General features: G+C 42.2%; 6 protein-coding genes across 17 annotated transcripts; 4 read left to right on the top strand and 2 right to left on the bottom strand.

Moving 5' to 3' along the window:
• Nucleotides 1–1,442: 1,442 nt before the first annotated feature.
• htt (huntingtin) lies at nt 1,443–32,031 on the bottom strand. 10 transcript variants are annotated; one of them, XM_084563366.1, is made up of 66 exons: nt 31,537–32,031; nt 30,530–30,613; nt 30,031–30,151; nt 29,867–29,926; nt 29,698–29,777; nt 29,336–29,474; nt 29,063–29,204; nt 28,704–28,882; nt 28,406–28,610; nt 27,842–27,919; nt 27,320–27,723; nt 25,028–25,154; nt 24,821–24,936; nt 24,624–24,735; nt 24,238–24,375; nt 21,932–22,090; nt 21,735–21,832; nt 21,522–21,661; nt 21,165–21,228; nt 20,922–21,022; nt 20,674–20,820; nt 20,409–20,529; nt 20,169–20,314; nt 19,851–20,014; nt 19,513–19,730; nt 19,239–19,365; nt 19,039–19,163; nt 18,838–18,948; nt 18,652–18,729; nt 17,571–17,794; nt 17,400–17,478; nt 17,121–17,282; nt 16,977–17,032; nt 16,670–16,818; nt 16,362–16,498; nt 16,142–16,258; nt 15,860–15,982; nt 15,517–15,773; nt 15,231–15,373; nt 14,919–15,147; nt 14,672–14,813; nt 13,361–13,540; nt 13,045–13,221; nt 12,850–12,926; nt 12,478–12,613; nt 12,173–12,295; nt 11,761–11,968; nt 11,493–11,638; nt 11,145–11,322; nt 10,923–11,024; nt 10,607–10,791; nt 10,379–10,505; nt 10,184–10,287; nt 9,767–9,921; nt 9,542–9,681; nt 9,364–9,446; nt 9,123–9,253; nt 8,894–9,026; nt 8,566–8,721; nt 8,264–8,454; nt 7,853–7,967; nt 7,489–7,702; nt 5,757–5,865; nt 5,431–5,593; nt 4,245–4,405; nt 1,443–3,604 (listed from the first exon to the last, which is right to left on the bottom strand). In XM_084563366.1, exons 1-66 carry the CDS (start codon nt 31,632–31,634, stop codon nt 3,391–3,393), a joined length of 9,408 nt encoding a protein of 3,135 aa, XP_084419492.1. In that variant the 5' UTR covers nt 31,635–32,031; the 3' UTR covers nt 1,443–3,390. The 10 variants fall into 10 exon arrangements, with proteins under 10 accessions (XP_084419492.1, XP_084419498.1, XP_084419495.1 ...); XM_084563372.1 differs by having other exon boundaries at nt 5,757–5,976; nt 19,851–20,032; XM_084563369.1 differs by having other exon boundaries at nt 5,757–5,976; nt 9,364–9,449; nt 30,031–30,154.
• A 401-nt stretch (nt 32,032–32,432) lies between these two features.
• Nucleotides 32,433–76,191, bottom strand: grk4 (G protein-coupled receptor kinase 4). 3 transcript variants are annotated; one of them, XM_084570943.1, is made up of 16 exons: nt 74,605–76,191; nt 61,986–62,081; nt 56,384–56,496; nt 55,289–55,366; nt 54,466–54,566; nt 47,643–47,735; nt 47,050–47,113; nt 46,642–46,782; nt 42,935–43,125; nt 40,891–40,928; nt 40,323–40,412; nt 39,963–40,171; nt 37,826–37,963; nt 37,173–37,310; nt 36,732–36,909; nt 32,433–35,687 (listed from the first exon to the last, which is right to left on the bottom strand). In XM_084570943.1, exons 1-15 carry the CDS (start codon nt 74,654–74,656, stop codon nt 36,733–36,735), a joined length of 1,719 nt encoding a protein of 572 aa, XP_084427069.1. In that variant the 5' UTR covers nt 74,657–76,191; the 3' UTR covers nt 32,433–35,687; nt 36,732. The 3 variants fall into 3 exon arrangements, with proteins under 3 accessions (XP_084427069.1, XP_084427068.1, XP_084427070.1); XM_084570942.1 differs by having other exon boundaries at nt 36,778–36,909; nt 74,605–76,190; XM_084570944.1 differs by lacking the exon at nt 74,605–76,191 and adding an exon at nt 62,289–62,957 and having other exon boundaries at nt 36,778–36,909.
• A 4,530-nt stretch (nt 76,192–80,721) lies between these two features.
• On the top strand, nt 80,722–89,864 carry LOC311496249 (target of Myb1 membrane trafficking protein). The gene is made up of 15 exons (XM_084556022.1): nt 80,722–80,967; nt 82,897–82,981; nt 83,429–83,507; nt 83,721–83,870; nt 84,452–84,586; nt 84,667–84,801; nt 85,323–85,439; nt 86,014–86,147; nt 86,246–86,288; nt 86,427–86,559; nt 86,864–86,930; nt 88,890–88,965; nt 89,061–89,120; nt 89,213–89,255; nt 89,342–89,864. The coding sequence occupies exons 1-15, from the start codon at nt 80,895–80,897 to the stop codon at nt 89,488–89,490; spliced, it is 1,479 nt and encodes a 492-aa protein (XP_084412148.1). The 5' UTR covers nt 80,722–80,894; the 3' UTR covers nt 89,491–89,864.
• A 1,271-nt stretch (nt 89,865–91,135) lies between these two features.
• LOC311494692 (noggin-3-like) lies at nt 91,136–92,440 on the top strand (the record flags this gene model as incomplete). The annotated part of the gene is made up of 2 exons (XM_084553879.1): nt 91,136–92,094; nt 92,425–92,440. Exons 1-2 carry the CDS (start codon nt 91,316–91,318, stop codon nt 92,438–92,440), a joined length of 795 nt encoding a protein of 264 aa, XP_084410005.1. The 5' UTR covers nt 91,136–91,315.
• Nucleotides 92,441–93,019: 579 nt separating this feature from the next.
• Nucleotides 93,020–99,536, top strand: get3 (guided entry of tail-anchored proteins factor 3, ATPase; the record flags this gene model as incomplete). The annotated part of the gene is made up of 7 exons (XM_084569813.1): nt 93,020–93,162; nt 94,842–94,989; nt 95,558–95,706; nt 96,832–96,982; nt 97,073–97,180; nt 97,711–97,908; nt 97,996–99,536. The coding sequence occupies 7 exons, from the start codon at nt 93,020–93,022 to the stop codon at nt 98,122–98,124; spliced, it is 1,026 nt and encodes a 341-aa protein (XP_084425939.1). The 3' UTR covers nt 98,125–99,536.
• An 835-nt stretch (nt 99,537–100,371) lies between these two features.
• Nucleotides 100,372–105,497, top strand: best2 (bestrophin 2). Its single transcript, XM_084567681.1, has 9 exons — nt 100,372–100,606; nt 100,703–100,797; nt 101,392–101,625; nt 102,188–102,342; nt 102,462–102,539; nt 103,499–103,651; nt 103,764–103,844; nt 103,954–104,108; nt 104,358–105,497. The coding sequence occupies exons 1-9, from the start codon at nt 100,455–100,457 to the stop codon at nt 105,115–105,117; spliced, it is 1,863 nt and encodes a 620-aa protein (XP_084423807.1). The 5' UTR covers nt 100,372–100,454; the 3' UTR covers nt 105,118–105,497.
• The last annotated feature ends 25,272 nt before the right edge of the window (nt 105,498–130,769 follow it).

A 130,769-nucleotide genomic window follows, 5' to 3' on the forward strand; every position in this document is an offset into this window, starting at 1 on the left:
GAGGAGGACTGGAGGAGAGGGAGGTGTGTTTAGAGTGGGCGGGGGGGACTTTAAAACTGTTGAAATGGTGCAAGGTAATGAAGTTCACTTATCATATATAGGCCATATTAACTCAACAGTAATGTACACTTTTCAAGTCATGAAATCAAGTTCAACCTGAAGCACAGCACACATCTAGTTTTATTTTCTGCCTAAAACATTATTGGGATTTAATTTTCTGCTTCTGATCTAAAGTTCATCCCCAAGAAGCCACCAACAGTTGCTTAATACCTGTGCCATCATGATTTCAGGGCTTTATAAGCCATATGGCAGCTGCCCGGGAATCCTGTTAATACCTTTTAATCACAAACCACACGTGAATGAGGGCTGTAAAACAAAAGTATACTTTCATACTGTAGCATGGTGTATAAATGATTTACAGTCCAGTTGAGATAAGGAAATTGCATTAAGTATGATAACTTGTGTAAGAGGTTAGTCAAGAGTCTGGGCGTTTACATCAATGTATGTATTTTTGTTGTCTGTGCCTTCTTCCCAGCGCAGCCTGACCTTTTGTTGCCTCTCTGGTTAATTGACTGGAAACGGCTCGGCCTCCCTGGCAGAGACGGAAGACGAGGCAAAAACATTTTAAACCGCCTCGCAGGTTGATTGCGTTACAGACACAGTGGATCCGGTGGGTAATATCATTACCTGCAAACACATAAAACACCTTCAGCTGGTTTGCCATAAAAGCTGTCAATCTGTTTGACACAGTTTCCTCACAAAGGAAATCTCAATAACAGCTTTATTTATTTCTACAACAGACCATATGCAGAGATAATTCTCTTTAAAATATTAACTGAAATACACAGTCTTTCAGTCTTGTTTTTACAGGCAGTTGTTAAAAAAAAAAAGTTTGAAGGAGGATCCAGCCTGAAGAAAATTTAAGTTTTCATTTCATCAGTTCATTCTCAGTGTGTGCTTCTACTACAGCCAATGAAGATACATATAAATGGAGAAAACTAGATTCTTAAAGACCTAAAAATAAGTTGTTGTTTTTTTTTTTTTTTAAAGGCAAGCTCCAACATGCTCATCACAAAGGTAGTTGACATGTTAGGACATGCAAAAGAAGTTGGCAGTTTTTATTAAACCAATTCCTCATGTGAAAATAAAGCCTTGAAGGGAAGCGTGTTAAATCAGTGGAACGTAACCTTTGTCCACAACCTCAAAGCCCATCTCCCAAAACCACAAAAGATTTCTGGGTAATCGCATTACCCCCCTGCAGGGGTCCTATGATCTTCACATGCCTGGGGAAGATACTAAAAGACAGCTCTAACCTGTTTTTGAATCATTTCATTGAACATTATAAATAGTCAAATCTTGAATTTCTCAACCCCACGAATTCAAAGGCTTCTTTAATCTGCCTTCAGTGAGGCCTCAGATTACAGCTTCGAAAACAGCTTCAGAAGACTCAATCATTTATTGGGGATACATTATGTTGACATGATCCAAGGAAAGCGGGAACATATTTAGCACACAAATAGCTGTGATGTTTACTTTTACGTACTGCATTTCAATAAAAGCGCCCAACATTAACATAAGAACTTCAAGTTTTCAAGTGCTCTGTGTGTTTAATATTTTGCACAAAGACAATGACCGATGAACTATTTACCAATCTTTAACTGAGACAAAACAATATTTAAAGCTCAACAGAAACCGAAAACCCCTGCTGTGACGCAGCTTCCTCGTCTGTTGATTTGTCATAGCTTGCTGTTGGTCGCCAAGGTTACAAGGCTCCTTTTGGATTGTGTTGCGTCTCATCCATACAATAGTCGCGGCAACCGTACCCATGGAAATACAGTATTAAAAGACAATGTAAGAAGATAGCAGTAATGCTAAGCATGCTTTCAAGCTTTCAGTGGTCAGGACATACATGTCGTACAAGTCTTTTAGCTAAGGCAAGTGTATGTACAGAAGCCCAGCACACTCCCAGGCAACTCAAGGGCAAGTCTTTAATAAAACATTATAGGCTTGTAGCTTTCTGCATTCTGTGGTCTGCTGATTCATTGATCGTATGCGTGTTACAAGAAAACGGCTTCACATTATCTTAACTGTCTAAGCCCTCTTGTCTTTACAGAGTTCTTATTTTGTTTCCATGCACGATGGCTTTTATGTTACTATACAATTACTTTTTACAAGATACGAAGATAACTCCATTTAAAGAGGGGTGTAAATTACTTCCAGTCTTATTACAACAACGATAATATAGTCACATCTTACATCCTGAGAATTTAAAAAGTACAAGAAACAGACTCTTGGAATCATTCAGGAGCACTGGGGAGCGTTCAAGACTGCAATAAAACTAAACCAGACAGAAATAAGCAATAATCATAAAATCAAGAGGAAATTTACCTGCTCCTGCTACCATTTGTTGTTTAAAACAAAACAAACCAAAAAAAAAAAAAAGACATTACTGCTATTTTGGTATTTTTCTTGCTTGACAGTTTCCACTGCTATGTAGATATATGGGCCCTTATACAGTTAAAACTACATATAAATCTAGAAATGCGGCAGAGCAGAAAGGTTTTTGATACTGCCCCGTACATACCTCCTGTACATACCTGTATAGTTATTTGCCCTCTCAGTAGAACATCCAGAATAATTGTAGCAACTGAGATAAGTTGCACTTTCTGCAGGGACAACTGCAACACAATCCCCAGCTACCATGGCTGTTAGTGATCATTCTCACAAATAAAACATTTTGCTCTTTCGCTACATAGTGTCAGAATGACCACAAGTAACTTAAATATAAAAAGGTCTTGAAATAAACTAATTTTTGTCAACATTAAGCAGGCGTTTGTGACCCATTCGCGTCAGCCCATTGTCCTCAGACTTTAAGCACTCTGACAAAACTCACTGAAAAATAGATGCATTTAAACTTTAAATATAGTAAATACTTTGCATTTTCTATTTTACTTTACTGACATCACAATACTCCTCACATGATAATAAACAAATCCAGTTCTGTGTTTGATTAAACTTTATATGTTGCGGGCTTTCTTTTAAAGGTGCTGGGTAGGAAGTGTTCAAGGTGCAGTCATGTCAGGAGGAGTGGGGGTTGTCAGCAGAACCACCGTTTTGCAGCCAGTGTCCTTCATATAGGTGTAGGAGCTGACTCTTAATATTCAGACATTTAACATCACTGAATGTGTCACTGTGAGATCAGTAGTTCTACTTCATATCAGTGGGCGGAAAGGAACAAGGCTACAGTAGATTTTTTTTATATAATAAAACATTCTTTCCCTCCATCACAACTCACTGGAGAGGTGTACATGGAGATGTAATTTCTCACTCTAATCCGCTTTTCTCCCCTTCCTTCCTGTGCACCTCCATGCCCGTCTCAGTCTGATGCTCTTAAAGCGTTGTATCAGGGTGGATTGACTGCAGACAGCCTAGCAGCTGGTAATAAGGGCTGCCAGGCGAGGCCACAGTCTCAAAGACGGACTGGAAAGCCCTACGGTCCAGTTCCTCATCAATCTGGTGCCGGTAGAAATCCATCGCCACAAGGCAGAACAGGTTGACGTCTACCACCTCACTGGAGCCCATTCGGCTGATCACATGTGGCAGTCTGGAAGCAAGAAGAGTTAAGGACAACGCAGTTTGGTAAGCAGCAACAAATTTTAGTTGCATTCAGGGCTGGGACACACTAAACCAACAGTAAGCCGTTTCCAGGGTTAGTCCATAGGAAAGCATCTGTGGCCCAGTTTTTCCTCAGTGTACCTCATACAGTTGGCATTAGGCACCAGAATTTCAGCCAAAACAGTACATTGAAGCAGTGGTAGAACAACATCTCAACTGTTCAGCTTAGCTAACAAGTGCACAAGATGAGAACCGAAATGACAAAAACAATGTTTAAAGAGCAAACGGAGGGCTATTCTCAACTTTAATCTCATCTGTACATTTAAGTACACAAGTATTTTCACGACCTGATCTAAAAAGAATAAACTAGACAAATTTATGAGCATGGTTCATGAGAGACCAGCTCTCCCGTTTTCCAGTTGTTGGACACATGTTAACCATAGTCTCTGCGGTGTGTTCCAGTGCACCTTTTTGGCTCAGACACAGACAATATCACAGTCAGCGATGTTGATAGTTTTATGAGGTCGGTTTGGTGTGTACCTGCCTTTATTACACCTCTATGCTACAAATCACAATGTCCTACATGACCATCCTGTTCAAGAGATTTACACTATGTTCTGTAAGGATACAGGGCTGAGATCCACTGGGAGGTGGACGCTGACACAAAGAAGCAGGAGAGGCTCCACATGGCCATGGCCACTGGTGTCCTCTGAGTGAAGTTGGACAAAGACAGCAGCACCCAGTCTCGCACCATTGAAGACTGGCCTGTGGCATGAAGTGTCTGGAAGACCTGGGTAAGAGTGCACGGCAGAGGGAGAGACGGGGTCAAAAGGAACCACAGACAGTTTGACAAGACAAGCAGAATGCATAAAGAACAAATGGCAACAATTACTGCATTTACATTGACACTAGTATTGCACCAATAAGAATAAATGCCTCATGTAACCTCTTAAGTCAGGACTGGTCTGATCAGAAGCAAAACCACGTAAACAATTGATCCAATCAATCCTGAGGTTAATATAAATGCATTTCTTCTGCTCATGTGGGGCAGACATGGGGAAAAATATCAGGGGACATGACAAGTCTCTAGTTATTCTTGACTTCAATCAGCTCAACACATGCAGTAACTCTGATCTAAAATGTGCATTAGGCAAGATATTTTGTTAAGTAAAGTAGTCAGTTTGCAGACTGTGGTCTGGCATCAATAAGTGCCTCACAAAGATCTACTGTACATCATAGACTAGATGAGCCAGGACTCCTTTAACCGAGACGCTCACAAATTTGCCAGAATTTGATTTTCATCGTTCAAATTGTAAAGAATAATGCTACTATTCTGACAAATAATTATCACCCAGAGTGGTTTCTAAATCAATCTGAAGCAAGAAATATAGCAGATTATCAAAAGACATTTTCTGAAAATAAGACCTAAAGGCAAGAAAGTAGTTGGCAAGCATTGGGTTGGATTACTCTTTATATTTCCAAACATCATTAACTTCTGTTTCAACCCAAGCACTAGAGAATTGTAGTTTTGGTGTGATTTTACTGACCGCACTGATCTCATTTATAATTTTCCTGTTTATCCAAGGAAAGTGACTGGAAGCCACTGTCTTTGCTCCGGGAGGTACCAAGAATCAAGCTTCCCGGGACTAGATTTAATCGAAATTCTAGGTTTTTCCCTTATTGTGGGGAAACCTAGCAGTAACAAACAAATCAACTTTTGAGCATTGCAATATTTATGTGGTCTTCAGAAGGGTCTTTAATCTCTATTTGGCATGAATGGTAGATTTTTAGATTTGCATGTACTCATGTCCCGACCTTGTATACGACAGTTGCCATGAATTGTGGGTAAGGTTGCTGATTGGACAGGAACTCTCCGATGACCTTGTTCATGACGTCCTGCGGCGGAAAGAAGTCGTCCAGAAACTGGGGCAGGATCCTGGACACCACCCGAGCCTCGCTGGGTAAACCCTTCCTAATCCTGCCAGCAAGAAATTAGTGTTTGTCAAAAAGTTACAAATGGTTTCTGAACTCTACAAACCCAGAGAAGTCAAAGGTTTAGAAGAGAAGAATGCTGCAAAGTAAGAGTTTCATATTTATTACAAATGCCGTGAGAAATTTGTGTAACAAAAGGGTTGGTATACCTGTCGAACAGCACAGAGACCCTCTCCATGGCAACAATGATTGACTCGCTGTCTGGGGCCTGAGGGTCAACGTGGGCGGGGCGGCTAGCAGGGCTGGCCTTCTCCTTGCCTGAGGAGAGACCAACATGACCCGCCGTGATGCCCACCGCCTCCGCTACACCAGAGCCAGAGTCAACCTGACCTCTAACCCCTGTCACGTCTGAACCCGACGCAAGCACCGCTAGAAGACGAGAGGGGTGGGTGGCACCGGTCAAACCAGTGGGATAGAGGTTAGAGCGGGAGTTGGGACACTCAAATCACAAGATTCAGATCTGAATTTTGTTGACCTCAAACAGAAAATTGAATTTCTGGGAGCTACCTTTGGTCAAATGACATTCTTAAGGTTTTCTGTAAGTGACTGGTGCTGCAAGCTTTAAAGGGATTTTCAATGCTTGGTTTTCCGAGTACATTACATTCTAGATTAACCTGAGACCGGAATGCGCTACCGGCTAGCACATAACGTATGCAGAGAGATATAATCGGTTTGCATTTGCAGGAGAGAGGATTTATTTAAAGAATTTGTTGGCTAGCTCTCGGCAACAAAGAAATGCCACGTAGGGCATTAGCGCAAGGACAAGGACATGCCAACAGTTGCTAGAGTTAGTGGGGAGGGCCAACGTAGGGGTTAGAGGTAGGGTATATCAGAGGTACACAATACAGTATATACTACATGCAGGAGGAAAGCAGGTGTATTTTATGTTATGCATAATGAAATAGGTTGGAGATTAAAAGGTTTGTTATACTGTGAACAAAGACAAGGACTGAAAATCACTAGTGTTAGCAACAGTGAAGACGGTTAAACTGGGTGCAAAACTGGCAGGAAAAAAAAAATACATTGAGAAATCACTGGCGATTGTAGTAATTGTGTATCAAGTATTTTCAGTTCCCCATGTAGTACAGGAATGGAAAGTCAGTCAATCACTGTACTTTATTAGCTCTGCAATGTGTTCCTGCATATAGTAATGTTATAAAGATTGGACACTTTATATTAGAGATACTTCTCATGCATTGCAAAATATGAAAACAGTCTAATCTGATGCATGCACCGCACATTTACTGCCAGCACAATGCCACAGTGGCATTAAAACATACAAAAACTACAGAGTTAGCATTTCAGTAGAAGTAGCAGCAGCAGTATCCACTTGTAGCCTGACTTCTGCTTTGCTGAAAGTCATCACTGGGTGTGGCTGAAGCAAAAGGAGACTGCATTGGCTGCCAAATGATCTGAAAACCATGCAACACATGCCCAGGTCTGATCAGCCTGTGGCTGGGCTGCCTCAGCTGAGGACACCTTATGATAAAACACCCAATGAGGTCTAGGTACACATCCATCCTCCATCATTGAAACAGGGTTATGAGGAGGTAGAGCATACTGCCCAATCCTGCACTTCTCTCCAATTTACATCTTACCTACACCTAGGATGACTTTACTACAGTTTAACATGCGTGGCTACCAGTATAATGTCATCACTCCATCAGCCTTAAGGAAGAGAACTGCTGAAGTGTTATACTACTGTTCCATGCAGGTGAGTTAGCCTGATAGCTTAAAGCAATAGCAGGTTTGCAGTGGTTGGTGAAAGTCAGTCACAGAAGCAACAATGGTAGCACCAGTCATAATGATATACATGCCGGTAATTAAGCCAGCATGCAACTGTACATTTCAGATTAGCAGTGAAGTTAAAGCTCTGCTTACCGGTGTACATGCAGGTCAACATGAGGCCCAGGGCTGCCATGGCTCTGTGTGGTGACGGCATGTTGACTCTGTCCACGCTGAGCTTGACCAGCGCTTCTCCATCCACACGCGATAACTGCTCTGACAGCAGTAGCCGCTCAAGACCACGAAGCACGCAGTGATAGATGACGGAGGGAGTGGAGTCCTCGCTGGCTGACACCATTACACCACATAACTGGAAGAGGCAAGAAGGGAGAAATGATAGAATGCAATATATGCTTTTTTTTTTAATAAGCATAGATGAAGCCTCACTCTTTAAATGTCTATTTTGATTCTAGTATTTGTAATATTTTAGATATGCTTGCTTTACTCCAATTAACCGTACCTGTATAACTCCAGCCATAAACTCAGCTCCTACATCCAGAGGGTAGTTCTCCATCATGTAGAAGGCCACTGCGCACATCACCAACACATGCTGCTGGTTATGCAGATTCACACAGCTGCAGGATAGAGATATGAGAGAAAGCAGGGAGGGAAAAAAAATTAGATGGACTGAAAAATGGTCTAAAATATCAAGGGCAGCACCTTGTGGTGACGAGTTGCAATGCAACTAATTAAGCTGGAAAAACTAAGTGATTAAAAGATCCTCTTACAGTGTGTGGGTGCGTGGGGGGTGCACACACTGACATTAAACACATTGGCTCCCTAAAGCTCTTTCATCCTGAATTCAGCTCATTAGAAGATGAAATGAGGTCAGCGTCTGCATGAGACAAGAGAACTGGAGGGAAAAACTCACTGAGCAATAGCCCTCAGGTTGGACAGAAGGTACTCAGAGACTGTGGGGATAAGCTGTTTGGCTGTGTCGTCCAGCAGGTCACATTCCAACACATACAGCACGCCATGGAGGGCCCCCATGCGGCTGGGCAGGTGGGTGCTGCGCAGGGTCGTCTCCAACAGGCGACACACAGGCTCGGCTATCGCTTTGTCCTAGCAATGTAAATTCAAAGGTTTTATACACCGCCACAGCATTGGTTTAATGGGACAGTACCGTTAGTAATCAAGCACACATCCTTACACCACCTTATCAGCTCTACTCACCATGCCCAACACAGCAGCAGCCTTGCAGATGGCAGGCACGAGGTACTGATTCAGGATCTCGTCCTCTGGTGGGTGGAGCTTCTGTAGTTCCATCAGGGTGGAGAACATCATGTCAAACTGGTTCCTCTCTGTGAACAGGTCCGACACCGCCAGCAGCTACACAACAACAAGATTGGACAGATATTGGGGAGTGATTTGAGCTGGCCTTCAGATTATGAACTATAAATAAATAAATATACATTTTCATATTAGAGAACAGTAGATAAAACTGATTATGGACAGTGGCAAGACCGAGATGTGGATACTGAGTATGTGCATCGTAGCTCACCGATCGGACCACTTCACTGATGAGGATGGTCGGGGTCCTCCTGTTAGTTGGGGAACCAGGAATGAGCCATTGGCTGTAGAGCTCCAGGAGAAACTGAGAACATGAATGAATATCCACACCAGCACGGTGCTTCCTGAAAGCCAATACAGACACTAGGTTAGGGGGTGTGTGCTTGTGCATTAGACACTTACGAAATGTGTCTGTGTAATTGTGCTTTTATTTGTCTGACCTAGAGTTTATAGGCGACATGGGTGGGGATGTGGGAGCTGGAGTGTCGGCCTCATCTTCTTCATCCTCACCCCATTCTTCCTCCCTCAGAGGAGTGATGTTGTTACCCAACCACACTGAATGAATGGAGACCTGGAAGGAGATATGCCAAATAAAATACACATTGTTTATCATTAACCATTTCATCTGGCATACTACATCTCAATCATGTCAAATCACTTCCTCGATCCTGCATCTCTTACCTGCCCCAGTTTGTAATCCATGTTACCCATCTCCCTCTCAGTGTTGATTTGAAGCAGCAGTTTCTCATGGCTGATCAGCGTACCTGCTGAAACGAATTTACAAGCGTATAATTGAAAAAGTGCTAGATGTTAGTGCAGGAGTTTAAGTTAGAGTTTATGAATACAATCTCTCCGTTACCTGCAGAGGCTGCTGACAGTGAGGGCACAGGGTCCCAGGCGTGGTATGGGTGGTATGTATGGACATTGTCTCTCTTCGACACAAGAGCTTGAATCTCTCTCTCCACTTCACCTCTTATCACTGCAAGTTTCCTTCCAAACCTGGATGGACACAAATACATAAGCTATTTGGCACGTGCTTGTTTTAGGCTCCCACACAGTAAACCGGTAATGGCTGCATAGATACCGTGTTTCCAGGGCTTTGAGACTCTTGTTACGGGGCTGCTGTTCCAGACAGCTGACTGCGGGGTTACCAGCTGTGGGCAGGGTCATGGCACTCAGCACCAGGCTGGTGATGGCCTGAACTGCCAACACATTCAACTGTGTACGCTCCAAGTCCTCCTTGACGCAGATGGATAAAAATACAACGGAGAGGAAGAACAAAGAATAAAGACCGTCAAGAATAGAGGCGAATAATGTAACTTACAACTTATTACTCCTAGTAAGTCAATTTGAGAAGTACAAAGTACATTTGCAAGATGCTTGAATCCATCTAAAGGTAGTAGTTACATGAGTGCATATACAAAAGTCATAAGATCTGCATTTTCATGACGCACCAACCAGCTGCATGTTTTATGAGTGACCTCTGTATTTGTGTGTATACCTCCTGCTGTGTCTCCTCCTCCTGGTCCATAGTGATGGGTTGGGTGACCAGCACCCCGAGCAGAGTGGCCCAGGTCTCCTCAAACTGAGTCCTACTACTCCAGCCTAAATATAAAACAACCACAACCAGTGCAGATGAGAAAAATGTTTGCCCTTGTGTCCGCATACAGTGAATGTGAAAGTCCATTCTCGTTACCCAGTGTGTTGATGCGGTAGAGAAACTCTCTGAAGACATCCTTTTCCTGCAGGAAGTCCACAGGGATCTCAGGTAGCGTTGTGCCAAACTCTCCACCTGGCTGAGGGGACCAGCCCAGTTTCCAAACCTGAGCGCACACACGCACACAGACACAGTGTATTTAAACAAAAACAATACATGAATGTATCTGAAGTTGAACTGCCAGCACCATTTCTTTCAAACACTGACCAGTGGAGGCACTCGGGTGAAGCTGTTGACCAGAGGCAGACGGGACAGACTGATAACTATGTTGCGCAATGTTGGCGTGAGAAAAGCAGGGAACATGGAGTTGCTACGGTGACCCAGGGAAAGGATGCTCTGCAGGCCTTCCACCAGCTCTGCCATGATTTCACATGCTCGCCACTCGCACATGTCTGCAACAGAATTATTTTGTTTGCTTAGTTTAAAAAAAAAAAATAAAAAATGCATAATAAGGTCCAGGTGGAGCATTAAAATACTACAATTACACATAATATAGTTCTACAGTTTCTTAATGAATTCTCACGGTTTGCACGTGCAGAGTCCACTTGGTCTTCTTCAGCATCTCTTTCCCTTTTTGTCTTTTTCTTCTCTGGGTGCAACAGCTGGTTACCAGGACTTACAGCCACTGGGAAGTCAAGGCAAAAAAATTAAATTGGGCAGCAAAGGAATTTTAAGCCTCTAGGCAGTCATGGCATTTCATCAAGCTCGACATACAAAACAAAATGTACCATGCAGTTCTCATTACCTGCAACAATAATGAGACGCAGGCAGTAGATTAGAGAGCAGGTGTGTGTTGTGTACTCTGGCAAGGAAAGCTTGTTCCAGATGCAAGGCTGCTGCAGGGCCAGACACAGGCAGGACAGGGCCCACTGCAGGTCCACACTAAGGGGCAAGTGGTCCTGGAGCAGATGCCACACTACAACCTGTTCAAAGAGAGCACCATACATGGGCACAATAATTTTAGGAGTTCAAAGAGTGTGCCAAACTTGGAGTATTGTATGACTGCTTTGCATCCAGTCTTTGAGATTGCCATTTTGAAACATTAAAGACGATCATTTTCTTTCTGATAACTGGTCAATATACTCTCCTTTACCTCAGTGGCAGTGCAAGTGAAGGAGGTGATGAGGTGCTCCTTGTCAGAGGGAATTTGAAGTGAAGAGGGAAGCTGGCTGACGCTCAGCAGATACTGAGACAGCGCTCTGCAAAGTGACAAAACCTTGGCATAGAAACCAGGCTCATCTGAAAGAGATTTAAGAAACATAAAGGTTAAATAAACAACAGTCTAAAAATTAATTGAGCCGACTGATGTTGTTTTTATTCTCCAGTGTAGTCTGACTTATGTTCGTCTCCCTTTCACTCACCATAAACCTCCCCCAGCTTGTCCCAGTAGAGCTGGCGTTGGGGCGGTGGCAGGAAGGACTGATGTGGAACAGGAAGTGACCCGGTAACCGCTGTCAACTGCTCAAGTGTCACCTGCAAGGCTGTCTCTAACAAAAGTGACCCCTGACCCCGTGCCAACCGCTGCACTCCCATACTCAGGCATGGACACAACAGGCTTAGATTGAACTCCTGGGAAGAAAAGATGACCAAAGGTCCAAGTTCAATTGTTAATATACACTGAAATTAATCAGGTTTTAAATTAATTATTTAAGAATATTCATCATTGAAGTTTAATGTCTGATCACTGGAGCACCGATTTCTATGCACTTTGTCTAATTATTTTACTGTAAAGTTTGCGTGCATACCGAAGGACTCCATTTGTCACAGCTTTACCTTGCAGCTCATGATGTTGAAGAGATCAGTAGGAGGTAGTTTGGTAAGAAGTTCTGTCGTCTCCAACAGGGAAACATCTCCACGAAGACAGCATTGTGACTTCACCAGAGCAACATACCACTCCTGGGAAAAAAACAAAATAAAAATAAAAAATACAAACAAATTTGAGCCAATATAAATTTAAAATTTATTTCAAAATGAAGACCAAGCAAACTGTTCCTTGAAATTATCTGGTGATGAGACTTTTTTTTTTTTTTTTTTTTAAATGATTTGTTATCCAGGTCTGTGTTACTGTGCAGACTCACCTTATCTGCAATGACCAGTTCGGGGGCAGGAGGTGGATCCCCATCTAAGGGGTGTGACGTAACCGGCGGAGTGGGGCTGCTGGTGTTTGCCACAGTGGCTCTGAACCTGTCCAGCAGGGAGTAGAACCTCTGATGCCTAAGAGAGATGAAGAGAGGATATAATTATTTCTGTTTCTTTAATGTACGTTCAATTTAACACATTTGTCCTCATAACTGAAGGCTCAAATCCCAGCAGATACAATTTTACACCTTCAAAAATCCTGAAGAAAGTAATGTCAAATTAATTTGGTATGGGATACTATATTGGTATGCACAGACAAAATGTGCATGTTAAAGCAGGTAAAACAAAACGGCTGCATTACACAAGATTACCTCTGAGCCAAGCCACTTGTCTGAAGGTATTCTTGGATCCTGTCCAGTTCCTCAACAGGGAGCTGGGCTATGCTGTTCTGGAGGGTGGAAGGATATACACAAGAGATGTGACAAACATTACAATAAGTGAGTCTTGGTCGTGTGAGCCTACAACAACTCCACACGCACGACAAAATCCACACAGCAATGAATTACCTGTAGCGTCTCAGCCAGCAACATCTCTACCCTGCGACACGCCAGTGTGTCTACCATGCGAGCCAAAACCCTGAAGGGTGTATTGAGAAGCTTGTCCACATACAGCATCAGCAGAGACCCAGACTGACTAAGGTGGATGCCCTCCAAACACTGTAAAGTCTTCTTCAACATGGTAGGCTACAGAAGAAGGGATGAAAGCAAAAGGGAGATTTGATGATGAAGAAATCCAAGCATGAATGCATGTCATAATGTCCAGAAAGTCAAGTGTTTAAACTGTGGAAAAACAAAATAGACAGATAAAGGGTTGTCATCTTACAGTAGTGAGGTTGTCACAGCGGGACTGAATGGCCTGGATGAAGAGGCCGCTGGCAGCTGAATTGCGGTGGACAGCACTGATGAAGTCCTGCACAGGAGGCTCATGGGAAAGGCTGATGAGGTCACGTACATGGTTGACAATCAGCCAGGTCAGATGCTCAGAGTCGTGGAGGTTCTGACACTATAAAAGGTGAAGGGAAAAGTGTACAGTTTTCTTCAAGGAACACTTAAGAGATTCTGCTTTGAGGTTTCGCACTGCTTTATTACTCAGAAAAGTGGCGTTACCACTAGGGGTTGTACCGAATAGTCGATTAGTCGACTTAACTGCTGTGCCGTGACGCCTTAAGCAGGAAGTCGACTAGTCGCCGATCACATGACAACAACAACATGGATGCCTCTGAAAAGATGGGTGCGGAGCCCAGTGGGTCATTGCAGCAAACTAACAGCGGTTCATCAAGTGTGTGAAATACTTCACTGAAGATGAAGCCCATTCTACCGTGACATGCAGAATATGTAAGCGAGTACTAAAATACAACAAATGTACTACTGCAATGCACACTCATCTGAAAAGGCATCAGCTAACACTAGCAGAAGAACGGTCAAAATCCTCTCAACGGCAGTCAAATAACAAACGTCATGCGGTAACAGAGAGAAGGAGGCTGCAAATCAACAATTTGATGGTAAATTTCATTGTCCAAAGTTCTTAGACCTTTAGCTGCTATACCCGGCTACAATATCCTATATCCTTACAAAACACTGAAGTGTTATTAAATGCTTTTGACAGTGCCGATTTATATAGACAATACATACCTGCAGCGCACAGCATTGATAAGCTCATGTGTTTATGTTCACTTCTGTTGTGTTCCATAATTTGACATGGCTGTGGTTGTAGACCGTGTCTTTTTATGCTGAGCGAGAGCCACATACAAGTGTCAGACTGACTGTGTTTATGATGTTGACGTGGGCCACGACCGACAGTAGCCTGTGTTCTGCATTATCTTGCAGAAAAGCGTCTGTAGCTTCTTTTGTGTGAGATGCTACAATATGTATTCAGGTCAAGAATATAGACTTCATTAATGCCAAGCATTACGTTCTACTGTGTTTTTATGTGTGACATCGACTAGTCGACATTGACTCAACTTTCACCACATATTAGTTGACTAACAAACAAACCCTAGTTACCACTGTTCTAACATTTTGAACGTTATTGTTAATATGTTTGAGAAAAAAGGTTATTACAGCTATAAATAACGTTGATGATTCCATTTAGAAGAGTAAGCACACCATGTACTTCAACATTTTGTAGCCTTACCACATAGTCACAGAAGAGGATTAGTGCTCCCCTGCGTACAATCTCTCTGTTGACCATTGCTAGCCGGGACTCAGGCTTCTCCTCTTCACCTTCCCCTGAGGAGTGAGGGCTCAGCAGCTTTGTGCATGACATGCTTTGTCTTCTGATTGTAGGAAAAGAAGGACCAGAGACAGAGTTAGTCAAAACAGAACTATAATTACAAGATCTACATAAACTTGATATTAGTGAGTCCTTGCACTCTTATTACCTGGGTGTCTGATGAACCTCAGCCCACCAGGAGTAGTTGGTGTAGTCGATGATGAGGAGGACCTGGCACCAGAGGAGCACCAGGGATGGGTGGGTGGTGATGAGGCACTGCACCATGCTGTTCAGACCCTCTAAGGGGTAGAAGAGGTCAGTGTCTGTGTTGGTCTGTCCACCACCACTCTCGCACTTGAGGAGACGGCTGGCTGCAGCAGTAATCCTGCGAAACATTCCTGGGCAACAAAAAGAGACAAGAATTTCATGGTGAAAAACAACTCCTTAAGGAGCTATAACTTATAACTGAAATGATGCTAACCACTTTTGAAGACATGTATGAGACACATCAGAAGTGTGCCCAGCTGCTGGCAGTAAAAGGTGTGTTGTTGCTCAGTAATGTCCACTTTAATCTGTCTGGTGGAAATGTCATCCAGCAACACACCAACCAGCTGCAGGAGGAACCTACAGGAGGAAACGATATTCATTATGTATTTCATATAACAAAAGGAAAAAGGGTGTAAGACGCACAAAGGCAAAGCAGCAGGGATGAGTAGAAACACCCCTCATTCCTTATGTTCTAAAACTGACTGAACACACTCACTAACCTGGCAAAGGTTTCCTCGGGTGGGGCCTTTTGTGCATCACCATTAGGTTCCTGGTTACCGAGTGTATCTGAGGGCGGGCCATTGGGGGAAGGGCTCTGCTGATGCAGACGGCGGATAGTGTGGCAGGAGAGGAGATGTGGAGACAGTGATAGTTCGTGGACCCGGGACAGGACAATGTCCTCAGTGGACTGGGAGACTAGCACCCTGAGCACTGCCAGGATACCAGACACCCACAGCTGGACTGTAGCTACAGATGCCTGCAGGATAGAAGGTTTGATTACAATTCAAAGATCTATTTTTCAGTCAAATGTCCAGGTCATTGTGCAGAGATAAGATGTCTCACCATGGTGGATGGGATGGTGAACATACTCTTGAGCAGCATGTCTACGGGTCGGAGAGAGGACGGCGCCACAGTCTCAAACAGAGTGTTCAACACTCCTAAAGCCTCCGGTGAGTCCAGATGCATCTGTGAGCACACCATACAAATGTTTATTAAAATAGAATAAATGGTCACATTACATTCATTGTAATCTGAGTCACTACTTCTCACTGTACAACAACCTGGTTTGAATGTCCAAGTGAAAAAGAGTCATCAGATATGTGAACTTGAAAACATTTTTCTAACCTGCTGCTTGGCAATCATGGGAAGAATGACGTCAGCAATCTGTCTGGACAATCTCTTCCACTTGTCTTCATTCTCTTTGTGACACTGTTGTAGTACCAGGATGAACATCTCCAACACCTACAAGACACGCGTGAAAGCCCATAAGCCAGAGAAAAGAACAGCCAGAATATTTGATGACATTAACCTGCTGTGTCTCTCTGCATTAATGTGTAAAACATACCTGATGGTGCTGCACGAGTCTAAGCAGCATTGAGACCACGACTTCTTTCTGCGTGTCCAGCTCTTTGCCTGCATCTGCTTTGTTTGAGCCCCTCAGGACAAACAGATCATGAACTATTGGCTGCAAGGCTGGGATGGCTGCAGAAGAAGGAGGCAAGCATATCAATACAAATAAAAATACTACATCTGTTCATTAAAATGATTATCTAGAAATATTAGGGCGCTCAAAAACATCGTTCAAGTCAAAGGACTTAAAAAACAACTGGAGGAAACACTTGTGTATGTATACTTTACTTGTGACCCTCTTACCATGTGTGACAGCTTTCCTGCCGCTTGCCATGATGCCATCACACAACTGGATGATCTTGGGGATGCTGATAATCTGCTTTGAGTGGTAACGCTCATACGACAGCAGCACCAGGAATAAAAAGATGTTGGGAATGATGGCCTCAGAATCTCTGTTATTGAAGTGCAACAGTTATTAGTCCACAGGACAACTTTTTTAAATATTTAAGCAAACACAGCAAATGGAAACAAGATTTTATTATTTATATTTAACTACAAAGAATAAAGCTGCAACAGAATACATCTGGGATTTAAAGACGACGAAAGTTACCTGAATTGCCCCACTTCAATGTACTCAAACTGCTTCAGGACAAAGCCTATAAACACCTGAAACATACAAAGAAAGCCGATTGAGCTTCATTTCATAATCTGATGATGTAATTTGCAAAGAAATGGGAACATGTGTGCATCTTACCTGATCTGAGTCCAGCAAGCAGTAGTTGACTCTGAGCTGCACAAGCTGTGCGAGCAGGTCGAGCACCTGTCTCTGCAGGGCCACAGAGGTGCTGGTGGTGTACTGTTTCAAAGCTTTGATCACCAGTGGCTCAAACAGTCTGATGTGGTTGTGGATTGCATTCTGGTAAAAACAGAGGAAACTACAGCTTTCAGAAAAGCAGTAAAAAAAACCTTAGTATCTTTTTAGACGTTCACAGCACAGTCTCAATATGAAAATGCAGATTGACAGCACAAATACCTTGTCTCCTCTGTGACGTGTTGCATTTGCGATGTTAGACCTCAGCTGATGGGACGCTTTTTGCATCACATCAAACCATCTAAAAGCAGAGCAAAAAGAAAAAAAATGCTTGTATAACCCGACATGCACACAAATCTACTCCTACAAGAGACCCATGTTCCCACAACTCACCCAGAAGTGTCCTGCTCCTGCTCAGCCTGCACCATGTTACGAAGGCTGGCATCAGCGAGAGCCTGGGTGAAGTGGGTGTACGGAGCCATAAAGCAGTAGTGGTAGAGGCCAGGTCGCAGGCTGGAAGAGCCAAGACGGAGAGCCTTGCCTTGGGAACGGCTGGGTCCACTCAGGACACCCTCGTACTGAGACGCCAAGTTGGTTCCAAACAAGGTCTTCAACAACTATACAAGACAACTTTAACTATTAGGACAAGGAATACATTTCAAGTGCCATCTAAATAAACTCAATTATGAAATGCTATCGTTTCTTCATTTCGAAACAAATACAGTAATTAGATTCTATAATTCAGCCTGGAAACATCCAGGAAGCATTGTTATTTTTACGTCTAATAATTAGATTCAAGTTGTGTCTTGAACATAATCGTGTCTCAATGCAAGACTCAAAGTGGCTCGCCACGTTCAACATTTTATAATCTTTTTCCTTTTCTTATTAGGGGTTTTCCACAGTAGGGACTTAAAAAAAAAAAAAAGCTTTGATGCAAGTCCCCTGAAAAAACACGAGTTCACAGCAGGGCTGACCAGTTCTGTGCTGTGAGCCAGTGGAAACACATCATCACAGCTTAGATCAACACAGTTTGGCTAAAGCAGGCCACACCAGGCTAATGTAAAGTGATCAGATTATTACCATTCTGCAACTTTAGTCATCTCCAAAAGTCAATCTACTTTCTTATGAGGGCTTTTACCTCCACAAGATTAACAATTACCATAAATGCAATACTGCCAAGCAGTGCTTAATGCATTAAGCAGAAGGGTTAGCATGTTTTTGCTTAATTTGGGAATGTATTATGTCAAGAGACTAAATACTAGTCCCTCACCATATAAATATGAATGTACGGAACCATCGCACAGGAAACCCAACACCTTTACAGGCCCTGTCGGCAGGAACCAGTCTCACTCTGTGTGGAGTCGCACCAGTTGCAGCACACTGCTCAGTGCTAGAACCATAAAGACCGCCACACACAAATATGACAGTATAACTGAATCTACAATTCAGAAACGTAAACACACAGATTACTGACCTGTTGTACACAAACTGTAGCCATGGTTGGTTCTCTGGAGAAGCAGGACTTGAGGTAGCCCAAAATTTCCTCCACACACTGACAGAAACATACACTTGTGTTAATTAAACCAAATCACTCAGTGTAATTACCCAAGCTCACCTCCCTCCCGCTCCCACCGAAAATGGAGCTAAAAGTGATCTTTACCTTGCCGATGTCATGTAGTGTGGCCAGCTCCAGCAGCTGTGACAGAACATCTAAGGTGGCACGCAGGAAACTCCCAAACTTCTCCTGGCTACTGTGGAGGTCCAACATCACCTAGGAGTCAACAAACGCAATAAATACCAACTAGTGAAAAGCACCACTAGGGTTACAAAAACACTGCCCTGTTACAACGTGGGTTCTGACCTTGTAGTTGGTATGTGTAGCCTTGAGCACATCATGGAGCTTGAGGTAGGGCGGAAGGTGGTAGAAGCTGCCAAGCGTGGTAGATTTGTTCACAGCTGTCGACCCCGTGCTGTCTGCCGGCCTGCCTGCTCAGAAAAAGCAACACCACACTAAATGTTTTGACCCTTCCAGAGATGATCATGTTGAGGCGCGCATGTTACCTGTGTTGACCTCATTGCTTTTCTTTGGACTCATAGGAGCAGCACTTGGCTCAGCAGCCTCCTTCTCCTTGCCTTTCCTGCGGATGGGACTGAGGGAGGGGGTGTTGCTCAGGGAGGGCAGAGCAGCCTAAAAAGTAGGGAACAAATACTGAACTGTAGTAGAGAAGACTTACAGTAGAAATAACTCCGTGATAAGCAGATAAATGGCTGTTGCATGTGGGTTAAATATTCATTTTGACTATGTGCCTAAGAAACAATCCCTCTTCAGCCTTGCCTTAACTGCTGGTCCTGGTGGTGTGTCATCAAGTACATGGGCACAGATGTTGAGGATCTTTAAGAGGTGGGAGAAGAGTTGTTCCACCATGGCCACCAGCGACCTTTCTGACAAGGCTCCCCAGGGCTCTTCCATCTTATTTGGAGCTCCACTGGTGTTGCCACCGCTGCCCTCCTCCTCTCCAGCCCAGGGGTTGCGCATGCATTTAGGAGCCACAGCTGTGAACATGATTAAGAGACTTCTTAATCTACAAGCGTGTCATTTGTCCTAGATAGTTTTCACTTAAAGAAAACTAGATGCTGTCAACAACACAGCAAATCTTTATGCAGGTTACCCACCAGCAAGCAGGTTGCCAGAAAGCATCAATGCATCTTGATGTGCAGAGAGATCCAATGGAAACCAAGCAGAGGAGAGCAAAGAGAGCACCATGTTGGCCATTCCCACTGTCAGAGTCCTCCGATCAGTGTCTGGTGCAGATGACGAGGTTGAAGAGGCTGGAGCGCTGCTGGGATGCGACAAACTGAAAAACATTATCAGGAGTATAGATAATGAAGAAATAAAGAGCAAGACTAAGACTAATGTAATGCCGTATATAACTAGGATGGCATCACAAGACTTGATGAAAAAAATGAATTCATAAATGAGGGAACACAAACCTGAGGGCCCTTCCCCTGCTGCGGTTAAGACTAGAACGGGAAGAAAAGCTACTGCTGGAGCTAACATAGCCACAGTGCCAGCCTGTGCTCCAAGTGCCTACAGGAAATTTTGAAGCCAGTAGGCACAAGGCCTCACAACAGCCAAACTGCAGAGAAAGACATAACAGTAATGTTTAAACATACGCCGTAAACAAGCTGTAGCGCAAGAAAATAATGTTAAGTGTTGCACTTAAAACTCACAGTTAGGGCTCTGGAGGTAGAAGAGGTGAAAGCGTGGGAGACGGCAGTAACGACTCTGGACAAGTTGTTCTCCATTGTGACATCGGAGACAGTGTTGGACAGGTTGTAGCCTCGGTACGTCCTGGCAGACGGAAGGGGTTGAGTCAAAGGTTACATGGAAAATACATTTGAAGATTGTAGAGCCAAATAGGCAAAGCAGCGGTCATGAGAAATGAATAATAAAAAGTTGCTGTGCGACACCAAAAGCACAAGAGCGTATGTCTACCTCGTGATTGTGCTAACTGTGAACTGGGAGGGGGGTTGTGTCTCATGCATAAGCAGCTGCAGGTAGACTGAACTCTGGTCCCGAGCAATCGCCACCACAGGGTCCGCCTGACCCTGATCACAGTCATAGAACAACCTGGGAACCAGTCTTAAAAGAGACAGAGACATTAAAAATAAGTTAGAGTTGAGTTTGTCATCACAAGATTGTCATTCTTCCCATAAAGAATAACATGTATGAAGATAGTGTACCTGCTGACAGCAGAGGCAGCTACGTGCCGTACTCTGGGATCGTCATCTCCCAACAGAAGTATGACCACATCATTCAGCACCCTGTCTTGGAGCCGAAGACGCTAAATAGATGAATGTGGGGAAAAAAAACAGGGACCACAGTCAACAGCTGAATGAGGACAGACAATACAAACTGCATGTCTAATTGAGTATCTCAAAACCTTTCAATACGTCACTTGCACAGCGAAGATTAAAAGACCTTACCCCAGTGTAATGATGATCTCCTTTGTGTAAAGCCTCGGTTTTCCTCTCCAAGAAATTAACTAATCTAAAACACAGAAAATAACCTTAATAAATAAATCTTTAATATGCAATTGAGGTGTTCCAACGGTAACATACACAAGTCGAGCAAAGTCATATGCGTTCTAGTAATGTAATGTATACAGGCTTTTAGGTTTTATGTCTTTTTATTCATTATGTTCGCAGATGGACCAGGGTTACAGATTTTGCTCTTTTGTGTTTTTAACGTGGGTGAATGACAACAAACCCTGAACCTTTCATTGAATAAAAAGCATTATTGTTTAAGCATTGTGATATGGTGATTTGGAAAGTTTTACCTACCGAAAGTCTAACTCAGCCAGAGTTTCTAAGAGCTCAGTGCGAACAAGCCAATAGGAACAGTCCCTTAGAGCAAACAGGTCTATCACCAGTTGCAGACCCAGCTCACTCAGGGTGCTGCTGCACAATGTCATGATGCAGTGCTGAAACACATACACAGAAAGAGGTTAGACTCAAACACGAGGAGCACAAATTACTCACATAGGTGTGTCTTACCCTCACTGCAGAGCAAGCCAGCTTGCAGGTGACTGAGGATTCGTCTTTCAGAGCTTTCCGGAGCAACGGCACCAAGTCCACCAGGGACAGAGGGTTACCTGGAGCACAGACAGACGGGGCATTACGAGCAACATTAAACACAATCCATCAACATGAGCGCAAGGGCAAATCAAGCACCAGCACAAATACACACAAACCTGTTGCACTCTGCACACTGGCCAGCCAAGTGTGTATGTTGTAACGTGTTTTGGTGAGAGCGGCCTGTATGATGGCTCCACAGAGGATGGCTGTGGCCCCTCTGATCTGGGGGTCCCCATGGTCAATGAGGTACAGAACGTCACTGATGTACTGCTGATCTGAAAGGGGACAGAGACGAGAGCATAGTCAAAGACAGAGTCAATAATGCACAAATACAGTTGTCAGTTTCTTAACTTTCTAACCCACTGTAACATTTATCAAAAATGCACTACAGACCAAGCCTGTACGTCAGTCACACCCACAAAATGTTTGCAGTGGATAGCTGGTCTATAGTTGTGGAGTTGCTCGATTGGGAAATGATCATTCATTCATTCATTTTCTGTAACCGCTTGTCCTCTGGAGGGTCAGGTGGGGGCGGGAGCCAATCCCAGCTTTCATTGGACGAGAGGCGAGGTACACCCTAGCCGGGCTCCAGTCCATCGTAGGACTGGGAAATGATAATTTGCCTGAGAAATATCTGCCAGGCCAACCAAATCGTTTGTGTGGGTTTTATATGGTGATGGACGAAAGCGCAACAGTCACGCAGTCATCTGTGTCCTCGGAGCACCACAAAGTTGAATTTGATCACAACAAAATGGCTCTGATTGGTTGGAGGACTATCCAATTGCGTACAGAAATTGGTATTTTCCCCCCTCCCTCTGCATCAGCTCAAAAACGCCCAATAATGAAATCCATATGCCACGTTACAAGACTCACTAACTCAAGAACTGAGACTGGCAACATTTTAACACATCATAGTATGTAAAGCACATTTTGTCATTATACAACGTACAACGAAAGTGCATGGTCGGATGGAGGGTTAGTCCTGAGCCGCTGCAACCGCAGCCTGACCCTAGCACCCATATTTTGGTGATGGAATGAAACCGGAGTGCCCGGAGAAAACCCACGCAAACACGGGGAGAACATGCAAACTCCACACAGAACCGAGCCCTCTCTGCCCCGGGGATTCAAACCGAGGACCTTCTTGCTGTGAGGCACCAGCGCGACCCACTCTCCCACTGTGCAGGTCTAATAATTACATTCTTATGGTTGATTCGGTTTAGCTGCTCAACACTAATCCTGATATTGTGCTGGTTCACTGTTATAGCTTACTAAGAAACTTAAACAGGACTGAGCCATTGTTAATGTTATTAGTGTTTTGCCAACTATGAAAAAATATCAAAATATCATTTGTGAATTAGGCAAACTGTGCTCCATTTACATTTAAGGGTTTGTGAACAAAACACACTAGTTTGAATAAAGATTAATTTTACCTGCAACAACTCAAAGGTGCATCAAATCTTCTACCAGCACAGCTGCCATCTATCTGAGATTTTAAGCGTTATCATTTCAGCATCATCCAGTCATCTCTTGACACACGTGCTCAGTCCTCATGTCTAAAACACTGTTCCAGTCTGAGACCTTAAATATCAATGGTCCAGCTGAGCAGGTGTTTTCACTTGGTGTCTAATTAGACTCCTCTCTCTCCTCAGGAATGTGTGGGTGTGTTCAGGCTGAGCTGATCTGCTTCACTCTCCTGTTTAGTCTAATGACTTCACAAAAATCTCATGGAGCCCCACCCACTTTAAACATGGGCAGAAAACTCACTGGTAATACTGAAAACACCTGTTACAGCATATATATATATATCCATACAGGAAAGGTTTAAACATTGATCAATTAATAATGGCATAACAATCTGTTTGTCATAGAAGCCATCATTTGGTCCATGAAGCATTTTATGGACCAACTGATGCAATGAGTAGCTTCTCAGAACTGTCCAACACATTATTAAAAACTGGAAGGATAGTGGGGAACCATTGTCTTTGAGGAAGTGGTCGAAAAAAATCCTGATTGATCGTGAATGGCGATTCCTTAACGTTTGCTGAAATCAAATCGAAAGAAAAAAAAAAAAAAAAAAAAAAACGGTAGAACTCAGGGCTATATTTGATAGTGAAAGTATGAGTATTTCCACATGATACTGGAACTGAACAGCTGATTGAGAATCTTTGGGATGTGTTGGAGAAGGCTTTGCACAGTGGTCAGACTCTCCCATCATCAATACAAGATCTTGGTGAAAAATTAATACAACACTGGATGGAAATAAATCTTGTGACATTGCAGAAGCTTATTGCAACAATGCCACAGTGAATGCGTGCTGTAATCAAAGCTAAAGGTGGCTCAGCGAAATATTAAAGTTTTTGGTGGCGACTTTTTTTTTTGGGCCAGGCTGTATTTTAGTCTTGAGAAAGTGTTTTACCCCTACCTTCTACTGGAACGCCGTCCAGCGGCTCCAGGTAGAGGGAATTAAAGAAAGCTTCAGGATGCAGCGCTGCTGCTGCTCCAACGCAGCTGACCGCCAAGGCCTTCACACTCACACGCACCTCTTTGTCAGGGATCAAACCTAAAGAAGCGAACAGAAAACAATGGTACACATGGATTGTAGAAACATGGATACACAACTAAAGGATGACATGAGAGGTTTAATTTGAGATCTGTCATCAAAAGCTAAAGTTCTATTTCAAAGGGTTTTAAATATTTTTACTAGGTATTCAAATGTATTTTTATCACCAATATATATGGGTCAAATATTGTTCTTAGGATCAACTTTATTTGTATTTGTGGTTCTAAGCAGTTTTCACAGCCACTGACCCTTCTTTTCTCCTGTCAGCAGGAAGGAAGCAGCAAGAAGTCGTACACAGTGCACAAGTGGCTCCACCCCCTGGTCTGTGTAGTGTCCTATTGGACCTTTTATTCGTGATGGCTGATCAACAGAAAGAGAATACATTTGTTATCTATTTTTTTTGACATCCATGAACATGGAGATTTTTGTGTTGGTGTTCCTTTACCTTATTCTCAGGTTCGGGTTCAGCAGGTTCGTCCTTTGGTATGAAGCGGTCCACGCTGCTGTCTGAACCCTGGCGGTTGTGACCTCGGCCTTCGAAGAGATGAGGCTTGCTCAGAGCTGCATGTGACACACAAACAAAAAATGTTATTAATGACTTCTATCAATAAGCAGAAAGTGTATACATGTGCAGCCCTCTAGAGAAACACACCGAGTGCAGACTGCAGGAAATGTTCTGGGGGTTCTTCTTGGGAGGCAGATGCTGTTCCTTCATCTTCTTCATCCTGTAGTGTTCCAATCTGCATCCCCGAGTACTGACTCTCACTGCCATCCAGGACCTTATGCACACACACAAAATACGAACATTTTCAGGAAGGAACAAATCATATATGACACTTTGTCTGAAAACACCATGGCATGCAAACAAGCCCTACTTAATCTGGACTCAGTGAGTTAGATTTGCTAGATTGAAGACAAAGACAAAGCACAACAAAAAAACTCAAAAAAGTCACACAAACATTTATTATAAAGGACTCTATTATAAAGGTCTACTGAATCATGCTTGGTCAACAAAATTTACAGCAAATCAACTGCATACAGGAAAGGGCACAGGCTTGAGAAAAGTCAACAATCCAGAGGAAGAGCAAGCTTTTGATCCAAACTGACCCTGAAATTAATTTTCCCCCTACTTTGTTTTTATTATGATGAACTACTTCATGAACATGATGTTTAGGATGTCTGTGTGATCTTTTATGACAAACTACTTTGGTGACAAGGTCTCTTCCTAGCAAGATGAACCAATGAAGTGTTTTTGTAAAAAATATATTGTGTTTATTCTCCAGGTTTAGCTTCCGCTGGAACAAAAGCCCGTCACAGCCTCTCCAAACACAATCTGAAGGAAAATGATAAAGGAACAATTGGCCGTCATGCCTCCACTTTTGAACTTCATTGCAAGCCAGTCACATGTGATGTCAGGGTTGCTTCTTTCAAAAGCAGCTGAGTTTTAGGAGGGAATCACTCAAAACGAGGAAAAGAGAGAGGCATAATCAGTCAGTGACAACAGGAGGAGAAGGGGGTCACAAGCCAGGAAGAATCTGCGTATGGGTTGAGACGAACAAGCCAACGAAAAGCCAAACGTTTCTAAAAAAAAAAGCAAGCCCCTCGAGATCTTTTCAAAGCGACCAATTGGCTGACCTTGTCACTAGAGCTAGAGGAGGAGGTGGTGGCATAGAAAGAGGAAGAAGAGGAGAAAGAGAAAGAAGACGACGAAGAGGAAGCAGTGTAGACGGAGGAGTCGCTGTCTGTGCCATCGGGACCCTCGGTGGAAGTTGGCGAGGGTGGGGACGGCTCGACCGAGGGTGGGGGCGGCTCGATCGGTCGGCTCAACAAAGTGCGCGACTGCGACGAAGTGAGGAGAAGGTTAAAGGAGAGGGGGCAAGACCATAGAGGTACAACTGATAGAATGGACAAGTTTTTGTGGTTGGCGGGAAGCTCATGAGTTTAACCTGCTACCCTCAAAATTATTGACTTTAGAAGGAACCATTACACCTTTTCCAATGTGTTTGGAGGAGCAGTTGAAAAAAATATTTATAAAATACCGTTTATCTAGTTTATCCGTTTATCACACGGGAGATGGTTTGCAAGTTGTACTTCAGTAATTACCAACTATATACACACCATATCGCTGAAAAATGTGATATTATAATTGCAAATAAAGTGAAAGACTTACGGTTCTATTGTATGAGAGGACATACACATTAACAGCACGTGTTGTTACTGAATGGAGTGAATTATGTTGGCATTATGTTAACACAGTGTTGCATTACATCTTGTTTGTAGCTTTAATGTTGCTAGGCCAACAAGTATCTTCAAGTCAGTTTGTCCTCAAGTAGCTATGAGTTGAAGTATTACCTTTGTATTACCAGCAGCATTTTCTAATAACCTGACGAATGTTTTTTAGCCGAGGAGAAAATTAATTCCTGAGAGAGAAAAGGAATCAAAAGCATTTCCCGGTATTCTTTCAACGGAAACTGATCAATTTCAGCACAACAGCCAAAATGTGCCATGGAATCCCATCCTTTTGTAAAACTATTATTTTCCTCATCTTTAATTATGGCTAGTACACTTTTAAATATAACCCGTCAAGCTATTTTTAGGAGGTTTTTAATTACTAACTGCCTATATTTTATGTTCTGCTTAATTTGGATATATAACAGTAACTTTAAGTGATTCAACTTGCAGGGAAAGAGCAAAAATGTGGAAAATATATAATACTGTAGTCCATTCTACAAACCATAATTCTATGAAGTGTAGCACCATCAGACAATGCCATGATAGTCACCAGGGTTCAGAGTTAATTATAGACCTACATGGTAATTAAATATTTCATTGTCTAGGGAAGCACGCCGTCCTCTGCATTTTACTCACACATAATAATGTATGTTCAAGCTATAAACTCGGACCAAATTAAATTTCATTTGCATGCGCGCAACGTTACACTGACCAGTTCTGCTACGTCCGAAGGGGTGACAGCCGAGTCTGGTCCCTCTGTGGTGGTCTGGGAGGAGTCGCTGGGTGGAAGTGATTGATCGTTAGTGCCCAGCATCGGTCCACCTTCTCCTAGGGGCCCTCCCTCTGGAGTGGCGTTCTCTGGTGTAGTGTAGTCCGCCGTCTCTGGGGTGACGTTGGCCCCGCCGCTGGAGCTCCGACTCAGCATTTCCTCCTCGTTGTCATTGGGTGAGTCGGGAGTGCCTGATGCAGATGTCCCACCTCCTCCACCCCCCTGCTCTGAGGAGGCACTCAGGTCCACAGAGTCGCCGGGCTGTAGAGTATGCTGGGAGGAGCGGGGCTGCTCTGTGATGATGTCCACCTGTGCCGTGGTGGAGCTGTCTGCACCAACAACTGACCCTGAAGTCAAGAAAAAAATACATAAACATTTTTGTTCCAGTCTTATTTTTATTTTTATTATTTTTATTATTTTTCTGGAGCGTTATATTACATTGGCGTCCTAGTAAGTGAATCTCACCTGTGAAGGCACCAGCAGTCACATCAGTCCTTTCAGGGTCATCCTCCAACCCATCCTCCTCTCCAGAAAGCATTTTACCTGGAAATAACAGACTTATTGTCAACAAAAGACATCTGCATTGCATTAACACCAACTTAAGAGGGCAAAAGACACTAAAACTGTGCCGTAATATATATAATTCGCCTAAGCCCTGACTGAAACCTCAGTAAGAGAGTAGTGGTGAGCAGAAGACAGTTGTAGATTAGTCACCTCTCGGTTTCCTGAGAAGAAGTGGACTGCAGGAAGACCCTCCCCCCGCTGCAATTGGCAGGAAAACGGGAAGCAGAAACAGGAGGTGAGGAAGAGAAAAGCAGCAAAAAGCTCAGAAAGATGTGTGTGAAACAGAAACAAGTGTTTAGAGAAGACAAGATGAGTTAGGTGCAAAGAAAAAGGCCACAAATATGGACCAAAGCAGAAACTAGAGTGGTGTCAGGTGACTATGTACATTTTTTAAGCCCCATATCACATTGTACAACAGGGACAATAGGCTTTATGAACACAATGTCAACTGATGCATGCGTTTACCAATAAGCTCAAGGATGCTGCCAGAACGTGCACGGTTCTCAGTGTCCTGACGAAAGACGGTGGCGTGTGTAACACTGCCGACGGTGATGAGCATGTGCAGAAGCTCTGGTGGGGGAGTCCTGAAAACCTGCTGCAGGAGCTCCAGAGCCGCTGTGACCACATTGTGATCCCAGTGCTGCGTGTAGTGTAGGGTCAGCTCGTACACCTTCAAACACACACAGAGTTAAGACATAAATAATCACACCAATAAAGGCCCACGTGAAAGCTCACTTTCTGATATCAACACATTCACTCTCACCTGTAGCAGTTGTTCAGGTGTTGGCTGTACATCAGCCTCCTTTCTCATGACTCCAAAGCTTCCTTTGAGGCTGGTGGTGTTGACTTGCTGCTGCAGCAGAGGCATCAGGTAGCGAAGAGTTAACAGCACCCCCAGAATCAAGTGGCTGGGGTGCTCTTCATCTACTGGAACAAGCAGACCTGGAAAACAACAGAAAGTATGACTCTTTGTCCTATTTAACTACCTGCGTACTGCAGCTAAACAGAATTTGATACCAAATGAACTCACAAATGTTGAAACAAGCCAAAGTTGAAAGTTAAATATAAAAAAAGGAAGAGGTCTAAAGTCTCTGTGTGAGTGATAACCTTTATGTGACATACCCAGGAGCACATTAAGGAGCCAGGTGTAGAAGTAACTGGTGCGTCTGGAGTGTTGGCACACACTGACGGCTGAGCTGGCAGCTGTCCGTCTGATGGTTGGGGAGCTGGATTTCAGATTGGCCACAAAAGACTTCAGCAGCACCTACAACAAAAGCGGATTGATGACAATGAAAACAAACTTCTAGGCAGTACGGATATGCACATGTCCCCGTGGAGGTGGTGTCAACTACATCGGATGTTTTATCTGTCTTGGCATGACACAGGAGCGGATACCTTGATCTCACTATCATTTGCAAAGTTTCCCAAGGCTGCCATGATTTTGGGCATTGCTGCGGCCAGCGTCTCCTGCACCGTCTCCTCCTGTCGTTTGGTGATTCTTGTGAGGCACGGCAACAGGTTGACCAGATAGGGTCTGCGCCACACACAGAAACAGTGGAGGGGACAAGTGTGAAAACAAATCAAAAACAAGGACAAAAAAGAATTGAGCTCAGCTGTGATGCTGTCACCCCTACAACAGACAACTGAACCATACAGCTTTGTAAATGATGGTTTAAAACTGTACATTTTCAGGTTCCATCTCGAGTTTAAATATATGAATGAAGTACAATGCTACTTTCAGGCATTTGTTTGTATACCTGCATTTCTGTGGTCTGATGAGGTGGGCAAGCTCAGCAAACCTCCATAAAGCTGCCCTCAGGCTCCGAGAGGCACCGTTCTAAAGAGGTACACAAACACTTTTAAACATCTCCACAAGCCCTAATATCAGCATGGTCCCTATCATACAACAATACAAGTTGTCATTACCTTTTTAATTTCTTTGTACAGTTCCAACTGCAGTCTAGGCAAGTTGGAGTCCATCAGTGCCTGAAAGTTAAAAATAAAAATAAATCACCAACAGAAACATGATTGAGTCAACCAAAACATATATAAACGGAAACCCTAAGAGAATCCTGAAGGTCCCCGCTTACTTTGATGATTTTATTCAGGCACTCATCGGCTACCATCCGGACGTCGGATTCGCTGTCATCACTGCAGAGCAGGAACATCTCCATGGCGATGCCGAGCAGTTTCTGAAATTCTGGGGATGTTCTGCTTTCAGGGCAATAAAGAAGATAAGTCAGGAAACAATTTGACATTCATAGTGTGGAGTTTAACAAAGACTGAGGCATTTTATTGAACCAATGATGCATAATATGGCATGCAAAATACTTTACAACTGTATATAACAACTATCTTAAAATCATTGTTGCTGCATTGCCTGAAGGAGCCTTTAAAGGGACAACTGATCAGAAGAGAGCTAATGTTAATGATACCAGGAGTTTACTGCTTTGACAACTGCTTTTCGGCACGTTTGCCTCTCCCCCTCTTCACAATCAAACAGTCTCTTAAGGATTTCACATGCTATCAAAAATTAGGAAACGGTTTGACTAATACAAAACAGATTTAATTTACTTTATCAGGGCTTACCTCAGTGACTGAGCAACAATATTTTCGCATATTGTCAGGCAGTGAGTCACTCTATCCTTCTTTGTGGCAGCTTGCTCCTTTTTTCTGCGAGGAGATGAGAAAGTAAGGAGAGTAGAGACATAACATAAGAGAGATTAGGTTTGGAGATTGAGGCTGTTCCTTCAGGAAATACAACTTGTGACATCTAAAGAGGGACTGAATTCAACTTGTTTTGGCTTATAGCACAATGGATAGAAGACAGCACATACAAAGTCAGTGATCCCCCAAGGAACACTGCGACACAGCATTCGTCTGTACATGTCACAGCAGCCTACTTAGCAGCAGTCTTGGCTGCTGAATAGATCCCCATAAGGGCATACGTGAGACGTGTGGGTGAAGTTAACTATTAATGAGGGGTCATTACAGTTTAGAAATTTATTGTTATGACGTCATTATATTATTTAAAATTTTATGTATTAACATTTATTACAGCTCTTCGTATAATCCTTCCCAAGAACACAAACACTTGGAGGTGACGTCAGTCCAGGAAGCCCCCCCCCCCCCATGTTAATGCACCTGATCAGCAAGACTAGTTTATATACTGTTTACAACAAATAACCCTCCCGTGCAAATAACCACACATAATAATTAATCAAAGAACGTTTAAATTGATCTTCCTGGCCCTTTGACATGTGCGTGTCCATCAGTCAGTCTTCTCCTATGCAGGCTATCATTCAGCTAGCCTCATCCTAACAATCTGCCTTGCTGACAAGCAGATCACATTAAGGAATAAGTCTCTCTGTGGGGAGACTCGGTGTCTGGCAACAAGTTAATCTAAAACGGCGTAGAAGTTCAAACAAGCTTAGACTCGTTGCTTGCTTGCTTTGGCATATTAGCGTAACAAGTCATCTGTGAAACCTTGGTTAGCTACCCGACAAGCACTTAGGCTGCTAGCGAGCTAAGCTAAGCGTGTAGCCCAACGGCTGTTAGCTTGCTATTCTATCGCTGTTGGACAGAAATCCACTTACTGCCTCTGGGCAAGCTCCTCTGCAGTCGGTGGTCCCTGCTGTTGCTGAAATGACTTCAGCGACTCAAATGCCTTCATCAGTTTCTCCATGGTGGCCATTTTAGCAATCAACAATAAGCAAGCTGGTTTGCTCGACTAGCTAATATTTACTATGTGAGCTAACTAGCTAGCACAGTGGGGACAAGTTAGCGTTAGCGCACGGAGAGAGCAAGAGGTGCGTAGTGCGACGAGAGTGCTAACACTGCTCGCGACAACTACCACCGGCTCTCCGCCTTCTCTCTTTAAAATAGGCTTCTTATTCTTTTGCAGAATTAATGCTAAATGAACCCAGCGTTGGTTGATAATAAGCCATCTTTGATGCAGCGTTGCGTTACCCCGACAAATCACACCCGGAAGTGGCCTATGTGACAGTTTGACAGAGAGGGGAGGGATGCACGGTCAGCGGCCAATCAGACTGCGGTTTAATGTTGAGTGACACAAAAAAGAACCAATGGGTGACTGCGTTTTTTTTCTTTTGTTGTTATTGTTGCTGTCATGGGACCTCCGAAATCCGGACTGCAGGACATATTTGACAGATTTTTCAAGACTAAATTTAAAGCTGTGGCAAGGACCTTTTTAGAAACAGAGTTGGAATATGAGGAAAAAACATGAGCATAGAAGCTTCTTATCTGACAATTATACTATTATTATTATTATTATTATTACTATTATTATTAGAGAGATAAGTCAGTAGAAATAAATCTATGGCTTTGATTTGTAATGACTTCCTATATGTAGCAAATATCCAGTTTAATTATATAGGTAATAATAGCATGACATCACTTTTAATCCTCCATCTACTAGAAACAAACAACAAAATAACATGACACAAATAAGTCAAGAAACAAGTTTTTTTTATACAAATGGCAGTGTATTATTTCATAATTACAAATGTCTGATATGGTACAACAACCAGTGATACAACTTGTACAAGAATTAACAATGACTGCAGTGGTTGAACGACATGACTGTACAGATACAAAAAAAAAAAAAGAAAAAGAAAAAAGAAGAAAAATCAAGAAGTCCCAGGCCAAGTCTGAATACCAATAATCAACTTGTCATTCCTCCTTTCCTTGCCAATATTATTTGACTGACAACATCCCGATGTATATTTGTGGTCATCCCAAATCAAACGACAGAAGAACCTTCACTTTTAAACTTTGCTGGGTGAGGCCCGTCCCAGTTTTGGTGGGAGGCGGCTTAACTCACCCCCTCGCCCAGCACCTTGGAGGAAAAAGGCAGGAGAAGAGGAATGCTGGTTATGTATTCAAACCAGGCCAACTCAGCTGGTCGCTTTGCCATTCATTGAGTTGTCCCCAGATACCAGTGAGATATATTGGCACTAGAAGGTCATCATTTACATATACAAGGAACCTGAAGTATTACAAACTGATACATGCTTGAGTAATAAAACATATGCATTTTTTTTTTTTTTTTTTTTAAACAGGCATTACAATGCACTTAGAGCGGACATTCAAAACTGTTGAGCTGTTTAAAGTTCCTCTATGTGAAGGAATATCTCTCAGGATGGACGGAAAAAGACTGGATGTCAGAAATTAACTCGGTAATTGGCACATTTAATAAAGGCTGTCAGTCTTTCTTCAGTATATTCTTCAGATAACAATAATTTGCTTTTGGTATCATTGGCAAAAAAAAAAAAAAAAAGTTAAAGACACTTCCTATAGTCTTTGTCAAAACACACCATAATGCAATGAAACTAAACAGAACTTCTTCACTGCTATATTTTATGGATGGTATGAGAAGTAAAGGTCGTCAAAACAATGACAGAGGCATGGGCGGCGGACACAGTTCAGTTTACCTGCGAGAACGAGTGAATGTGTGTTAGAGCTTGGTTACATGTTAGAAATACATCATTTACAAGGTTTTTGAGGCTAAAGAGCTAAAAGGCTGAAATCTACACAGGCGAGCGAAAACAGCTTCAAAATGTGCCTGAGAGCAAAAAATAAAAACAAAAATAAAAACACTCAGAAACTCAAGTGACAATAAGCCAGCGACAGCTAAATGCACACGTCTGATTCCTGATGATGGAATGTGCAACGGGGGACTGGATTTTACAACAAGTCACATCTCCAAATTGGTGAATTAGATGAGGGGGAGATTATACTGCAGGCGTACCATTTTAAACTTTAAATGTGTACTTAAAATCTCAGAAATGAAGCAATACTCAAGTCCCATGTGACAAAAAAACAGACATTGCTTTTCAGTTGGGGAAAAAACTAAACCAATCCATCCTTTGGGGCAGCTAAATTGCACGAGGGTAGAGCTAATTTACTTGAATGCATTAGACTGAACAAAGCTGCATCAGCTTACAGTAACACACACCACAAACATAAAACTAACATGTCCAGATGGGGTATTCACAGCATTAAAAACAGGTGGTGGGGAGTAAACAGCAACTGCCTTCAAACTTCAAATGCCTCCTGAAAATGCCAGTGAGAATAAACGTAGTAAAAGTAGTAAACAAATGGGATCCTGGTTAGAAAAACATTTGTTCATGACTGGTTGACAATCACTTCTTCTATAATGAATATAATGAAGTGCACAACAACTGCGGTTCTGTAAGTGTTTCGGGACACACACGATGGTCAATTCATGGTGGTCTACACACATAGGCAACGATCTCTAATCTTTCCTAAGAGAGAACAACATACTGGATTAAAATGGAGGAGTTAAAGGTGGCTGTTATTACCACTAAAATCCGTATCTTAATCACAAACACAGCTAAAGCCACAGGATCTAAACAGAGGTCTGCTAGCAGGCATCTTGTCATCACAAAGGACCAAAGCAGGCTGTATCTTGACATTGCAGAGGCTAATAGCTGAATCGGTGGAAGTTAGTTGGATGCATTTTCAAAAATCTAGATGAAGCTCTTCCAGTCAGCTGCGGGTCACCTCTCTAACACGGTTTCATCATCGCTCTCACCAGTCAACTAGTTGTTGCGGGGGTGGGGGATTACTAAGAAATTTCAAGGGAAAGGGCTTTATCTACACATGAAACAACTCGTAATAACTGGACATGCCAGAAAAGAAAGCAAAAGCCAGGGAGTACAACAAAAGCAGAAAAAGGAGGAATAAATGATAAACCACTAACAATATTCTGCCTGAGTGAAAAATGTAACAGACTGTTTACTTGGAGGATGCCGTCTGGCATCTGAACCTATTGTTCCGAGCCTTTTCTTTTCCTGTAGCTCATGATAGATTTTGAAAGATCAGGCTTCGTGAGACTGAATATGGCCTCTCCAATATTTACGTTGCATTTAAAGAGTACTTAACTGTTGCACATGCTGACTAAAGGATTGTCAGAGACAAATCCATCTCTGCTAGAACTGAGTTTGGCACCTAGAAGACGGTTCTATACACATGCCATCAAGACCAGAAGGAAGAGAGAAGTAGATGGACGTTAACCTAAAAAAAACTTAAGGGGTAGTCTGAGGTTTGGGCAACATATGTGAAAGTTTAAGCAGCGTGGCATCAACACAGCAATGGCAGACTGGATTAATTTCCCCTCATATCATTTGGATCTACACGCTTCAATCAGATCTACCTGAGCCTTGAGGTGAAGGGTTAGTTTGAGACCAGGTGGAGCTGATGTGCTAAACAACACGTCACATTGGCCAAATCAATGACAAACATACAGCACATATAAGAAAAAAAAAAAAGGCCTTATGCTACATTGAGAAAAATAAAGACTATTTGTACTGTGCTTATTAAAAAAACAAAAAACAAAACTCCCCAATACACGCTATCCATTCCAAAAAATAAAATAAAAAAGGAAATAAAAACGTAATGTATGCATTCAAGTGGTACTTTTATGGCTTTTTGTACAATACAACCTTTAGTGAAAATATACATCTAGACATAAATTCAAGTACAAATGTACAAAATCTTTAAACTCATACTTTTTTCTTTAATTATTATACACTTTTAATACAGCTCATAAATACAGGTCAACATTCACTGAGTTCCTAAGATTTGCGCTCGGTTGGAGTTTGTGGTGAAGTTCTGCGGCGGAGGGGTGCAGGTGGAGGGAGTGGTTTTAAAGTCGTGAGGGCTCTTCGATGTCGTCGTCACTGTAACCGCTCTTAAAACACACCTGGGGAGAAGCGAAAGTGGGCACAGATCATTAACACTGGAACACTTCGCTACAGGATGTCACCTCAACTCAGACGCATCGAAAGCAGTGTTTTCGTGGGGTCAAGTTCATAAGCGCAACTTAGATGACGACACCCTGCAAGACATGAAGTTCAAGCGAGAACATCGGTTTGGAAACAAAAACCAAATTATGATGACATTTATTAGATTAATGCCAGTTCAACAAACAACAGTAGGACAGCTATGGAAATCTGCGTTCTTAATGCTCTAACCCACTTAACATCATGTGCAATCTTCTTAAAGGAGACTCAGTACTGAATATACTACAAAGAGATGCTTTATCTTTCACTGGTGTTCTATTTTTTATTTATTTTTTTAACCCAAAAAGCATGACGAGGGTCTACCTCCGCCAATAAGACTAAGTGGCTTTTATATGGGCTGAAAGGCGAATCTCAGGGCAGAAATTTCTGTGGTGACTCCGAGAAGATATAATCAGCTTCCAGCTGCTCTCATATGGATTTTGGCAAATAAGTAGCAAGGAATAGCTGTTCGTGGAGATTTTAAGAAGGGCATCAGAGTTTGGTGGATAAAAGGCAGGGTTTTGACAAGAAAGGAGGACTTCTTCTCTTTGAAAATTACACCAAAGAATATAATTTAGTAGAGGACAGAGCAGAGTGTAAGGTCCCAGTGACAATGAACAGGTCATCTAAGAAGCACCTGCAGCTCAGCCACGGTGTTAGAACCATCTCCCGCGACAATCATTTGTGTTATGTTACTGCATTAAAGTATTAACAGTTAGTAATAGTCCCTTCCATAACCATTAAACCAGGCACTCTAGAAAAGATACCTCATTGTACGGAAAAATGCAACGGGATTAATTGGCAAGGGTGATTTTTCAATATCAGAGAAAAGGAAAAAGAGTCTTCCTTACAAACTCAAACTAGCAGGAACGTAACTGAACATTAAGGTTTCACAGGCAATCTTGTCGAGTCTGGAAAAGGCCCGGAAAAATAAGAAGAAAGGAAAGAATGAAGAGAAGAAGTACCTTATCCCCCACCCCCTCGGACAGTTGCCGGAGCACTAGCACTTGCCTCTCTTCTGAACAGGCGGTAGAAGAAGCCTCTCTTTGGTGGAGGGTTGGGCCGGTTCACGTCCAGGTCTGAGCACAGCGTCCCATCCGTCTCGTAGACGTTTATTTCTTTGAAGCACTCCATTTCGATCATCTACGAAGGAAGAGAGAGCACGTTCACTCAGGAGTAACACGAACCCACAACCCTGTGTATCAATGCCAGACATTTAGGACGTACTGTATGTTAACACATCCACATGTTCACTAACAGGGCATATTCCCATTTAAAACCATTAACATCATATCATTATCAACATCATCTACTCATCCACTCATATTCAGGTGTTCTTCTGTGCCCTATCTATCAGCTGTGGGATTGAACAATGACGTCATATCTGTGCCCCGAGTGTGCAGTACCTCATTCTGCCACGGGATGGAGACACTGCCTGTGACAAACTTGTGATAGAAGTCATCATCCGTGGGATCAAGGTTCACGCCTTTGACCGTGGAGAACTGCTCGATGTCCAGGACGTCTTTACAGTACACAGCTCGTGGCTGGCAAAGAGAAAGAGGGAGACAAACGGGGGAAAGAAAGGGAGAAGGAAATAGTCAGATCAGGAAACGAAAAGTATCTGAATGATGGAGGAAATATTAGAAATACTTCAAAATGGATTTAAATAATAAGGAAATCTTCACACTGAGAGGTATTTGCATTACTGTTTTTGTTCAGTGTGGCCTGAGTGACCTGGATAACCCAATATAGAAGCATAGCTAACACCATCTACTTTCTACTATTGATATATATATAGACACACACGCACATTTGTGTGAAATATATACATATGCGTGAAAGCTTACAATGCTTTTGGTGAAACCTGACCTCTACTCTTCACCATTAAAAAGCTTCACTGAGGTATTACATGACATGACACACCCTCTTCTCTCCAGCCCTGCTGGCTACCAAGATAACAAGCTAATAAGTGTTTATTTGTGACAATGGCATTTCCTGTATACCGATCTGCGGCAGTGAATCGCGCCTGTGTGTAACATTTGCTGTGTGTAGCTCTTACATCTGGACTGAAGGGAGGGTCTAGCATGTTCGCCTCCAGCCGTTTGAAGTTGATGTTTCTGAAGATGGGGTGCTGCTTGACCTCGATGGCCCCGCGTCCCTGACAACCCAGTCTCTCCTTGGGGTCCTTGGCCAGTAGCTGAGGATGCAGCAGGTGTAAGAAGGAAAGTTTAAGACTGCAGCTCTCTACAAACCTTTATTTTTTTTTTTCATTAATAAATCACACACACAGAGGAGGGAATCATGTGATGTTAGAAGACAGGTTTAAGACGAATCCTTCTATTTTAATGTTTGCAAATCACACACAGGGACGTAGTTATCACGTATTCTTCTTGACTTGATGTATTTGACAGCACATCATTTAACAAAGGCTCGCAGCACTATCATGGACAGAATTACAGAGCATCTCTGTGAGAACGTCTGAAAAATATTATCACCACTCCATCTACAGCACAGCACCCTTATAACAGACATGATATTGGCTTAGCTACTAGCTCTCAATGGCCTTGCCGTCACCTTTCCGGTGGCAGCTTTTCATAATCAACAATCCGACGCCATCTCACTTTTCACTACATCTCGCACGCCAGTTCCCCTTTGTTTCTATTGTCCTTACACAACTCTTGTCCAGATTACGCTTAAGTTTCAAAGGTGGTTTACACTCTGGTTTCTGCTCCTGACAACTCGCCTATTTTGGGCCCCAAGTACTAGCCATCTCTATAGTACAGTAGAGACTGCTGCATTCTCTCTCGTTCCTTATTATCTTTCTCCCATTTCTTGCTGAAACCTTTCTTCTCCCTGTTCCCTCGACTCCTCCTCTCCCTGGGGAGTCTTAAAATCTGCTGAACCGTGGGTCAGAATGTTCCAACGCGTCACACACAGAGGAAAAAAAACAAAAAAAACATGTCCCATAGCCTAATGCTCAGAAACAGAACAGCTCAGTGACTCCTGCTTGGAAGGAGGGATAGAAGAGAGACTAGTCAAGCAACAACTTATCTCCTCGAACTGTTCAATATTTTTAACACTGCCTTTAACTGCTTTGTAAATGTCAAACAGCTCAATGGAGCATTTTAGCTTTTTGCAGCTTAAGTTCTGACTTCACGACAGAAATGTAGGTTTTGATTTGCAACCATTGCACCCAACGGCCTTTAGCTTTAAGCATAAAAGTTTGGATCTGTCTCCAACAACACACTCAACAAGTGAGTAGCTGATTAACACTGTGGAGAGTTTAGTGCCATTTCCCTGGGATGGGACTTTTTGTTTGTTGAATATATAAATAGACAACTCTTTACACATTTCAACCTTAAAAGGTGATAATATGTTGGTGATGTGTTTGCAGTCTGTTTAACTGCCCTAAAGTCACTCTAAACAAGTTTAAACTTCATTTTTAATGTGTATTTGAGCAAAGGAAAAACATTTATGTTGGACAGTTTCCTGTTACAATTTGTAAACGTATTCATTCATTTATTCATTCATTCATCTTCTGTAACCGCTTCTCTTGTGAAGGGTCGCGGGGTCTGCTGGAGCCTATCCCAGCTGTCGTCGGTAGAGAGGCGGGGTACACCCTGGACAGGTCGCCAGTCTGTCACAGGGCTAACACAGAGAGACAGACAACCATTCACACTCACACTCACACCTACGGCCAATTTAGAATCACCAGCTAACCTAACAGCATGTCTTTGGACGGTGGGAGGAAGTTGGAGTACCCGGTCAGAACACATGCAGGCACAGGGAGAACATGCAAACTCCACACAGAAAGGTCCCAGTCGGCCTGGATTCGAACCCGAAACCTTCTTGCTGTGAGGCATTAGGCCGTTGTGCCGCCTAGTTTGTAAACTATAATCCCAAATAGTGTGTGTCGAGAGAAGTTGACGTATACTGATACAAAAATGTACATTAACAAAGTCCAATAAACAATATCTTGATTTCTGAAGTGAAATTCTACAGTGACACACTTCATTGTCATTGCGGCTATAAAAGGAAGGTCAGAACACAAAAAGGTGCCGACCCATTAAGGGGCACAGCTACTTAAGGAGTTACGGTTGCAAATAAGAGTTGGTGTTGTATTACAGACCTGTTCATGCATCTTATCCTGACATGAACTTGAAGTTTCACATATAACCTGAAATATCCATCCTTACCTGTCTGCAGATGTCCTTTGCTTCCTCTGAGAACTTATCAGAGTATTCCTCCTGGTCCTCCCGCACTCGTCTGTCCACCTCCTCCCGCTTGACGCGTTCCTTGCGTTTACGAAACGGTGACTGGCCCTGGATCATCTCAAAGATCAGGCAGCCAAGACCCCACCAGTCCGGGCTGAATGTGTAGCTCTCATTCTGGATCACCTCGGGAGCTGAGGCATGAGAGGATGAGTGAGAGAGAGAGAGGGGTAAATAAAACTTACAGGCAAGTTTCAAATCTGAAGAGAATTTAAAGCTTTGGGTGCAGTGGTGTTAGTCATGAAAAAAATGAAGTAGAAGAGAAGATCAGAACCAAATTCTTACCCATGTATCCAACAGTGCCCACTCTCCCTCGTATCGTCTCCCCTTCAGGGATCTGAACAGCAAGACCGAGGTCTGAAATTCGAATGTGTCCTAAAAAAGACACATGAATAAATTACTCATTCAGATGGTGTCAAATTTACATATTTGTGTTATTTTTGGATGAGTTGCAGAGAAATACATTTGTATCGCATTGTAATAAAGATCCGACGACATACTGCCCTAACAATGATAATTTCACATTACATTACTGGGAAAGACAAGGAAGGAGAAAAGTAAAAAGAGATATGTGGGGCACATTCCTCTCTTACAGAATAAATGATATGGAAGTATGAGTCAGAGGAGAGAGCGTGATGTGAAGAACTTGAAGAGATCACTTTTCAGCCTGTGGATAGGGACACACTCTGCGCTCGAACATGATAAAACGGACTAGTTACAACAAACTGTTTTGGACATTGTGCTCTTTGGGTCACATCAAAAGAAATTGCGGAAAACGAGTAATATTCATTAGGCTGTGCCCACATATTCACCCACACTGGACTGAATTAAACAACAAGAAAAGAAGACCTACCACGATCATCCAGAAGGATGTTTTCAGGTTTCAGATCTCTGTAAAGGAAAAAGGACACATTAGGGAGTACTACTAATATTGTACTTGTTTAAAAATAGAACTCATGTGCCAATATAACAATAAAACACTTGTTAAATATTTGTATTATTAATCAGCTTGCCATTCTGTTATCTTTTATTGCCTGCGTGCTTTCTGCTCTTAAGCTTTTTCATCAGTCACGTGAATTATTTGATGGCTGCTCTGCACATTTGCAACGCAAACTGCGAGGCTTACCGTAACACATGCATAAATCAAGGAATACGGTATGTGTTTATAACTACATGGTCTGTGTGTATGTGGGTGGATCTGTCTTCTAAGGACATTAGTGTTTATGTTAGCATTACTCCGAGGCTCCACTGAGTTTGACAGGTGCATTACACCTCAGAAATCAGAACACCATTAATCCAGTCACACTTCATCATCCACGACTGCACTCAGTCCTCTGCTACCCTCTTACACTCTTACGCAATGAATGTCTGGCGGGGAGAAATTGTTAGACGCTGAGTTAGTCTGTGGTTTGTTTTTGACTTTTCGATTATTGAAGTCTTTGTTTTGAATTTGGGTTGCAATAGTTTACGACTGAAGTTCCACAGAATTAGGATTCTGGTAACTGAGCCCAAGATGTGACGTCTTGTAGTCCTCCACTTGGAAGTGGCAAAATCTGGGGCTTAAAAAAAAATGAAGCCAACACGGAAGTGCCTAAAACTGCAGTTCCTCGAATGGAAAATTTGAGGCTGGCCACAAAAGCGAGTCGATATCCCGTCAGTGTTTATGATATCGAGCCAACTTTGCAGCAGAAATGAACATGTTTACAGCCAGTCACAATAACTGTCTTGGTCTCTATAGTTAATTTCCCCATTCATGACAACTGCAGGAGGTGAATTTATATATAACTCGCAAGTTTAATTTGTATTAAGTCTTAAAGTCGTGCACAATTAAGTGCGGGGTAGCTTGGATTAACCGGTCGGTGATCTCACAGGTTGCTGTCTGCCTGAACTCCACTCATTCTCCACCTCCACCTTGCAATAACCCTATGTGTAATTACCTTACTGTGTACTTTCATATTTATATTTATTTTTTTGTACTTTCACAAAGTGTTTATATTGTATTCATAATCGTGTTGTGATTTAAAAGTTTACCTGCTATTTATAATGCTTAACCTTTTATTTTCTTGGTTTTTAATAAAAAGGCTGACTCAGGGAACCTTACACAAGCATTCCAATGTATCTGTACAAATGGCAATAAAGTCTATTCTATTCTCTTTATCCATTATTGTGTTAGCCAGGCGTTAGGCTGAGTCAGGCACTGCCAAGATGGCAACAGCCAGACGTACCACACTGAGCTTTAAAAGCACGACATGACATGTTTATTTTTGGTGTAAAGTTGGACATTCTAACGTAGAGGTCTACAGGGACTGATTCTTTTTTTTATTTTTTTTTTGCCAGATTCAAGTAGATATTCAAAGAGGGACAAGTTTTTGACACTTATGTTCCTTTTATCTTTCAGGTCTCAATATTGCTTTCACTTAGGATTTGTCAATCTTTAGTCGTCGTGAAAGAGGCTCCAATGATGCAACAGGATGGTGCATTTCCTCTGACCTTCGCTGTCTAGTAAAAACCTTACGCTTAGTGTAAAAATGTGAAGCTGCAAGTCTAGTCTGAGCTAGCCCTTATTAACGTTTATTTCTCAGAGTGTAGAAGGTTCCCTCAGAGACCACTAAAGACACATGACATGACTCGTGACACAGAAACTGAACTTCACATGTAAAATTAGTGGCAGGATCCTGTGAAACAAGACATTTAGCCAATCGTCTTACACCATGAGAAGCTAACACACGTCACAATATTAGCTCACAGTTCCTTAAAAGATCTCAGAAAATTAAATAAATATCTTCTCTGCTCAATGAAGTGATGACAGCATGACGATTAAATATGAACACATAAGGTATCTTTTTTTATCCCCCTTTACTTGATTCCCAGTGAACATCTGCCCCATATGAGCTTACCTGTAGACTATTCTTTCACGGTGCAGGTCCTCAAGGCCACAGCAGATCTCAGCAGCGTAAAAGATGGCCCTTTGCTCATCAAAGCCTGAGTTGCCCATGTTGTAAATGTGGAACTTTAAGTCACCGCCATTCATTATGGTCAGCACCAGGCACAGCGCATCCTTGGTCTCATAGGCATATGCTAGACTAACCTGAACAGGGAGGCAAATTAGGGGAAGTGGTAACGAGGGAGATGAGGGACCGGGCAAGAAGAAAGGAGTTGGCATGAAGATAAGAAAGGAAGGGAGGGAGGAGGAAGGGGAAAGAGAAATGGTAAGAGACAACGTGGCTAGAGGAGCACAATTGCTTCATTTGGTTTGTTTAATGCTCCAAATTATAATCATCCATTATCCCCAATGGAATGCACGGAATGTACACAAGCAGAAACAAAGACACATACATCAGACACGGAAAACCATCCTGTTTCTCTAATCCCACCATTTATCTCTTTTTTTGTTTTCTCCCCTCATTCCCACCAGCCTCCCCTTTCTGTCCCCCTCTCTCCTTCCTCCCTGTGGGTCAGTGACACAGCGTGTACATGTGCTGTTGTGTACAAGCAGGATGTTGCTGCCATCAGGAGGAATCCCATCTGCTATGAAGCATGAAGTCAGACCACAAGAGGGGGGTGGGAAATATCCTCATGGGCCAAGTTAACATCGCAAACACATATACATACTTTACGTAAACAAACACACAAATACGCACTACAGGCCAAAGCAAATAGTGCTTCCAAAAATCATATTTATGCATTCAAATATATTCAAGTTGGCATCAAATAATGCTTCTTCACACTGTGCTCGGGAATTTCATAAAAATGTATGAAACACTATGAAATGGCATCTCACAGTAATGAAAGAAGCTCAGTGTATTTCACTTGTATAATGAAAACTAATGGCGTTTTTTTTTGTTTGGTATCTGTTTTGTGTTTTTGTTTACATGTCTGCGGGTCGGCACCACTTTATTTGAATTTAAGCTAAATAAAGCGGTGCCTACCTATTTTTCTTTTTGACTTCTACACGCTACTTTCATTAGCCTTAACAGTGTTATCTGTTTATTTTCAAAAATAAATAGATAATGCGCTGATGGGTATGAGTAATTTTTTTGTGGGAAAAAAAAACATTAAACAAGTGGTCTGACTGATTTTGTTTTGGTTTATCATGTTGGCACCGGTATCAAAAAATATAAATGAAAGGGGCTAAATCTGCATCACAGTGGCACAGCATCACTCTCACTGGAGACTTTAGAGTACGGTCACCCTGACCCTTGTCTCACATACACACCCACACACAGAATATGTGGATGGGTTATTGGTTAGTGCTGTGAGCTTACTGTGCTCACAGCACGCATGGACTAATAGTATGCACCGATCACAAAAAGGTAAAGAAGAATAGCGAGAGAGAGAAATGAGGGGTTTGAGAGTGCACTTGACTCTTCTCCTTGCTACTGCTGTTTGGTCAGTGTTGCTAGGCAACAGAGCTGCTCTCGTAGGTAGAGAGGCACATGAAGAGTCATCAGTTCTGCCTGCAGCGCAGAGAACGAACACACACATACACACTCGGAATCATGTGCCAATCCCAGGTGACGAGAGCTGCAAGTCTGAGGTTCTGTAACAAGCCCACTCCAGCCTGCCTCTGTGTGTGTGTGTGTGTGTGTGTGTGTGTGTGTGTGTGTGTGTGTGTACATGCATGCTCATACACATGCTCCTGCAATGACTCACTCAAAACCAGGATGCGCAACATAGCTCACGCTGCATCAGAAACCAACTAAACTGGTTCTGAGGCTCTGCTCCTGTGCAGTCCATGTTACTGTACTACAGATCAATATCACAGTTAAACAGTCACACTGTGTCCTACAATATTTGCACATATACAAAGTACACTCTGCGCATAGACCCAGGCATTTACATGCGTATCCCTCTGGCCGCTCCGTGTTCCAAGAATGTAAAATGAGCACTTGCTGTAATTTTGTTGTCTTTGGAACAATATTTTTTTTTTTAGAGAAACAACACTGAGCCAAAGCTAAGCTTTCTTTTCCAGCGTGAGCACCTGAGACATGTTTGTGCGTACAGTTTAACGAAATGGAAAATAGAAGCACACGTGATTAGTTTTCCAATTGCATTTGAGACCTTATGTAAACAAGCTGTAGTAAAGCAGAATAAAGATTCAAGCATATCCATTTTAAACTCAAGGAGTGCTGAGAGGAGAATGAAGAAAATCAGAGAGCGATACATCAGGAAGTACAATACTAGCACTGTTATACAGTGAGAGGGTAAAATGAATAGAAAGGGTTCATAAGCCTTGTTTTTAATAAACAGCCTACATGGTCGTTACTGGTATCTCACTTTAAGATCATGAACTGTACCTATAATGTATCATCTTATGCGTCAATGAACTGTCAGCTGCTTCCTTGAGAGCAACACGGAAGAAATGAAAAGCTAGGTGACTCCCCTGAAAAACCCTTCAAGGCTGGCAACACAGTGCCAGCCAAAAACCACCGCTTACTCATGACCATGGCTCAGTTTATACAAATCCTCCATAGCAAAATCAGCCAAGAGCAATGCCACCATTAAGAGCTGGAGACACGGTGGTACAATGGCAGGGTAATGATTCCCCCCCTCAGAGCAGGACACTGTAACACTTTATTCTAAATGCAGTCACTCTACTGAAATGTAATCTCCATCTCAAATTTTCATTAAAACTTCACATAGTCAGCACATTGCTGTTTTTGACTGGTTTGTATTATTGCAATTCAAATATATACAAACATACTAATGGTCCTTTGATCCAGGAATATAGTTTGTTTGGGTGACTAGAAACAAGCTTTAAAGCTATTTCTTCATAAAGACACCGCCAAAGCTATTGTGAAATTCTTTGACTAGTCTTTTAGATTGTTCCTCAAACTGGTGCTTCCTTGAAATGTCAGTTCCTTGAAATTCTATGTTTGGGTTACTACCGTGACGTACATGTTCTACTTGATCACAGACATGTTTTGTTTAGGCGCAAATGAATTCTGTCCACAAGGGCACTTGAGATACTTGAAGGACTTGATTTTCCACTGATTGTACGTGGAGGGACAAAATTAAAACAAGGGGAAGTAGCACAAAGTTGAAGTCTGATAGTTAGAAAGGAGTGTAACCCTTTCTGCATCAAGAGCAAATCTAATCATTAAAATACAGATATTAAACAATTCAAACACATTGACAAATGATTTGAGGTTGACAGCATGCTCCAAATAAAATCAAATGTGGCATGTTTGCGATGTAACAGCTTTGTTATTAAAAAAAAAAAAGAACTGTGGATTTAGCATTCAAGCCGGCCAGCTAAGCTTGTCAAAATGTTTGCACATCCTTTACTAACTGCCCTGCAGTATGCTACTGGTCAATAATATCATGTGACTTTTTCCACTCTTGTAGTTTTATCTCATGAAGTCTCTTTCCACTGCTGCTCCCGAGCTCATTACACAAACAGAGCTGTGGAGGCTATCATTAACGGCGGATTGACAGCCTTTGCAAACATGCCACTCAATTTCATTTGCAGAATCCTGGAGCCACGACCAACAACACTCACACACAACACGCATGCACACACACACACACACACGCGCAAACACACAAAATAAAACAGGTACATTTCTGTTGAAAGGTTGAATAAGAAAAAGGTAGTACTTACTACAAAACTACTGTTAACTTTTTCTAAAATGCGTTTTTCGTTTAGTGCCATTGCTTCACCTTTTCTTTTCTTCACTCGTTTCTTTTCCAGCTTTTTACAGGCGTACATCTTACCGGTGGCACGTACTTGGCAGGCACAAACCTGGAAAACAGGCAGCGAGGAAACGTGATCACACACACATGCGCGGAAGAAAACACACACACACATACACACTTAAACTGTAACTAATGGAAGTTAATATGTCACATCACAGATTTCTCCGCCCCAGCATCGCTGGAGTGAGGACATAAACACTGCTGCCGTAGCGAACTGTTTAAAATTACTTGTGGCAATTTATAGTACATCATTAGCAAAAAATAACTACAGTGTGCAGCATTATTTAAAGTTCTTGATTGCGGTGACACTTACCTCGCCAAATCCACCTTTTCCTAGTACTCTATAATGTCTGAAGGTATTTTTGGTTACTGGTTGCCTGCAGAGATGGAAACGCGGAATAAGAAGAGAAAGAGAAAAGACAAAACAAAGAGGAGGCATTAAATAAGCCGATAGTTTTTGTCTTCTCACAGACCATGTGATGCTGCAGGCACAGCTATGGTCTAATATATTATTAATCCACCATGATGACTGCTGTCTCCACCCTGCTCTGGTTCCCCAGCCATTATGCAAAGTGTCATCAATTATTAACCAAACAGAAACACTGATTGACAGAACCATTTTTGTGCTTTTGGTGCGAACGACGCCCCTGGTTTGGTCTGTATATAGTATAATTTATTTCCAAGTTTATTATTATTCATTTATTTATTTTTCATTTCATTGCAAGTTATCATTGTTTGGATATTATCTTAAAGGAGACAAAGTGCTGCCCTTAACAAACACATAGCACGAAGACCATTAACCTGAGCAGGGAATACTGCATGTGACAGGGTGGCATTTTTATGTAAGAAAACAGAATGGTTTGCATGTTTGTTTTCCCAAGTGTGTAATCTGCAGTGACTACCCACCTCTCCAACCATTTCCACTGCAGGAAGCGAGAGAAGTACATAGACTCCTGGTAGGAGGAAAATGGAGCTCCACTCAGATAATCACGAACTATTCTGGAGGGAGGGAGGGAGAAAAAGGGGTGGTGATCATTTCAATAACATAATAAGGTTAGAACAATATGCATGTCACAACTGAACCAGGAGTGCATGTGAGATTTCTTGCCAGCTAGCCTCCGTTTCCTCTCGAGAAGGCCGTTTAACCTTAACAACAACTGCATCCTCACGCTAAATTACGTATGTGTGCGTGTTTGTGTACATCTGTGAGACTGTGTGCGGGTTTGGCAGCGTCGCGGTCGCAAAGCCATCCTCAGTGGCAAAGATGGAAAACTCTCAGCGTCGATGCACCACCGTGAAAAATGAAAAATGCCTTTGAACAGAGACATTCCATTCGGCTCAACCAGGAAACGGGGGATTTGGGGAAACCGTTTTTTTACTAAGCAGGAGGTTGAGCGGGGCATCTAATCTCACACTACCTGCCGTGAGAATGAGACCGAGTCCAATCTGTCCGATAACATCACATGCACAGATATGGACAAAAAAACATTAATAATAATAAGTCAAAGACTGAAGTGAGAAAAATATAGTTTTCTGCGGGGTCATAAAAACAAGGTCTTATCGTCTCCTGGCCATTCGTCAACCATCACTCCACAGAGAGTTGTAAGAACGTGACTCTTTGACCTTAGTCTCTCAGCCTCACATGTTAGTGTCCTTTTTAACTGACCTGACCACAGTTGTGGTTTGACTTAAAAAATCTGACACTGCTGTGTCGGTCATGAGTTAAACTGTACTGAGACAGATTATATTTCAAGGTTTGTGATAATAATAATAATAATAATAATGCAGACCAGCAAACATGTTGTGGTTACTATAGAGCCGTCCTTGGTTTCAGTGTTAGCAGATATTTAAACAGAGACAGAAGATGGATATCAGAGGACCTTAGCAGAGGCTCCACTCCTTTACTGCAGTCTTCTTTAGAGATAACTTAGCAACTGTGTGAGTACGCCAAGAGTAAACTTAAAGCTACAGCGTGGAACTTCTGACTCCCCATTCTGCTTGTGAGAGCATTACCGCAAACACCATCAACTCATGAGTACTCCCACAATCAGTCTATGCAGAGCCTACATTAAATGAAAGCATTTACACCTGTGCGCTGGTGTATCGGCATTGTCAATACGCCTCTAAAGCGCTACTTAATAAATGTTGATCAGTTACTTTCACTGAAATCATTGCAGCAGAGAGCACAGAGAAGACATCTGGGGAGGCTGAGCAAGGGAGAATTTTCTGAGCTTGTCCGGCCGCTGAGACACATGAACAAGGAAAATGCATTTCAGACACACAGTCACAGCAGTTGTGGTCTGCATCACCGCGCCACATAGTTACATTTCTGGGGAGGTGCACATCAGGTTTTGTTGTAGGCTACAAAGCAACGCCATAGCTACGCCGTGCATTTAGTGTAAAACTGATGCACAACTACAAGCTAAGCTTAATCCGTCCCCTGAATGCATCTTCTTTTGTATCTGGAGCATCAAACATTTCTTGGATGCTTCCCATAATCTGTTTAATTTCTGCCAGAGACAGTGAACTGCTGGACCCTTAGTTACATCTGTAACAAGCTGTTGTAGGCTTCTCCGTCTACACTGCTAGGCTTGCTTCCCCCTTTATCTCTGGCAAACCAATCTTGCCGGTTGACAGAAAAAACATCACTGCTGGCGCGTCAGGATGGATATGCCGTCACAGAACACAGATTTAAAACTGAGATTTGCCGTAATATACAGACATTCGGGTGGTGTTTTCGCATTTGGAAAGGGCTTGAGAATAACTGGTGTCCATTTATGTGTAAAAGTCTCACACTATAGCTTTAAATGGTCACATAAAACTACTGAGGCATATTGTACCGATTATGTTGTCCATGAATTGCGCCAAAATACACAGAAGAATAAATGAAAGAATAAAGCAGTTGAGCCTTTGTATTGAACAACAATCATATCAGGTTCTTGAAGACTGTACACCTATGCCTTGATCTTACCCATATAAAGAAAAGAAATTTGAAACCTGTAATCAGTTAGCGATTCTTTCCATACTGGTAATTTTATCAGATACTGGACCAAGGGAAGGAATCATCTTTAAAGAAGAATGGTTGTGAGGTAAACTGTACTTTTCCTGAACCATAGCAAACAATAAAAATCAAGCTTTGATTACTGCCAATGTGTGATCGCAGTCTCTTCTGCCAGCTGACAACGAACGACTAGAAACCAGAGTCACAGCAGATATTTATTAACTTCCACCTAAACGTTGAAGAGATGCTCATATTTGGCCATGAGATTTTCCTTGACCATATTTTAAAATTACTTCATCACTGAGGAGGACGAGAAAAGCTGCCTGTGGTTACCAACGGTGCTGGAGTAGCTGTTCTTGGCAAAAGGTTCGAGAGTAGAGAGTTTCCACACGGGAAGCCCCCTGTGCTGTGTAAAAGTTATGTCATTATAAGACACAGATGCTCTGTACATGAGATGAACGTCCATCTATCCTGACAAAAAGTTCTTTGCATGAGGAGTACAGTGTCAACAGGATTTGATCAATCTGCTCTTTGTTGTTTCAGATTGACAAGGAGTCTGTTACTATGGTCGAGAACGAAAACCTCAAATAATACAGATTAAAATCTCCTAACATGCAGATTTGCCGTTTACACTCAATGAATATAATTGGAATTTCTTACTCAAAGTCCAAGAATAACCATTCTCCCATATACAGTTAATTGTCAGTTCTGTCACTGAACAACGGCCTGACTGACTCAAGAAATCATGGAATAAAAATTTAAAACAAAGCTTCTCCGTTCAGATTCTCATCCATGTTCCCTTCTCAGAGCAGCAGGCTTGAAAGGGGCTCCAGAAAGGCGAGAGCCTAGCAGTGCCTGGCTTGGAGCAGAGCCGCAGACGGACATCACGGGGAGTAGAACTAGACGGCCACAATATGGCTTTTGTTACACAAACGGAGCGAGAAAGGAAAAGAAAGGGGGAAGAAAGATCAGCAGAGAAACCTTTGTCAGGATGGGCGATACACAAAACACCGTGATACACATGCACTGCTAAAGGGCCACGCGCTACTCTTGGTATTACATAACCGTATGTTCCACTGCAGCAAAAGAAAATCCATGAGTGAGTACATTTCTGTTAGTGGGGACAAAGCTCTGCCAAAAGTTACATTTCCACAAGCAGCACCATGCTTTCCTACAGGTTTTCCCTCGGAGAAAAAAAAAAAAAAAAGGCAGAGCAAGCACTGGGTCAAAATTACACATCGGAATAAAAAATTAATGAAATTGAAAATTGCACAACGGAATAATAAAAATAATAATGATACTGGAAGGAAGGAATGATGACCAAACTTGGACAGGATTCCCACTCAAAAACATCTGAACTGCTGCTGCAACACGTGCCTGTGTTTTTCTAGGCTTGTACAATTGCTGTTTTGCTCCGCTCTCCTTAACAATTTGTTTCCATTTCTCATTGCTTTTCCCCAAATCTCCTCCATTTTGTTCTCCCTTCATTACTCTCTGTGGGTTTTCCAGCGTTCCCCCCATTTTTGCAGGTATATAACAGTCTCCTTTTATATAGCACCATTTCCCTGTCCCCCACAGTGCTCTTTTGACTACTTGGAGGTGTTAAAACAGAGATGAATGCAGAAAGGAAAGCTGACCGAACGCGACTTGAGATGTCAATGAGCTAGGACAGGTGCGTGCGTTGTGCTCATCTTAACCACAACCACTGCTGTTTCTGGTTTCAGTCAAAACAAACCACATTGCCCCGCTGAGCCTTCCTCCGTCAGTTCACTTGCCGTTTTCTCCTCAAACACACATCTCCCGATGTGTCTCTGCATTGCTCACTTTGTTAGTCACCCTCCCGTACCTCAAGCAAATCTTCCCAACACACAACATAGAGGATATGTGGACACGTTCAAGATAAACCAAAGAAAACATCCTCATCCTCAATTAAAATAATCTGGTCAAGGAAATTCCTGGGAAACAATCACCACTGCCTCTATAAGCAACAAAGTCTCTAAGACTTCTGAAACGTATGAGTAATTGTTATTATAAATCCTATATCTATTCAGCAGTTCTCTAAATATGTCGAGTGCAGGCGGAGAATATAACTGAGCGTTTTCCCGACTATGATTCCCACTTCTTCCAAGTCCCGTCTCTGAGATTCCGGTATCCCCCCCACCGCCACCCCCAGGGTAAACTCAAGTGAATCAGAGGCTGGTCACAGCATTTCCAATCCAAAGCTGTCTGCCTGTGTGGCTGTGAGATGAGACTTCACAAAAATTCAGCTTTTTCCAGGACTGGGGAACTTGGGTTAGTCTGCTTGAAGGCCACTCTACATCTTATGTACTGATCAGATACATCTATGTAAAATAAGTATCTTTTTTGTCTTATAGTGATGTTTTTGTACACTGTGCCCGAACAATTCAACTAAACTAGCAGTTTCTGTAAGAAGCAATGCGCATCATAACTTCAGTTTAATCTGAACACATAGACATGACACACACATATTTTTAGACTAGACATATCACCTCTGATGTTAATCACAAATAAATGACAACAAATCACTGTAGAAATTATGAATCTGAGAAGTTGGTAGAGAAGTCGGAACTGTTAATGATCTTCAGTTTCTGGATAATTCAGCAAAAAGGAACTGATGATAGGTAATTCAGGACACTTTAATAATTTTTTTTGGCAATACTAAACAAAGAGCCTCAAGCTGTATTTCACAATTTCCTGGCAGAGTCCATAGCAACGCAGTAAACACTTGCCTTTAACCCTACCCCAGCTGTCGTTCCAATTCAAAATTCAGAAATTTAAAACACAGAACAATAACAAGAGTCCTGGGTCATATGTTAGTTCCATACGCTGCCAAATTATTGAAATGAAAGTATTCTAAAACTACTCTTGACCCAAGTTTTATCTTCCCATCTTTTTATTATTTGATGTGTTTTAGTTCCATGAATAAACAGGGACAGCTTTTAGGATGGTACGGTTTCCTACTTAAGCTTGGTTTAAACTATACTGCAACAGATCTACGCAGAACCTTCACTGACGCCTACATGTGTAGCCTACGCTGTTGTACAGGAAAGTCGGCAGCATTCTGCAATTGCACCATCAAACGTCTAGCTGGCAGTTATTCAGCTGCGTTGAGTTTCTCTTTGTACTTCAAACGATGTCAGACAAAACTGATCGGTTCATGTTGGAGTTGGACAGTCATTACTTTTACTGAAATCACTGCAACGAACAAAAGCGAGACGATGACTGAGTAGATGGTGTGTCAGAGGCCACAGCGGTTAACCAAGAAATGCATTTCACATTAATTGTGTATTGTGGTAGCATTGCCGTAATATAAACAGCTATATTTCTGATAAACTGCACGCCAGGCTACCGTGTAGGGTACAGAGCTACGTTGTACCTACTGCATAGATTTGACGCAAGAGGATAAAGCTAGCTTTAAGGCCAAACAGTAAATACATTAGAAACATAATGGATCTCTTGCCAACCTCTGTTCACACACATTTTTTTTTATCTACTTTTATCTGAGAATGACAACAGCCAATTACATCTGACAAGAGCTCCATCGAACCAATCAGCATGCAGCAGAGTTCAGACATTCAAATAAGTAACATAATAGTTAAACGGTAAAAATAAAATAAAAGATATACGTGGATGCATTTACCATTTGCTAACATAATATCATAACAAGCACCTTACAATATTTCATTTGTCTGTCCAGGGCAACAGTTACTAACTGTGACAGAGCTAAATTACCGGGGTAATACAAAGTTACGTTGTGGTATTTTCATGTATGTGCAATAAGAAGTGCATTTGGGGGTAATAATCCCCGGTCTGTTTGCTTCTGCTGGCTCTCAGGGTAGGAAGCAGAAACACCTGCAAGAGTGTTTGTGTGTTTGTAAACCTGTGTTTGTGTGTGAGTGTGTGTATGTAAGGGGAACACTGAAGTGTCTGTTGTTTTCATGCCAGCCATCCGGATGCTCTCTCTGCCCACTGCTCTTTTTCATTCGACTCCACTGTGTGTGTGTGTGTGTGTTTGCAAGTCTGTAGGTGTGTGTGTGTGTGTGTGTTTTTTTTGCAAGTGTGTGTGTGTGTGAATGCGTGCGTAATATGGCACTCCAGGTGCCAGCTGCCTCATCATCACTAGTGACATGGCGCTCTGGTCCACACAGTCAACAGACACACACACTATATGAAGGAGCAGGATTCTGTACGTGCCACTGCGCTGTGATGCCCAGAAGCAATCATAAGGAGAGAGATCTATAATGTTATAGTATGCATCGATCAGTCATAACATTATAACCATAATGGTCATAATCACTGGTCAAGTGAGTCTCACGGATTACCTTGATAACATGGCACCTGGTCAGTGGATGGGATATATTAAGGGAACATTTTGTCCTGAAAGTTGGCAAGGGTCAGATTGTGATGGCTAGACAAGTGGGTCAGAGCATCTCCAAAACAGGCAACGGGGTCATGGCCAACCAAAGGTAAGGGTCCGATCCAGTGTGGTCCGATCCAGCAGATGAGCTAATGTAGCTCAAACTGCTGAAAAAGTTAATGCTTGTTCTGATAGAAATATCCACATAAATGCCAGGACCCACGTTTCCCAGGAGAACATTACATCATAATGAGGTCGGTGTTGTTCACTTCACTGATAGGTGGTTTTAATGTTGTGGCTGATCTGTGTAAGAGACAACGAAGAGCAGCAGGCAGGACTTAAAGACTTACTTGGTGCAGTCATTGAAGAGCTCCTTGCACGGACTCTGCTCTAACCTCTCCCGGCACCCAGCAACAACATCCTGGGGTACGTCAGGCAGATGGGCTGCCGACTGGGGGGGGGTAAAGAGACAGAAAGAGAGGGTGAAGCAGACAGACAGGGACAAAAGGAAAATCAAAATCAAAGCACAGTTTCAGCTCATGACCCTCTGCACTCTGGTTAGTAAAGCACTCAGAACGTGGTCAGACCTCACCTGTTATGTCGGGTTTTAAAACACTTAGTTGAATAGTTCAGTTTATTTAGGTGGTGAGAAGATTAACTCTTAGAAAAACACTCTAAAGCCCTGTAAGCCTGAGTATAAAGACGACTGTGATGACAACAAAGTGTGTGATACAGGTACATGAAACACATACACGCATTCAAGAGCAAATCTTTTTACGCGGTTCCTCTTCTAGACTGCTTCCTTTACCGTGTCAGTGTATCATTAGCACAATCATTATTTTTAGAGCGAATGATGCGAGTTCAAATTGGGCTCATTAAGCAATAAAGGGAGCCAAAACCAGGCATGTAAACACACCCTCATAGTGTTGCACGTAGGTGTGCCAAGTAATGTACTGTACAATAACACAGGTGTGTTGCATATAGGTCATAAAAGTAAACAAAGCAATAAAGGTCAAATATAACAGTTTCGAAATGACAGTTTTGATGCACTTAATAAAATCCAAAGAGATGATAATTAACTGGAAGAGATGCATTTTTGCTTATATTTTCCAAAGATAATGTCAAAATAATCAGCCAGCTCGGTCATTTAATAAACACGTCTGTGCGTCTTACCCCATTATTAAAGTATGTGTCCAAAACACTCAGTCCACAGTCCCTCCTTTTCTCATCAGGAGCTAGCTGGTACATGGCCTGTCAGAGAAAAACAGAAGTGTGAGCAACCACACGGCGCACATTCGGCTATATTAAATACCTCTCAAAATAGGGTAAGAGATGAGCACGAGAAGGTGGTGAGAAAGACTCAGACAAAGAGAAAGACATAAAGAGAAGCGTGGTGGGTTAACAAGAAACGACAGAAAGGAAAATCAAAATGAGCGTGGTCCCACCACGGTTTGCTGTGACAAAACATCTCATCTCAGTCAAGGCAGCGAACTGGCAACCGTGTTCGTCTTCACGCTTCACCCGTTATCTGTCACCTACCAGGATGACGCCTCATTTTCACCCCATCACACAACCACAGATTGTGTTGTTGGTCAAATATGGATGTATGCAGGGGGATGGTCTGGAGTTCGAGCCATGTGTTTTGTCTGAAAACAAGCTCTGTGGAGAGGAATGGAGCCGAGCCGTGCTGCTATACATCACAGCGAAAACACAAAAGTACTCAGGAGGACTTGAACCAAATGTTAAGCACCAATAAGTTGCTTTTCTCAGTCGGTGTCCTGTATGTACGTGTATGTCTGCGTACCTTGAAAAACACTAATATAGGTTCTCATTAAATAAGCATGATTCCCTCCTGTTTTCCTTTCTCGCATACCACCAGGGGCTTAGACACAAGCTTGGGCCTGTGTTCGCCTGCTCACCCAGGGGACCCTCCTCTGACGTGGGCTTGACCTCATGGAGGAGTTTATCGAGGAAGGGGAGGGGTCGGCTTTCTGACAGTCTGTCTAAGTCAGTCACTAATCACCCCCTACACCCACCCCACCCACCCACCGCCTAACGCTATTGCCAAGAGCAGGAAAAGCACTTTGCACTGACTTTCCTCTCCTATTCCTTGCTCCACAGGCCTGGTCCAGGCTGGTCTCAGGGGTGAAATCACAAAGAATATGACAAAAACAGAGAAATATGGCAGTGAAAAGTGGTTTTGTGAGAAAGAAGGATAGTAATAAGAACATCAGAGAATGTGCAGTGGGTTGCTCTTCAAAATCTTACCACGGCATCCATAAACTCGATGCAGCGCTTCAGCTCTGGCCTTGTGTCACAGTACTGACGGAATAACAGCCGTCCAATGGGCTGCTTCTCACATAGACTGGTGTAGTCCCTCTCTGAGAGGACGAGAGGACAGGGAGAGAGACAAAGGGGGGAGACAGAGGGAGAAATTTAACACACTGGACATTATACTTTCCAACCATGGAGTCGAGACCGTAGATATCGGCTGCAGGGAAATAAATCTAATTCTGGCGCATAGTATGATTTTCATTTTTTACTAACCTTTTGTTTTTGTGTGTGAAATACTGCATAATTTCACTAAATGAACCAGGAAACAACTCAAATTGAATAATCTAAGAAGGGGAGTTCACTCTTTAGGACCTGGGAGCCAGTGCACTCCATCAAGTTTAAAGGGATGTTTTTTTCTTAACCACAGTGAACAAACCCACAGATGCCTTTTGCCTGTGTCTGTGCGCAGCTACGGCTTAATAGCCTGGTGTAGCCAGACTATTATCAGAATATGAGTCTGGTAGCACAACACATTTGGACTTCATTATGGGGTGTGTTTCAACCGATACAAAGAAAAAAAAAAAAAAAACAATACCACGCAACTATATAGTCTTACAACCAATTTCTACTCCACGGCGCTTAGATGGCATGTATTACTTTGTCACTGTTACTCCGTCACCACATAAAGCGCTTCTAAACAATTTGATTAGGCCTACAGATCGGCTTTGCCGAAGCATAATCGACGCCCAACAGAGCTGTTCCAGACCAACTTTGTACCACAAGAGGTTCAGAGAAGTCAGAGAAGTTGGTTTTCCATATCTCATTGTCTTTATGTTGCTTGGAACCAGTAGCAGCTTCATTTGCAGGTAGAAAACGAACCTTCTTCACATCATAGTGATTATTATATTCTTTGCCATGAGAGAATCCTTTGACATTATCACTTATAAAAACCGTAGGAGCCCAAGCCCTACCTTCTCACACCTAGCCCCACAAGCAAGCATTAACTGGATATTTTTTTGTATTTGTCACCGAAAAAGCTGACAAATTAACTTGATATTTTCTTCCCATTGTTAAGCAACCTGATACGTCCTATTGCACTGGATGTAAAATTTGTATAGGTTGACATTTGAACCGAGGAAAAGAAAGGATAAGCTTAGTTAGTTTGTGAAAACTACTACTTGTAAATATGTGCACAGCATTACAATGATTGCTTCTGGTAGATAAACTAAGGATTATGAGGTTAAGTAAATATTCAACACCCTTATGAGAGGTTAACCACATCCACTTGGCTTAGTTGTGCTAATGCCATTGATAAAGATATTGTGCCTTTTTTTTTTTTTAATAAAAAGGTACATTTGCTTATTCTACACATGCTAAAAAGTAATAACACACTGTATCCATGTTAGCATGTTTTGCGTGCCTGTTTTCTCCTGTGCAGCTGGACCCAGCCTATTAGCACTAATCTTGTCCATTTGAGTCATATTTCCTCTTGAGCCAAATGAGGAAGAAGACCCAGGACGTTTTCCATCACTGGCTGACAGTAAGGCCACACATGCACACACGCAAGACAAACATACAAACAAAAATAGGCCACACACATTCACATGCGCACTTGTGGACAGAGGAGGAGGGATGCTAGGGATGAAAATTTCTGAGTGGTGACAGCTACAGGACAACCTCCAACAGTAAATCAAATCTTCACAACAGCCCTCCCAGCTGCGCTGTTTATTACACAGCAGCCCCCTCTGGTTTGCAGTTCAGCACTCCTCATTCAAACTCACCACTTATACGACCACAACTTATCACTTTGGTCAGCAAACAGAAGAGATATGATATTTTTATTACTTCCCCTTCCACAGTGCGGGTGCTTTGCTTTAAAGCAACAGATGTCCTTTCAGAAAATCTCCCAGACAGATCTTTAACTGTGTTTTCTGATGTGGCCTTTTTTTTTTTTATCACCAAGTTTTTGGATGCTTGGTGTTCGCCATCAGCTACGCTCAGTGGTGTGCAGGAGCAGGGAAAGCCCATAACGTTCATTGTTGATAAGTCAAACCTTCCATCTCATCTGAACGTACCGGTATTTTCACCACTACATGATCACCTAGAATGACTAAACTGTACACCAACCAATCAGCATGATTCAGGAGAAGCCAGCTCTGTACAATGCTTTGTAACTTCCTCCCTAAATTTTTTTTTCGAGACACAGGTGAAATGAGGTGTCACCTCAGTCGACCTTTGTTGCCAGTATTTGTTGAAGTCAGTGTCGTGTGTCCGTACCATTAGTGTGATTATCTGGTATAAGTTGTGTATGCATTATTTATAACCAAATAATAGTGTCAAAACGTCCAAAAATGGGCCTCTATTGTTATTTTATCCAAAAAATAAATAAAAAAATGCTACATACTTTGACAATACCTTGACTATACAGGTTGCCAGCAGTGCCTAATAAAGAAGACATTCTGGGGAAATGCGAGTTTAGTCTATAAGTTTGTTTGCAACTAAAACGTGAACATACAAACAAAATTCAACAACATTTCACTTTTCCACTCTGGTTCAAAGAAAACTTAACATTTACATTACTTTACTTTAGTTTGAATAACTGGTTTCTGACCTCCAGCAACCACAAATCTTTTACACCGACAGGTTTAAGGACATTGGGTAGATTCCTAAAAGGTTTCGCATTCTCGCTAGAGAATAGGTTTTGATGTGAGGCTCTCAGGACAGTTTCAGGACAAATTACCAGTCTTCCCTGCTGATCCAGTGGCCAGTGGATCCCACTGTCGTGTTGAATCACCGCACAACTGGTCACGCTTTGACATGACACACTCCAATATGCTTAACAAAACAATCACAGACACAGTTGTGCAATGCTGTTGGAAGGATACTGTTAATAGACCTAGACATTGCGCAACAGGATGGATGACAAAATAATCTGTGTTACCACAGAGATAATAGACATTAAGGAGGGTGAAGGTTTCCTGATTAAAACTTTATCATATTTTATTTCTATAACGAAGTTCTAACTAAATCAGACAGTTTTCATGTCAAGTGTTGGGGGAAATTTAGTGAGACTTAAATATAAAAATTTGTGTTATTTACATTTTCTTTTGCCTGCATGTCCACTGGTTTTCAACAATGTGTATATGAATGAAAAGCATTTTGCTGGTAACACGGTAGATTTAGCGCCTCACTTAAAGAGAATGGTCTCAGCACTTATGTGTACACAGTATTATTTGTGTAATAATTTGTTTAAATTTCAAGAGCACACAGAGATCTCAGATGACAAGGACAAAAAAATATGTTAGTATTTATACATTTTTCTAAAAGCATGGAATATTCCTGTACCTACGACAGATTTAAGTTGACCCACTGATTTAAGTTGACATACTGAGGATGACTGTGAAATAATGCCAAATCAAAGTATGTCTTTGCACATTCTTTTTCTTCATCCAGACTTTTTCTAATAGGATGTTTGAACACTGGTCCTTTTGTCTGCACCATCTACACCTTTCAGTTTTGCAGGTGAAAAAAGATCTAAAGTGAAAGCACTGTTTCTTTGGCCCATCGCGTGTGTTCACACTGATTCCAGGCTAATATGATAATGTGATAAGATAAGATATGTAATTTGAATATCAAAACGTAGGCCAGCATTCCACCAATAAAAAAAAAAATCTCCCCTTTGCATAATATCTCACGGTAATATCTCACGGTTCCCGAATATGAACAACTGTGAAAGAAAAGGGTGAAAGAGAGAGTGCGTGCAAGAGCAGAAGGTGTAAAAGAAAAAAAATGTGTCGGGGAAAATGAAAGGGTTGAAGAGAGAGGATGCATTGTGAAGCTCGAGCTAGCATGGGCCGGTAGCTGTCTGTGTCGGTGAAGTAAGCAGCAATTACAACTTAATTAAAACTCCAGTTTAAGCCAAGACAGAGTGGATCCGTTAGACAGTGAATGATCAGCTAAATGTGCACAAATGTGATTGAGCCGCATGTCCATGTTTGTGTGCACACCTACAGTGCGGAAAGTATTGGACAATGCTCACTGCTGCTACCCAACAAAAGAGCTTTTCTCTCTGGTGTCCAGACCGTGTTAAACAAGCTAACATGCTCACAGCGATCCAAAGTAATAGCTGCACATGTACTATATGTTTTGGCTGGCTACCAAAGGAGAGATGGAAGGAGGAGAGGAGAAAGAGGGAGAGAGGTCTAAGGCTGGCAGACAAAGTGGCTGCAGCCCACATAATGCAATCTAGGCTTCCTAGAACTACCGCTCACTTGTCAAGGCTAAGGTCAAATGCCTGACATTATCAAGACACAACAAAGACACTGCTATCAGCTATACTGTATCCTTCTATCCACAGTGCCTGCGCTGAGAACGGACATGCGTGTGTCTCCACGCTACAGGTCTGTGTGTTTAAGTACACAAGGAGGATTATTTTGATCTTCCTCTCTGTGTGATAGCGAAATTACGCAATAGCATCTATGTAATAGTGACGTATGTAAATCTAACAGCTGCTGAGTGCACCCCCGTCACACACACACACACACACACACACACACACACACACCTATAGCCCATTTTTAGAATCCTCAGCAGCCGTAACTGCATAACCAAACTGCAATAAATATGTAAGACACGACAAACAGGATGCTTAATCATATTTAAGGTGGCATTTATGTGCAGTTCATAAGCAGGTTATCCATCACTGCTGACAACAGATTCGAGCTCACGATCATTAGATCTGCAAGTGATGATTTGTGACACGAAGACAAAAAGACACGGAACACAATCAGCGCTGAGTAAGAGATATCACCGTAGGGAGAGAGTGTGCCTTCACATCTCGTCCACTCAGCCTCCCTCTTATCCCCTCCTGTCCTTAAAAAATCTTTCCTCCTGTTGTAAAAAGCCTCTCGCTCTCTCTTTTTCTGTTTTCTCACCCGCCCTCTCCATAACTCCCCTGTTCTGCCACTCTTGTGTTCCTCTGAAGTGGTTGAGAGAGCGAGGGAGAGCGATACAGATAGTGGGAGGGGGAGGTATGGAGATAGAAAAGAGGGAGGGTATGTGCGTATGTGGGGGAGGGTAGCACTGCAATCTCTGGCAGAGATAGCTGTGACGCACTATTACATACACACACACTTGTGCTGTGGCATTCAGGGAACCATGGTGGGTGTGGGGGTAGAGGGGAGCTGAGGAGGTAATGTAGCTCAAGAGGAGAGCGCCGTGTCTGGGCTACAAAGAGAGAATCCTGCCAGTACTTTCAGATTAAACCTGGGTGTTGAGAAGAGGAAGGAAGCTCAGGGTGAACATCTTTTGATCTCACGCGTCCACAGACACACATGTAGCATTAAACGAGACTTTGAGAATAAGAAGCAACTGTTCAAACGGATTCCCTGTTTCAGACACAGACACACACACACACACATACAGTATTTCCTGTGCCTTGCCTGTAACCGCGGGTGGAGACGGGTAGAAACAGGAAGGAAGTCCAATCTGAACTTCCTCCCATAGTCAGACCCACCCCAACGACACAGCATGGTGAGTTATCTTTTTGCCACACACCCACACACACACACACACGCACGCTCTCCCCATTTCTTACCAATAGTGCGGCGGAGCTCCTCACACTGGCTGATGTGCGGGAGTTTTAGCATCTCCTTCCATTTCTTGCTGCGGCCGTTCCTTTTTCCTCCTCCACCTGAAAGACACAATGAGAGGTTGCCATGAGCCCATCAATCAAGCCGCCGTTCCAGCATTGCACTTGGATTCTTTAACAGCCAGTGGCATATCCAGCACAAGAAAAAGAAGATATCCAGTCAAGTGTGCGAGCCCGTGCATGTGTGTGTTCAAGCATGTTGACCTTGCTGTGACCTGCTGCGAGGCAGGGACAGCTGGTTCATCTCACCAGTCGCCTATGTGCATCATGACAGGACATGTGGCGAAGAATGTTGACAGCTTCAAAAGATCATGCGGCGCGCATACGCATCATGTCACGCACAAACACACACACAAACTGGAACTCAGTCAAACGTTAGCCAAACATAACTTTAACCCATCGTTCACGGATTATCTCCCACGCACACACACACAGTGGTGCTGGGCAGCCTTATTGGCCTATCAGATGACCCTAATGTGACGGGTGAATGACCTCGAGGCCCAACAGCACTCCACAGAGAGCCCCGGTAACTTCCGAGATCCACTGAAAAGCTCATTCGCACAGCAACAGGACTGTGTGCACGCATGTGTGTGTCAGCACGCGAGTGTTGAGAAACAATCACATCGGGGGGAACGAGGCATTTGCTCCTTGGGGCAGAGAGAGTACTGAAGCCAGGGTTTTCCGATGAGAAGCTCCTTTCACTTGCGAACTAGTTGTATATATTATCTGCGCGAGGCAGCCATGATCAAAACGAACGATTAACATGTTAACTTAAAAATACGCCACACACTTTCTGATCACAGTGCCTCAGATGTGCTGTCGTTGCTTTTTGTTACACAGTGTTATGTAAACCTGATCCTGTTGACATTTTGGCTCCAGATCAGACAAAAAGAGCTTTTTGATACGTCACTTTAAGCTTTGGCAATACTGATTTTGACTAAAGAGATAGCTTTATTAAAATTACATAAAAAAAAAATAATAATAAAAATCTTCTGTGGTGCACAATATTCTCCACAATCAGCCCCTACAGCTGATCTTTGTTTACGTCACCTTCTTTCTCACCACTCATTTCCTGTACTTTTTTTTTTGGTTTTTGTAATGCCAAGAAGTGATTAGAAGTGATGCCAATTAAGTTCATATATTAAACATATAGTGTATGACCGGGGATCAGTATAGATCACAAAGGAAGCAGCTGAACAGCTCCGAGATAAATAAATGAGATAAACGGATAACAACATCACACTCACAGTTACTGCTGCAACCATTTCATCAAAGCCAACAACAACACAGGCGATGCAAATACATCGATTTGGGTGGAATACATTGACACATCACAGTGTTCACATCCACCCAACTAATTATGGTGGTTCTAGCTGCCAGTAATAACCAGTAAAACTAAACCTCAAACATCGAAAGTGTGAGAATTCTTTCAACAGCGACTCAGTAAGTTGCACTACATATATTGAAAATATGTCATTTACCATCAAATGTAAATCTGTTCCATCTAAACATATTTGGCAATAATGGATAATTATTATTCATTCATATCACTTATTTAGAAACAAATGCTGAGGTTTAACACAAAGCTAAGGTTTTAAAAGCCTAGCCTTTTATAAAAAAAAAAAAAAAAAAGAAAGAAAGAAACGGACTCCCTGACAAGAGGACAGAACACAGAGAGGAACTTCTCGTTCAGAGTCAACAGATTTAAACCCTCGACCATCTCGGCACACACTGTAGCTCCATAAACTATCTCGAGCTCGAACAAACGACATAGACTGACAGTTTGATGACAGCAGAGAGGGAAATCCTCTGCCCTCAAGTTCGTCAGACAGCAGCTGGCCTGGCAGTGACATGTGTCAGCTCCAACGCAAACACATAGGCAGGGTGATGGTCAAACACCTGCAAAACAACACCTTACGGACACACACAGGAATAGGCCTACTGTACGTACAGTGTGCATTCTCTGACCCCCATAAAAACATCCTCATCTCTCTTTTCTGCAACAAAACCTTTTTTTTTTTTTTAAACCAACCATGCCATTAAAAAGGTACACGCACAAAACCACCATCAAAGAATTACCGGCAATTGAAGGCCAACTATGACGTCACCTCCCGTCACCTGTATCTGGGCCAAAGAGTTGCACTTGAACGCATCACAGAGTACGGCCAATGGCCAGCTGACACATAAGTTGTGTGCCTGCGTGAAAGGAAATCGGAAGAGCTACTACTAGCTGGGAAGCTTAGAAAATAGGAAAAGCTACAACAGTTATACAGAGTTGGACTCTAATGAATCATTCACTTGGTCCACAGTTTATTCACACACTAGATGATTGTGTTTTAGTAAAATATTCGTGTGCTTGGATGTTCAGATGAGACAACGCCTTTGTTGTTTTTTTCATCACTTCGTGTTCTCGAAGCCGAACAGCCCATCAGAGTGATCTGTATCACAGACTCAACATACTGCGTCAGCTGAGAGCCAGCAATAGAAGTCTGACTAGCCACAACGCTGTGAGACAATCCGCCAAAATTATACCTACAGACGCTCACATATCCCCTACACCGGCAAACTGCAAATCGTCAGCTTGATGTGCCGCGGTGTCTTAGTGTCGACCCTTATTACACAACCAAGACTAACAACCAACACACAACAAGTGACATATTACAGAGTTGTTTTGGACATGCAAAACTTTTATACAAAATAGGACGGAACAGAATATTCCATCATTTGTCAATCTGCTAGCACAAAGACTGATCTTACTTGAGAACAGAAAACTGCACCAACTCTAACCTAATCAATGGGGTGATGAAATTCCTGGAATTATCAAGGATTAAATTAACAAAAAAACAAGAAGAGAGATTTAACGTCATCTAGCAACATTTTATAGACTACTTTTGTCAGCTGAAGGGTTCAGACCAAGCATACAGTAGCTTTAGCCTTCTTGCGGCTCCTCCATATGTGTCATTATTGTTGTCCTGAGTTATTTTGCAATACTGTATGGCGAAAAGAAACAGCTTCTTGCTGATGCCGTGTTAGTTTATAAGGTCCCACAGGTTTGATGTTGACTACAGGTATGTTGACAGACCTGTTGTGGGACTGCAGGGCATACACACAGACGCACACAGATGAGGACACGCAACCACGGACAAAAATGTTCTCTTGTTGTTACAGAAAGAGTGAACGCGTGAAAGAAAGACAAATGTTGATGAATTTTTGTTTACACTTGAGGTAAATTAACACAAGATGATTGGTGTAACCAGCCCCCTTTAAACTGTCAGAGGAAAATTTAAGCCTTCGTACATGTGGTCTTAAGAATGCAGGCCTAAATTTAAAGTGAGGTAGAGGAATAAAGAAGGAAAGGATAGTATCATGAACAAAAACCAGACAGACAAAGATACAAGAAAAGAAAGAGATTTTAATAGCAAGCTATGGAAGAGTGTGCGCGCCTGTCAGAGCCGGCTGGGCCACCCCACCCTGTTTAATGTCACTCTGACGTCAAAGCCATGTGTGCAGGCCCTTAATGCAGACAGGATGGAGCAAGTATTTATTTAACTTTGGTTCTCCCCTCCGAGAGAACGGGGCCCTCCATAAACACGGACTTCAGAGCCGTTTCGCTCATTCATAGCCTCGCTGCAGCCAGCACTGAGATCATCAAGCAGGATCCTGGGACAGGCCAGCGCATGTGCAGCAGTGATGTGATTTCAAAGTGGGAACGCGTTGAGAAAGCCTGGTGTCAGAATATGAGACATACTTGCTCAACTACGAGGATGCACATTCCTTCCCCTGAAAGATTTACAGGCAGCAGGGTCATCATGGTCACCCAGAAGTAAGACGTATAATATGTCACCAACGTTTCTGGTTCGAGTTATACCGGCCACAATTGCCTCACATTATCCTCCCCTGTATTTCTCCATGTTTGGTGTCACTCACTGCTGTCAGCGATCCAACAAAAGCAAAATGCCACAAAAAAAAAGGTCTGTAAAAAAATGCTTGGGGCTCAGATGAACAGATGACCCAACATAACACTCGGCTTGTTTACAGCAGCTTTATGTAACCAGGTCTTCCTTGTTGATGAAAGAAAAGCCTGTAGTTTTTATCAACAGGACATTTCTTAAAGTGCCTTGATGGAGAACTCATATTTTCACAATGTAATAAAGTTTTAGAACATCAAAAGAAAATCACTTTCCACCACTTTGCTGGACTATTTACAGTAGAGCCAACGATCAATGTTTGTGTCTGAGGTGTATTTTGGTTTGTGTTTCGTTCCTTTTCAAGTCTGACCGGTTTAGACGTATTTAAAAATGGAAGCATGGGAAACACAAGAAAAGAAAGCAAGCATCTGCACAGAGTATTTTTTCTTTAATTGTTTGTTTAACCGTCTGAGGTGAGATATGGCCGCGTTGATGAACGCACTTTCATGGGTCTCTTCTGGCTCTGCTTTGTCTCTTACCCTCATGCTTATAATGCATGTGAAGGCCAAATGCAATCCAGCACCATCCCAAATATGCTCCTCTCCCTTTCACCCTCTTTCTTCTCTCTTTCATCTCAAGTGGGAGAGGGAGCCAAAATGGAGGTCACACAGTAGACTGTGGCAGTATAATCGGGATTTCTCCCCCCACCTCCTAGCTCCTGTAGCTTTTACAACTTCTAATTAACACTGATCAGCCACAACATTAAAAACACTAACAGGAGTAGTAAACAACATTGACCATCTTGTGATAATTCAGTGTTCTGCTGGGAAACGTTTGGACCTGGCATTCATGAGGATGTTACTTAGACATGTACCACCCACCTAGACCAGACCACGCACCCCCACCCCATAGCAATGACACTCCTTGATGGCAGCAGCCATCCCCAGCAGGATGCAGCCTGACACAGACACACACACAAAAACGCTGGCCTCCAAATTCACTAGATCCCAAACTGATCAAGTATCTGTGGGATGATCCACAGAGGCCCCTCCCCTCAACCCATAGGACCCAAAGGCCCCGCACTAACAACATTCTGTTGCCAGACACCACAGGACACCCTCAGAAGGCCCATGTCCATTCTCTGAGGAGTCATAACTGTTTTGGAGGCACAAGGAAGACCTACACTATATTAGGAAGGTGGTCATAATGCTATGCCAGGTCACTGCTTATATTTCAAAGCCAGTTCACAAATAATTTCACTTTGAAAAGTTGAAATGGACTTTACATAAAAAATCTTTTTGTAACCAGCAGAATTATAACTTGATCGTGCTTTCCACACTTTTACTATTTACCTAAACTAGAACCGACAAATCAGCCAGAGCCAACAGTAACCGATAACATCGTATCCTATCATACTGTAGATCCTATCCTCTCATATCATATCTTGGGTGTTGATGAGAAACAGCAGCACAGAAAATCACATTTAAATCTATGCAAACAATAATAAAATTGAGTGATTTTTTGTGTAAAAGAATATCCTGGCAAGCATGTTAAACTTTTAAAACTAATCTACAAAATGTAAATTTAAATTTACTAATAATTGACATAATTATTGGTTAGAGCTATAAATTATTAGCAGGACTTGGTAGGGTCACAGGTCTGAATCACCTCTACATCCATGACCAAAGTGGCCTTAAGAAAGGCACATGACCCCTAAATCTGCTTTGTGGGTGCCTTGTATGGCTGCTCTATGTGGGCTCACTACTCTCTGTGTATACAAAAGTATTGGTTAAATGCGGAGAACAAATTCTATGTATATGTATACACTAGCCCTGCGATAGATTGGCGACCTGTCCAGGGTGTACCCCGCCTCTCGCCCGATGACGACTGGGATAGGCTCCAGCCCCCAGCGACCCTCCAGAGGACAAGCGGTTACAGAAGATGACTGATTATATGTATACACTGTATACTTGGCCAATAAAGTTGATTTACTTTTACATTTTACAGTCGCAAAGTTAAACAATCAAAGACTAAATAGTCTTGCACATATACTCAAGAAATGAATCCGCTTTCTGTGAAAATTACAGAAATCAAAGTGATAAAACACTTGGGAGGAAACTGCATCACTGGCAACTTCTGTTGCTGTGATTCTCAGGTTCTTCAGATGTTACTGTGAACACAGAGCAGTGCAGCGCTGCTGTCTGCACAACCCGTCTTTATTTTGAATCGCCATATGGGAGAAGCAGCTCACCCATCTGACGAACACATGTCACACGCTGACACTCGGAATAACCGCCACAAGGCCAGAGAATCCAGCTCGTCTGTGGCAGTGACAGACCGACCGCGAGAAGCAAGCAGCCAGTATTTACATCTTTACACAATATGCTTCAGGCTGCACACTTATACATAGTGACTTATAAAGAGCACGAGGTTTATTTCATTGAACCCTGGAATAATAAGGGGCATGAAGGTCAAAGAGCAGGGTCACAGTATGCTTTTAGCATGAGAATGAAAGTGAAAAAAAATAGTAGAGTTAAAAAGCCAGATATGCTGTTAAGTAACCCCACTACATTTACACACTGGTAACATTTACTTTAACTTTCAAAACACTGATAATAATGTTTGCCAAGATATTTTTGGCCAAAGTAATCATACCCTGAATATTTGGTGCCAGCCCATAGCTCATGCCTCTTCTGATATGACCCCCGCCCTGCAGCAGCAGCAGCAGCATAGGTGGAGGTTTCAGATCAGCTGCGGTACTCTCCCAAAAAACTTAAATGGTAGGAAGTGAGCGAGGGTCAGGCATAGTTTAGGCCCATTGTAATATGAGCATGCACACGCACATAGGCACAATGGAGCCTGGCCATGATAAATGAATGGCCTCTTGCTTTCTCAGTCGCTCTCCCGTACAGTGTGTGATTGGCTGGTGTAGCCCCTGATAAGGAAAACATTAGCTGCAAGTATCTGTGCTACCCAGTGTTTGAGTAAGGTAATCCGTCTGTATACTCGCACTGAAAGACACACATCAGCTTAGAGAGAGGAAAAGAGAAACATGTGAATATCAGGCAGCGCTGCTCTCCTCTAATCCTCACCTCACTCACATGCTCCGAGTTCAGCCTCTCACTGCCCTCCCCATATAAACAGTTTTCTTCTCTCGTTATGCCTTCATTATTTTTTTATGGTCAGACCTTCCTCTCTCTCTCTCTCTCCCTCCCTCTCTCTCTCTTTCTCCATATGGCGCTGAGAGGAAGTGTGGGTCATGTGCAAAAATGCGAACAACATTACAACAGAAGAGTAAATTCCAGGACACGACAACAAACAACTGAACAAAGCAGCACGGGAGGGGGGGGGTCCTCACATGAGGCAGCGTAGGACATGCAGTTTTTCACATGAGCAATAAAGACAAGCGCACACTGCACATAAACATGCTCATTCCAGCAGCGTGTTGTGGTGTTTTTCAAGACCTTTCCTTCCTCTGGCCCATCTCTCCGTGCTCGAGATATTCCATTAAATCGAGCAGAGACGTGCTTGAAAACTGACCCTTGTTTTCACAGTTTCTTGGGGGAGAAGGGGGGGGAGGGGGGGGGCAGTGAGGGAATACAGTGAGACTGAACTTGAGCAAGACACTAGCTGGCTGACTTTGTGTGTGTGTGAGAGGACAGACTGAAAGGTTAATCATCTATAAGTTATCTGCAGATGAAGGGCCCACTGGTTAATTTCACGGCCAAACAGGAGGAACAGGAACCCACAAAAGCAGCCTCTACAGCAACGGGGCCCTTGGGCATGGAACATGGAGCACAAATTACACCTTGAGGATTATCTTTGATAACAGCAAGTTAAATTTGAAGGCGAGACTGACATAAAATTTACCAAGGGCAGACGAAAAAAAAAAAAAAGTGAATGTTTTAAAAAGGGCAAACTGATAAAGTATGATACATCCTTTGACTTGAAGCGAGATTTTTAAGAAATAAAATCTTAATTTGACCAATAAAACCATATAAATACACTCTTACATATACATTGTTAAAAGCAGGGTGACAGCTGGATTCTCGTAGGAAGAACACCCGTTCAACTTTTAATAAGGCAGCTGGTGCAACATCCTTATAATGTTCACAAAGTGCTTCCAAAAGTCCTTTTTTTTCATGCTTAGTCAGCTTGCCAAGAAATGTGTTAATGAACATCCCAGTAGCCACCCAAGCTAAGAGCCGCTGCTAGTGCCATGTAGCGGAGCCGAGTACGCAACGCACCGCGTCCCATTCTCCGCTCAGCCCATTTGTGGGTGTAATACTGTAAAACGAGTCCCACATCAAGGGACAGTCACAAAGCAGTGTGTTTTATGAGTCTCAGCTGGAGGAAACACCCCAGAGTGATGACAACAAGTGTTAGCCCAGCGACGACCACAAAACTAATAAAGCTACGCTGGCTAACGTCACAGAAAAACCCTCACAAGCTGTCTAAAAGGACCTGCTAGCCTTCAATTTGAACTGGGTGGTGGAGAGCACACAGGGGTTAGTGACACCGACAACGACAAAAATCAAAGCTTGCAGCATGCCCCGTTAGTTATATAAGCGGGTGGAAAGTTGCTGGCGTTTGTTTAAAGAGAGTGAGAATAGGAATGTCCAGCTTCCGTCCTTTTTAATGAAGAAAACGATCTAGTGATTCCAGACAGGAAATCTCTCTTAGTTGCAATCACATTTGATCTGAATAAAACAAAAGAGTGTAACTGTAACGTATGTCCATGTCCCTAATGAATACAAGTTTGTAATAAAGTAAAGAGTAATAATGCTCAGATGCCTGACCTAATCCTATTCCTTTCCCTTGGACAATTTCATTTCCTCTTAGCTACAGAATATTTCCCTTGCAAGCTCTGTAAGAGCTGATGAAAGTAAGTGACAGCGACATTTTTTGCCTACTCTAAATTACAATATCTGCTATCACAGTCAATCCTGGAGCTCACATTGCGGAAAAGTCATGTTTATTTGTACAACCCTAATTGCTCACTATTTTTCCAAGACCCATGTTAGCAAATTATAGTAAGTTTTTACAGCCAGTTCACAATAGATCTCAAAGCATCTCAGTCACCCAAACGTGTTGTGTTTTGATTAAACGTGCGCAGTTAACTTTTTCACTACTGGGCTCTCTATCTTTCTCCTGCCATGCCATCAGCACTGCTCTTTACACCTACTATATTTATAACCTACAGCTGAATGCAGCAAGTAAACACCAGCTCTCAAAGGGCACTCTGGGTAATGTAGTCAACCACTGAGTTGACCGCATTAGTAGAAGCCGATGGATGAAACCCTCCTCAATATTAGGAGTCACCAAGTGTGTCAGTAAGTTCAGTCGTCTTTATAAAGATGCATCAGGGCTACTACAAAAAACTACAACTACCATGATCCCCATCTTTGTTCTACTTCTTCACTGGTGCCACATAGCCAGAGCTACTACTGATGCTATCACAGTTCACGACATGATCACATAATAAATATATAGTTATATATGTCAATCTGTATGAGAGCACACAGCCATTTCCAGAGAGCACGCTGCCATTTCCACATTTATCCAGTTGTTTACAACATCATTGTTGAGATTAGCATTTGTTTACTTTTCCGGGTCTGCAAGAGGAAGCGTGCAGCTTGCTTCAAATTTCCCCAAATTCACACAGAACTATAACATTTGCCTAAGGCACATATCAAATTGTATAAAAAAAAAAATAAAATACTTCCCATTTTACGTAAACCATTGTTTTATGTGAAGTTGGCATATGAAAGGTCCTTGCAGTTTATTAAGGGGCTCTGACAAATAAATGTACATTTACAGCTGAAGAGTAAACATAATTTTTCCCAGCACACTTCACACGGCCATCTGCTCCGCTATGATAGGCTGCTCTGCCAACTCAGGTGCTGCAAAGTATTGTAAACAGTGGAGTCTGCAGGACAAACTATGATAACGCTCTTACTTAATCATCTCAAGTGCTTTCAACTGAAACAGAAAACAAAAATTCTGTGAAAACCCACCAATTATTAGACTAATACCAACAGGGGTCAACACACGTCAAATTCTGCCATTTAAAGGTAAAACTCCACTATATCAAGTTACATTTCATGGTGAAAAGAGTGAATATGTTTAACTTCATATGAGACACATCTTCCTCTCAAAGACGCAGAAAAGTAAACCAATGTCAAATACGATGTTACAAACAATTAAGAACTGATGTGAGACGGCTATGTTGAAATTAATTCTCAGATGCTTGGGTGAGCGTTAAAACCCACAATACTTCCAGACTTTTGGCGCTTTTGCAAAAGAATGTAAGCACAATAAGAAGACTGTCACTTCATGCAGCTGTCACCTATTCCAAGTCTGGAAAATGGAAAGGCTGTGAACGTTGCGCCATTTCCTTTCTACATTTTTTTTATCAAATGCATGTGTGAACTTCAAAGATGCAGGGTGGGGATAAGTGTCATCTCTACCCACTTCCTTTGACGTCTGTCATTTCAACTGTGGATGACTGGACACACCCCGTCATAACGCTTCTCTGGCCGCCCAATTGCATACGCGCAGGTTTGTAAAATGTCAGACTCATCAGCTTTTTAAGTAAAGTGACATGCAAGGTTCATACCGAGTTAAAAAAACAAAATGGGTCTGTGTGCACATCTTAAGACTAATAGTTTGTTATTTCTCTTCTCCACAGTGAGGTCAGGGAGTTACAGAACAACTGATTTAATGTAATGCTCAAGGACACATTAACAGAGTAAACTCTTGCTGACTCAGTGGCTTTGGACAAAGCTCCTGCAGCTGCAGAACCATCTCCATGCAGGCTCTGTTGTGTGCAGTGTAGCCTGAAGGTGACCAAACAGAAGAGAGTCCGGAATAAAAGGTCGCGGCATCTAAATAGCCGAGGGAGTTTTCTGTCTGGATTTGTGTGGTTAAAGGTGTGGTTCATTCTGCAAACGGTGACAACTGTCAGCATGACACAGTGAAACATTTTGACAGCTGTGGAAACCAACCTCTGGAAAGAAGATTTGAAATCAAATTAGTTTCCAGTGCATCTTAAAGGGATAAACTGGGAGCCATTATCGCTTTTAAACCATGCTATAATTAACACAATGAATGGTATAGTAGGGAGACATTAAAAAACACACAACACTGACTGTGTGCTCATCGTGTTCATTGTGTCTCCTTTTGTCCAATCACAGCTGTAAAGCTGTAATGAGCAACTGGTTGATATTTTAACTCAATAAAACTGACATAATCAATTCTCTGTCAAAGGACTAATCAATAAGCTTTCAGAAGTCAGTGCTGTGATCACGACCGTTAACTTGGGCCACATATTGAGATGCCAGGCTCTCGTGTCACCTTTATCACTGGAGGCCTTTTGGACCTGATACAGGACAGGGCTCAGATCCAATCCGTGTACCTCACAGGGCACTCATGGTCATGACAAGCACCATGAAACGGCAGGGAAAGGAATGTATGGTGCCCAGTAAGGAGAAACTGCTGCTATGAAATGGATTCACTGCTGCTGTGAATAATCCATTTAACAGCAGTGTTGGCGTTGAGTCTCGAACTGAAACGCATTCTGAATATAATGTAAAACATGAGCAGGGAAGGCCTCTGCATAACAGCGACCCCGGAGCCACTGAGAGTGACTCTGCTGTGGAACAGAATTGATCCAACTTGCACAATATATCCTCTGGAAGAGCGTTTGCTGGTGTCCGATCCGCTTGGAAGGGAAAACAAAGTGGGAATCGTTGAGCAGTAATTACACATTTTCTCCCCCCTCCTCTGGCTGCTGATACAGTGTTGCACACCCACCCTTGCGCCCACTCACTGGCTACAAAAGTAGCCTCGCTGCTCTGCCATCTCCTGGAAAACAGATGGACACTCGCCTCTTCTCCACCTCCAGGTGAGCCGCTGCGGGATCAGCAGCGCGCACACCCGGGGCTGCAGCGCCTGGGCCGCCGGGGTACTCGGCCTCCCTGTGCATCTGAAACAAACCCTTCCCCAGAATACCAAACCTTCCTCATAACCAAAGGGGAAGTGGCGATGCAGCGGCAAAACGTCTGCGTCAAACCGCGCACGTTCACTTTCTAATCAGGTTTTAAACACACCGAACCCTTCAATGACAGGTACGAAGGCAGCGAGGCGCATAGCCCCTCTGCGCAGCTGTATTTTTTTTTCTTGTCAACTCCATTGTCAATACCATGAAACGTGAATGCCATTAAATATCCGTTATGTCATCGCAAACGTCCACTAGGAAAAAAAAAAATTAAAAAAAAAAAAAAACTCTGGTGCTAGTGTGAAAAAATTTGCTCGACAGCCTCTAACGCAACGCTGCCATCTAAGCGCGATGCTGCAAACACTCCCTGCGTTGTTCATCTCCAGCCCTTTCTGGGGCCTTGTGTCAAAGCTGCCCGGTAAATACGTGAGTCGTTAGCGTCCAAGATTTCAACGGAATACGTTAGGAGTTTGCCCGGAGACAAAGCAGTGCGCAGGGATGGGAGACAGGCAAGGCATAAATCCCAAGGAGGACAGCCGAAAGCTCGGGCTCGTCCGTGGCCATAACGTTGAGGTGGATAAAAGATTAAAAAATAAAAAATAAATAAAAAATAAAATAAAATAAAAAAAACACATAGTAATGAATTATTTGAACTCACCTTCCCTTGCCTTCAGGAGAACCGTGTTGGCCACGATATTTTCAATCTCCATTGTCAGAATGTGAATCCCGAGCAGTCGCGATACATTTCACTGAGCGGAAAAAGACGTTTTTTTTTTCTGATCAAACGTGCCGACAACGGTGAGGCTGCTGCACGCGCACAGGGCGGACGCGGCACTGGCGCATAGTAGGACTTTAATAGTGGTCGCCGCTGCTCTCCATTGCAAGATGTTTTAACAAACCCTACGGACCTATATGATTACGACGGGGCTTGTTAGCATTCACAGCCTCCCTCCCTTCCCTCTGTGCCTGCCTTCCTTCCTGCTCCGGCTCCCTCCTCCTCCTCTTCTTCTTCCTCCTCCTCCTCCTCGCCCCTCCTCTGCACAACGAGAGTAGGAGGGATCAATTTACAACTAGTGTGCAGCAGCCACACACACATCCACACACACGAGTGCATTCATGCATACTGTACATACATACATGCATGCATACACTACACGCATTCCCAAGTGAAATTAGGGATGGCCATTTGTTGCAGTTTTAGATTTTGTCGTGTGGTTTTCCTCCAAGTTTCCCTTCAGGCATCACAGTGCGGTACAGTGAGGGGAGACCCTGCTGGTAACAATTTAATCGTCATAAATGGATTTTTAGAATAAGCTAATAAGTAAACTTTTCCGCTTCATGGTTTGCCGCCGGTGCATGTGCTGCTGGCTCATCTGTCATCCAGAAACACAAATGCCATCCATTGTTACAGGCCTCTCACATTGTGTGAATGCCAGTGTGAGGGTTTAAGCTGGTGCAGGTACAGCCTGGTGAAAATGGTTAACACACTGGTCTCCTCCTCCCTCACGGCCACTCACTCTTCGATCTGCTCAACCCACACCCCGCCTGCAGTGAGGAGAGATGCTCTCCACCTCTTCAAATGATGCTGAGAAATCTTAACTCCATTTGTCAAATTTGATCTTGAAAATATTTAGAATGAGAATGGACGATAAAAATTTTCATTATGATTTTCATTTGCAAAGAGGGTCATAAAGCTATTGCAGGGGTGCCTGTGGAGATTGAAGGAAGTCAAAGGTCACTAACTTTCATCTTCTCTTCCCATTGCTCATTTAGAAGTCAGTGGATTATATCAGCAAGGATGAAATAAAATCTTGAAACTGCCAAAGCCTTTTTTATTATTATTATTGTTGTGTGTGTCCAAATACATAATTAACTAGGACTTCTACGAACTTACCAGGTTTGATGCCTTTCGCCCTTGCAGTTTGTCCTGGGCAGACACTTTTAGTTAGCTAAGCAGAGAAAAATGAAGAAGAAGAAGAAGAAAAATCGCAGCAAAATCAATAGGGATCCTGCAACTTCATTGCATGGACCGCTAATAATTATCAATGTAGGGTTCTTTCAGTGGAACAAGAAAAACTCACACACTGAACATGAAGTATCCCAGATGGTCCATGAAGATTGAATGCCTCCACCTTGTGGTGATTATGCATAAATACAAATGTACACACTATCCAGAAGTGATACATGATGCCTTGACGGTATAATAGTTCAACCAAACATTAAAAAAAAAAAAAAATTATACATGGGTTCATTGGTGGAATATAATCAAGTATATTTACTCATGTATTGGATTTTAGTGCAAACCTGAAGTACTTTTACTGTTCTACACTGCAATTTATAAGAAAAACTCCAATTACATGACAGATTATTTTAAAGTAGAAAAAAATGTATATATATATATATATATATGAAATATGGACATGCTAGTACTTGTGGTGTATTGATAGAAAATTGCATTTTAATCCCTTTTATAATAGTTTAAGTCATTTTCTTTTCATAGAAAAATCCTCAAATATTTTACAGTTGCAGCTTCTCAGATCTGAGGATTTGATGCTTTTTAATCTACCAGTCACTCTGTGCTTACTTGTGATTTCTCATTATTTTCTAACTATTTACGCGCCCAACCTGCCATTGGCTTATTAAAAGAAACTGAAACGGCGATAAATACACATTGAGAATTCAGATACAGTTTTGTAGTTGCAGGGATGTGTCAGTGGCAAAAGACTGAGGCTGAAACCACAACATCCTTTGTTTAACTTCATCCAGAAACAGCACTCTCCCATTTCTCTCTCTTCATCTTCATCATATCAGTCTACCGTGTCCCCGCAAATCAAATCCAAAGACTAACATGGACAAAATTAACCTAAACTATTTTCCTGAGGTGAATAGAGAACAAGATGTGGATTATGAATCATAGCTTTTAACATTCCACTTTTGTTTTAGGAACATGACTGTACCTCCTGGTGTCTGATACATACCTCAACAGTAAACAGTGTTTTTCCACTCACTGATACTGTTAGTCTCACTCTCTCTTGTTATTATGCAGACTACATTTTTGAACGCTAGGTGGTGCTGTTGATACAAAAGTTTTTTCTTTGCTAGTGTCGGTCAGGTTTTTTCATTTTTCAATCTACCTGTTCTCTAGTCTCAGAGTGGTTGTGGAAATGTAACCACAACAGACACTCATCTACACCTCCTATGCACGTTATTCATACTGATCTCTTCTTCTGCATGTACAGAAGCTGATATTTCTCATTGGTATTATCCCCCTCCAGTGTGAGACCCACATGAACTATGAGAAGACGAGGTGTTTGGTTTGTCACCCTTAAGAAACAAGATTTCACACCACAGTCACGGAACAGATTTGATACAAACTGTGTGTAACTGAGAGTAATAAGAAATGAAAAAGGAAGCACTGAAAGTTAAATGTCATATGGTTGAACAGGAAATGGTTTAATAGTGTGAGCGGTGTTAAAACTGACTAAAAATCAGATCTCAGATGTATAGTTAAAAGAGAAACTACTTACAAAGCACAAACAAAAGGGAAATCCCTGATGACCAAGTCATATACGTTAAAGAGAAAAAAATCATCTTCAATGGAAATAACATGGAATCTATATTATTGATCTTTGACTCAAAGAAAAATAATTTTCCAAAAGGTTAAACAAATAACGCTAAAATGTTTCATAATTTTCTGTGGCTTCTCCCTCTCAAATCCATAAGGGAATGAGCAGCTTTGAGGATTAAAATATACACTATCTTAGAAAAGAATAAGTAATTTGTTTTCATACTGAAGGAAGTAATCTTATTACAAAGGCAGATGGATGGTTAATTTACTACATTTAAATGTTTCACAAATGTTTCCATTAATCTAAAGGTTCTTTAAACATCCCAAGATGGAAATCTGTCAATATTTTAATGAAGACACTCCCTCTTTTCTCATTGGTTTTATTTTAAATGCTCAGTAAACACTGTGCACTACAAGAAACAGGATACAAGTAACCTTTCCCCACTCTCTTCTCGCAAGTGAAGAAACTGTGGGAAAGGATCATGTATTTATTGGGTAGCTGCAGAGTCGGTAGTTGAATCAAAAGTAGCTGCACAGGAGCTGCTGCACTGTAAATTCTAACATGGTATTTAAGCAAATAAATTTAGTGGCACTAACTTGGTTTTTGTCAACTTGTTGTCTACACTTACTGAAAATGTTGAAAATTAAATGTTAAGTATTTAATATGCATTTTAATACTACACAAAAATCACAATACTTATTGTCTCCTCACTAAAACTGGCGGGACGTATGAATGTCACACTGAAAGGTTTAATACCAAAAAAAATGTAGTGCAAGTGCTCCACTGACAACCTTTGCAGGGTGCAGGAAACAGTTTCTATATTTTGTGAAGGGCTGGTGGTTGAGGTGAAGACAGTGTGACAGGTTGAACAGAGAGTCTCTCCAGAACAGCATCTTTTCGGGCCTTCTGCAAAAACAACCCCTCTGCATGTCGCATTAATGCATCCCTATGAGCTATGACAGCCTTTTGTACATCCAGTATCCTGGACTCTCTGGACATAAAAGTATTATTACTGACTTTTTAATGTGCAAAAGTGTTTCTGTAATTCAAGTTTTTTTTTTTGTTTTTGTTTTTTGAGCATTTAAGTGCTTTCAACCAAAATATTCAGCAGATTAGTAATGTTGCCACTTACATCAAAATTGTTGCACTTCCTGTGGGTCCACTTCCAAAAGTGATGGAATATGTCTGATGCAGAAAAATCACTATGAAATAGTTGAAAAGCAAAAACAACCTTAAGTACTTTACAGGTCCAGCAGTTACTAAAGCATGACATGGTATCCAGGAGCATTCTGTTTTTGTTTTGATTCAATCATAAACACTTTCATAACAAAATACTGAATTTTTGAATATAAACACTTGTATATCATCTCTACTACTGACTGGAATGACTGAATGAAATGACATGAACCACAGTTTAATAGTTTGAATCACACATGTATTGCCGCATAAACTGTCGCACAAACAATCCTGCCATGGTTACCCATGTTGTAAAGTATCCGTACAAAAATAGGAGCTACTGTAATCATTTTACTGGTTAAGAGATCTCAGTGATAGCGAGTGCGTTTGCAATACCTCAGTTTATAAGCTTTGTAAGCTTCTGTGGTTGGGGAAATTCCCTGATTAACATTTTGTCGCGAGCGGAGACGTGTTTAAAAGTGCGTGTTCAGAAAATAAATGTGTTGAACGTTCTACCACAGTTACTAAGGGATTGTTTATGTTCAAGAAAATATGTTACAAGCGCCAAAGTGTTTGGAGCTGTCAAGTTAATAGCGGTGACAGAGTCCCATCCTGAGTCTGATGGTTGCAGCGTTCACTGGCGTCCAGGCCATGCTGATGATGTTGCTTTGCGACAGAAAGAGAATAATCTTTTAATTAAACAGCCTGATCTGGGTCACGTGTTGTTAGCGGCATGATAAGACTAAATGGAATTGTCTCCTCTGTCATAATTGATGTTCTGACTGTACTCACAAAAGATGATCCTCACTGGGGCACATACTCATTCATTACACTTAGAGCCCATCACCACTGCTAGAATATTGGAATTATGTATTAAAACAGAATGTATTTGATTCAGTTACCTAAATAAGTGAATTAATATAACTATGGCTGGATTTCTGGTTAATGGTTTATTTAAAAAGGGTGCAATTTTGTCAAGTAGAGGACACTAAATGAAGTGAAGTTAAACGAACTTCATAAGTTAAACTTAGTTGTACTTTTCAAGTAGTAGTCATTAGGTAGTAATTAAACTAAGTTAAGTTTACTTTAATCTGTTGTTTTTCTGATGATTTGACAGTGCGGGCGGCACAGTGGAGAGGTGGTTAGCACTCATGCCTCACAGCGAGAAGGTAATCGGTTCGATTCCATGGGCCAGCTGGGCCTTTCTGTGTGGAGTTTGCATGTTCTCCCTGTGTCTGCGTGGGTTCTCTCCGGGTACTCCGGTTTCCTCCCATCATCCAAAGACATGCTCATTAGGTTAATTGGTGATTCTTAATTGGCCGTAGGTGTGAGTGTGAACGGTTGTCTGTCTCTCTGTGTTAGCCCTGTGATGGACTGGCGACCTGTCCAGGGTGTACCCCGCCTCTCGCCCGATGACAGCTGGGATAGGCTCCAGCAGACCCCCACGACCCTTAACAGGACTAAGTGGGTAAAGAAGATGAAGAAGAAGATTTGACAGTGTATATGTACACAAGGACTGGGCCTGTGAACATCGTTTGTGACAAAGCATTAGGTTTTGTTTTGGTCAAATAAACGGAATCTAGATGCCCACCAGCTGGTTATGACTTGTTTAAGGTGTGTTTGAAACATAACCCTTTTGAAATGAGGCAGCAGATCCGTCTTTCATTTCCAGTTTTGCAGAAGTGGTCAGCGGTCAGTACTTTCATGTAAGTTAAGTAAAAATTTGTTGAGCTTTATGTGAAGGTTAAGTGACATGACATGATGTGACGTCAGATTACGTGAATTAAAGTATAAATTAAGTTAAGTGAAAATGAAAGGTTTAAGTTAAAATAAAGTTTTACTGGCATTTATTCATCTTGCTTTAAATACTCTGAAAGTTATTATCGATCATATTTAGTTAGTTTGTAATTTGTGATGTGACTATTAATAGAGTGCAGATGAAACATATAGCCAATCTATAACATATCCTGCAGTGCGTGTGTGTGTGTGTGCGTGTGTGTGTGTGTGTATGCGGGTGTGTGTGTGTGTGTGTGTTGATCACTGCTTCCTGGCTCCGTGTGCTTTCACGTGACCTCAGGAGCCAGTGCGCGTCTGTAGCAGCGGTGGAGACACTGAAAGCAAAAGGAAACCCTGCAGTGTCGAAGCTGAACAGCTCAGCAGTCCATTTATTTCAACTCTGACTGGACCAGTGTACTTGTCAATAATGTTTTCACTCGGGGAAACAATGGATTTTCTCATAGGAAATCCCTTTTCATCTCCCGTAGGTCAGAGGATCGGTAAGTCGCTTTGCTTTTAAGAGTTGCGCTCCGTTGGATAAATTAGTCATCACTTGTTAAACTTAAGCCACATTGAAATGTGTCGGAATTTTTATACTCACGCTGACAGGCGGGGTTAAGAAACATGAAAACGCTTTTAAATCTGGTGTTCGTGTCTTAAATGGTCAGAGATGTCAAAGAAAAATAGAAAGAAGTCCGAAGACGCGGATGGAGGCGGGGCCTATTTTGCCTGGCTTCCATGTGATTGGGTGCTGTAAGTTGAGTGACAACTCTTTTGGCGAGTTAGAAAACCACCAAGTTTTCCTCTTACTTCCTCAATCAATGACGCGTTGGTCAAACTGCAGTTTCACACCTAATGCATAAGGATCTTCTTCAGCCAAACTTCGTCATGTTGCATAATTTAAGGAATAACAGATTTTCCCTTTTAATTGCAATATCTTTTTTTTTTTAAACCACCAAAAATCGCAAATCCCACACAAATGCCTTGAGCCCAGCTGCTGATGCCTGGGAGGATATGAATGAGTAGTTAGAAAATGTTCCACACCCATCTCAAGCTTTCCTTCCTCTTATCTCATCCTCTCACTTTTTCGCACATAAATGTCAGCCACTTGTGAGGCCGGGAGAACAGAAGCAGCTGACAGTCACATGAAGTGGAGGGAGCTGGGGAAGGCGAGTGGGAGGGAGGGGATGCAAGAAGGGGAAGGGAGTTAAATAGGACTGAGAAAGGCGAGGGCGAGGGTTTAGAGATGTGTGGGGAGCACTGGTGGAAAGGAATGAGGGAGATTTAGGGATTTGCGAGTAGACTGTGAAGGGCAGACTGCAAAGAAGGCTGGCTTTGATTGCAGCTATGAGGAAACAGTGTGTTGGAGTTGGAAACCTATTTTCTAACCAGCTTATTTACTACAAACAATGAGTTCCTGAACCCTTTTGAGTGAAGGATAATCTTACTATTATATTTAATATTTATTTTCTCCATGCTCTTATGACTGGTTTAAAGTGGGTGTGACCTTGTTTGAAAAAGATGCTGACAGGCGTTTCCACCTGTGTGTGAGAATCATTGTCTGACAGCAGCTACAGTTCTTAAGCTGGTTTAGGCTTGACATTTCTAGGAGAAAATTATTTTTAATTTATATTTGATGAGTGTTTAAAGGTAGAAAATGTCTAATTAAAGATGTTGTCAAGTTGCATCGTGGGTAGTGTAGGATCCAGAGCTTCAGACTTAAAGTTATTCTTAATTAAAGCTGCAATAACTCGTATCTTTCTATCAACAGTGGCTCACATGGTTCATGTAAAGTCTAGGATGCACTGTTTGATAAACTCGCAAAGGATGACCTCTCGGCCGCAACAGGCAGCTCTTTTCAACGAAAAGGTCCAAAAGTCGGATGTAACTGGCCGACACAGTTGGTGCCGAGCTTGTGAACACAGAGGAACATTTATTAGCTAAAAAGAAACATTTTCTCAGGAAGTTGGTGGAGACCAAAGGTCAAGAGGTTTTTGTTGCCATTTCAAGCATATAGAGCAGATGCAGCAGAAAGTACAATGAAACGATGTTACTCCAGGATCCCACACACAACCAAGATAGGACGACACAGAACAAAGACATCCCTACATAAAGTGCAGCGTGCAACGTGTGCAGATGGAACAAAGGCACTGTACAGTACAATGAGCTAGACAGTGCAGTATGGTAATGACCGCGAACAGTACAGGAAGGAGGGTTGACATGATATAAACATGAGGACCATATAGCTGGAGATTGACACTTTGTAAACAAGGTGACCATCAAACATAACAGGAAAGTGATCGTGATACTCAACCAGATCGTACTGTATGCTGACATGTTTGTCTTACTTACTTAATGTTTTTCTGCTGTTAAGTTTTTGTGTATGGGTATTTCTGATTTATTAATTCTTATTTACGTCCTTTTGACAGAGCGAGCGACCAGCGGCTCTCTACAGTCGGAGGACTGGGGACTCAACATGGAGATATGTGACATAATCAACGAGACGGACGAGGGGTAGGGAGGATGTCTTTAGTGGGTTCGTCTCCAGTGGGGCTCAGTGTCCAGTCCTGATCTGTCTTTAGTTTTCTTAATCTGTCAAAAAGACAATTCAGGTTTTCCATCAAGTAGGCTCGAGCCATATCCTTCTGTTGCCTAACAACTGTGGCTCATTACTACACAATAGTGAGTCTATGTGTTAATTTTAACGTTTTCCTTTCCTTTGTGGTTTTGATGTTTCCTTCTGCACTGACATTAGGTCCTTATGTCTCAAGACAATATTTTATTGTATGTCAGAAATTCATAGTGACCTTAATTCATGTGAATGTAACTACCTTCATTAATACTTCTATGGTAGAAGTCCTCCCACTTTATCTTTGCATGTGAAGAATAACATTATTTTAATACAGCAATATCAAGATGGCTGAACAAACATTATCTGATGTAAAGTTATTTTTCCCTCAGGCCCAAAGATGCAGTCAAAGCTATTAAGAAGAGAATAGTAGGAAACAAGAACTTCAGAGAGATTATGTTGGCTCTCACGGTGAGTAATCATCTGTGGACAGTATGCTTATGTTATATTTGTTCTGATCCTTGTCCTGGTTGGCTGGTGGCCAAGAGGAGACAGATTTACTGTTTATTTAACCGCTTGTGCAAGCGGCTAAGTAAAGATTCAAAGTCATGGTGGCTGTATTGATAGCACGGAAGGAAAGTTTCATTTTGGTGCAATCGCTTTTGCATTTTCTTGTACTTTTAGGTTCTTGAGGCCTGCGTGAAGAACTGTGGCCATCGCTTCCACGTCCTGGTTGCCTCACAGGATTTTGTTGAAGGGGTTTTGGTTCGTTCCATTCTACCCAAATACAATCCTCCCACTGTCCTCCATGATAGGGTCCTCAGCCTCATACAGGTATGTGTGTAAAGCTTTATCTTAAGATTAGCAAATCATTATGTGATCACTAAAAATGTGACCTAAATGTGACCCGGGGGACATCTTAAAATAGTTCAATTAAAAAAGCAGCAAATATTTACATGTGTAAGACTAAAACCAATTCCACATTTTTTACTTATCCATCAATAATAATTAATCACAGCAGTTTTCCATTGATTATTTCAGGGCTTGTCTGCCCTCAATTTAAACTGACTGAAATTCATATTTTCTTGTTTTCTTCACTTTTGCTATAAGAGAAGGGGTTTGAAGTCCCATGGCTTAAAGTTTACTTAAGTTCAACTCTGTTACAGTATGTCTGTGGATATATAATATACAACGATAGTATCTTTAATGTTAAATAGCGCCATACCAGCCTGTGCTACATGGTCAAAGCCACTTGTGTGTAATCATAGACTAGAAGGAATGATAACATTAGATAGAGTCATAGCCGTAGGATAATTCCTTTCTATTCTCTCTCCATGTCCTGCAAATTGTGCAGCTGAATACAGAGTATTTGCAGAGTATTTGCATTGGTTACATGTTCTACCTTTCGTCTTCAGTCATGGGCTGATGCATTTCGGAGCTCCCCCTCCCTGTCGGGGGTGGTGTGTGTGTATGATGACCTGAAGAAGCGAGGTCTGGAGTTCCCCATGACAGACCTAGATGCTCTGTCGCCCATTCACACTCCAAACAGGGTGAGGCTACCTACTTTAAACATGATGCTAAATCAAATGCATGTGAGAACTACAGCGTATCTGTCTGACAAACCTTGCAGAGCACCCCAGAAAATGGGACTTCTGAGACGGCTGCTGTCGCACAGCAGTCAGAACCACAAGCTCCTGTCAGAGCTCCGAGCCAGAATCCCTCTCCTCCTGCGCAGCCCAGCGATGGATCACTCTCTGCAGAACAGGTACCACTGCATAAAGAATGTGGAACCTGTCAGAAAATGACTAGATAGATCCGATAAGGAAAACCATTTCTAAACCAAGAGGGACTCTTCAAAGTGGATAGTGCCCTTCGTAGAGTAAACTTCAAACCCCATTAAATGTTCACACATTGATTAAAAAACAACATGTTAACCAATCTTGTATTCATTTACTTGTTTAGTTAAAAGGAAAATAAAGTTAATGTCGCCATTTGATTCAGATTTTAGCTTCGAATTCATCTGCATCTGTGTGTGGCGTGCAGAGTAACTGATAACATTGTCAAAAGTTTGATAAAAATCTCTGCATCATATTTGTCAATGGTTATCAGTTCACTTTGTCCCCATTCCTGCTGTGACAAGTAAAATATAACTGGAATGTAGCTGCAGTGCAGGTGCTATGGGCTGTTTCTCTGTATCTGTGAATTACTTATAATAAGGGTCAATGTTGCCTTCACCTATTACCACAAAATGGAGCTAACTGTGTGACAACTTTGTTTTTAATCCAGGAACAGAAGCTGAGACGTGAGCTGGCACTGGTGAAGGGAAACCTCACGGTGATGTCTGAAATGCTGAACGAGATGACACCTGGACAGAGCCAGCCAGACGACACAGAGCTGCTACGGGTGCGTGTCTCGGGACTGTCTTATTTGTCTACTTTACTGTTTACTGTGTCCACAGCGGAACCAAAAAGTGTCAGTTCCACAACAAGCAAAGTGACTGTTGCATGACTCAGCAGCTGATGGTGATGATGCAAAATGATGAGTTCATTGCTCATTATTATTGACTGTTGGGTGTCCATCATACAGGATGATGTGTTTTCTTGAAGACACTCATCCAAGTGGCTTCTTCACTTCTGAATTACTTTTGGGGAGTTTAGGTTTTTATTAATTGTTAATGTTAATCAATTTTATATTTTATGTGGACATAAATAGTCCTTAGTATCTTTAATACAATGTGTATTTAGTTTAAGTCACTTTATGACACTTCTTTAGGTCCACACTTGTATTGTTGTCAGAATTCTAGGAAATGTAGGAAATCAGTCATAGATGTTAAAGTGTATGAAATGGGAAGAAGAAAAGTAAACGTGCACAACACCAACCTTTCATTTTGAATAACCAATTTGAAGTTGCTCGATTATTTTGTGTCACTTGTGGTTACGAATGAATTTTGTCTTGTTTTCTTTCTCCGCCCAAGCAGCAGCTCTTCTCGACGTGTAAGAGCATGCAGACTCGAGTGGTGGAGCTCATCCCGCAGCTGCAGGAGGAAGGATTTATTGAAGAGCTGCTTGTGGTCAACGATGACCTCAACAACGCCTTCATCCGCTACGAGAGGTGTGCTGCAGCCAGGCTTTGTGGTTTGGAGTTTCTTAGTTAGACGGTGTTTTCTTCTAGCATGCTGTGCTAAACACTGTGTTGGGACTGTGTTTTAGATTCGACAGACTGAACAAGGCACAAACTACGAACACACAACAGGTAAATAAACATTGTTCTCTTTTGTTTAAAATAAGGCACTAAATCCATTAAACAGTGAAATACAAAGGTGTTTTTCCATCCTTTAAGTTCATAGTAGTTAGGTGAGACACTTACTGCATTGTGCCCTCACTTATGCAGAGCTCCGCTACAAACTCCAGTCTCATTGACCTCAGCCCGGAGCTTTCGACCATCAGACAACCTGCCGTCATTACGACCACCAGCCAGTCAACAAACAGCACCAGTGCCAATCAACAACAGTCAGCCAGTCATAGTGAGCAATTTCACAACACAAATCTGTTATGTCCTGTAACTTCAGTCTTGTTTTCATAGTTGCTTCATTTATGGTAGAAACTAGAACATAATATGGGACGTGAATGCACCATAGCAAACATCTATTTGACTAATGTGATGTAGGAAAAGAACAGTGGCTGGAGGAAGTGCGCTGCTATATTACTTCTTTGAAATACTTTGTGCTGGTTGCATGGTTTGCATGTTGTGTATATATATTCATGGATGATGGTTAGATTTATTAAGAAGAGTAAAAAAAGAGTCTAATTTGTATTTCTGTATTGCAGAAGAAGAAGAAGAGTTTGACATGTTTGCCCAAACCAGAGGCAGCTCCCTGGCTGATCAGAGGAAAAGGTGAGCAGTGCCAACCGGTGACAGAAAGCTGCACTTTGTCTTCATTATCCTGCTACACTTTAAAATAGGTTGACAGGATTTACATGACAGATATCTGCAGGTCATTCACGACCAACTAACTTTTTGTTTTTAGCACTGAAAACTAAACTACACTTTGACCACTGACTAAAATGGGATTGTCAGAATAATAGAAACACTTGTTGGTACAACACAATACAATTCAATAGTACTACACACCACATCCTCTAAAATGAAAACACAGTTGAATCAACAGCTCTCTGAGTTATTTGAAACAAATTCTGAATACCATAACCTTCATGAAGGTAAGATCTGGTGAAGAACTGTTGCACTAGAATTAATTCGTTTTCACTAGTGTTCCTAATGAACTGGAAAGTAAGTGTATAGACTGTTAACAAAAGAAAAAGTACATTTTTCATCCATCCACATGACGTTCACAACACGTGTGACACTGACCGCTTAGGACACGAGAAGATAAAGCAGCATAAGTAACATCTGGTCCTGAAATAAATCACCTTAATCTGAAATATGTATATAACAAAAAACATATCCACATTATGTACAGTGTTATCTGGTTTATTTTGGGAAGTAATATATACAGTATGTTGACGATAGTTTTCTGTTCGGAAGGAAGACAGCGCTGAGTAGATTCAGGACCTGCCGCTTGTTTTCTGAAGGGGTAGGACAGTGGTGAAACTAGCTGACACAGAAACAAGACATTACCTTTAAGTGCACTGTCTCGTTTCTAAACCACCTCTGCCAATAGAAATCTCATATGGAAGTAAGATTATTTAGTTTAGAATAGCCTGCATTAAAGCAGTAATGTTGCAACTAGGGTTGGGACTCGATTAAAAAAAAATGAATCTAATTAAGGCACAGTGGTGAGGTGGTTAGCACTGATCTCACAATGAGAAGGTCCCGGGTTCAAATCCATGGGCCGACTGGGTCCTTTCTGTGTGGAGTTTGCATGTTCTCCCTGTGTCTGCATGGGTTCTCTCCGGGTACTCCGGCTTCCTCCCACCATCCAAAGACATGCTGGTTAGGTGAATTGGTGATTCTAAATTGGCCGTAGGTGTGAATGTGAGTGTGAATGGTTGTCTGTCCCTCTGTGTTAGCCCTGCGATAGACTGGAGACCTGTCCAGGGTGTACCCCGCCTCTCGCCCGATGACAGCTGGGATAGGCGGCTGCAGACCCTGCGACCCTTCACAGGAACAAGCGGTTACAGAAGAGGAATGAATCTAATTAATTAGAGGATTTGTAATGAATTAATCACGTTTAATCACATTTTAATCGCATAACAATATTTGCCCCAAAAAGCAACATTTTCAATTAAAATGGATTTTAGTGGACGACTGAATCGAATAATAGACACAGACATGAATATTGTAAGCTCAAGCTCTGGAAAAATGCATTTAATTGCATTTAAATTCAAAACAGAAAAAGAAAGAAAATATCCCTGGCCAAAACTGAACAGACCTAAAGTTAAAATGCCATTTTAAGTACTTTAGGTACTTTTTCAAAACAGTATTGACTTTAAATGGTAGATGGCGCTTTTATCAAGGCTTCCATCAGGTAATTTTTTTTAAATAAAATTGCCTTCCATCAGTCCTAGCAACGTGCTTTCATCCGATTCCTCCATTTTGGTAGCCGTTAACCGAGCTCAGACGTGTACATCAGTGTAATCGGTGTACCAGGAAATTGTGCACTGACAAAAGTTCTGCGATGTTTGGAATGCAAATTGCGATTAAATGCGTTCATTTCTGTAACGCGTTATTATTTTTTTTAATATATAATTAATTCATCGTAATTACCGCGTTAAAGTCCCACCCCTAGTTGCAACACAACAACTAAAGTTGAGAATAATTAATGATTTAGGTGTGATTGACTTGAGCCCAGCTCTTCAGTATGTGCATGTCTCTGCTGTGTGTGTGTGTGTCCAGTGTCAAGTATGAGGACCCTGGAGCTGTGGAAGGCCTCGCTGGAGCTCTGGACACACGGTTGCAGGTCACAGGAGGGGTGGGTATTAAACAATAACTTGTCTGTGCTTTTAAAGCACATAGATAAAACACAAGAGGCATCCTGTTTCTCATTTCATGACATTTTCTCTTAAGACGGCACCGACGAAAAACTCTCCGCAGAACGACATTGACAAGTGGTTGTCTTGTGACCTGGTAAGAGAATGCACGTATACTTCACGTGTTGCAAAATCAGTGGGATGTGTTGTAGAAGTGTGACACAAACTTTACTCTTTCTGTTTGAAAAGCCTGAAGAGCAGTCTTCGGTTTGTGAGGGAGTTACCAGCGATGGTATGTTGTATTGGTTGTGTATTACCATTGAACATTATATTGTGTGTGTTCATGCGTGCACAAACCTCGACACGTGTCCCTTTCAGAGTTTGATAAGTTTCTGGAGGATCGCGCAAAGGCGGCAGACAACAGCGTCCAGACAATTCGCAGTGTGCCCTCCACTACGCCCAGACAGCCACCACCGCAGTCTACCCGGAAAGAGGACACGTCACATGACCAGCTTTTTGCACTTTGAGTGCGGGAACAAACAAGAGGAATGGGTGGAGGTCATTATGATCATACCATCTTATGAAATATAGCTACAAACACACACACACACACACACACACACACACACACAGATCCCTGTCAGGTTAAAACCTGACACTACAGAACTGCTGCCTTATCAATCATCTCCATGCTTTATATGACTGTATTTAAGAGATGTATTATTATAATATTGATGTAGACGGAATTAAGATTTGAACAAATGTATTTGATATTTCAATGCCATGTGCCTTTTCACCCAAAGAGCTGATTTTGTGTAGATGAGAATAAATGGGGGATCATCCCATAAACACGTTTCATCTGACATTATTGACTAGACTGAAATATGCTAAGTTCATTCCTTGAAATAACTCATGTGAGGATGTGGCTCACAGCTAAACCAAACTGAGGTCAAATCGGTAATAAATTACAGATTTCCTGTTTCAGCTTTCCTTTGTAGTTGTTTACATTTCTTCATGAAAAAGACCCAAAACATCTGTGGATTTTCACACAAGTCCGGAAAGTAGACAAAGAGAACCCAATCGAACAAATGAAACCAAAATAATATGCTTAGGTACTGGTTTATCCTGATATTGCATATCTGTGAGGTTAGAAAGTAAGTGCTCCTCTTGAGATTACAAACAAGAAGAGCATCTGTTCAGACGTGTTTCTAATCACTGTATTGAGACTTTTGTCTTAAAAAAAATCTGCCATTTGTCACAGTCTGATCTTCACAGCACATCTTTGTGGAAGTGTATGATGGCACAGGCAAAAGAACTTTTTGAGGACCTCAGAAAAAGAGTTGTTGGTCAACAGGCTGGAAAATATTACAAAACCATCTCTTAAGAGTTTGGAATCCACAAATCCACAGTCACACTGATTGGAGACAAAAACACTGCATTCCAGCATCTGAACCTCATCCCGTCTGTGAAACGTGGGGGTTGTAATGTCCTTGTTTGGGCCTTTTTTGGCTGCATCTGGGCCAGGACGACTTGCCATCATTGATGGACCAATGCATCCAGAATTACGTATATCAGCAAATTCTAAGAAAAAGTCAGGACATCTGTCTCTGAGCTGGATCTTAAGAGAAACTGGGTCATACGGCAAGACAACGCCCTCAAACATATAAGTTGTTCTACGGAAGAATGGTTCAAGGAGAAATATGGTGAAAGGACTTGAAGCAGGCAGTTTATGTGAAGAAACCCACCAACATCTCAGAACTGAAGCAGCTCTGTACTGAGCTAAAATTCATCCAAGATGTTTTAAAAGACTCTTCAGAAGTTATGGAAAATGTAATTGTTGTTGCTGCACAAGAGACACTGAAAACAAGTGTTCACTTACTTTTGCAACTCTCAAGATATAACTCACAAGTATAATATTTCTGTTTCATGTGTTTTTCTTGGCTACTTCCAGGATTTGTGCCACTGTATTATAATCCATATATTCTAATGCAGTGTATATTAGCAATGGCTATACAGTTTCCGTGAAGCAAATTAGCGTCACAACAACCCATTCACAAAACAATTCTGGTCATCAACATGTCACATTAAACTGAACCGTAGCAGATTCGTCCAGGATTTTTTTTGAGTTAGCCAAAACACCAGAGGCCACGTTCAAAAATGTGCTGTTTGTGTGATAAGGCACTAAATTCAGCCTGTTTTTGTGGAAGTGCTCAAGGATGTCTGGTGTTGGGTACATGGAGTTCCCTCAAAGCACCCCAAGGAGAACCTAACCTGACCTTACTGAACGGGTGAAAAGGAAGACTCAAGCAACAATTTCTCATTCTTCTGAGCTGCCACACAGACCTGCAGACCATGTGCAGACTATTTAATTACAGGGTGTGGATTTCCGTGTCTTTATTCCTATATGGATCTGTGGCCTTTGCCGCTAATATATCAACCCAAAATCTGCTTCTGAATGCGACTGTTGATAAAAACCAGGACAATGCGTGGGACTCACCATTTCTTCAGCTGAGAGCCAGTCTGCCATCCTACTTGCAGCCAATCCGACCATACACACTTGTGACACACGCTGAAGACTACCACCACATGCCCAAACCGAGACATTGTCGGCCTTCTCGACTCCTGCGTCTCCTGGGATCCTCCTTCGACCCATTCTGGATGTCCATTGATGAGCCACCCGAGGCCTCTGAGGGAAGTCAACCTTTGCTGAGAGATGGAGATGCTCTGCGTGCCAAATCACCCAACTATACCACCTTCAAAGAGCAGTTTGACCTGAGATCTCCTGTAGAGCTGAGAGAGGCCACGGCAAACCATCGACACAAGCTGGAGAAGGAAGCTGCCGAGCTGGACCTCAGTCCTCTGCCCTCAGATGTTGCCAGCTCAGTCAGAGGCTGGTTAGTGCGCTCAGCAGTGTGTGCATTACACCATCGATGGGTAGATCTGGGCCCAACTTTCTGGCCACGCTGGCTGCGGCAGACCGATTGTGAAAGACCAGATGGAAAGCGAAGTTGCTCCTTTCCCAGAGGGATGGAGTGTGTGCGAGCTCAGACAACACAAATAAAGATTCTGGCCTGGCACTGCTTGGAGGTCAGCGATGGAGATGGCAGGTCCAGCAGGATTGAGAATGAAAGGTCCGACACTGAGATGGAGAAAGGGAAGGCAAAGATAAAGTGTTTATGGAGACAAGTGCCTTATTCTGTGGTCACCGCATGTGTGTGTTCATGTGAATGAATATTTTTCTCACCGTGAAAAGATTTTCTGTCATTCTCTGCAAAGTTTGTATGTATATTTTTTTTAGATGATTAAGACCTTAAAGACCCACATTCTTGTGCTACATTCCAGGTTGAGAAAAGTATGGGAAATTCGTGAACTGGGGTGTTTCCTTCATCGTTTACTGTTTACTGCAGTTATAACTTCTCCGTTCTTCTGTGTTCTTTTCTTTTCTTTTTCTTATTTTACAGTCAGCAGTTCACCTAGTCGCGATAAAATTTAATGTCAAAGGAGGACAAGTTTTCTGTTTTGTCTGTCTAAAATGGCATCTAGGCAATGAATTATGTGTAATGAAAAAAAAATTGTGATTTTTCCCATAAAAAAAACAACTGCCTCCATAATAAAGTTCAGAAAAAAAATTAAGCATTCATGTGTCTTAAATGTTCATTGTTCTGCCCAGTCGCTTGGCATTGTAAACACTCTTGGAAATATATGATAATGATTACATACTTAGTGTACCTTTGTTTGTTTTTAATTAAAATACCAATTAAGCACTATAACAGGTGTTATAAGAGCTCATCATATCATAATGAGCATGAAAGTATAAACCTGACGCGATTGTTTCAGGGTAGACTGGAATAGATAGTAGCACTCTTGCACAATAAGATAACGATATAAATAATATTTGGCTTCTTTGGATTTGTTTGAATTTTAATTCAATTCCGAACTCTGCACGAACGAGAGGTTTAGTTAAGACGTCGTAAGCCAAAATTCCGAGGCGCAGGGAATGCGGCGGCGCTGTTACGTCCCACCGCCTGAGCTGTGCGTTGACTGTACACAGACAAGATGGCAGCTTCATTAGAAGACGAATTTGAAGATGCGCCTGATGTGGAGCCGTTAGAGCCAACCCTGAAAAATATCATCGAGCAGAAATCTTTGAAATGGATTTTTGTGGGCGGCAAGGGTGGCGTCGGTAAAACGACGTGTAGGTACGTTGTGTGGGAATGTTAATTCACCCCCCCCTGATAATGACTCGGGACGTCGCAAGCTAACACTGCTAGCTTAGGTTAGCTGCTACCATTGGTTGACGTGGACCAGTGCCAGCAAGCAAATGAATCGTAATACATGTCACTACCGAGAAGCAAAGAAATATTTCTGTGTTGAGTCGTGCTGACATTATAATGTCACTGCTGTTACATTTTCAGTCCGGTCGATAAAAGTGTCAGTTTGCCGGGTAGTTGAATGCTGTTCAGCACAGTCACTAGCTAACGTTAGCCAGCTGACACATTGAGTCAAGCCTTTCTCACCTGCACAGATAATCACGATGTATGAAAAACACAGATAACCTGTTTGAACAACTCTTCCTCTACTTTACGGGAGAACTTTCTGCTATGTTTTTAATAGCTTAGCATTAGTTTGTAGCTAAGCTAACGGACAGCTGACATTAGCTGTAAAGTCTGCCTGACAGCTTCCTCTAAATATTATTATTATTATAGTTATAACTTTATTAGTCGAGATATTGTTACAATGTAAATATAATATAAATATAAATGACTACATTTTGTTTGCGGTATTGGTAGCAAATCACCACAAGTTTTAAAATGATAAGTTAAATAATGTTTTTAGAAGATTTTCATGCACATTAATGTTTAAGAGTCAGTCAACGCATTGCACAACTTACCAGGAACAATCAACAAACTTCCAGTTAAAATAAAAATGCACGTTTCACATGACAACAGCATGTTAACCATGTCCCCACATGTGTACACTGCCACTGTACTTACTACTGGGGTTGCTCTTATCAGCATATTTGCAGCTGATCACTGATGGCCAATCTCGGGAAAAGCTTTTGGCTGATCTTATACACAAGATGTGTCTGAAGCTGCATCAGTAAATACTTATTTTGACTCATTTGTATGCACACAGTGTGGTTTTAATAAGGACTAGAATACTGACTGGGGATAGTTGATAGAAAGTAGTGCACCGAACATGAAAGCAGATATAGTAACAGATGTGTCCCTGTTTTATTATAGAAGGAACATAAAAGTCTTAGGTGTGTGGTCCTATATATTCCAGTAGGCTAGTAGAACGTGTGAACAGAGCGTCTTTATTAATGTATTCCTTTATTAAATTCTGGTAGGCTAATAGGTGAAACAAAACCTGTCCTTTTCTCTTCAACAACATCACCTGCAGTGCTGAGAAGTCACTTGCTGTCTACATTTGTGCACGGTGCACAGAGGTTGCCTCGTTGTCTGCCTATGCCAGAGTGGAAAAGTTACTTTTGTTGTCCCGCGAAAAAACAAGTCGCTGTTTGCATTGAACGATGACTGACTCCAGTAGGTAGATGTTCATCTGTGATGATGCACAGTTGCTGACGCCAGCATACATAGTATGAGAGGAGACAAGTGTGTGGTATTTTACGTTCTGCTGCTTCTGTCCAGTAGCCAGGGCATCTCAAAGCAGGGCATGTATCTGGGGCTTGAGTCCATTTTGTTTCCACGATGGGAGATTATCTAATCAGCTTTTGTTATTCGACCATTAAAGACGTCGCTTGCCAAACTATTTAGGTGGAGTATCTACCGATAATGATCAGTGGCCGATTGATCAGAGCGCCCTTACTTTCTGCCTGCCGTACAAATGTCTTTTCTCTTATGTGTCATCTTTCTAGCTGTAGTTTGGCTGTCCAGCTTGCTGCTGTCCGGGAGAGCGTCCTCATCATCTCCACTGATCCTGCCCATAACATCTCTGATGCTTTTGACCAGAAGTTCTCAAAGGTGCCTACTAAGGTCAAAGGCTATGACAACCTCTTTGCGATGGTAAGTCACATGAGATCATGAATTCACTGCAAACTGGGAGGGAAGGTAGTAAATGTAAATATAGAGGGGTCACCACTAGGTCCAAAACACTCATACATCTAAACAATAGAAAGACCAGATTAGAGTTTCTCTAAAAAAATATTTTTAAACATGCCAAATAATGATGTCAAGAAAAAGTATAGACAAGGCTTGGGGCAACTGATGATCCACCATCTGGAAAACATGAGAATATATGAGGTCTAATGATACTGGGTCACTAATAACACAGATAACATAAGTTGTGTTCAAAGATAATTCATATTTTCCTCTTTGCAGCATTTCAAAAGTTTCCTAAAACTTGGATAAAATCATGAAGACGAACAAAGAGCTTCATTTATGCTTGTTTTTGAAAATAATATTTAGTGCATGAGGTCACCGTGTCCTCAGTGTCATGAGGGTAGTCCATTTCACTTGTGAGTCTCACAAGCACCATTGTGTAACTCTGAATCGCTGGAGGGCGTAAAGACATTTGCAAATCATTTGTAGCTTGCAGCTTTTTCATTGTATGTGTACATGTGTGTAAATGCAGGAGATTGACCCAAGCCTGGGTGTCGCAGAGCTTCCTGATGAGTTCTTCGAGGAGGACAACATGCTCAGCATGGGCAAGAAGATGATGCAGGAGGCCATGAGTGCTTTCCCTGGTATTGATGAGGCCATGAGCTACGCTGAGGTCATGAGGTAAAACGTGTTCATTCATTTATATTGGGCCTATCAAATGTAATAAAGCGTTAAGGCAAATTCCTTTTAATTATACTTAAACAAAAAAAAAAAAAAGCCAATAGAAAAAAATAGAAATGACAAGACATTGACAAATTCACCTTCAAAGTCCTGCCAGATGGTAGCCTAGAACCTAGACGCGCCCCTAGCGGCAGCAAATTACATTTGCTTCCAGGGGCAGTCTAGTTACTCTCCGTTGACTTGAGATTTCGAAAAATCCAAGATGGACCGGGCCAATCACGAGTCGGTGGGCGGGCTTAACATGATGACGACTGACCTGCGACCATAAGTTCCGTGAATTACGCGTGAATTCCCCATCCTGCTAGAACTACCAGAGCGATGGCTGCTGCTAGCGAACAACTTTCTTTCAAATCGGCTTTGGCTGCCACTCTGAAAGACTTGAAGTTAAGCTTTTCTCTGAGAAAAGAACAAGAAACTGCACTGAGGTCGTTCTTACAAAAGAAGGATGTATTTGGAGTTTTGCCAACCGGATACGGCAAAAGTTTGATCCACAGCTTAAAAATGATTAATGCAGGAGAAACTCAACCTGTAGGCGAACTCATAAAAAAAACAAAACAGGATGCAACAAGAACTATTTAATATCTATTAGGATAAGTTTTTTCCACAACACATGCAAGGAACTCTCTTTTCCGTCGCTCTGACTACGTCACCTTCTTCGTTGCTCTGATTGGTCGTAGCGCTATCCTATTGCGTGGAGAGGGAGTTTGAAAGACAACCGTTTATCCCACCCCTCCGGTTGAGCCCTGTCTATGGAGAGTGTCCAGACCCTACATTTAATGTGGGTCTGGCTCGTCAGGCTAGCCAGATGTTTCTATTGACAAGAACATAGTTATCTGCATTTACTGTCGATGTGAACTGAGCGGGGAGCTTTCTGAGCGGCTGATATATTGATAAGAGTAATACTAACCATAATAATATATTTTCCAGGTACTATATTGTTATATAATATTTAGTATTAGTAAGTATGACAATTAAATATTTTCATTTGCTGACAGCCCTAGCTCCCTTCAAGAAGGAGTAGTGTTTGTTGTACTAACTCAGCTCTTTTATTTTCCTTTACCTCAGGTTAGTGAAAGGAATGAACTTCTCCGTGGTGGTCTTTGACACTGCCCCTACTGGCCACACACTGCGACTGCTCAACTTCCCCACCATTGTGGAGCGAGGTCTGGGTCGCCTCATGCAGATCAAGAACCAGATCAGCCCCTTCATCTCTCAGGTGAAGAGGGGCCGACAGATCCCCAGGAAGCATTAACTATGATTGAAGCCCTTAAATGTAGCCTCACTCTTTTTCTCTCACTGTTTCCAGATGTGTAACATGCTCGGTCTGGGCGACATGAACGCAGACCAGCTGGCCTCCAAGCTCGAGGAAACCCTGCCGGTCATCCGCTCAGTCAGCGAGCAGTTCAAAGATCCTGTACGTGAATCACGTATATACAGCACCTGAAACAAATTTTCGCTTAACATTTGCACTGTTCTACAGAACTGTGAGCTGCATACCACATTACACTCTGTAGCTCTGCAGTCACTTCCCCCTTCCGCTTGAATGTATGGTATAACAGTAAAGACTGCGGTTGGTTTGACTTCCAGTTATATTTATCTATACTGAAAATAACTTGAAGCAAGTGTCACTCTATATCACTCTGAAACTATACAACGACTCCTATACTGTGTGAAGATACGTCATGGATATCATGCACATGTATGGCCATGTGCCTTACTCCCACTTTTTAGTACTTATGACAAGAGAACAACAGTGTACAGTACAGTACAGTAGTTTTCAGTAACTACACCACTACCAAGCCCTAATATTCAGTCTGCTTTACGAGAACGTTTTGTATTTTGTGCATATTCAATCACACCTTCAGCATTTAGAAAAACTTAGGCCGTGAGCTATTCATAATATTTCTGTGTGTTATAACTCTCCCCTTTCCTTGCACCCATCAGGAACAAACCACCTTCATCTGTGTGTGTATCGCTGAGTTCCTGTCGCTCTACGAGACGGAGCGGCTGATCCAGGAACTGGCCAAGTGCCGCATCGACACGCACAACATCATTGTCAACCAATTGGTTTTCCCCGACGTGGAGAGGCCGTGTAAAATGTGTGAAGCCCGCCATAAAATCCAGTCCAAGTATTTAGATCAGGTACGTGTCAGAAGAAAACAGCTGCATTACTGAAACCACAGTGTGTTTAGTATTTGTTATTAAATATCTTCTGTCTTCACGCTCCAGATGGAGGACCTTTATGAAGATTTTCACATAGTCAAGCTACCGCTGCTGCCCCATGAAGTTCGAGGTGCCGACAAGGTCAACACTTTCTCTAAGCAACTTCTGGAACCCTACAAACCCCCAAACAAGTGATGTCCCTCCCCGCAGGACCTCCCCCTCCGTACTGACAACACCTGCAATCTGAACTCGCCTCTTCTGAGCTCCCTCCTCCACAAAACTAGCCTCAAACCCCACAGCAACAGCCTCAAGACAATCCACTCAGTCCTCAACCCGACATCTAAAGCAGAGCACTGATCCAGAAAGACACACGGAAGGGGAGCTGATGACGATACAAACACACATACACAAAATGCAGAGTTGTTGATGAGGGAGTACGTATGTGTGCCACCTTGCTCGCACTTCACCTGCTCCATATCCTGTGTGGCTGTTGTATTATTCCTATTAAAAGCATTTAACGTTTTCTCAACAAAAAAACATCCCCTCCTTTTCCTCCACCCCACAGTGACCAGCCTCAGTTTTGAGGAACAAAGTGTATTCCAGGATAAAAAAAGCTTTGAGATGGTTGATGTTTTCTCCTTGTTTTATTCTGTGTGAATTTGATGTCTGTTCTCCAGTTTGACTTTCAACCAAAGTCACAACATCTCCCAACACACATCTGAAATTTCCATCCAGTTTTTTTCAGATTCAGTGGAAAACGACACTTTTAGATAAAAAGTCAAATGGTGTCTGGTCATAAGTAGTTTTTGTTCCTGACCAAGACTGTCATTGTTGTTGCTATAAATTAAACTGAAGCAGTCAAAGTGTCAGCTTGTTTACAGTGTAAATGCAGTAAAGGAAATTGTCACGGAGATTGGGAGTTCAATATCCATATGTGGTTATCCTTTAAACTTCATGGTCTCTGGTTGTAACTTAAAGAGGTTTACTTGACATCTCCAGGTACGTGTTCCCATATTGTGCTCATAAAACTTATCCGATGCACTTTTCTGTCAAACATTCTGAGTCTATTATGTTTAATGAAGAACTAGGAACACTATTGAACGAAATTAGTAGCCTTATGGATTGTTAATTATAAGTTAAACTGAATGTTGCTTGCTTATGTGTTTTAACAAATGAGTGGTGAGCAGCCTTATCCCGGTGATTGATTACTGGAGTGGCTTTCCAACAGAAGATCAACAAGAAGCAGAAGCATCGTTTCCCCTCTGTGTCGCTGGATGCTTTGGAGTTCAGTTAGAATCTGTTTTCTATAGATTTTCTTTAAATTATATCGCGAGTGTTAATTAAAACAAACTTGCCTCAGCTGACAGCCTTTCTGTGGTCATTCTTTTGATCCCCGTCCTGCAGGTCCACCAGTCTGTTAATTGGAGAGGATTCGAGCACAATTTCATGCGTGCACTGGCGCATAGAGTCGACCAGCGTGCAGACAGACTGCCTCTAACAACGCGAAGCCTCAGTTGACCTCCAACAAAGGAGCACCAAACAAGCCTCCTACTGAAGCTGGTGAAAAATTAGGGGAAGGAAATGACCGGCACAAAATATTCACTGTCCTAATGAGAGCCAGGGGCACTTCATGCGTCGTCTTTAACCGTGTTTGATGAAAAAGGCAATGTGATCAAGTGGGATTATAAAACCCCGCAGAGATATTTTTACCTTCTCCAAGAAAATGTACCATTGGATGCACTTTCTTCCATTTCATTGGTATACAGAAGGAAACTCTAAACAACTTAGTTGTTCAGTGTTCATTTTCAACAGGTGGTAATTGAAGATCTGTAAATGACAAATTGCTTGTTGTTTTCATATCACTTAACATGAAACTTTGCCATGGTCCACTTGCTCTTGTTTCATAATTCCCTGTACTGTGCTCTGCGGCCCTGTGAGCTCCTTGTGCCCCGGCGCTGCGGCCTGTCGCTTGTGGTCCATCACCGAGCCGCGCTCTCCCGGTCGGGGGCCGCGCTAACGAGCTCCTCCTCCTCGTTTTGGGGATTTACCCCGGGGCGCGATGACCACTGGACGCACAGAGGAGGCACCGAGGATTACTGCCATGCAGCCGACTGAGCCTCGAGTTAACGGAGCCGACGCCAGGGGATATCAGAGTTATGTGATCGCTGAAAAAGCACCACTGGCAAGCGCAGAGCAAGGCACAGAGAAGTCGACAGTTCTGCGAGAAAATATGAATTCACTCCTCCGCCGGTGCCAATTACGCACGGAGATGCGCTGAGAAATTCAGGAAGGAAATCCTTAGTAAAGGTGAGAGGATGCTGCCTCATTGACAAAATGCATTAGTTGTCACCAGAGAGATGTTTCGTGTGATGATTTTGTCAGTTATACAAAATGCTGTCATCTGGTCATGGCTTCTGACCCACCTGAACTTCTTATTTATACGTTTGTTCAAACTTGTTTCAATTATCACACCTTCCTTCCACTCAGCTCGTTCATCCTGAGGACCTGTGGACAGTCTGTCACTAATGACGGTCACCTACACGGCTAGAGTTGCAAACGCCCGATTCTGTGGCTTCTCCAAACTGCTCCTGGCCTGGAAAGGGAGCATCTACAAGGTGCTGTATAAAGAATTCCTGGCTTTCTTTGCCATGTACACTGCCATCAGCATCACTTACAGGTGAGAAAGAAAGATCTGCTATAGAAAAGAGATGTCCATCAGTGCTCGGGTTCATGAATCAAGAGTGAACTCGAAAAATCCTTTCAACCTTTGTAGATTTTTCCTCTACGATGACCAGAAGAGGTATTTTGAAAAGCTGGCTATTTATTGCAACCACTACGCCAGTCTCATCCCCATGTCCTTTGTGCTGGGTAAGCTTTAATGAAGTTCTTGTCAACTTTTTACAATTCACAAGCATGGGAATACTTTTCAACGTTTCTTTTTGATTTTTAGCACAATAAGACCGAGTAACTTCTATTGGTTTTCACATCCTCAGCTCTTGCTCTCAAGACCCTCCACCTATTCTGACTTACAGGCATGCAGTATATGGATGACCCTGCACTGGACTGTGTTTATGTAATATACTGTATCTGTGCTGAAGGCGATGGCAACATTGTTATATAACAAGTACAATAGTGATTATGTGACTTTTACTAGTCACTACTAATTGAAAATAGAACAAAGGGTTGAACAAAGAATGCATTTGTGACATTCTGTGGACTTTCAATGAATTTAACTTCATTTAATTTTGCTTGCTTTTTATGTTTTCTTTATGCATGAATGTCAAGTTAAACATCCATTTATGCTTCCAGTCCAGTCAGGATTGTGTCACACTTCTCTGAGTATCGCCTTCACAAGACTCAGATAGAAAGTTTGACATATTTCACACTGAGTTCTTCTTTGCAAGTCTAGCTTGTGCCCGCTGTATTAAGCTCTCTCCGTCTCCTCGTCTCTACTGTTTGCAGGTTTCTACGTGACCCTGGTGGTGAACCGCTGGTGGAACCAGTACACCAGCATCCCGCTCCCTGACAGGCTCATGTGCGTCCTGTCGGGAGGCCTCCAGGGGAGCGATGAGCGAGGCCGCCTGCTGAGGCGCACCATGATGCGCTACGCCAGTCTGTCGGCCCTGCTCATCCTCCGCTCAGTCAGCACCGCTGTCTTCAAACGCTTCCCCACCATGGACCATGTGGTGGAGGCTGGTAAGAACGGGGGACGGGGGTGGTGATGGTTTAAACTTCACCAGCACACCCCACTGTGCTTTCCATTCAAATACACAATAGCTCCCATTTCAGCCAGTGCACTTCTCACTGACTATAATTAACAATTTGAGTGACTTTTCTCACACTGTAGTCAGAGGGTGACCTGTCCGGTTGCCGATGGAGTGATGTGATCAGTCACACTCACGTCATGAGTGTGTGTTGTTTACTTTCCGTACGTTCTCTACGGCAGTGAGAGCAGAGGAAATCACAAGGACAGGCACATCCTGAAATTCACTGGTGATAAAAAATAACTTATCATGAGTCTGTCATTAAGACCATAAGACACTGTTGAAGCAATCCATGCTGTTTTCTAAAGTGAACATGTTGCAGCTTTGCCTGGAAAGTCTGATATCCACTATGAAATTATTAGTAAGAGTCAGAGATGTCAGCAACGTGTCTTAGTCTTTTCTTGATAGGCTAGAACAGTGACCCCTCATTTTTCCTATTCTGTGAGCCAGATTTTACATATGGAATAAATTACTTTCCTCTGCCGTTTGTGCAGGATTCATGTCGAGAGAGGAACGAAAGAAGTTTGAGCGTCTCCACTCTCCTTACAACAAATACTGGATCCCCTGCGTTTGGTTCACTAACCTGGCGGCTGTGGCTCGCTGTGAGGGCAGGATCAAAGACGATCACACTCTCAAACTACTGCTGGAGGTGCAGCATTACAAGCGTGCACACACACCCGTACACTGGTGATGTTGAAATAAGAGTTCTTAATGATTCAGGATGAGTGTTCACACAGATGTAAAGTCTCTCTGTTTCTCTGTGAACAGGAGCTGAACTCATTCAGAGGGAAGTGCAGCATGCTGTTTCATTATGATATGATCAGTGTGCCTCTAGTGTACACTCAGGTGAGTGCTGTCTTTTACACTACTATATGAACTTAAGTTGTCTTTATTTAAACTCAGGTTTATGTACATATATACTCATTTGCCAGTTCAGTACACTAGTAAAAATGAATGTGTTATAATATAAATCCTTTCCTTTAATTCACTGGAGAAAATCAGGGTGATACAGCAGCATTAGAATAATAGAAGAAAAGAAAATACAACAATCTGCATGTACCTATCAGCTACAACATTATGACAGGAGAAGTAAATAACATTGACCATCTTGTGACAATTCAATGTTCTGCTGGGAAACTTTTGGACCTAGTATTCATGTGGATGTTACTTAGACATGTACCACCCACCTAGACCAGACCAGGCACCCCCACCCCATAGCAATGACACTCCTTGATGGCAGCAACCATCCCCAGCTGGATGCAGCCTGACACAGACATACACACAAAAATGCTTTAGAAACAATAAAAAAAAAACATGAAAAACAGCACAAGGTGTTGACCTGGCCTCTAAATTCACTAGATCTCAAACTGATCAAGTATCTGTGGGATGATCCACAGAGGAAGTGGATCATAATGAATAGGAATAACAGGTCATAATTGTATTATGTTATATATTATATTGTTATGTTGTGGCTGGCCTTGTGTCCATTTAGTAGTCTGGCCCTAAAAAAACATTAATTCATTTTTATTTTTTTACTATTGGAAGTGGATGTGGTTCCCTACTGCAAATTGGCATTGTCTGATATCAGTCTACATTATGATGTCTGTCCACAATAGCTTCAAAGTTACTAGTAACTAAGGTTACCAAAGATCGGCTTTAACTACTGTTTTTGTCAATATTTTTACTACTGAATACTAATACTAAATTTTATATAATGCAGCAAAATATAGCAGAGCATATTAGCTTAACATATAAAATACTGTTTTTATTGACGGTTAAGAATGACACCTCTATCTGTCCCTCAGGTGGTGACTTTGGCGGTATACAGTTTTTTCCTGGTGTGTCTAATCGGTCGGCAGTTCCTGGACCCCAGTCAGGGTTATCCAGGTCACGACCTTGACCTTTATGTGCCCATCTTTACCCTGCTGCAGTTCTTCTTCTACGCAGGGTGGCTCAAGGTCAGAAAGAGGGTTATGTAGCATTTATTCTCCTTTGATGAGGATTTAAAGGTAAAAACACCACCGATGCTTGCTGTAGTTTGCTTGTTTTATTGTCTGTTTTATCATGTAGGTAGCAGAGCAGCTGATCAACCCCTTCGGAGAGGATGATGACGACTTTGAGACCAACTGGCTGATAGACAGAAACTTCCAGGTTTCTCACTGCTGACTCTTTTACTATCTGAATTCTCAGACAGGCACTTTTATGCTTCTTTGACATTAACTTCCACATGTTTCTGGGTCTGTTACATTTCGTTCTGCAGGTTTCCATGATGGCGGTGGACGAGATGTATGGAGATCTGCCGATGATGGAGAGAGACCGTTACTGGAATGACTCCAATCCTAGGCCGCCTTACACCGCAGCCACTCTGTTTGTCCTGCGTAAACCCTCCTTCCAGGGGTCCACTTTTGACATGGCGTGAGTTTCTGTGTTCTACCCTCTCATTCTAAGTGTTTTCCACTTTTGATTATGACACCCAGTTGGAAACTCCCCCCACCACCACACGGTGGGAAAATCTGGGTGGTAAAAACGAAAGTGTTCTGTTTTAAATTAATAGTCAAGGCTGAGAAAATTTAAAAAGTTGTTGAAGCGTGAAGCATGGAAAAACACCAAACAAAACAATTTTCGGGAACATGAAATGTGAATAACTATGCCATCACTTAACAGGATCCCTAAGGAGGAGATGCACTTCCAACCTCTGGAGAACATTGCTGAGAACTTGGAGGAGTCAGGCACTCGTCACCCCAACATGGCGCTCTTCAACCGCCTCCTTAATGCAGCCCCGTCCCCAACTGAGCTGATGGGAGGGGCCCTTCGCCGCACATCTGCACATCTTCAGAGGCTGCGCCACTTCCCGAGCATTGATCAGTGCACTAGTGATGATGATGATGATGAGGACAGCTGTAAAATAGGTAAAGGGGGGTCTCTGCCGTCAGGGCTGGGGCAGGACACCCAGAGCACCGTGTGCAGTTTTAGGGAGGAGAAAAGTGCCAGGACACCTCTACTGGAAATTCAGTTTGGGGAGGAGCAGGACAGACAAGGAGGACAAGCGACCGAGAATGCAAATAAAGAGCTGGAGGGGAAAAGTGACGATGAGTGGGGGAAATCCGAGAAGGGGGAGACCTCTGGGGCTCCAGTGTCACTGCTCCCTCCCCCGCCTCATTCCTCCAGAGAACGGTCCAGTCGACCAGCTTCTGCCATTCCCATCACCTCCCATCACCCCTCCGCTTTCCTGTTTCATCCAGCGACACACTCCAGTCTGGAGCACTGCAGCTCCCAGCCAGCAATCAGTCACAACAGAGCCGTGGCCGCTATCCCCAGACCTCCCTACGGTGGAAACAAAATGTCCTTACTCACTGTACCGTCTTACAACGAACCTCAGCGTTTTCGCAGTGTGAGCATGGGGTCAGAGCTCACAGGCTCTTAGGTGGACAGTGGGTTGAGGTGCGGGTTGAGGTGCTCCCAACATTTGGCTGTTGACTGTTTTGTTTGTTTATAATGCTTGATTCGGTGTAAGTTATCATGTGTGGAGTTAGTCACTAAAGTGGAACTTCCAGTCTCACTCTGAGTCAGCAGCACCCTTGTAGCCACACGACACAATGAGACTCCCTGATTTTATTATAGAAACCAGCGTAGACACTCAAAGTCTTCAAGAGTTTCAAAGATCAAAAGGGAGAAGTGTAAGGAAAAATCATGTGTTTTCTTAATATATGAGTCAGAAGACATCAATTTAATTATTTACTGCATTAATAACAAATTTTATATTTAGCGTAGCTTCGCATGGACACTGGAAGCAGGCGGAAACTGATATTATTAAAAGAAGACCAGGCTCTAAAGTGTCTCAATTTACATTTTAGTTGCTAGAAAAGAATTCGCTCAAGAAAGAATTAATGTTTCAGTCACCTGGGTTTTGTTATTACCGCTCTGAGTCTGTAATACAGTTTAGTATTGAGCAAGGTTTGCATAAAATCTGCTAAAAGAAGACAAAATTCACAGGTGTCAGTTTTCTTTATTCACTTTATTATTTAAATAATCTTTTTTTTTCTTACGTAATATATTTGATATTGTTCTATAGTGTGTATTTTCAACCACTTAATTTAAACCTATAGGCCTACTGAACAAAATTATTATCCCATCACTTTCAAACATTTACATACATTGCTTTGATTTTGTTCCTCTTGGAAATAGTATGTTATATGTACAAAAAATGAAGCATGGCATTTGGTGATCAATTACAACAGACGGAAGGTAGAGGGGTTTGTGCAGTGCCGGATGTCCATGCAGTACGAACAGTGACCACAAGGTGGTGATAGCAGCAAACCCAAAACGGCACATGCAGCGACGAGCTCAGTCACTGACAAAAAAAAAAAAAATATCCACAGCTTCTTCCACATTCTTGATTTCCATTCTTGCCCATGAGTGGGCTGGGCTGTTCCAGCAAACGGGGGCTCCTACCTGGGCACTAGCTGAGTGTGGACCAACCTCCTGGCCTGGGAGGACTGTCTCTGCCTAGCCAGGAAAGACTGAGGCAGGCCTGGAGCAGCGGAGGTCTCGCACAGGCTGTGCTGCTGCAAGAGGCAACAACAACTTTCAGCTGCTACTGCAAACACTGTGATACGTCAGCTTATAGGCGAGTTAATCAAAACTGACTGTTAGGTAATTCCTACCACACCTGCTAACGCAAACAGTAAAAGCACAACTGCTGCTACAATTTTCACCAGCATGTAGCAGCATTTAGATCGAGCCAAAACAACACCAGGGCCCTTGCAGGTGCCTTGGTGGTTTGAACACGCTAGTCTGACCACAGTCTTGTTCAGAATAATTGTGTATAATTGTATGTATCTGTGAGTACTGTTCGGTACATGTACAGTATTCTCACATGTCAGAATTACGCCAACTCTTTTGGCCTGTCCCACTCCCAGTCAAAAATATGACAAAAACAGATACTGTTTCATTTACTCTCTGCTCGTGGGCTTGTGTTTGATTCACAGATACGTGCCACACAACAGTCTGTGGGTGTTTCGCTCCCACAGAGCTTTTAAACTTTCTCACGCCTCTGATATCAGTAGTTAATAAAGCTTGAGTGAAAGTTAGAAGACTTCTCTTTGTTGACACTCTCACCATGCTCTGCCAGGCCTTCAGAATCAGTTTCTCTTCTTGCTCCAGTCTGGATCCAGATTTTTCACTCTGCGGCTCCTGTAGCTGAGGGACATTTTGCAATGAATTCACCCAAATGCGATGTCAGGCCAAGATATACATCGGAGAGGCTGCGACTAACTCACGTCTGACGAAGCTGCCTTCATGGCATCAAACAGCCTGTCTTCTTTGTTGCTGCTCATTATTTGAGATAGAGCGAAACGCAGGCAAGTCCAAGCAGAATATCACGGAAGAACACTTGCGTGACTGATTAACTTGTACAGCAACAGCCCCGTGACCTGCCCCCGTCTGTCTGCTGCTCAGAGATGCTCTCGGCTGCATTTTGCAGCGGAGGCCCTGGGTTTTGTTGTGTGACAGACAGGACAATATGGAGAGGTGCTGCAGGCTTAAGCGCTCTGGCTCCTCGCCACGGTCAAAGATGCCATCCTGCTGACTCTGGCACATTCACTGGTGGTCAGTCAGTCACCGGGCTGGGGATTAGAAGGTATGGCACGTGTTGGAATATATGAGCACAGAAATCATGAGCTGAAAAAGCAACAATGCGTCTATCAGCTGCACGCTGCCCTCATACATCAACAAACATCCAAGTTATTACGCGTGTTTGTTTATCTGTTTAACTGAGCCGTTACCAGTTCCAGCAAACCAGAAATACTGTCGTTCCCCTAATTATCACTTGACCAACATCAAAAGCTTCAGTATCTGTATATCAGTCAAGATAAAGCAGCAGAGAAACTGTCCGGCCACACAATGGTCTTTTTTTTTTTTTCTGTGGGCCTTTATGTTCTCTCTCCTAGAGTAAGTTTTTTTTTTTTACAAAGGTCAACCCATTCCAGTCTTTGCACTGGCTTCAGGGGAAATGTGGTTTATGTTTTTGTCATTAAGTGTGAAAACACAAGTGTGGGGGAGGATTTCATAGAACTGCGCGTTTCTCTGGAACCAGGAGAACTGAGGTCAGCAGGCAGGCTTACTGAAACTATCTTGTTTGAGACTAAGATATGCTCTGCAACTCCTCTCAAAACAATCAGACCATATTAACCACATAGCAAGGCGGGTTCGCACACCACACCATCAAACTGCACTCGCCAGCAAGTTCTTTCAGTTTGTGAAAAAGAAGAACGTTCCTGAAGTGGAAAACAAGTGAAAGAAACAAAATGTGGGAAGAAGGGAAACTTTCGCAGATAAGTTTCTTGGAATCTGAAACCTGCGAGTGTCTATGCTGTTACAAGAGAAGCGGATTGCAAGGCTGCGACTGACACACAAAGCACGGCCGATTCCTGTTTCTTGAGCGTCTGTTGTGAAAGTTTCCTCCTACAGCTGCAGTTTCTCAGCCACTGCATCACAGATGGCAATTTCTGCTTCTGTCTCAGTTTCCTCACATCAGAGCATCACACAGATGCGGCTCAGTAGATTTTTAGAATGATTAGCCAATACCCACAAGCATCCAATCACTGAAGTTGGAGGAAATTCTTGTTTATAACACTTATCTGTTTAGTTCTGAATAAAACTCGGAGATCTGGAAAAACAGCCGAGCCCTTCATGACATACGGGAAGGTGAATTAATTTGGCCAGATAATCTAAACCAAATTCTTTTTGAGTAAAAACTGAAAGTGACAACGCCCAGAATGTCAGTAATAACCTTTCCCTGCACAGGAAAACTGTGTGTGTGCAAATATACAGTAGTTCAAAGCTGGACCAGGAAGTTGGACTTTAAACTGTGGTAGATTGCAACAGACAGTTGGGTAATAATGCAGCTGTTGTCTTTGTTTTCTCTTCCAGACGCCTCTGAAACCTGTCTTATCATCAGACTGTTCGTGTGTCTTGTTCTGTCTGAGCCTTGCAGCAAAGTCAGCAAAGTCCCAGAGAGAACAATTCACTTTGTTAACTTTGCATTATCATAGTTTCTTTGGATATATGTGTCAGTGTCGATTCAGGGGAGACGGACAGAGACAGAGAAAGGACGCTGCGTTCAAATACAGACCGAGAACACGCTTCAACAGAGTCTGGTATCATCATTCTGGAAACAGACAATGAACAAGGAGTGAAGAGGTTGGTTCCTGGAAAGTGAAGAGAAGTGAAAAGAGAGACTCAAAAGACAGAACAGCAAATATTGAAAGGAAAGATTAGAAAGAACATTAAAAACAACATGTGAATAACAAGAGAACAATACGCATCTTAAATACACACAAAGAAAAACAGACATCTGTGACATTTCATAAAAAATGACTCATATACAGTAAAGTAAAACCCATGAAGCACACAAACTCTTGTTTCTATCTTTGTGAGGACCTTCCATTCACATAATGAATTCCCTAACCCCTTGCCCTAACCATCGCCTAATTGTAATCTTTACTCTAGTTTTAGTCTAGTCTTAACAGTTTAAAACCCTCAAAAGGTTACGGGGCCCCACAACGGCAAAAAGGGCCCTCGACGTATTACATGAAAAAATTAGCCCACACAATTTAATAAAACCGAGACCACACACACACTTACACTGCTTACAACTTCATCTAGTTGTCTTCGTTCGCACATTACAAGATCTAACGGGTTCTTTCCACTAAGTAAACACACATGTGACTCCAGTCACTGTTTGTTATACCATTTCTAACCCTGTACTTTCACATTGGTTTTTGTCTGGTGTGTGTGTGCGTGCGTGTGCGTTTCGGGCACTCCCTGTCTTACACGCCCTGCTGTAAGAAGAAGTACGCTCTGTGCATAAGGACCTGTCTGTCTCGTTTTCCCTTCTGTCTGTGTGTGTGTGTTACAGTCTGGTTCGCTCAATGTCCCACACATTAACACAGCAACTTTATCAGGACTGTCTGATCCAGATTGTTAATGACAGTGTGTTAATGGTCTGCCTGATGGTACAACGGTTTTGTTTTGTTTTGAAGGTCTGTCAAGAGTGTGTGTGTGTGTGTGTCTACAATGACCTTGACCGTGTGTTTAATTCACTCAGCAGATAGCAGGTTTGCCTTTCTTTCAACTTTAGGAACAGGCTGACTGTCTGTGAAATCTTCCTGTATTGCTGAGACAAAATGATATATGATGTATTAATTAGTGAGCTTTTGAGTTGCAGTGCTGGTCGGTGGATTCTGTTACTTGCATGGCTGGACAAGTTGTCTGGTCCTGTTTCCAGTCTTTATGCTAAGCTCAGCTGCTGACTTCTTTTTGCACACGTACAGTGCTTTCAAATGGGGTTGTGTTTGCCGTGATCACAAGACAAGTTCACATGAACGATCCCTTCTTGTGACATCCACGACCATGTACAAGGTCAGAGTGCAAGGGTTGTGATGTGTTTTTTTCACATTTCCTGAAGCAAAGAAGGTGCATGGTAAGTTTACATGTTATTTAGTCATATGGAGCTTTCTTTGTAATTTCATAACAGTGACAGCTTCAAATGGAGCTTGTGGGTTTGTGGTTATGACATGGGAAGTCGTGCTTGAATCGCTCACACTTTCCTCAGTTAAATGATAGAATTGCAAACTTCTATAAGTAAATTAAACTAAATGACAATACATAAACTAAGCAAACACATCTGAACTTGTGAACTCAGACCTTACCGAAAATTTCCCCATAAGAGGTTAATATAACATAACCAGTAATAATAATAATAATATAACCAGTGAGGGCTTTTATATGGACTTTTCTCGTCAACACAGTTGAACGCAGCATGAGTGTGTGGAACATGCCAATATTCCCAATGGCCTCATCCTTTCACTATACATTTGCATTTCCTATATTAAGTCCTTAGCTTGCCAAACTGTTTGCCCCAGTGGCTTCCAACAGCTGTCTGGCATTGGTGTTGTCACGACTTATGGTCATTGTTACAACTTGAAGGCAAAAGATTTTTTGCGCACACCTTCCCAAGTCGTGACCACAAGCTCCAGTTGAAAGCAGCAGCGCACTTTTTACTCGGGTCTCTCTTGACAGTGACAGATATTTCAGCAGAGTGGGCTCCAGGAGTCCTTAGAGGACACAGAGGTTGAATATATCACTGTCCGGATTAAATGTAACCATACCATCAAATGTTTTTAATCCTTCAGCATGTGCACAGCATGCACCTATGAGGTCTGTTCTGTTCATTGGGTTTGATCTTCACTCTGCTGGCATCAAATGACAGTTATATAATTCTGCACCAAGTTATATTTAAAAACAACAATCTTCTCAGATGTAGTTCCAAAGCATCATTTTAAAAATCTAATTAAATAGGGCACACGGTCTAATGCGAATCATTTCTTTTGGCAAGGGCGGGCTGTGGGTGGAGGTGAAGAGTCTTGGATACAGAAGGGCTTGAAACCTGTACACTCAGTGTGCTGGTTGTAGATTCACCACTTAAGTTCTGGTGTGTTAAAATGTTAGAGACCCACTCTAAGGTCTGGGAGTTCTTCAAACATTTACACCTGTGTGTTACAGCGCTGCAGACACGTTGGTCACTGTCACTGTCTCGCAGCCATCTGCAGCAAGACGAAGCAGCCTCAAAGCTTCCTCTGCTCAGCCACACCGCTGTTTATGTCTGGGCTTCTTTGGCCCTTTAGCAGCAGCCAAAGGTGCAAAACATGTTTTTCGCTCTAGGATCTGAAAACTGGGCAGACAACGTCCCCACAGTCAGGCTGCAGGTTATTATCAACCTGAGGATGTTATTATTGAAGGTGAGGTGGAGCAGACTTTAAGACTGGGACTTCTAGCCATTTGTGAGAGACGTGGACGGACGGAAAGATAATTTTCTCAGGAGACTCTAGGACTGCTTCTGAGAATAAATAACCATTCTAACCATTCAGTTTGGAACCTAAAATTCCAAACTGCTGGAAACATTTAAAATACTTCATGTTCTTAAAGTTTTGTTTTTGGTTTCAATTAAATTACAATACAGGCCCAAGACACGCATTTCTTTGTTCAGCAAATCAAATTAGGTGAATTTGTTTTGTCAGTCTAAAACATATTCCTAAGAGAAATAAACTGTTCAGTGGATTTTCGAATTCGGAGACTGGAGAGCATGGTCTTAGCTATATTGTCTAGAAATAAAGAATAAACAATGCTTAAAGTCTTACGTGAGGCAGAATTGCACAGAAAGTCAAAGTTCTTGCAGCTTTTTGACCCATTTGGTTAGAAACAGACTGATTTAATGGTGTCTGGTGAATAAACCAACTGGCTAACAACCATCAGTTTGTTCTTATTAAAAGCTAATGCAAAACAAGAGATTTATTTATTATTTTGGATGCTGGACTTAACTTGAGCACAAGGAAAGAAAGTTTCCTAGATAGTCCCCGCAGGACACGTGACTGTATCTAAATGCAAAATTGACGAAAACAAAGCATCATGTTCTTCACTGAGTTTGGAATCACACAGAAAAGAAGTGAAACCACGGCTGTTCAAACCACATATCAGTAACAGGTTAAAGGAATCGGAAACACTATCATTCATTTTCTTGCTAATGAGTGATATGCTCACTGATACTATCCTTATACTAACACAGAAGCTTAGCTTAACGTGAAGACCGGAAACAGTCTTTACGGCGCGGTTTTTCCACGTTTGCCTGGAAATACGTTCATTCACCTTCTTGCACAACATTAGATGGAAAGACTGAAAGCACCCTTGTATCTGCACAGCAAATAGGAAGCTGTGGACAATGCTCATCTGGATCTGTCCAAAGACCAAAGTGTACAATCAAAAATTCACAAATTTCAAGCCAAGCTTTAGTTACCAAAGCAATGAAAAGTCATCGTACCGCAGAAATGTTTCCTTTAAACGAGCCAGGTGAGTTGTCTAATACCGCTTCCAGCTGTCATGCTAATATAAGTTAACAAGCTGCTGCCTCCAGCTACAATATGTTTAGCAGAAGCCGAATGTGACGTTAATCTTCTCATCTAATTCTTGGCGTCATTCAGCGAGGCTGTTGTTAAAAGATTTTGAATCATTCCTTTAAAGAAGTCTATACTCATCGATCAGTGTGCTTCCTCATGCCGTGTGAGGAAGCATCTGCATGTTTATTTCTACCCTCCTTTATTCAGATTAGTTTTAATCTGTTCTGATGGTACATTTTTTTTTAGAGACATCAGTAAAGCGTGCGTTTCCAGTAAAAAAGATCACATAAAGAAAGAAAGCAGCCAGGCCTGTGTAAGGAGGAACCATCCAATCCAGCAGCTGCAGGGTTGCACATCTGCACTGTGAACACATGGTGAGGGGGGGGATGTGGTGTGGGGTGTGGGACAGCGAACAAGTGTACTAGATGGCTGAGGGGTGACTAGTCAGGGGCCGGCTCCCTGCCCTGACCTCTCCTCCTCCTTCTCCTCCTAATCCTCCTCCTCCTCCTTCCTTCTTCCCCTTTTGTCTGCCCCCATGTCACCCCTGGGCTCCCTGATAGATCCTGACAGTAACGGCTGTCCTCTGTTTCCCAACCCATCACCCCAAACCATCCGCATGCCCCCTTCCCGCATCTCCCCTTCGTTCTTCCCCTCCGTTCTTGCCCGTTCAGCTCTGACCATGGTGACCTCCCTTTGGAAGTTGTCGTCCCGTGGCCTGGCTCGGAGCTTCTGTTGGGACAAAATGTCTGAGTCTGGCTGTCAAAAGCACATCCAGAACCTGATCTGGAGCCCATCCACAACTATTACTCTCTTGTGTTTAGTTTCCCAACACTACATATGAATCACTGCACCTCTCTGAAAGATACTACAAAATATGTAGTTTTACTATGTGGATCAATTTGTGAAGTGAAGAAATGAGTCAGTTTGACACCTTCGTCAGGACAACGGTCACACAAGTGAGAAGATAACCGCATGTCAATCACTCTTTTTCAAACCAGGGTGTGGCATTGCCTGCAAAGCACAGACTCACACACACGTACACAACCCCCTTCCCACTTCCTGTTGCGCAATATCATAAATTACCGTCGTAGGCTGAACTTGCTGAACTGGATGGAAGATGGCAGGTAATCAGCACAGAAGCCCAACGTGGACACAGAAGTGGGGCATACTCAAGCAAAACAAAAAAAAAAAAAAAAAAAAAACACTCCACGCTCCGAGCTGACACGGGCCAGTAATGATGAAGTAAACTTTACAAAATAGCATATGAGGGAGAGGACAAAGTGGAGAACGTCGTCCTTCGGTGGGGACGTGTATTATTCATTCTGTCAGCAGAGACATTGGTGAAGTCACAGGAGTGTAAATAATAGTGTGTGTCACATAAATCAACAGCAGTGATGACCTCATTTTACCACATAGCTCCCTCCACCCACGTACTCTTTAAGGAGCTCCAGATGTATGAGTACACACACACACACACACACACACACACCTTAGAAATGTGTGTAGTTATGTTTTCTGCATGTAATTAGAATAAACAAGTCAAATAATAAAGATAAATGATAAAATATGAATCCCATGCACGCTAACCATTTGGATTTGGCAGAGGAGCAAAATTGCTTGTTGACATGGAGAGATGCGCGTCCAGTATAAACAGCTAGGCTAATGCATGTGCCACAGTGGACATATAAAGGAGTTTTTGCGACCTGTTGGAACCCACTGCGAGCTTGATTGCTTCCTTGCTAAGAGCTACACTTGTGTGCTGATGTGTTGTAAACCGAACCCTGCTAACATGCCAGTTTCTCTGTGTGCTTCAAAACAATGGTGATTGGTATTGTGCAGCTCATGTTAGAGCTGAACCCAGTTCATGTTGAACAACAGATCTGAAATTACCTGTACCTGGAAAAAAAAGAGGTGTCTGAGTAGATGGTGTGCAGGAGGCAGAAACAGGGTGAATTTTCCGGGCTTTTCTAATATACTGGGGGAGGTGCACATCAAAATATGGTGTAGGGTTTGATATAGGGTAGTACCTTCAGCGTACCCATGGAGCAGATCCAACACAGAACAATAAATGCGGCTTTAAGGTACAGACACATCGATCTAACATCATAGAATTACTGACAACAAGGGCTGACTGTGATGTCTCCTCACTTAGTTTGGTACAACTTGGAGACTGCAGACAAAAAATCAGCTGGCACATACTCCTACATTAAAGGAAATAACTCTCCACACCAGGTGGAAGTGGTCTGAATTCATCATTTAAAACAGGAATTGAGAGGAGCTACTATTAGCTGAGAAGCTTATCACCTTTGATAAGCTTCAAATTGTCATACAGAGCTGGCCTGAATCATGGTACATGGCCTTGTTTTTATATAGCGCCTATAGGTGATCATGTTGTGGTGGGAATGTGTGTGTATTTGAATGAGATTAGAGAAATGTGTAAAACGAGACAAGCCTTCTGTGTGTCCTTTGAACTTTGTAATTTTGTTCACTGTCATTTCTCGTCTTTTTCACTGGTCCTCTAAGCTGAACAGACTGAATCAACATCCTGAATTGTCTGAAAAGCTGGCAGCAGATGTCCAACTAGTGGCAACGGTGCACTTTCGCTCAGCAACAGCCAATTTAGAAAGACCTGACATGCAAATAGAAAAACCCTGAGGTAAACCGAGAAGCAGGTTCTAACCTGGAGGCAACGGTGTTGTTGATAAGCACTGAACCAACCTTTCCTCAGGATAAATTTGAGGGCGTGATATGATGATTAACGGGAAAACAGAGAAATGTTGTTTTGTTTGGTGCTTTCCAGTAATTGTTTCTTTACCGTGGAACAGTAAACGATTTCACGTCTTTGAATTTCAGTTACTTAAATTAAACCATGTAAGAAATTTCCTTGGAAAAGTGACGCTATAGCCGTCTCACGCGTTAAATACATGTTTGAAGTGCCACAATGATGTCTTACAACTGTACTTGAACCCAGTGAATGAGTAAACGTACTTAGTTAACCTCCGCCGGCGCACACACTGAACGCTATGTTCAGCTCTTGCTGTTTAAGGGTTTTTGCAGGTGTTGTGCCTGGCAGTGGAGCCAAGCACACGTCCGTCTATCCCCACACCTGGCTGGAATGGCAGACAAACACATGGCAATCGACTCTCACACACACATACATACACAGGCATGAGTGTACATGGCAACACACGCCTCCACACACTCACTTGCAGCCACTGATTAGATTAGGTTAGAAGATAACTGCGGCGCAAGTCATTACCATTGTCAAAAGCCAGACACACACACAGTCAGACAGTGAGCCAGCAAGAAACATTTTTTTCCGTCCACATCAAATTGACTGTAGTATTCTCCTTCGTTCCCAAGGAAAAAAAAAAGTTGTGAGCTTCATTTTCCCATGGCCTCACAACCGCGCACAAACAAAACTAATCACACAGACGGGTCTGGTCTGCTTCGTGGTGAAGGCTATAAAGTACACTCAACACCTATCACACATTTCAAACTTTTCAGTTTTCACAAGCCACTACTGTCCCGTGATAACAAATATATCTCCAGTGATGTTTCCAAGAGACTGCGGGACAGGTTGTCTCCCAATCCCTCGCCCCAGGCCGACATGAAGCCAGGAGGGGATGTCAATAATTTCCCAAGCCTTTATTTTCCACGCCTGGCCGTGCTAGTTCTTGTCTTGTCTTGCTGCCAGTTGTTTTGCCATTCAGGAGCCTTGAGAGGTGATCTCATCCACGCCTTGCTCCTCAGCCCCTGCTCCCGAAACAACATTGTATTTATCTGACCAAAATAGCCACCTCAGGCTGGAAAAACCCAAGACAAACAGAAATAGGGCAAGAGTTTCCAAGGAAGCCAGTCTGGGCTGGAGGTGATGCTTTTTGACTGACAACAGCTGCAGGCCAACAGAACAAGAGTCAGCATTTACAACTTCAAGGTGATGGTTAAAAGCAGATAAATAAAAGCTCTTATTATTCTTGGGCTACCGAGAACGGCAGCAGCTGCAACCTGCAAGAATAGCTGATAAAAACAGAAGAATTTTATGTTGAAAAAACAGTCTTTATTACAGGGATCGCGTATTTAGCAGACAATAATTATAAGAGCGTATCTTCTATAATACCTCTATAATCAGAGGCTCACGGGCAGTGTTGATGATGATTTATAAGAGACTACAGGACAAACTATTCATTATTTATATCTGTATTCCTGATCTGATGAAACCTGGTTTGAAGTTTGAGTCAGCTGTTTTTATTTAGGTCTTTGAAAAGTGTTGACCCTTTAAAAGTCACAAATGTCAGTGACATGCTTTCACTTGAGCGAAAGTTAGTTACCGTTTGTTTCGTTCTCCTGGTCTTTGTTAGTTTTGAGGCAGCTGCAAACCAGCAGATTTGTCTTACAGGTAGATTACTACTCCACAGTTGAGGCTATTTTGAGATTTGGAGAGGATGGTCCGGGACCGACAGGGTTAAGAGGAAAAAGGGGAGAAACCACAAGTCTCTCACTTCTGTTTTTGACTGATTTTGCTGCGGTTTTAAACCTGTGCTTCACTTATTTCCTGTATTTTCTTAAACCATTAGTTTAGTCTCTTCGTCACTAGTTTGCCATGGAACCAGCAAAGGATGTTAGTGCAGGTGGCCAAGAAACAGAGAGATGAAAATAAACATTACCCGATATAAAGAACTTCGCATAAAACAAATTAAGGAGATGTTAATTGTTTGATAGATGTGGTCAGGCATCCACGGGACAGGCATGTTGACAGAGCCAGGCTGGGCTGTGTGACCTTGTCGTAGCCTTTATGCTAACCTAAGCTACTTGGCTGTGTTGACTGTATAATCTTATTCCTATTATTCTTATTACATGAAATTAGTGAATTTCCCAAAGGTTCAAGTTATAACTTTGAAATGTGTTTGCATTCTAAACCTAAACTTGATCAATCATCTGATTCTAGACTGCTTAGACTGGTGTTTTGGAAACCACACTTTCCGTCTGCCTTCATTAGCTCTCTCTAGACGCCCGTGAGATAGTTTGGGTTATCAGCCCTGAGGTGTAGACTTGAGACGCACCGCAACATTCACACAGACAGCGATGGTCTGACCCACCTCTGCTCCGCCAAAGCAAAGTGGAGAGGTGGGGGTGGAGGGGGAAAAAGAATTAAAAACACATTCCATTTCCCGTAAAGCCGGGACAAGAAGCAGTGAGTCACTGCAGAAGTTTGGAGCGAGCCCTTTTTAGTTTCAGACGCATTGTCTTTGAACGTCTCCTCAAGGAGCCTTTTACCTCTCAGCCAAATGTGGATTATGCCAATCCGGCCTTCGTCCCACCTATTTGTTCAGTTGCCACTAAAACAGTTCTGTCTGAAAGTGATCATTGCTCTCATCTACTAAGTTCAACAGGAGGTCATGTAGGTAGTTACTCTGGAATAGGCTCTTTAAGCGCTAAACAATCCATTTTTCAGGTTCTGTACAGTTTATCTAATATGTTTCTAATTGTTCAGAGGGTTTAAACATTTAACACACAAAAACAACCACAATATGACACTTTTAATTACCCATGATGTAAACCTCCATCAAGGAAGCCGCAGATTAAATCCCTGTAGAGTGTGTGTAATAGACCCTGTGAATGTTTTTCCTCTATAATGACGCCAGAAAAAGATTTTACTGTAAAGTCAAACTGCAAAACAGCGTCATTGTGAGAGTAAACCCTTCCTTTCTCTTTCTTTTCATCCTTCCGGCTCATGCCTCGGTCCAGACAGGGGCCCCCCGAAAAAACAGACCAAAAGCCCCAAATGATGCTGGTTTTCCATTTGGTTCACAGGCAGAGTCCTGAGTCATAGGCAGCGGGTCCCGCTCCAATCACACACATGCTGACAGCTTAATTGACTCCACCAAGGAAGAGTTCGTGGTATCTATTCTCTATCAAGTCCCCTGCTGGTGGGGCTGACTCACTCGCTGAAGTTCAGGTGGACCAGCTCTCAGCCGAATCTGTTCGCACTCAACAGGCGGCCTGATGAATGGCCAGTCACGTGATTCAGACCAGCTGGCACAGAGCTACTCGCAGTTGTCTTATTGTCCTTCTTTGTATTCTAGTCCTTCATGATTAACTTCTCTTTGTTCATACCTTGATGTAGAAGGCTATATTATAGTTGTCATATTGTACATGAACCCCAAGCCAATACCTCCTGATGAAGATTAAAAGGTTTATAAATCAGCCACAAATATTCTCAAAAAAGGTTAAACATGTGGTCACGGCTGTTTTCGCTAAATGTCACTCAAACATTAGAGATTTAGGAATTCGTTGGAGGCAGCAGGACAGTATGTAGGATTAATTCAAAATAAACTACACACTAATGAAGATGCATGTCATACAGTGGTACTGTACACAGTGCTAATTATAAGGTTCTCAGGGGGCCCTCCAGCAAAGACATTAATGTGCTATCCCCCCGTCCAAAGTAGCAAAAACTGTCATAGGGTAGATAGAGGGGGGCCTCTAGGGGGTATTGTAGAGTACTCTTGATGCACCGTAGGACCTTCATATGGTAAAGCAGGTTTAGGGTGTGGGTCATTGCCCCAGTGCTCTTGTTTATCCCCTTAACAGTAAGAGCTCTCTGTATATCCTTTAAGAAATTCTGCAGATAATATTTTGAGAGCCAACTCTAAGCGTTATTTTTATGAATCTCACATGTAACATGCACCAGCTATATCACCTGTTTGTATTATGACCAGATGCTTCATGTGTGCGTTAATCAGATGTATACATGTATCTTCTTGTTCATCCTGTTGCCCTCTCTTCTCTTTTTTAGTTTCTCTACCTGATCGGACTGAAGCAGATGGGTCCCTGCAATATGGGCTGGGTTCAGCGCAAGGTTTCTTCCTGTTAAAGGGGAGTTTTTTTCTTGCCACAGATACCTTAGTGTTTGTTCTGGGGGTTTCAAGCTCTGGCTTTTGCACGGCGCCTTGAAACAATTTGTTTTGTTATTGATGCTTTATAAATTAAACTTAAAATTTGAATTGAATTGAAATCACAAAATATGTGAGATGGTTGTAATTAAGGTCCTCTTCTTTACAAGGACTAATATTTGTTTTTGGCAATTCTTGGATATAAGGTGAACTAAATAACTTCACCACAGAGAGATTGAACATATTTTATTGTGGTTTCTGGGCGTGTGTTTCTGGATAGTGTCGCTCAGCTCCTACTGATGAGGGCCTGTCCTGTGAAGAGATGCACATTTGCTGAGAAGGTTGGGCATTGTTTTATTAGCATCTGTTTGTGTAGTGTCAAATCTTATGTTGATCAATATGTTTCTTGCCTTTGCTGTGTCTCCTTCTTAAGTGTTCAGCCTAAAAGACTCCGCAGGAGGTCTGAGCCCCTTTTTAAAGGTTCCAGGAGAGACCATGCGTATAACTGAAAAGGGGGATAGCAAATGTTTGAATGCTGTATAAGAATTGCTAAAACTGAATGTGATGTATGTACGACTTTTAAATGAAGTTATTCAAGTTTATTATTACTCTCTATTAGGATAAGAAAGGCAAGATATATGCATTTGTTTATTTATGTTATTTAACATGACATTGTATAATAGATCTGGTGAAGGAGCCAACCCGGTCAGTGGTAGGGCTTGAGGCTTAATTAGTGGCAGCCTATAAAATGTAGTCAGGGCACGATGTCAGTGTGTGATTGACTGAGAGGGCTGGTGTGACATGGACTGCATGTCACCAAAGTGAAACAGTGACTGTTTTTTGATTATGTCTTGTTAGTCTCTTTTTGTAATGATTTATTTGGGTGAATAAACACTTGGTTGGTCTGCACGTCGTCTAGCCTCCAGCTTAAATCCAACCCCTACAAGGCCATTCTAACAATGATATTCATCTCGGGGGATCCCTTTCTCATTTTAGTCACAGGGTCCAAACCAACTGCATGGCGTGTAAGTTCTGTCAGTGTGCCCCTGACTGTGTTGCTCATTAAAAAAAAAAAAAATTAACAGTTTTGGCCAGTGTCGGCACACACGCACATCTTGTTAGTGCAATCAACACATCGTTTCTAAATTATAAGAATCGTATATTTGTCCATTAAAAGAGCAGACCTTGTTGTGCGGTTGCCACAAGATCAACTATAATCAAGTGGTAGAACAACAACAAAACAACATTTTAAAAGAACATAGACTTGGACAGATTCAGTCTTGGACGCAGCCACAGTCTTGAGTCATCAGAGGAGCTTGTTCAGGTCTGGGCAGCTCCACGGGATAAATAAACACACGCGCGCGCGCACACACACACACACCAATGTATGGATGCTAATGCGGACACGTGCTTACAGACATGCACACACCGGCTTCACTCACTCTCTAACACACATACACACAATTCTTCATTGCCCTGGCTGTGCACCCAGGGGGACGGGAGTGACTCAGAACGAGTCATAACGCGTGTGCTCACACGCACACACAGAACACAAACTCTCTATCACACACACATGCAAACAAATGCCAAACTGCAGCAAACTTTATTGGTTGCGGTCCTCTGAGCTCCCGTAGATGTGAGCTGATTACAGCGAGCGCTATTATATTTAGGCTGCCGGTTAAATAAGCTGGAACAAAGAGTTTTCTGGCCTCACTTTACACATAAAGCTCTGCAAGATGTCATGATGTGCGACCTTGTGATCGGTCATTGTTTTTATCATTAGATATGTATTTCCGTGAAGAGGAATAAATCATGTGTAACTGATATCATGCTCAGGAGCCACTGAAGCGATAACGTGAAGTTATTTTTTAACAGTGACGGATACTTGACTCCGTCGTTTGATGGTGGATTAGGGATTAGTCTTTAAATACAACTATTGTTGTCATGTCAGAATTAATCCCTATGCGACGATACGGCCAAAAAGTGTTGTGCAAGGCTTTTGGCATTTTTAGTTATTTGCGAGGATAAATCCCAGATCAACAATAATAAAATCTATGTCACATGTAACGTTTCGGCTGGACAGCATTTGACTCAGTAAGATTTAAGTTTGCCAAAAGAGCATAGTGGTTGTATAAATGTGGGCTGTAGATGCCTGGAGGAGGAGAAGGGATTTTGGCTGAGTTTTCCATCCACCCCCCATCCTCATGTAGAACCGTTAATCAGACAAAATGAAGTCATCGCTCCCTCATGGGATTTAACTGCCTGTAAAAATAAACCTTACATGGCTCATGCTAACACTGATATCACGAACTAACAAGCTCTGGCAAGCCTGTGGCTCATTTCTTCTTTTCTGGGTGATTTGTTTGTTTGTTTGTTTGTTTGTTTTTAATAGAAAAACTTTTTTAATCAAATCAGATGACATTTGAAAGATTGATTATGTTTTCTGCTCTAGCCAATAGTATGCGGTGACTGGAAATAAACCACTGATTAATGCATTGGTTAAAGAGAGAGATCCATGGACAGACTGGTGAAGGGGGTAAAAGGAAAGGAAAGGAAAGACAGGGAAGAAAGGGAAAAGAAAGGAAAAAATGGAAGGAAAGGAAAGAAATGAAAGGAAGAAATGAAAGGAAGAAATGAAAGGAGAAGAGAAGAGAAGAGAAGAGAAGAGAAGAGAGAAGTGGATGGGAGATGAAGATACAAAGAAAGAAAAGATCAGAGGACAGATGGAAGGATGTTGTAACACAGAATGGGGAGGTGAAAGAGGGCGGTTAGCGTTAGCTGACACGGTGTTTGCGAGCAAACGTATGCGTCACTGAAGCTATTCCAAGATGTACACATGCGCTCTCTCTCTCTCTCTCTCTCTCTCTCTCTCTGACACACATACACACACACACACACACACTCAATTGATAGGCTTCAGTTGTTTCCTTGACAACTGTATAGTATTTTGGGGGATCAGAGGTGGCAGTTTTGTGTATGTGTTTGTTCAGCTGTCAAAACCTTATTAGTCAAAAGGGAGGTGGACAAAATTGCAAAAGAAGGTCATTTATTCTGGTGAATTCGGCTGCTTTGCGTCATTTGTGGGGAGGGACAGTTCTCCTCACAGCGTCGTAAATAAGCAATCAAACATGTGACAGTTTTTCAAACCGCAACAGTAGGTGGGAAATAAGGGAGAGGCTTGCGTTTGAGGGCCCCGGAGTGGTTTTGAAGGCTCAACAGGTTTTAATTAGTTTCGCAACACCATCACATAATTTTGGGGACGCGTCAACTCTCCTCTCATATCACCTAATTACTTAGAAACTCATTGACGTCATTGAGGGACTCAGACAACAAGCAAATCAAAATGGATTCCACGTCATCAAATGCATTTCCTAAACCAATTGATAGGTGGAGATAAGAGGGAGCTTCACACTCATGTGCATCTTGCTAATGACTTCATATATCTGTTGCAAGCTAATAACCACTAAAAGGAAGCTGTTATCCCCTCGACATAAACAGGATGTTCAAACTTATTGTTTTTAATTTAGTGCTGCTCTCTGAGGATGTTACTGAGAAAAGTAGATGACGGTTGATAGATCAGCAAATCTAGATAAAATGTTGACACAAACATACAGTCGCACTCAGCAATGTGTCAGAAAATACACACCGCAAAATAGACGATAGCCCCCACCTACACCTCACTACAGGAAATCAAACGTTTCCTGCTGCATTTGGCACAGGATGTGTTGTTAGTAACTCACCGTGTTTCAGTCTATTATGAATGAGAGCCACTCTCACTGTGTACCACAGTCTCACTCAGAGTACTTTTGAAGTAGTATAATCAGTGGTAATCATATTTATATGAGATACTCCACTCCCACACATTTGGTGAATGAAGATCTGGGTCTTTTTAGAGGTCGTGATGGTGCTACTGTGTGGTCGCATGAGTAAAAAAATGTTCACGATCAAATTAAAAACGAGAGAGAACACCAAGTGAACTGATTAGACGTTTGCAACGTTTGGTTTAAAAAAAACTACAGTTGATACGTGACAGTTGACGGTATGGTTCAGCTTATTAAATCAGTTATTTGATTTTCATTTAGACTGATATTTTATTAAACTCCTAGCTTTTTATGTGTGTGTTGGGTGAAAACGAGAGCTGCTTCGGACTAAATAGTTTCAGTAAATGCAATCTCTTCACGTTATACATGTTGCCATTAGGCAAGATTATTAGAAAACATGGCATAACCTTCCATTGCTATGCAGACGACACCCAGCTATATTTATCCATGAAATCAGTTGAAACTAATCAGTTGGTTAAACTCCAAGCATGCCTTAAAGACATAAAGGCTTGGATGACCTGTAATTTCCTACTCTTAAACTCAGACAAAACAGAAGTTATTGTATTCGGTCCTAAGCATCTCAGAGATTCATTATCTAATCACGTGGTGTCTTTGGATGGCATTACCTTGGCCTCCAGTGCTACTGTAAAAAACCTTGGTGTTATATTTGATGAGGATATGTCCTTTAAATGTCACATAAAGCAAGTGACCAGGGCTGCCTTCTTTCACCTGCGTAATATCATCAAAATTAGGAACATCCTGTCTCACAGTGATGCTGAAAAACTAGTTCATGCATTTGTGTCGTCCAGACTGGATTACTGCAATTCATTACTGTCTGGCTGTCCAAATAGCTCTTTAAAAAGCCTCCAATTGATTCAAAATGCCGCAGCAAGAGCATTGACAGGAATTAGCAAGAGAGATCATATTACTCCAGTTTTAGCTTCTCTTCACTGGCTCCCTTTAAAATCTAGAATAGAATTTAAAATCCTCCTCCTTACATACAAGGCCCTTAAAGGCCTAGCTCCATCGTATCTTAAAGACCTCATTGTACCATATCATCCCAAAAGAATCACTTCAGTCTGAAAGTGCAGGCCTACTTGTGGTTCCTAGCATTTCAAAAAGTAGAATGGGAGGTAGAGCTTTCAGCTATCAGGCTCCTCTCCTGTGGAACCAGCTCCCAGTTTGGGTTCGGGAGGCAGACACCCTTTCTATTTTCAAGGTCAGGCTTAAGACTTTCCTTTTTGATCAAGCTTATAGTTAGGGCTGGACTAAACCATCCTTTAGTTATGCTGCTATAGGCCTAGGCTGCTGGGGGACGATGCACCAAACACATGTCCTCCTTCTTTCTTCTCTCTCCTCTCTCGCATCCTCCACTTTCTTTTCTCTGGCTCAGAGCTCTTGCCCTCTAATTTCCTATCTACTACTAGTCATGCAATTCTGTGCTATTACTATGTAGAATGTTTACTGCTGTGTGTGTGTGTGTGTGTGTGTGTGTGTCCCCCCCCCCCTCTTCCCCCCTCTTCTTGTGAGTATCTCTGGCCTGGAGTTGTGCGTTTCCTGTAGAGCTCCATACTACATCTGTCGTTTCCTGTAGAGCTCCATACTACATCTGTTGTCGTGGTCTCATCAGCCTGCCCAGTCTTCATGGAATCCTGCAGTTATCCACTCCTACCTGAATGAACAATTCTCCAACCTGCCTATGATTCCTCTTACATTTTCAAACTGTCATGTAACATCATCAGTTTGTATCATAAGATTCCACATGTACGCTTTAGTCAGATATGTGTATCTATGACAGATGTATGTTTATCTTGCTGTTCTCTTCTCTCTTTCTTCTGTCTGTACCCGGCTGGCCTTAGACAGATGGGTCCCTCCATATGAGCTGGGTTCTGCTCGAGGTTTCTTCCTGTTAAAAGGGAGTTTTTCCTTGCCACCGTTGCCTTCAGGCTTGCTCTGGGGGTTTCAGGCCGGGTTTTTGTAAAGCGTCTTGAGACGATTTGTATTGTTATTGACGCTATATAAATAAAATTGAATTGAATTGAATTGAATATAAAACTGCATTTTATCCATTCTGCAATCAAGAGACTGGAGCTGGTATTAGTTGTCATCGTGATTAATCACTTTCATCAAACAGTTTGTGAGCAGCCTTTGTGCCTTGTTTCCTTGTCCTCTTGTCTCTTTGTGTTTCTGTCTGTTCATAAAACAAGAGGAGGTGGTCTGCTGGACCAGACCTTTACACTGATTATAATGTCTCAATTACAAGGGGGCTTTTTATGGCCTTGTTAATTAGCACACTTTGTTAATGTGGCCACACGGAGGGATTCAATAAACCCCACCTCCAAACATGATGTCTTTCATTCGCTTTTCTCGAATCCCAAAAAAAATTCAGCAAGAAAGGAAGGGATTAAACTGAGCATTTGTCTGCTTTAACGTGTCAGCTGTAATCTTTACCATTTCTTACTAATTAACCAAGTCCTTATAACAAAGCTTCATCTGTGAAACATAGCTGACATGCTTTCCCAGGGGTTTATTCACATAGTATGCATTCAGACGAGGTCATGTCACAATTAATACCACTTTAACTTCCCTTTTATTAACATTCCCGTATTATAATACTAACGTGAGCTAGCCATACACTGCAATAAGTCCATTTCTGTTTCTTTATTTCCATATTTACATCAGTGATGGTAAATTAAAGTACAGCATCACAGATGATGGCTACTTGCTGACTCCAAAAAAAAAACAAACATCTTGTTCTAATGGAGATTTTGTTGCTCCTTCTTGTTTAAATACGATGACTTCTGGCTCCAAAAAAACAAGATGGCGGCAGCCACATGCCAAAATTGAGCCTTCAAAATGGTGAACAAACCAGTGTGACTTCCCGAGTGGCGGCATCCATCTTTTGTACAGACATTTTCTTGTAGAATTCTGTGAATTATGCAAACATAATAAAACAACTTTCAACTACCTTTTGCAGAGTTTCTGTTCTAAAAGTCAAATGGAAATACTGAAGACTCCATGGGAGAATACGTTTGCAACCAGCTCATGAACACAGTGGCAATTAGTCACTGTAACTCAGACAAAATGGGTTAGAAATAATAAGCCTGTTTTGTGACTTTCATAAACATTATTATCAGCAACGTGCTAGAATGGAAGAGCAGCAGGACTCAGATAGGGGTCAATTAGCATGTGAGCGTCTGCATATGTACGCTTGCATTTGTGTTTGGTCTGATCACGCAGCTTCATGACAAGAGGACTTCATCTCTTCATTATTGTGTGTGCACCTATGTGTTCCTGCGTTGTAAACAAGGGGCGAGCGTTGCCCTTAGGGCAGAATCTTAAATACACTGCTTGTGCCAAGAATGTCCACATAAAAAAAATAAAGTAAAACCGCCAAAGGGCATGCAGCATGCTCAGCAAAGCACACATAATGTATGCATGCACAGAGAGACAGAAAGGAAAAGAGGCAGGCGAATAGATGGACAGATTAAGAGAGAAGACGAGCTTGCTGTTTTCCAGAGAAAAAACTCAAAGCCAAGTAAAGAACTTTTTACACATCGCCTTATGGTTACTATCATACCCATCTGATAGAGTGATAAACACCCTACACCTCATTTCTGGGCATCAGGCTCCACCGGTAATACCAGACAGCTGGGAGGCAGAAAAAGCAAAAGTGCAGTTTAACCGTTTCACTGCCAGACAGAATTGAGTTGGCTGTGGTTATCTGACTAAAAGCTTTCTCTCTCAGTCTCTATATATTAGTGGTTTCACTCCAGTGAGTATTGATGAAAGTGTCACAAGACCTCTCCCAGTCACGCCTGTCTCTGTCACTACCTGACAGACGGCTGAACGCTGCAAGGAAGCATCTGTATGCTCTGCATGTCATCAGTAACGGCAGGGTGTGTGCCAGCATGATCTGCACCTTCCTCGTGTGAATCCAGATGTTCTGATAAAACCCCAGAAGTACTTGAGACAGTCACGTTCCTTTCACCTCTTGTGGAAATGCTTCCAGCATTTGTGTATTTCAGTGCTTGTGCACAGGGGATGTTTTTTTTCTCTTATGACTACAAATGACTCTGCATTTCCCCCCCCTCTGCTGTGTTTCTGTTTCCCCTTAGCTCTCATGGGAATTAAAGGGGAGACAATATGAGGGATGAAACTCACCAAAAATATGTGAGCAAAAACATATAGGAGAGTTATTGCATTAATAATCTGGACTTGAATTTAAAGATAAATGTGAACAAAGCGTAGGTAGACTTATAAATTACACTTTAAATTTGATTTCTGCTAATAGATAAATAATTTGAAGGAAACAGGCTTGATTTCATTTAATCAAAAAAGTATATACATTAGCCAAATTGAACTTGGCCATTGAAACTCAGACACTACCCAAAAAGGGGCAGGTTGACAACATTATCCAGTTTGCACCATATTTATGCAAATTAATCAAAATGAGCAATTAAACCAGTAACCAGTGCAGACCTAACAATAAACGGCAACTAGACTTCTGATGAATCATTAAGATGCTCAACATAACAAACCATAAAATGTACTTTCAGTAAACGCTTCTGCCTTTATGACTTCTCTTTTAAAGTGAGCCTGTGGGACTTTGGCTAAAAACCAAACAGTATGGTTACAAAGTGACAAATCTGAGGTGAAGGTTAACGCTAAAACGTGCCGAGCTGATCAAGTCAATGAACTTAGTCAGTAACGGCAGTTACGCAGCAGAACCCTGCCAACCATTACCATTCACCATGCGACCAGTCATTCCAGACCAAGTGGGGCTGTGGCAGCAAAGTCCCTTCAGCGTGCCTGATTTAAAAAAAGCAATGAATGAGTTCACAACAGTTAGTTATAGGATCGTTTACCGTGCAGTCATGCCACACAACAGTGACCACGGTGGAGTCCACAAAAACTGAAAACATGCAAAAACAGAAATGTGTTTGTGAGTGCATGCACATCTTTTTTCTGACCCTGTCTCACGATCGCATGGCATTTCATGAAAACATTAAATGTATGTTATCTACCTGCAGCGAAGATTAGATCATTATTAGATGAGACTGTTTATTAGCTGAGTTTAATACAGTCATACATCTACTACTGGTCTGAATGGATCTTAGGTGACAAAGGTTCTTAACATCTTATTGTTCTCAAATGATTTATTGTTCCCTTCTTTTAGCAATATAGCTTGTGAAAACACTTGTCCCCTAAGAATAAGGAAAGGCGATTATTTACGGTAAGTAAAGAACGTTATATTTACTATTATATTCTTGACTCTTTGTAAAAAATATCTTATTATTTAAGCCTGTTTTACAGGTCTTATTTCAGCAATGTAATGCATGTAGACTAATGTATATTATTTGGTCAAAACCAATGCCTTAGGTGTTCATAAATGGTAAATGGTCTTGTATTTATGCAGGTCTTTTCTACCTGTTGGTAATCAAAGCACTTCACAGTCCACATAGATGCATCTACCCATTTGTTCCCACAAGTGCGCACACATTCATGCAAACTCACTGTCTTGCTCAAGGACACTTTGGGATGTGGTCCATGTCGCCGGGACCAAACCACTAACCCTTCGGTTCATGGACAACCCTGCACTAGCTACTCAGCGGCAGACGCCCGATAACAACAAAAGACAACACGCAAACAATAACGTTAGACTACTTGCGTGCTAAGCGAGTTAAAACGACTTTAACTAGGGAAAGGTTCTTAGTAATTTTCAAATGGAATAAAGTCATACTGTTTTTATAGCCTGCATTGAGATTAGTTGTAAAGACTTCACACTGTGGTTAACGCGAGCTACGACTTCACGTGACTGTGCCGCTCTTCACGCTTCTGAGAAATCAGACCAGCTAGTCAGAGAATGGCCTCTATGCGAAGCAGTCAGACTTGAGATGTCATTATAAGCACACAGAAAATGTGCATTTGGTTTTTATTATTACAATGAATAGGATTTAAATATTTTTGTTGCCATCCAATCTGAGACATATGACATCACCTTTGCACGTATGTGTCATGTTACTTGCTGGGCTGAAGAGGCAGCATAAATGTACAGGAAGATATGGCCTGTTCTCAACACTAGTGGGTTGTATTTGTGGAACAGTCTTATAAATTACACATTGAGATGACTTGTGGATGGGTGTCACTTGGTAACTAGCTCTCCCTGCTCAACATGTGGCAGGCTAACGCTACCACCCAGACAGTTCACCTTTGCACATCCATTGCACTAAAATGTCTGTGGGCTGCCATATGACGGTGACTAATTTATCAAGAAATTCTTTTACATCAGAGAGGGTTCAGATAAAAGGAATCCCAGCAGAAAAGGCGTCCAGAATTATGTCACAAACAGACATCCGTTGAAGGACTTGAAAACAGCAGATACAGTAAATGATGGAGACAGGCAGCAATATCTCCTCATTCAAGGACTGAAACGTCTCTCGCCACGGTTCAGTGTTGGTTTACATGTAGGCACAAAGTATTGCAAAGTCTGTTTGTAGCTTTGATTCGAGGCATTGAATGTGTGCGGATATAAACAGCCATCGCCTTTGTTCTCACTCACTTGGCTTTCTTAGTATGAGAACAGCTATCCCTTGACAGGAAAGCTCCTGTCGGGTTGCGTGAGTGTGTATGTGTGTGTGCACGTATAAGCGAGTGTGTGTGAAAACCCAAGTTGGTGAACCACTTCTGGTAAATAAAATAGAAGTGGGCTTCTTTTGCTGGTGTCATCTCTGCACTGCTGTGAAACAGACAGTAAATAATGAGGTTGAGTGAGACGCCTGAATTCAGATGAAAGTTAGATGGGCTTTCGTGACTAATTAGGAGATTAGGTTAGCATGTAGTATGACTGTAATCCTTCACCCTATAAGTAATTTGATTATGAGTTTAATATTGTATTTTAGTATTGTGTTTTTTACAGGCTACAGCCTTGTATATTTCTGCGTAGTTAAAGAAACTGTGAATTTAAATTTATATAGATATACATGGGGTCAGTTACTTCTAGCCTTATGTGTGTACGTATGACCAAATCATTTCAGAAATAGTAAACTGGGACAAGGTGGGCATCAGAAGGCTACGATTTTATCACTGCGATGAACATCACTATGAGGAATACTCTCTGATGTACAAAAGAATGAATGGGTGTGAAATCGACTTTGAAGACCTCCTCTGTGGCTTGGAGCAGTCAGACACAGAAAGAGTTCAAACACATCTCCTCTCCACCGCTATTTACTCTTACACAAGACTTTCAAGGCAATAACAGCCGTATCATGGCGTCCTCTTCTGTGCATATTGCTGTGCTTTATTTCCAGGAAGCAATGGAATGAAGAAGTGCTGAGTCTCGATGATCATCAGTGACAGTGAGAGCATCAGAATGCGCCTTGAGCGCCTACACAGTTTCAGCCAGAT

Source organism: Chelon labrosus (assembly GCF_963514085.1).
Source record: "Chelon labrosus genome assembly, chromosome: 2".
Classification (NCBI taxonomy): domain Eukaryota; kingdom Metazoa; phylum Chordata; class Actinopteri; order Mugiliformes; family Mugilidae; genus Chelon; species Chelon labrosus.

Coding starts and splice junctions, on each gene's coding strand:
- LOC311496249 (XM_084556022.1), top strand. CDS start 80,895: ATGTTTTCACTCGGGGAAACAATGGATTTTCTCATAGGAAATCCCTTT. Junction 83,871..84,451: donor GGGTCCTCAGCCTCATACAG/GTATGTGTGTAA, acceptor TTTCGTCTTCAG/TCATGGGCTGATGCATTTCG. Junction 84,802..85,322: donor GATCACTCTCTGCAGAACAG/GTACCACTGCAT, acceptor TTTTTAATCCAG/GAACAGAAGCTGAGACGTGA.
- htt (XM_084563365.1), bottom strand. CDS start 31,634: ATGGCCACCATGGAGAAACTGATGAAGGCATTTGAGTCGCTGAAGTCA. Junction 24,937..25,027: donor TTTCCTGCAGTCTGCACTCG/GTGTGTTTCTCT, acceptor TGTCACATGCAG/CTCTGAGCAAGCCTCATCTC. Junction 15,774..15,859: donor TCACCATCCCATCCACCATG/GTGAGACATCTT, acceptor TCTATCCTGCAG/GCATCTGTAGCTACAGTCCA.
- grk4 (XM_084570942.1), bottom strand. CDS start 74,656: ATGGAGATTGAAAATATCGTGGCCAACACGGTTCTCCTGAAGGCAAGG. Junction 62,082..74,604: donor TCTCCTGAAGGCAAGGGAAG/GTGAGTTCAAAT, acceptor TGTGTCTTTCAG/GTGGAGGAGGAAAAAGGAAC. Junction 56,497..61,985: donor GGAGCTCCGCCGCACTATTG/GTAAGAAATGGG, acceptor TCGTCCTCTCAG/AGAGGGACTACACCAGTCTA.
- best2 (XM_084567681.1), top strand. CDS start 100,455: ATGACGGTCACCTACACGGCTAGAGTTGCAAACGCCCGATTCTGTGGC. Junction 102,540..103,498: donor TGCCTCTAGTGTACACTCAG/GTGAGTGCTGTC, acceptor TCTGTCCCTCAG/GTGGTGACTTTGGCGGTATA. Junction 104,109..104,357: donor GGGTCCACTTTTGACATGGC/GTGAGTTTCTGT, acceptor ATCACTTAACAG/GATCCCTAAGGAGGAGATGC.